General features: G+C 58.0%; 1 protein-coding gene and 1 long non-coding RNA gene across 3 annotated transcripts; one reads left to right on the top strand and one right to left on the bottom strand.

Moving 5' to 3' along the window:
- The first annotated feature begins 2,546 nt into the window (after positions 1 to 2,546).
- DNMT3A (DNA methyltransferase 3 alpha) lies at positions 2,547 to 105,323 on the top strand. 2 transcript variants are annotated; one of them, XM_058287726.2, is made up of 23 exons: positions 2,547 to 2,723; positions 29,535 to 29,785; positions 43,172 to 43,276; positions 61,861 to 62,131; positions 67,358 to 67,401; positions 67,771 to 67,917; positions 92,149 to 92,364; positions 92,631 to 92,789; positions 93,211 to 93,318; positions 93,584 to 93,740; positions 94,045 to 94,194; positions 94,287 to 94,331; positions 94,940 to 95,019; positions 95,535 to 95,647; positions 95,778 to 95,961; positions 96,206 to 96,290; positions 97,940 to 98,085; positions 98,611 to 98,701; positions 98,892 to 99,040; positions 99,977 to 100,062; positions 102,971 to 103,040; positions 103,741 to 103,859; positions 104,700 to 105,323. In XM_058287726.2, the coding sequence occupies exons 2-23, from the start codon at positions 29,723 to 29,725 to the stop codon at positions 104,839 to 104,841; spliced, it is 2,730 nt and encodes a 909-aa protein (XP_058143709.1). In that variant the 5' UTR covers positions 2,547 to 2,723; positions 29,535 to 29,722; the 3' UTR covers positions 104,842 to 105,323. The 2 variants fall into 2 exon arrangements, with proteins under 2 accessions (XP_058143709.1, XP_058143708.1); XM_058287725.2 differs by lacking the exon at positions 2,547 to 2,723 and adding an exon at positions 3,221 to 3,321.
- On the bottom strand, positions 81,155 to 87,948 carry LOC111762758 (uncharacterized). The gene is made up of 3 exons (XR_002795791.3): positions 87,759 to 87,948; positions 86,399 to 87,342; positions 81,155 to 85,988 (listed from the first exon to the last, which is right to left on the bottom strand). It is a non-coding gene; the product is annotated as an uncharacterized lncRNA (long non-coding RNA).
- Positions 105,324 to 111,301: the final 5,978 nt, after the last annotated feature.

Raw genomic sequence — 111,301 nt, 5'->3', positions numbered from 1 at the left:
ACTTGCTCCTGGGAGATTCTTGATGAATGCAACAACCCTCCCTGGAAGGTAGGTAGGTAGAGATGAACCTCCGTTGACAGTGTCTGGGATAGAACTCTCCTGGTGGCTTGACAGGGAGTGGCGACGAGGGTGGCCACAACGCGTGAGCTGCTGTGTAGCTGAAATCAGCAAGCAGAGGGGTGGGTGAGCCAGCCGTGCAAGCCCGACAGGAAGGTGGGAGGTCAGCCACGGTGGCAAAGGCAGGTGAAGTGATTCCAGGAGAGGGTGGGCAGAGAGGAAGTTAGGTCTGGCAGCGTGTTTGGGTCAAAGGGTAGCCCCTCCCTTCTCTCATCTGAGCCGGGAGTGTGGGGTCTGGGTTTTCCGCTGGAGGCCCTGGGGAGAGGACATTTGAGGAGCATGTTGTCATCCACCTCTGGGTCCTTGGTTAACATCTACTTCCTGGATGCTTGTAGTTGGATGGAGCTGTGTGATTAGCTCCAGCCAGGGTGCTCCTGGAGATGGGGGCTCTGTCAGCTGGGGTCCCCGAGCACTTGAGGAGCAGATACCTCCCCCCCCCCAGACCTGCAATAGACACAAGGGGGAAAAAAACCCTACATAGTTTTAAGTCACCTTGCCAGACAGATACCACCCCAGATTTTCTAGGTTCCCTAGAATCCTAGTCAGACCACAGTGGGGTGATCAGCAGTGGGGGGGGGGGGGGCAAAGGACCCAAAGGTTGAAGGTCAGCGAGGAGGACCCAGCGGGCTAGCATTGCAGAGCGGCCTCTCCCCTGGATCTCCTGGAGTGTCCTTCTCGTGCCACAGACTTCAGAGTGAAGCTGTGGGACCGACTCTATCGCCACACGGTTGCTCCTTACTGTGTATGCGCACACACACACACCCCTCCCCCACCACGTGGTCACCGTGGGCCCCCTGACCCCAGCAACACTGGCCTCTAGACCGCGCACATCCAGGGCTCCCAGGGACGCTCTCATCAATAGTTCTACTGAGCAGATGTTTACAACTGGCCCTGCGAATTTCAGTTTTGTTAACAGAAATAATATCGACAGGCGTAGTGCGGGGAGTTGAGAAGTCAGGTCGACCTGGGTCTGAATGCCAGCTCTGCCACCTCCCAGCTGGGTGCCCTTGAGAGGGCAGGTCATAGCTGTGGAGTGGTAGGAACTAAGGGAAATGTGCCACGTCTCATGCCTGGTCATGGTCAACGCTCAGCCAACAGTCGCTGCTATCTGGGGGGCGTATGACCTAAGTCCTTGACGAGGGAGAGGTTTGTCCACCGTCGTTCAAAAAGATGGTCTTTATGGGGAGTGGGTGCTGCTCAGGGGTTGAGCGCCTGCTTCCCACGTACGAGGTCCCCAGCTGAATCCCTGGTACTGCCTTACCAAAAAAAAAAAAAGTGCTTTATCCAAGTTGGGGCACCGTTTGGAGTGTTTGCAGATGCCCATATTGACACAGAAAGCAATCGGGCAAGGAGCCTGAGGTTCGCATCTTCATTTAGCCAAGGTTCATTGAGAACCTGCCATGACCAACTGCTGGACCGCAGTGGCCCCTGTCCCCACAGAGCAGGAGGAGCCTCTGGAACTGGCCAGGTGAGACCATAGCAAGCCGGGCCCAGCCTCGGCGGCCACTTGAGAGAGGGTGACGTTGAGGAAGGTCAGGAGAATGCAGGGAGGGGGACCTCACTCCTCACTGGTAGTGGATGGGGACCAGGAAGGACCCTGGCAACGTGGAGGGCTTGGGAAGGGGAACCTTCTCTCATGGATGTAAGGCTAGTGCTGTGTTTGGTACCGCTGTCCCGTGACCGCCCCAATAGGGTGAAGCTGGCGGGCTGAGGGAGAAGCAGGACTGGCGTCCAACACGAGGGCCCGGGTGGGTCAGCTTTGGACCCGTCTCCAGCAGCCCCTCTCACAACCAGTGGGATGGTGGGTGCAGGAAAGCGAAAGACGCCATGTCCTGGGTCAGGCAGCTCAGTCACCCAGCCGAAGTGCTGGGTGGAGCAGAGGGTGCCGAGTGGGAGAAGGCTGGTAGGGGGTGAGCAGAAGAGGGGAGCCAGGCAAGAAGACTGGGAGTCAGGGGGACCCGCCCCAAATCCTAGGGGTGGTCCTTGGAGCAGAATGATGAGCAGAGCCACTGTGCTGGTGGAAATAGACCGACAGGTCCCGAGTCAGAAAGTGGGGGGGGCTAAGTGCCCCAGGGGTCGTGGGTGATGAAGGGTGGAATGTAGGGTGTGCAGCGAATCTTAGAGCGGCACGCGGCCTCCAATGTCATTTAGGTCGACCTCCCGCCCCATGGAATCTCTCCGTCTTCCACGGTCCGAATGAGGATACCGAACTCTACTTGGACACCTCAAGGTACGGGGAGCTCACTCCCTTCAAGGGTGCTCATCCCTTGGCGATGCCCGAGCTTCTAGGACGCCTGGATGGAACGAGCGCCCCGACTTGGGCCCTGCCGAGCGGGCTGGCCTCCTCCCGTCCTCCGCGGCCCCCGGCGGGGGTGGCGGGCGGGCGGGGGTGGCGGTGCGAATGGGCCGGCGCTGCTGTCCCCAGCCCCAGTGCTGAGGCAGAGTGCAGTGGGCTCTGGCGGAGGTCGGGAGAACTGCAGGGCGAAGGCCGCCGGGGGCTCCGCGGGCTGCGGGGGGAGGCACTTGACACCGGCCGGGGGAGAGGAGGGGCCGCTGTCCCTGCGGCCAGTGCTGGATGCGGGGACCCAGCGCGGAGCCAGCGCCAGGTAGCGGGGCGCCCCGCGGCGGGGCGGGGGGGAGGGCTGCCGCCAGGCCCCGGGCTCGGCTCCGACCCCCGGGGGGCGCGGAGCGGCCCGCAGCGCGGCCGAGGCGGGGTGTCCGGGCTCGGCGCGGGTCGGGGCGCCGCGGGGTCGGGCCCCCGCGGGCGGCGGCGTGCGGGGACGCCCGGCGGGGGGCCCGCAGAGGCCGCGCAGGCGGGCCGCGGGCGCTAGGACCGGCCGCGCGCCCAGGCCGCTCCCGCCGCGGCGCCCCGGGGCCCCCGGCCCGCGCTGCCTCCCGGGCCGGCTCCGCAGCGCCGGGGCCGGGGCCAGCGCGGCCGCGGGGGGCGAGCGGCGGGCGGAGGCCTGGGCCCGCGGGCGGCCGGAGGGAGGGAAGGAGGAAGGCGGAGAGAAGGGGTGGGAGGGGGGGACCCGGCGGAGGAGGCGGAGAGAGGGAGCGCGACAGCGAGCGGAGGGAGGGCGCGCGGCAGGCAGGCAGGCGGGCCGGGAGGGCGGGCGGCGGCGGCGCGAGCAGAGGACGAGCCGGGACGCGGCGCCGCGGCACCAGGGCGCGCAGCCGGCCCGGCGCGACCCGAGCGGCCACACGGTAATGAGCGCCGCGGCCGGCGGCCCGGGGAGCCGGCGCGGGGGCGGGCGGGGGCCCGGCGCGGGCAGTGCCCGGCGCGGGGCGCGCTCCCGGACCCTGCAACTCGGCGCCGGGCGCCCGCGGGCCGGGGCTGCGGGCGGGGACGGCGGGCCGGGGCGGCGCGGGGGGTGGGAGGGTTTGTTGATGTCCCCGCGGGCTCGGCCGGCGCCCCCTCCCGTCCCCGCCCGGCGCCCCCTCACCGCCCCCGCCCGGCTCCGGGCTCAAGTTCAAGTCGATACAATGCCGCGGGGGGCCCCCGCCGCCGCCGCGGTGCCCGGCCCCGCGCCTGCCGCAGGGGCCCCGGCCCGGCCGCCCCCGCCTTCCGGGCCCTGCCCTCGCCCCGGGGCCCCGCCTGGGGCCTGCGGCCGGGGCGCCGGAGGGCGCGGACCCGCAGCCGGCGCGGTCGGCCCCCGCCGCGGCCCGCGGGGAGCGGGGGAGGGGGCGGGGGCCGGGCCCCGCGCAGGCTCCGCGGCGGCGGCAGAAAATGGCAGCCTGGCACGACCCGGGCCCCCGCCCCTCCCCCCGGCTCCCCGCCCTCCTCGGCCCGGCGGGGCGGGGGACCCGGGAGGCCCCCGGGGGCGGGCCGGGACCGATCGGGGGGCCGGGCCGGGGAGCGCGGCGCCGCGATCCTCCTCCGGCCACCTGTGGCTGGGGGTGCGGGGCGTCCGCGGGGCCGGGAGGGGCGGCGGGACGGGGACTGCGCCCTGTCGGGGGGCACACCTCCCCGCCGCGGGCCGGGCGGCGCGGGGCGGGGGGTGTCGGGCCTGGCTCCTCCCCGCCCCCGCCGCGGGCCGTGGGAGCCGGGGCGGCGGTGGCGCCGCAGTGTGGGGGCGGGGCGGGGGCGGGCGAGGAGCCCCGGCCCCGGCTGTCCGGGCCGGAAAACGCGGGGGTGGGGGCGGCCCGGGGTCGCCCCCTGCAGCAGCTCCCCCCCCCCACCGCACACACACACTCACGCGGCCACACTCACGCACACGCACCCCCGCCGGGCCGGTGCAGACGTGTCCTTGAAAGCTTCGCATCAGCGCAGTGAAGGACGAGGCCTCCCCGAAGCTGGCGGATCGGGGTCTTGGGCCCCGAGTCCGCGCGCCGGGGAGACCCCGCGCTTCGCAGCCGCCGGCGGCCGCCGTCCGTGTCCCGCTCTCACCCTGGCTCCCCTCCCCCAGGCCGTGCGGCCCTCCCTCCCCCTTGGCGCTGGCCGAGCTGGCGCGTGGCCAGGGCCCGCCCCCGGTCTCCCCCAGCCCCTCGGCGCTGGGGCCCGCGGTCCTCCGGCTGCCAAACTGCGCTGCGCTCTCCCGGAGCCTCCCTTCTTGGGGGCACCCTCTCCCCCCTCTCCCCTCCCCCCTCTCCCCTCCCCTGCTCTTTCCCCCGTTTCTCTCCCAGCCCTCCGTCCTTCCCCCTCTCTCTGCTGCAAAGCCAACGGAGTCGGGCTTGGCGCCTTGGGTGGGAAGGTGGGGTCCTGAGGGCTCTCGCTCCCGGCTCCCTTGGGGAGCCCCCCGTGGCTGCACCTTGACCCAAAATGGCGCCCTGCACCCAGCTGGACAGCTCGGGGGCCTGCGTCTGGCGGGAGAGGTCGGGACCCTGGCCCCAGGACCGCACCCCTCGCCCCCACCCCAGCCAGCAGGGACGCGAGCCTGCGGGAGCAGCGCCGTCGGCCCTGTGACCCAGCTTGCCCTGCTCGGCCGTGCCCAGAGGCCGCCATCAGCATCCCGTAGGGACTGTTGAGTCGTCATGTTTCACCCCGGGCTGCCAGCGGCTGCAAGCGCCTCCTGGGCTGGCGGCGGCCAAGGGATCCTGGGATCAGGTGCTGCCCTGCTGTGCCTCTTTCCTCCCGGGCAGATGTGACAGCTGCAGCCCGGGAAGCTTCCCTCCCTAGGCGTCGCAGGGCGAGAGGACTGGCTTGGGGGATTTGGGGAGCCCAGCTGTCAGGTGGACCCTTGCAGGGAGGAGATTCCTGAGCTGTCTGCATTTGCACGCTGGGGGCAGGGGGGGGCTGCCTGCTTCCTGGAGATGGTCTCCTCTGCCGCCAGGTTCCATCGAGGCCCTGCTTGGGCTGTCACAGGCAGCTGTGACAGTGGGGCCGTGTGTGCTGCCCCAGGTGGACTCGCAGCAGTGGGCCTGGCACCTGCCTGTCGCCCGCCGCCGGGCCCCTCTTCCTTGGGCTCCCTCGTCAGTCCCCTTGTCCCCCTCCTTGGGGCTTGTCTCCAGCTAGCATCAAAAGAGCAGCCCCTGGCTCAGGGCGCTCCTTGGTGGTCCTCCCGGGGACGTGTGCCTGGGAAGAGGGGACTTCCTTCTAGATGCAAGCAGTGACTGGACACCTGAGCACTGGAGATGCGTAGGAGATGCCACTGTCAAGCCAGTGTGTCTGCAGATAGGAGTCCCCTGTCCGGCTTCCGGCCATTCCGGCTGCACAGTTCCGTGGCTCTGATTCCAGTGGTGGAATGTCAAGCCCAGGAATGCGGGTGGGGGCTGGGGGGGGTCTGTTTATGGCGGCTCAGGGGTGGAGGGGAGACCTGCAGGAGACAGTCTGCCACACCTACCTCTGCGGAAGTGTCAGCACAGCCCCTGCTTAAGTCCTCATGCATGTGGGGGTCTACGTGTAAACCTGGACGTGTGGATAATTTCTGAGGTCTCCCTCCGAGTCCAATTCACAGTCCCTTGTGGATGTTTTACTGTCACCTTCACGCACACCGCTGTCACGGGCCCTCTCAAAAGCCTGCACGGAAGACAGGATAAGCCGTAATTACTTGTCTGGGGTTGCTCAGACAGGAAGAAGCTGACCCTGGCCAGGGCTCTGGGGAGAGGAGACCGCCCTGGGTTACGGCTCTCTCCTGGACGGCCGTGTCCGTGTGTCTGCCTCTCCCAGCAGTGCGTGATCTCTGGGAGATAGGGACCCTGCTCTGCTCCCCTCTCGGGGCGCGGTGGGACATGCTGGAAGTAGGGGAGCCCGTGGACATGTGTGCCCTCCATTCACGGGTGGGTGGGGGCCTTTGCCAGAGAGCCTGGACTCCCCCTAAGCTCCGTATTTCAGAACCAGGTGGAAAAGGGCCTGGGAGAAGCAGGCTTGCGGCTCACCAAGGGGTGTTGCGAAAAGAGACCTGCCCCTCCCCACCCTTGGGACTGAAACTCTGTCTTTAGAATCCAAGCCTTAGAATTTACAGTCCAAGGCGAACTTTCAGCTCTGAGAATGCTCTGGCAGGGTAGGGGGAGGCAGTTTCTTTCCAGGATGGGAAGTGCTTCCGGGGCCGTGGACCAGAGGACTGGCTGGTGGTCATCCCATCCCCTGCTCCTTCCTCAGTGCTTCCTGCTGCCTTCAGCGAGCCCGGGCCCAGGGGCCCGGACTGGGTGCTGGCGTAATGTCCCCCCACCCCGGCCCTCTACCCCCCAGCCCCGTGCCCCAGTGAAAGTGGTGTGTCTCTGGCCTATAGCTGGGGAGCAGGTGCCAGCTGAGGCAAGGGTGCAGCCCACGGAGGTGGCTTCCACTTCCTTCTGGGCATCTGGTCGGTAGGAAGTGGGTCAGGAACCCGCCTGCCCTTGAGGCTGGGTGGTGGCGTGGGCGCGCAGGCTTGGTGATTCTGAGCCGGGCTTTAGTAGGAAAGAGGCCAGATTCTTTCCCGCTTCTCTTCTGAGGGCTCATTTTCAGACGTTTTTCCCTGAGAAAAGGACCAAAACTGAGATCCATGTATGCAGCAGCAGCCTGAGATTTGGATCTGTGTGTCTGAGCCTGCCTCCATGTGCCTAAGTGTGTGGGAGATGGGGATGTGGCATGGGTGTCGCTGTGCGTCTCCGTGTGTCCACCCCGGGGCCACCGGGTATGGCTAGCTGCGGCTTGCTTCGGAATGAGCTGGTTTCGAGACAGCACAAGCCAGGGCCTGCAATTATGAGAGCCTGGGTGCCGATACCCGCCGGCTGTGATCTGGGGAACTCACTCAAGTTCTCTGAGCCTCAGTCTCCCCTCCTGTAACCCAGGAATAAGCCTGCCATCTTGTCCTGAGAGCGTTGTAAGGGTCAGGTGCGATAACATATGGCTCTCCTAGCAGAGTGTAAGCACACGGCGTTAGCTGTGATGACTTTCATCATTTGGGGACTCTTGTACACTGGCCCTGCCAGCAGTACTGGGACAAGTTGTCCATCTCCCTGCCTTTCTGCAAGATCTCGGACAGTGGAGGGAAGCGCAGATTCTGATTCTAAATCTTGGGAGGTGGGTGGCTTCCCGGCGCCACTTGGCAGGCGGTTGCAGGGTTGACTAAATCACCCTAACAGGTTGTCTTCGCATCCACCTTCAGTCCCTCGCGCTGCAGTTCCAGCTCTTTAGTCCTGCTCTGTCTGGGGGCTGCGGCATCTTCCCGCCGGATTTGCTTCTGTTTATCAGAGATGTGCTGAACATTTCCTGCGGGCCAGAGGCTGTGCTGGGCTTTGAAGGGACCCAGACAGGGGACGCAGTTTAGAACATCCGCAGCAAATTCACCACCACAGAGCGTCTGGGGTCTCGAGAGGGAGGAGTAAAGTGCTCACCAATTTAGGGGATCAGTGAAGACAGGTGAGTGCGGACCAGGGCTCAGGTGGCACCTGAGCTGGAAGCAGGTGAGGCCAAGGAAGGAAGCCAGGTTCTCGAGGTGGGGGACAGAGGGAGCGCGTCATCTGTGCAGCTGGGGGGTTGCCCTGGGACCCCCTCCTCACTTTGGAGAGATTGGGCCCGGCTCCTGTAACCTGTGTGGCCCACAGGGAGTTGCTGGGGGCGGCCTTGGGGACAGGCCCGAAGGACGGCCGGCAGGGAGGGAGGGAAAGGGGCCGCGGGGGCCGTTTCGCCGTCGGGTCGTGACGCAGCTCTCTGACTTGGGGGCGAAAAAGCCCCCGGCGGTGGTGACGACGGACAGGGATACCTGGGCAGGACCGCGGGCCCCCAGCGAGAACGCGTGCGTGGGGAGAAGGAAGCTCCCTTTCCCGTAGACTCGCGGGGACTCCGTGTCCCCCTCTGACCCCCGCCGGCCAGAGACGCTCCAGCGACCAGAACATTCCAGCAAGGGGCTGCGAGCGCAGGGGAAATGGAGGCGGAACCTGAGGTTCCTCCTCTGCGGCCTGACCCCGCCCCCGCCCCGCCCTCCCGCCACGCTCCTGCCCCGGGGGCAGGAACCCAGCTCCCCGGCCCGGGCCCAGGCGCCCCGCGTCCCCAGGCCCGCGCAGGTGCTCCGACGCCCCCCGGCCCGCACGGCCAGTGGGCAGCGCCCGGATCTGCCTTGCCGATCACGTTGTCGCCGGCCACTGGCTCGCGGGGAGGAAAGCGGAGGCGGGAAGAGGAGGTGCCGACCCCTGGGGCTTTCCTAGCCTGATCCCAGGGTGGACTGGATTTTTTTTTCCACGTAGCTCCGCACGGCCCACCCCCATCCCGCCCAGTGCCCCTCTGACCCCTGAGGCTTCCCAGCCTTCTGTAGCTCTATCATCAGGCCCCTTATTTTTCCTTTCCTGAGGCCACGGCCCTGCTCTCCCTCATCCCTATCGATTGTCCCTCTCTGTTTTTGTTTCAAATGTCAAGGTCATTTTTAATTCTGAGCCAGCCCTCCGAGGTGTCAGCTGCCCTGTCTGGGTATGTGGAGGGGACAGGGGACCATTTCTCCCAGCAACTGGCGAGGGGGCCTGGGGCTGCCCGACTCCTCTCTCAGTGCTCCTGCTGTGCTCCTGCACGTGAATGTGCAGGGGTGCCCCTGACCTGGGTGGCCGAGTGGCCAGGCTAAAAGATGCGCAGAGGGGCGATCACCAAACGGTGGGGGGGCAGTTTGCGGTCTCCTGAGCTGCCGGTTGGATGCGGATGGCCACGGGCTGGGACAGGCTGGAGGGTTTGAGAGGGCCCTGAGAGGTGTGGGGCGCAGAACCAGGCCGGGGTGGGGTGGGGGAACTCTTGCAAGTGGTGGGAGCCTCTAGGTGCCCCCGCAAGCATAACGTGCCCTTTTCTTTTTTTAAGCGATGGTGTCATTAGCTTGATAGATTCCGCAGAGATAAATAAATGTATGAGTAAAGGAGACTCTATTTAGATGTCCAAAAGCCTTTGCAATGAGGTAGTAAGTGTGTATGTCCTGACGAGTTTAGACGTCTGTGAGGTGTTGGGTAATAAAACAAACAAAAAACGAGTTGCCAAGTGGTATGCATAGTATGATCTTGTTTGTAAAACTCCTGTAAAGTATATATAAATATATACATACTTAGGCCTAGAAAACCTTCCGGTAGGATATAAATACCAAACTGTCAACAAAGACTTTATCTATTTACTTTTGTATTCTTTGAAAAGATGTAAATGAACATGTGTTACTTTCTTAACCAAACAAGACCCCACAACATGTTATAGGTTGGTAAATCTGGGTGTCTGGGTACGGGGTATATCGGGGTTCTCTGTATTATTTTTGAATTATTTTTGCAACTTTACTGTAAGTTTGAAATTATGTCAAAATAAAAAGTTTTTAAAAACAGCTTCTTAAAGCTTTTTAAAGCTTTCATAAGAATATGAAAAAAATCTGAGTTGCCCTAGCGCTGGGGGCTGGACTATTTTTTATAAAGGATAAGAAAGTGGCTTAGAGGCTGGCAGCACAGGGTAGGGCTAAGCGGGTGCTAATCTTTTCTAGAAAGGGGGCTGGAATATTGGAGGCGCTGAGGCCTCCCAGCGAAGGCCTGGGCTGGTGGGGAGGGGGTGCACATGGGAGTGGGCCGCTGGCTGCCCGGTGGCACACACAGAGGCCAAGCTCTCTTTACGGGACGGTGACTTTAAGCTCTCAGTTTTGACCCGGGACAGGGAACGAGGCGGTGAGGACCCTCGCAGGGGGCATCTGTCCGCCCGCCCGGTGGGCTGTGTGCCCAGACGGCTCTTTGGGAGCTGAAGGTGCACGGGGCCCCACCAGGCAGAGAGCGCTGGTACCCCCCCTGCCCCTGGAAGAGTGAGGGCTGCTGGGGCAGCTGCACCCAATGAGGCTCCGGGGGGCCTTGCTGGGCGCTGAAAGGGATACCCCCGGGGGAGCTCGTCTGACATGCCTCAAGCCGTGCCCAGCTCTGGGAGCCATGTGAGGGGGGTTGGCGAGGTGGACAGAGGCCGACACCCCTTCCTCTGCACAGCCTAGAGGAGGCTCGGGGCTGGCTGCTTGGCGTCGATGCCCCTCCACCTCCACAGCCCCGTCGTCCCTCCCTGGGTGCCCTCTGGCTCCTCTACCCCTGAGGCTGCCCCCGAGGCTGCCCCCGAGGCTGCCCCTGTTCAACTTGACGTGAGCAAGGGAGTGCGCCCTTCTCTGACCCGGAAGTCCTGGCATTAGTGAGGAGGATAAATAAGAGGCCGCGGCAGCACCCACAGCCAGGCCAGGACCCGTCCCTCCCTAGCCGGCCCCCCGCCCCGGGCTGGAAGGGGAGATGTGTGAGACCCTTGCGGTCTCGAAGCCGCAGGGTTTTCTAAACTGGCTTCGTAACGGCATATCCCCTTCTCACACGCGCGGGAGGCGCGGGGCCTTCCCTTTGGGGGGGCCCACGCACGCGGGGCGGGAGGGTGGCTGGGTGAGAGAGACGTGGTGCTCTGGGCTAGAAGTGATGCTTGTCCACCTCCTTGCCTTCAGGACGAAGGGAAAGGGTCGTCTGAGTGTTGCACCAAGGCCCCGCTGGGGCAGGGCCGGGGCTGGAGGAGGGAGGGGAGTGGGACGGGGAGCGGGGGTGCAACGCCTTCGGCACCTTCCCTCTCTGACCAGCTCCCCGTTCCGTGCCCACAGGTAGTTTGGTCTTTCTCAGCCTCCGTAAAGCCTGGATTTGGCCCCCTCTGGCCCCGAGGCCTGATCTCTGGGCCTTTAATCTCCTCAGAGGCGCCTGCCCACGTGGGGACCCGGCACCCCCTCCCTCAGGTCTCCTGGGGGCCAGAGCAGGCCGTGGCGCCTCCCGTGGGTTCTGGGCCCGGAGCCTCGGGAGGGTCCTGACCACAGCCCGGGGCTGGCAGCTGGCACCGAGCAGGGTCTCCTAAGGGCCTTAGAAGAAAACAGTGTGGCGCTGGCTGTCCCCCACTCACAGCCCAGCTGGTCGCCGCCTGAGGGACCTGCCTGGTGCTGGGAGCTCAGGGGGGCTGCCCGGGGGGCTGGGCCTCTGCCTTTTCTTCCTTCCTCGTCCCCCTGGCAGCCAGAGAGCCGGGGCACGCCGTGCGGAGCCCCGGGTCCCCCTTGCCTCGGGTGGGCAAATAACGTTCAGCCCTTCATTTATGAAAGACCTACTGTGTGCCCAGCACTGGTGACAGAGAGGAAAGAGGCCGTCCTGTCCCCCAGGTGCCTGCAGCTTAGGTGGATGTCCGGCCAGAGAGACCATTCCAGGACAGAGTGGAAAAGGGTCTGGCAGGGTGTGCACGGGGACATCCGAAGGAGGGGACCCTCAAGTCTGAAGGCAGGGCCTGGCTAGCCAGGAGGACGGGGGCATTTTCCAGCCTGGTGGGGCTGGAGTGTAGGGGAGGATGAGGCTGGGGGCCGGCGGGGGTGGGCCACACAAGGCCCGGCCGTGAGCCACTCGTGGAGGTTGGACTTGCAGTGACGTGCCCGTGTTCACTTTTGGGAAAGCTCCTTCTAAGGCAGCACAGAGGAGAAAGAGGAGCAGGGAGCCCAGGCTGGTGCAGAAATCCAGGGGAGCCGCGATGGGGGCGCGGAGGGAGGGATGGCGTGGGAGACCTTTAGGAGGCAGAGCCGGGTGATGGAGGGAATGACAGGGAGCTGGGAGGGCCCTCAGGTTTCTGGCTCAGGCAGCTGCGGGGGGAGGTGGCATCCTTGTAGGGGCACAGGCTGCTGGGGGACCTCAGGGTGCTGCACATGGGAGGAGAGTTGGGGTTGGGGCTGGGGGGAGGGTAGGCTTTCCCGAGGTGGAACCCCAGTGAAGGCCTGGAGGGGCGGGTGTCCAGGGTGATGTGTTCGAAAGGCAGGTGCGTTATTTTTAAATTTTTGTTTTATTTTTCCCCTCTTCATTTTTTTTAAAGTGTTATATTAAAAAAATATGAGGTCCCCGTATACCCTCTACCCCCCTCACCCCACTCCTCCCACGTCAAAACCTCTTTCATCATTGTTGCGCACTCGTTGCAACTCGTTGAATTCATCTCGTTGAATACATCTTGGGGCACTGCTGCACCTCATGGATAATGGTTTACATTGTAGTTTACACTCTCCCCCAGTCCACCCAGTGGGCCATGGCAAGAAATACAATGTCCAGCATCTGTCCCTGCAGCACCACCCAGGACACCTCCAAGTTCTGAAAATGCCCCACATCCCATCTCTTCCGTCTCCCTACCCTCAGCAGCTACCGTGGCCGCTGTCTCCACATCAATGCTACAGTTTCCTGTGGACCCTGGGATGGTTATTCTTTACCTGGTAGGCAACCCCCGCAGGGTTCTGAGCAGGGAAGTGTCATCTCCAGGTGCTTGTACCACACACATTGGGGAAGCTGGTGTTTGGGGGCCCGAGCCGGGGCTCCTTGAGACTCCCCAGCAGGGGAGACGAAGGGCCCAGACCCTGTCCCTCCCCTGACTGGCAGCACGGCCTGGATGCATAGCCGTCCCTCTCTGTTCAAGGGCAGCTTGGCTGAGATCGGTGGGGACAAGCTGGGGACAGCGTTTTTGGTAAGCAGACAGACAAGAAACAAACAGAAGCGAACGTTTCACTGAAATAGAAATGGGCCTTTGTGTGTCCAACGAAGTGTCATCTGAAGGCTGTTTCCAAAGAACTTTTAGAAAAATGCTACGAGCCACGTCAGCATGCTTGAACCTGGGCAGAGGCGAGAGGGAGTGTGGCATCGTGCCAGGGGCCCCAGACCTGGCTCTGGATAGACGGTGGTTTAATCTTTTTTTTTTTCTTTTAAGGAGGCACTGGGGCCTGAACCCAGGACCTCGTTCGTGGGAAGCAGGCGCTCAACCACTGAGCTACATCCGCTCCCCAGTAAGAGATGGTTTTTTCATTTGTTTGTTTTTTGTTTTTAGAATGTACGGGGGCTCGGACCCGGGACCTCATACATGAGAAGCAGGTGCTCAACCCCTGGGCTACACCCACTCCCTGGTGGTTTAGTCTAGGCTCTCCCACTTCCTACGTGTGTATCCCAGGGCTGGGCTCTTGGCCTCTGTTAGCCTCAGTTTTGCCATCTGTACGGTGGAGATAACCTCACAGGTCTGTGTTTTCGTTTGTTTTAAACGCTGCTTCGTGACCTGGACATTTCCTTTCGCCTGTTTTATAGAAGATTCATTGTTCAGTTTGCCTCCCAGGTGTCCGAGGACTGAAATTAGCCGTGTGTGTTCACTGAGGAGCTGCTCATGTATGCTCATGCTCCTCTCCTGCAAGCTTCCCTCTTGCTCTTTGCCTCCCAAGAGACCTGCTTGTCACTCCTGCCTGCTCATCAGATTTGCCTTCCGTGAGCCTGGGAAGGCCCCTTTATCATGTATCATTCGCCCTCTTGGTCCCCAAACCGAGCCACCCCAGTGTTTTTTGAAGAGCATCTGCTGAGCTAAATAGGAACGAGGGGGGCAGTGCCTGCTCCCCTTGTGGATGAAGGGGAGGGTGGTTCTGAGTAAAGCCGTGAGGAGAGGAGAGGGTGAGGGGGCAGGGAGGACCCTGACTGGGCCAGGAGAGGCCCTTAACAGTCTCGGGCTGGGGCAGGGCCACGGCTGGGCCCTTGCCCTGTGGCCGGCTCGGTGCGCTGGGGGGAGGGGTCGGAGCTGGGTGTGTCTGGGGGGCTGCCCCGCGAACCAAGCTGGACCTCAGGAGACTGCGGGGCCGGCTTCCCCCGAGGGCAGGCACACGCGGTGGCCATGGGGCTGTCATCGGGGCCCCCGGGCCCCACCTTTGAGGCATGTCTCCCTGCTGGAGGCTCCGGGGGAGGCAGCTTCTCAGTGGGGCAAGAGGCCTCAGGCTGGCTGCGGCTGTGGGTCGGGGACCCTGTCTTTCAGGTGTAGAAGCTGACTTTGCTGTGGTCTTTGAAGGCCTGACCTGGGCACAAATGAACTGCTGGCGTGGGGTGTAGTCAGGTGAAACTTCCAGCATCGTTAATCTGACATATCTTAATGCTAGCCCTAATTGTGCCGTGTGGTAATTAGGCGTAAGTCGTAAGCGGTTCACATCAGTGTTTTGGTAATTGGTATTAATTTTGCAGAGGCAAACCAAGTTTGTGCAGTTTCCCCCTTCCTGCTCCGTTAGTTTTCTAGTCCAGGCCGTTCCTGGCTTTGGAAGGACGACTACTGCAAATATTTGGAGGGCAGGGTTTTGTATTTTCGCTCAAAACAATGTCGTGAATGGCTACGGGAGTCCCAGGCTGGTTCCCAAATGCCTGTCTGGCCCATCCTGTGGACGAAGTGTGCACACACATGTGTGTGCCCGTGCGGGCTCCTCACAGCCCTCTGAGGGTGGGAGGAGTGGTGGCGGTGGCCATGGCGGCGGGGGGGGGGGGGTGGTTGGCTGCGAGAGGCTCCCAAGCCTGCGCTGGCAGCTGGGTCCCTGGCTGCCCATTCTGGTGGCAGGGGTGCTGGGCACATCTAAGGGACACTGGAGGACAGTGGGGCAGGCAGCAGCTGTTCCCAGGAGGGTGCACAAGCCATTCCTGGGTATGTTCTCAAGCCAGTCTAGATTTCCTAAGCACACAGACTGGCTTTTTGTCCTGATTAATCCCATACTATTTTAAAATAAAGGCAAAGAAAAACCTCTGACATGTTTCGAGCTCCTGCCCTGTGCTAAAAACAGTGGACTCGATCTCTTAATCCTCGCCGAGGCTGATGAGGTCGGGACTCCTCTGAGCCTCATTTTACAGATGGGGAGACTGAGGCCCTGTCTCCAAGGGGCGGAGCTTGGACTTGCCGAGGAGCCTGGCTGAGCAGCTCTGGGTCCACGGGGCTGGTGAACTGCCCGAGGCCTGCTCAGGCCCGCGTCCTGCTGTGGGGAGGGGCTACGACTGAGGTCGGGGCGCCCCCCTCCCCAGATGACTTTGTTTTGGTGGAGACAGAGGGTGAGGAGAAGGCAGGTCCGTGACCGTGACCATGACCATGGCAAGCTGTGACAGCAGCAGGCTCCTTCCTGCTTACTGCACGGGGCGGGGGCTGGCCTCCCGCAGCTCCAGGCCTGGCCCAGGAGAGGGGCTCCCCGGCTTTGACCTGGGCGGGTCAGCGAGGGGGTCAGTCAGGGTCACTTGGTGACCCTGGAGGGAGTGTTTACAGGCCGCGGGGAGCAGAGCCTGGCGGAGGGGGGAGGTGTGGAGCGGGGGTGGGGGGTGGGGGGGTGGGGGGGGTTGTGTGCCAGCGCTTGGGGGGAGCATGCGCGGTGTAGGGGGAGGGTGGTCCCCTGCAAGGGCTCGGCCTCCGCGTCCCTGCCTTCCCGGGCTCCTGAGCTGGTGGGGCGGCCGTGGCCCACGGCAGGCGTCCTTCAGGCCTGGAAGAGGCTCCCCGCAAGGGCCTTCCCGGGCCAGGCGCCTGCGGGAGGCCCTGCCCAGGGAGCCCTAGATTGGGGGTTGTGGGGGGTCACTCTGGGCACCGCAGCACTGTGCTGGGGATGTTGCAGCTGCCTGGGAGTGATTTCACACAGTCCCCTCTGCCTCGAGGGGCACCCGGATGGGGGGGGCGGGGGGAGAGGCAGGGGCGCTGCGCGGGGGGCAGGGGGGCCCCAGGGGGTGCCAGCCTGGGCCCTCTCGTGTAGGGGAAAGCTGGCGCGGGCTCGTACTTGTGAAAAGGCTCCATCAGCAGAAACTGGCGAGGACCTCCGGGTGGGAGGTTGAGGTGGGGGTGGGCACCCTGGCTGCCCGGGTCCCCTCTTGGAGGAGAGGATGGCGTGAGCTGGACACCGTGGGGTCAGCGGGCAGAGCAGCTGCCGGACGGAGGAGCCGGTGAAGGCCGTGCTGCAGCCAGGCCGGGCTTTTTAGGTTTTACGGTGCAGGAAAATCATCGGCAGCGGGGGATTTCTTAAATAAATCAGCTTTCATTTAAATGTAATCCGCGGACCACAGAACTCACCCATTTTAAGTGTACAACCCGGGGGTGACTAGTCACTCTGTGCAGCCGTCATCACAGCCAATGGCAGAACCTTTTCAGGTGTTTGCTTGAGGAAGCCGTGTGGGAAATCTCGTGCTGACAGACTGGGTTAGAGGTCGGGAGGCAGGTTCCAAAACAGCCACGTGGGGGCCTGGAGGGAAGGGGGTGGGCCAGAGCGCTCCAGGGTCAGGTGCCTGGAGAGTGTGGGGCTGGGGGCGTGGGTGGACGCTGGGGCGTATGCATCTGAGCGGATGGCAGCGCCAGTCCACCTGGCAAGAGGCTCTGGAAGGCAGAGCTGCTGCTGGAGGGAATGGGAGGGCTGTGGAAGAGAGGGGTTTTGGGTGACTGCACGTCATTTAGGTGGGACGTCTGGGAAGTAAAGATGGAGCCGCAGGGGGCGGGGGTCCCCTGTGCTTTAAGCCCAGATGTCTCAGAGGAAGGGAATATAGGGAGAAGCTAAAGGCAGGTGTGACCCACGAGGTGTCCCTGCTCTGCAGCAGTGGGAGCGAGACTCCCAGCCACCCCAGGAGGCAACACCCAGGAGCCTGGAGGTGGGAGAAACCCCGGAGCACGGGGCCGAGTAGAGTCACGGAGGGGAGAGACGCCCCCCTGCCTGTGAACCTCCCAAAGCAGGGCTCGCCCGTTCACCCCCGGGCCCGGTCGGCAGTGGCCCTCGATGATCGCCATTGGGTGAGCGCTTGAAGCAGAGGGTGATTAGCTGGAAGAGATGCTGCGGAGAGCTCAAGGACGGGAAGAGGAGTGTGGGCGACAGTGTCTGTCAGGGGCCATGCAGGAGACACAAACCACATGGTAATTTGAACAAAAAAAGTTTAATATGAAGAATTATTTACTATAATGGAATTGGAGTCATGAGGGATTGGCTAGTAAGAAGAAAGAACTCCAAAGAACACCGGGATTGCAGCCACAAGGAGCAGCTACCACCCCCAGGTCTGAGATTGAGGAGACCAAGGAAGGGACCCCCAGGGCTGAGAACCAGACCTTGGCAGAGAGGGCCCACCCATGCCCCCCTGGATGGGAGAGAAGTTGCCGAGGTGCTGCATCAACAGCGCTTGGTGGAAACCTGCCCTCCGGAACTTACTGGAAATCCATTCTTTTGGGTGTCAGGGGAAGCTTTTTGTGAGGAGGTGTCCCCTTGGACGTATACTGCCACTAAGCCACCCAAGAGAGGTGCTGGGGGAAGCTGCTGGCCACTGGGTGCTCCTGACTGCCCTGCATTGCTAGAGCCAGGTGCTAGGGAAGCTGTGCTGTAAGAGCCTCGTCCTGGAGAAGCACCTCCACTGCATGAGCTGGGTGCTGGGAAGGCTGTGTGCTCCAAAAACTGGGTGCTGGAGAAGCTGTGGCAACAGAGGAGCTGGGCACTAGGAAGCCACAGGGGCAGCAGGTGCCAGGGAAGCCGTGCACGCCGCCGAAGCTGGGCATTGAGATGCCCCTGTGTGTGCCGTAGGAGCCTGGCACTAGAGAAGCCACCTGCGCTGTAGGAACTGGGTTCTGGGGAAGGGTGCATGCTGCAAGGGCCAGATGTTGGAGAAGCTGCCCTCATTCAGATTACTGCGAACGTGGCTTCTGTCTCCTGAATGGGCCCGGCCGACACAGTTACCAGCTCAGGAGCTGGCTGCTGGAGAAGCTGTACACACTGCAGTACTCCGACAGCATATCAGAACCAGGAAGAAAAACTCCTACGTCCCGCATTATCTCTCCTACCTCCCACATTGCCAAAGCTTAATGTCACGTCTGCTGGCAAAGGAAAAATAGCTAAAGGGCCCAGGTCCATTTTTGCAGAGCAGGCAATATAGGGTGACATAAATGGATAATTGGCACAGTCCACCCCTTTGGCTCCTCAGCTTCCATTTGCTCCTTCTACATGTATTTGAACAACAAAATAGCACTCTATTTGACCTAACATGGCTTGGTTATCCTTGCAACTGAAGAAGTTCTCACCTCTTTCCGCAAATGGGGAGTCCCAACAATCACTGTACCATCCCCTGGTTATATTAGTAACTTCTCAGATTCCGACACCATCCCACAGAATATTCTGTTGTTTGAAAACTAAATTATGAACATAACTTACAACAACTTGTATATAGAAGAGTGGGAAGGGAAGTGGATGTGGCTCAAGTGATTGAGCTCCCACCTACCACACAGGAAGTCCTGGGTTCAGTTCCTGGTGCCTCCTGGAGAAGACAAGCAAGACAGCAAGCTGGTGCAACAGGCAGGTGCAGCAAGCTGATGCAACAAGATGATGCAACAGGAAACTCCCAAGAGGAAAGACAATGAGAGACACAACCAAGCAGGAAGCTGAGGTGACTCAAGTGATTGAGCACCTCTCTCCCATATGGGAGATCTCAGGTTTGGTTCCTGGTGCCTCCTGAAGAGAAGATGGGCAGACACAGGGAGCACATGGTGAATGGACAAAGAGAGTAGATAGCAAGCGCAAACAACGAGGGGGGGAATGAATAAAGTAAATCTTTAAAAATAAATAAGTAAAAGTAAAAGAATAGAAAGAAAGAGAGAAAAGAAAATTGTTACCATCTAGAAATAAACACACACACCTACCAAATAAGTAGTAATTTGCCAAGCCATGGAGTCCTCTAGTATTTATGTATTTGGTCACGGGGCATATTTGATATCTGGCTTCCTTCCTTCTTCCTTTACCATTCTGTATTTCCTCTGCACTCAGCTAGAACCTCAGCTGGGCAGGGCTCTTTTACCTTGTGGAGCAATGCAAACCCTCATTCTGAAAGAATCCAAATCCTCGATTGTCCTGCCTTTTTCAGGTTTCCGTCGGTTTCCATTAACTTTGCTACTGCATGTGGCAGTTCTAAGGCACCTGAGAGAATTCCCTGGGTTCAGGACCTAGTCTTTCTTGCTTCAGTCGTGTAGCAAAAACCCAGTCTCTCTTTGGAAACTAGGATCAATTGCTCCAGCGGGGGGAGAAACTCCCATTTTTCTCTGTTGGTTCAGTGTCATAAGGTGGGTGGGTTACAGTCCAGTGAACCAGGGTTGTGCTTTCTCCCTTTGGGAATGAAGAGGGCCAGAGCTTCTAGATGGTTTCAGAGGCAGGTGTGGGGGAGCAGAGGCCAGAAGCAGGGGCTACAGGGGACAGGAGGTGAAGGTGTTCTGGAGCTGGCAGCTGTGGACCATTCTTTAGAAAAGGCTGGAAAAGTAGAGAGGCACAGGTGTGGCGCATCAGCCACTCCACTGGCAAGGACAGAGCCAGCTGTAGGCATGGGGCTGCCTAAAGCAGGCCCATGCAGCAGGGACTGCGTGGCGGGCTTCACGTGGTCTTCCGGCCCAGCCGCCAGGGCCCCCGCCTCCCCGGGCATGGGAGACCCCACTAGGCCGGCCTCTGGCAGCGTGCAGGGGTGAAAATGGACACTCCTTTAGGGAAGTCCGCACAGACTTGTCCTGGATCGCGAGAACAACTTGAGCTCCTGAAGGCATCTATTTTGGGCATAAACCCTTTCTTTCTGCTTCTGGAGCTGTGTCATGGTAACCATTAGTACGAGCAGAGGAAACGTGGCTTTTGTGGTGGCACCACGTCTGGCATGATCGTCAGTGCTGGCACTGGCTGGCCAGGGACAGTGGAGCCGTGGCCTTGGGGGTGGCGTGAGAGCCACGGGTCGCCCGATGGGGGCTCTGCAGCCAGAGCAGATGGGCTCTGACGTGGGGAGAGGGATGGCAGGACTGCTGGGCTGTTGCCAGGGGCTTTTGGCAGTCGAGGGGCAGCCGGTGGTTTGGGTGAGAGTGATCTTGTCGGAGGTCAGAGCACCAAGGTGACTGGGCGTCTCACTCCTGGTGTGGGAGGATGAGCACTCAGAAAGAGGCACTGGGACCCCCCCACCCCTGCCCCAGTTCTGGATAGAGAGAGGCTGTGGTGGGCAGAGGAAGACGTGGTGGGCAGAGGAAGACGTGGTGGGCAGAGGAAGACGTGGTGGGCAGAGGAAGACGTGGCGGGCACACGCCTCCTAGGTGGGCCGAGACGTCTCCCCAGGGCTGTGCTGGCCCCAGCTTGCACCGGGCCCGGCACTTACCACCCCGGCAGGTGCTCTCCTGCCCTGTATCCCGCGCAACACATCGGCACCTCCTTCCAAGCCCAAAGAGGAAATCCGGCCTGGAAGCTGTTATCTGTGGGCTGGTGTTGCATCACGGGTGCGGAGCGCTGAGGCTGAGCCGGCTCCGGGCTCGGGGTTTTGCGTGCTCGTCCGTGATTGAAGGGCGCCGTGTTTGCCAGGTCGGACCTGGATTCATAGTCCCACCCCGGGGCTTTTCTATCCTCAGTTTCTTCTTCTGTCAAATGGAACCACAAGAGTACCCATTTCATAGGACTGTGTATGTGGGTTACGCGGGCAAGGCCTGACCCTTAGCACAGGGTCAGGCACATGCTCGGTGCCCAGTACATAGTTGACTGAATGAATGAACGAATGGTTCATGCCTTGGGCAGGGCACTGGATACGATGATTAAAAGGTTATCTTGCCCCCTTACCTCCTTGCTCCATCCCATCCGCCCTGACTCTGGGCAGGCCTAACCAGGAAAGGGAGACTAACTGGAAACTGTTTTCTGACCAGTTACCAAAGTTACTGTATCTCAGGCAGGCCCATGCAGACCGTGAGAGAGCCTGATGGGGTGGAGCCACTTACTGACCTTTGACCTTGGGCACTTTTATTAACTTCTCTATACCTCATTTTTCTCATCTGGAAAGTAGAGATTAAAAAATGGTACCCACTTCAAAGGGTTGGCGTGAGGTGTGAGGATGAGTGAGACAGTGACGTTGTAGCACTGTATTTGCAGGGCCTAGCTCGTCATAGGAGCTTGATTAGTATGAGCTCCTGCTGGAGCAGCATGCTCTTCCACGCACGCTGTGACCTTCGAGAAAGGGGGGGCCGCCGTGGGCTAGCTAAGGAGGAGGCGAATAATTGTTACGTGTTGTGGAGGGTCGTCTCTGTGCCAGGCACTCTTTTTTTTTTTTAGATTTATTTTGTTTATTTCTCTCCCCTTCCCCCGTGTTGTCTGCTCTCTGTGTCTATTCGCTGTGTATTCTTCTGTATCCACTTGCATTCTTGTCATGCAGCACCGGGAAACTGTGTCACTTTTTTTGTTGCGTCATCTTGCCGCCTCAGCCCTCCACGTGTGCGGTGCCACTCCTGGGAAGGCTGCACTTTTTTCGCACGGGGCGGCTCTCCTTGCGGGGTGCACTCCTTGCGTGTGGAGCACCCCTACATGGGGGACACCCCTGCGTGGCGCGGCACTCCTTGCACGCGGGCCAGCCCACCACACAGGTCGGGAGGTCCCGGGTGTCAAACCCTGGACCCTCCATATGGTAGGCGGATGCTCTGTCAATTGAGCCACAACTGCCTCCCAAGCCAGGCACTCTTGTAAGCATTTTAATGCGCTTCGCTTTTCACACAACCCTGGGAATGATGATTCCCCCTGTTCTGCAGTTGAGAAAACGGAGGCACATATTTGCCTCGGGTCCCACAGCTGATCAGTGACATGGCTAGGATTCGGACCCCCGCGCTCTGCCTCCCACATCCGGGCTCTGGGCCCCGCGCTCTGCTGCCTCCCAGGGAGACTGCCAGGAGATTAGCGTGTGAGTCACTGCCGTGTGGGCCGCAAGTGACAGAGCCTACTCACACCAGAGTTACGTGACGGGGAGGTTTGGGGATGCCCCTGCCTCCAGGTACAGCTAGATCCAGGGGCCCGGGCAGCGACTTCAGCGCCCCGGTCTTCCCCTCTTGGTCTTTATTCTCAGGCACACTCTCCCCACGTGGTGAGTCCGACAGCAGCCAACGCCTCCTGACTCACATCCTACCAGCTTAGCAGCTTTCCAGAGCCCGGCTGAAAAAAAAAATAAAAAAATTTAAGACAAGGTCCAAGAAGGCCTCTGATTGGCCTGGCCTGGTCACATGCTCACTCCGTGGCTGGGGTCAGGGGCGAGGTCAACTCACCTACAAAGGAGGTGAGAGTAACTAGATAGATGGGAGCCAAGTCCACTACGAGAAAGGGAGAGCTCGGGCACCGGGAGGTAGAAAGACAGATTGTCTGCCATTCGGGTAGAGGACGTGGGAGGTGGGGGCTCTTCGTGGTGATGACAGTAGGACCGGTTTTGGTGGAGCAAGATGTAGATTTGTGGGTGGTTATGGTTTTGTTTGGGGGAGAGGATAACTGTGGGGGGCCCTTGTTCAGGGGAGCCTGTGCGAGGACGAGGGGGGCGTGGTGCTGGTTCGAGCAAGGATGGAGGTGCGACCTGCAGGTGGTCCACTGGGCCATAAGGTGAGGTTGGCGCAGGTGGCTCTGGTGTGAGAGTGAGGTGGTGGCAGTGAGAGCTGACGCGGCAGGGGCGGTCTGGAGGGTGCTTGGAGCGTGGGCCCTCGGCCTGGGCGAGCTGCGGTTGTGGCCGGGGACGTAGGCAGCGGTGACATTCACGGTTGCAGCTTGGGAGGAATATAAAGGAGGTGCGCCAAGCTGTGCCCGGGCTAGATTTGGTGGAAATGACGTATTTGGAGAATGAAACGTTTCGCAGGGGATGCGGTGGGGTGCGGCGGTGGGGGCGGAGAAGGAGGCACCACTTTTATAGCTGGCGATGGAACTCTGTGTGGGCGTGTGGCTGCGAGGAGCTGACAATGGTTCTTCCGTGGGATGCGATGGTTTCATAGAGCAACAGAGGTGGAAGGGCCTTAGGAATGGAGCACGACACTCTAAGTTTAGAGAGGAGGAAAATGGAGGCCAAACACAACCAGTGGTTCACCGGGACGTAGACCCCCTCCCATCCCATTCTCTCTTTTTACTTTCTCAAAGTAGTACATGCCTGTCATTGAAGAGTCAAATGGTACTAAAAGGCTCATCACAACATACAGTTATTCCTTGCCTCCTCCTACCTTCTTCCTCTTCTCAGGGGCAACCACTTTCAGTTGTTTTATGCTCCTTCCAGCAATTCTATGTCTCCCTGTTTTTTAAGTAGTGCATGTATTTTTGATTCATCAATTTTAGATGTTTGACATTGATTCCTTACTTCGGAGATGAGAATTGACTCCCTTACTTGTTCAACCCTTCTGCTTCTCAGCCATCCTCCTAAATAGTTTTTCTGGGGGAGATGTGGCAAAATCAGACCCCACCCCGAGATGTCCATGGCCTAATCCCCCAAACGGGTGAGTGTTACCTCACATGACCAGAGGGTCTTTGCAGGTGTGATGAACTTCAGGGGGCTGTCCTGGTTTCGGTGGGCTCTGTCATCTCATGGGGGTCCTTATTAGAAAAAGAGGGAGGCAGGAGGGCCAGAGGAGAGGTGAGTGTGGCGGCCGAGTCACAGTGGGGAGCTGTAAGAGCAAACTGGCCACTGTGGGCTCTGAAGACCGAAAGGGACCGGGAGCAAGGGAACATGGGCATCCGCTCGAAGCTGGAAAAGTCAGGAGAACAGATGTTCCCATAGGGCACACAGAAGGCATGCTAACATCTTGATTTTAGCCCCGGGAAGAGAACCATTTTGGTCTTCTAACCTCTGGAACTGCAAGACCATAAATTTGTGTTGTTTTAAGCCACTAAGTTTGTGGCAATTTGTAACAGCAGCCAAAGGAAAGTAATACGTGTGTGCGTGTGTAGTATGTACACACATATTAGTAGATACACTTAAGTAGCTTTATATATACCCATACACACACGTTATTAAATCAACATACGTTTACATTTCTATGTCTATTGCAACGACTTCTTTCAAATGCTGTTTTTTTTTTCTTGTCTTTTTTCTATTGCAACTAGTAGTCATAGCTGAGCCTCATAGTGTACTATGATGGTTTCCTTTCTTTTTGTTTTTCCTGAAGTTAATAATTATCATGTTTTCTCATCTGCCTGATTTCCTTTGTACCTGTCGCTGTTTGCTACCACACCTTCTGATAGCTTTCGGCCCAGCTTTCTATAAGGCAGTCGCATCAGGTAATGCATGTTTCAGGTCCCCTTTTTGAGTTATCCGCTCTCCTGCTTTCTGGGCTGCTTGCTCTTTAGGTGCGTTGCAGGTTATAGCTGGCATCCTGTGACTTCCCTTTATGGTCATCCTTGGAATCCCCCCTGCCTTCCTTCTGGTCCGAGTCCGTGTTTTCTGGATCTCATGTCTTCCTCTTGCTTGCTTTACTCCCCATTTCAAGCACATTCTCGAAGACAGATATTCTTTAGTATCCAAGTTCCTTCAGTTCTGGGGTCTACATAGCAAGACTATGGAGAGCTGGTGGGATAGCTGTAATTTCCTCAGGGTAAAGCAGTGGGTCAAGGGCAAAGGGGAGGTCTAGGCAGCTTAAAGAGGTGGGCCATCACGCCACCTGCTGAGCTTTGGGTCACGCTGCTCAGGCTCCTCCCCTCCCCTCCCTTCCCCTCCCCTCTCCTCTCCTCCTTTGGATCTCCTTAAAGAACCTCTTCCTGTGGCTTCCTGAGAAAGCATGAGACCTCATATGTTTCTGAAAATGTTTTTATTCTACTCTCACACTTACATGATAATTTAGCTGGGTACAGAATTCTAACTGGTCAATCATTTTCTTAAGAATTTTGAAGGTATTGGTCCTTGTCTTCTTGCTTTCAATGTGGATGTTGAGAAGCCTGAAGCCGTTCTGAATCCCGACTTTTATATGCCACTTCCTCTCCCTCCCCCCAGTAGTTAATTAATTAGTAAGATCGTTTTGTCTCAGTGGTCTGAAATTTCACAGTGACGTGCCCTGGGTGTGGGTCTGTGTCCACTCATTTGCTGGACATGCAGTGGGCCTCTTCGGCCAGGCAACTCTTTAAGTTCTTTAAGTTCTTGAATTATTTGATTGATAATTATCTTTCCTCTGCTTTTCCTTGTTATTTAGATATGAAACCTTCTGGACCAACTCTCCTCTTCTCTTTTCCTTCCTCTCCCTTTCTCCATCTCTTATTCTTCTTAATATAATCCTTCAGTTGACCTTTGCATTTCTGCTAGCACAATTTTTTATTTCTAGGAGATCTTTTTTGTAATAGCATCCATTCTTGTTTTTTTTTTTAAGTTTTACAAATTTATTTCTGTTCCCTCCCCCCACTGCCCCCAGTTGTCTGCTTTCCATGTCCATTCGCTGTGTGTTCTTCTGTGTATGCTTGTATTCTTGTCAGCGGCACCCGGCATCTGTGTCTCTTTTTTTTTTAAGAAGATTTATTTATTTTTTATTTATTTCTTTCCCCTCCCTCCCAGTTGTCTGCTCTCTTTGTCCATTTGCTGTGTGTTCTTCTGTGACCGCTTCTATCCTTGTCAGCAGCACCCGGAATCTGTGTCTCTTTATTGTGTCATCTTGCTGCGGCAGCTCTTGGTGTGTGTGATGCCACTCCTGCGTGGGCTGCGCTTTTTTCACATGGGGCGGGCGGCTCTCCTCACGGGGCGCACTCCTTGTGCGTGGGGCTCCCCTACATGGGGGACACCCCTGTGTGGCAGGGCACTCCTTGCGCGCATCAGCACTGCGCATGGGCCAGCTCCATACGGTCAAGGAGGCCCGGGGTTTGACCCGCGGACCTCCCATGTGGTAGGCGGACGCCCTATCCACTGGGCCAAGTCCACTTCCCTGTGTCTCATTTTTTTTCGTTGTGTCATCTTGCTGCGTCAGCTTTCCATGTGTGCGGCGCCATTCCTGGCTAGGCTGCACTTTTTTCGCGCTGGGCGGCTCTCCTTATGGGGTGCACTCCTTGTGCGTGGGGCTCCTCTATGTGGGGGACACTCCTGCATGGCAGCGCACTCCTTGCGTGCATCAGCACTGCGCATCGGCCAGCTCCACACGGGTCAGGAAGTCCTGGGTTTGAACCTTGCCCTCCCATGTGGTAGACGGACGCCCTATCAGTTGGGCCGAATCCACTTCCCCCATTCTTGTTTCATGGATGAAGTATCTTTTCTACATAAAGTCTGTTTCCTCCAACTTGATTTTTTGCTTTATTTGTCCTGGTGTCTGTCTTCCCTGTTGAAGGCTTCCTTCGGCCTCATTGGAGGCTCTGAGCATGATAATAGGACTTGCTGACTCTCAGATCCATGTTGGTTGACCTGAACCAGCCATTTTGGCCCATTTTGGCCCCAGAGTCAGGACCAGTATCCTTGGGCTTTTCCTGCTGGACTGATTAGATTGTCCAGAGAAGAAGGTAAAGGTCCCACTGCCAGTGTTCCAGAAGCCCAGTGGGCAAAGGGCCTGGGGGCTTGGCATTCAGCTGCCCTTGATCTTGTCTGTGGTGTGTTACCTTGACTTTCGACCCTGCCGGTCGACTGCCTGTACAAGGACCCAGAGAATAAGCGGTCAGACTTCAGGGGGAACTGGACCTAGGGATTTTACTTCTTCATTCAGTCTTCCTTGTTCTCGCACATGCATCCTCATCTGCCTAGTCCCTCAGCACCTGATACTGTCACGTCAAGCGTTTGCGAAGGTCACTGTGTTTTCCATCAGCTCTCACGTTGTCGTCTGGTACAAGTCTGCTTTCCAGATTCCAAAATTTTGTTGGTAGTATTCGGCCCAATCTTGTGACTTTATATCTTCTTTGAAAAAAAAAAATACTGAGTTTTAACTTGGGCTTAGAAATCGTGAAACTTTGTGTCTATATTCAAAAGCCCAATTCCTTGTCCACCACTGTTCTGTCATTGAAGGAGTGATGACAGTGATATTTTCATGATGGGATTCCTTAAAAATAAATTGTTGACTTTTATTATAAACACGATTGGGGTTCGTTGTGGAGAGTAGAAGTACCAAGAAGAAAAGAGAAGCTTCCTGCCACGGGGCAGGCTCTTGGCAAGGATTTGATGTGGCAGCGGTGGTGGTTTTTGCGATGCAGCCCTTGGCATGGATGAGGAGGGTGCTTCAGTGTCCGGCGTGCTGGATGCGTGCTGCGTGTTGGGACTGTGGGCCAGGGGCAGGTGCTTGCCCTGGTGGGACCGCATGCGAGAAGAACGAACTTCTAGGGGCAGGTGGGAAGTGCCGTGGCCGGGTCTGGGACCAGGGCCACCAACCTGGGCTCCGTAGAGTTGCGCAGTCTACAGCCTGCCCAACCGTATCCTCGATGGTTCTGGAGGCTGCTGCATGTTTTCCAGGCACACTCACTGGCAGGGCCAGTCCCTTTGAGCAGCACACGTGGCCCTGGAGACTGACCCGGTCAGCTGCGTCTTCTGTAAGGACAGATGCCAGGGTGTTGGGTGGAGGGAGGGGGAGGGAAGAAGGAACATTTCCTTTCCTTTCCTGGGTGTCTGTCTTCAGGGTCATTGCCCTGTGATGTTCTGCTTTTCCTGCCTGCCGCTTCCTTCCTCTCTACACGGGAGTCAGAGCTTCTCGGAAAGGGTTCTGTCTCGCAGCTCCTCTGGTGGCACAGCTGTCCCCTGGGTGTTTGGGGTCCCGGGACAGTGTGGAGACCCAGGTTTGGCCAAGTGTTTTCTGCCACCGACTGGCTTAGGTGCCTGGGTCTCCGCGTGTCCCAACCTCCCCTGCCCTGCATGGGCTCTGCTTCCCCTGCCCTCCCTCTGCCCTCGGAGCTGCCCACAGGGCCTCCCCGGCCTGGCTGCCTGGCAGGTCGGAGCCACAGGTTCTTGTGGAGGGCCTAGTCTGTTCTCTTATTTTCTGATGAGAAGCCGAGGGCCAGAGAAGCCCCCAGTCAGGAGTCCAGGGTCCTTTCCGACCGGATTCTGCCTCTCTTAGCTTCTGCTTGTTTTTGTTGGTTTTGATTTTGGGGTGACTGGGGGGGTGCAAATGGGGAGTGGATTTGACGGGGAGTCACTGGCCTGGAGCTGTCGAGCTCAGCAGCAGTGCCGGCGAGAGGCGGGTTCCGGCTTGAGCCACTTCTCCATTCGGCTCTCGAGAACTGTTTTTGTGGGGTCGTGCAAGCTGGGGGACAAAGCTTCACGGCGAACCCTCAAAGCTTTAGAGTCGGGGATCTGGGTTCCGGCTCGGCTTTGATCCTCCAACCCTGCACGAGGAAGGCTGGCCGGGCCTCGGGACAAGGAAGTGGGGCGCCTCTCCCTGGTGCCACTGACTCCAAAGTGAAGTGACGGTCACCCAGCGCTGTGCTGGGGGCGGGCGGGGGGGCTGGGAGGCCGTGGGGCTGGAAGGAGGCGCCGGCACCCGGGTTTCCCGTGGGGCACCCCTGTGGGGCCTGGAGCACCTTCAGCCTGACGGGGTCTTTAGCTTCTGGACCCTGAGGAGGCCCCTCCCAGCGCCCACTGCTGCCAACTCCTGGGGGGCCTAACTGTGGCCTCCCACCTCCCCCTGACCGGTGGGGGCTGAGCCTGGGCCTTTCCCGGCTCCTGGTTTTCCAGGGAGCCCTGGTGGCGAGGGACTGGGAGAAGCAGGCCGGCCGGAGGGGGACAGGGGAAGCAGGAGCTGGGAGGGGAAGGGTGGGGGAGCCCAGCTCGGCTGCCAAGCCCCTCCCGGCCCTGGGCACTCCCGGGCGGGGTGGGGGTGTAGCTCTGTGTCCCTCTGGGTGGGGGCCTGGGGCAGAATCACCCAGCTGGGGCACCCGGAGCTGGGAGGAAGCTGAGCCCTGAAACGCGGGCGTCCCCTCCAGCCCCCAAGGGTGCCGGGGGCTGGCTCCGGGGCGGGTCCTCCCGCTGTGGGCCGCGGCCTCTGCCGACCCCGCCGCTCCCTTGGGCCGCGTCCCCCGTCCCCCGGGGGTGTCCGCCTGGCCACAGCCCCGCTCAGAGCTGAGACCTCAACTTCCTCTGGACCCGGGCGTGGGGGCCTGGTGCAGTGACACTCATTTCACTACATCCTGTGACTGCCACTCACTTCCTCCACGTGGCGGGAGCGCCCGGGTGGGGGCAGGGGCCGCCGGGGAAGGAAAATGTACCGGGGGCGCTGGGGGCCGGGGGAGGCTGGGACTTCCCAGGGGCCGGTTGGGGTGGGAGGGAGGGTGCGGGAAGCTTTCAAAGGAAATTTAAAAAAAAATACAACAAAACCAATGCGAGGAGAAGGGAGGCGGCCCAGGAGGGCAACCGGAGGCCCGGGGGAGGCCAGCTGCCCCCGAGGCTGCTGGGAAGCAGCAGGTGGGCCTGCCTCAGTTTCCCCCGTGCTCTCTGGCCCAAGTGAGGGCCCTGGCGAGGTCAGGAAGTGCAGAGGAGCCCAGGCCTCAGAAAGCTTGGGGAGACGGTGGGGGGCCAGGTGGGGCCTGGGTCTGGGGGTGCCCTGCCCGGCTGACCCCTCTTCTCTTCTCCCGCAGGTGGAGCCCTAGGGGGGCCCAGACCCACAGGCAGACCCTGGCCGCGTGGCAGCAGAGGGCTCGGCACCGGATCTATGTTTAAGTCTTAACTCTTGCTGATAAAGACCACAATAATTCCTTCCCCAAAGCCGAGCAGCCCCCCAGCCCCGCGCAGCCCCAGCCTGCCGCCCACCGCCCAGCTGCCCGCGATGCCCTCCAGCGGCCCCGGGGACGCCGGCAGCTCCGCTCCGGAGCGGGATGAGGACCGCAAGGTGAGGACCCCCCGGCGCCGCTGGGGACCCCCGGCCGCGCCCCGGGAGGGGGAGGACCCCCGCCGGGACGATGACCGCTCGCGTGTGCGCCCCCTCGGTCTCCACGACAGCCCCCAACCGTGGGCACCGGGGACAGGCCTATCTTGGCGACAAGGAAACTGAGGCCGGGGGAGGTTAAGTCCTGGGGGTGGAGCGGGATTTTGGGGTCCAGATCCCCAACTTTCCACCACCCCGGTCTTGGAGCTGGGGTCCGGGCGGTTGGGAGGGGCCGGTCTCGCAGTGTCCCCAACCGGGGCTCCTTTTGGGTTCTGCCTCTTACTGGCCTCGGGTGGGTCACTTGACCTCTCTGCTTTAGCTGCCTCGGTTTCCCCAAGGTGTTTGGTGTTTGGTGGCCTCTGGGTGGCCAAAGACAGAACAGCTCCGAGGGGCCCGGTGGGTGGGGGGTCAGCCTCAGTGCCTCTTGGAGGTGGTGCTTTCCTTCCTCTCCGCCACACACATGCCCCCCCTGCCCCAGGACCCTTGGTTTGACTTCTGGCCATGGAGCTGGTGACCTCCTTGTTTCCAGAGCCCCATGTAGGTGACCCCTTCCCTCTGCTGACGATCTCCCGGACGGGCCCGAGGCTGTCAGGGGGATTACGTCAGGCTGACGGGAGCGCCTGCAGGGTCCCGGGAGGTGCCTCGGGACCTCACCAGCTGCGTCCACCCTCAGGGAAGGCCGCCCCTCGCCCGCTCTTGGACTTTATTTTCCCGCTCCGTCCAGTGGAATGATAAACTCAGGGCCGCCCTTCCGGGGAAACCGCCGGCCACGGGCCTCCTCGGCATGTCGTATCTGCCGTACTTGGTGCCACGGTTCCCGCTGCCCGGGCGGGGGCTAAGGGGTGGTGATACTCGGGGGCACCCGGCAGCAGGGCATGCTCCTGGGGGCAGCGTGGGTCCTTCCGGCACCAGGTGTGGGACGCTGGAGCAGCTTTGGGGTTGAGCCCGTGGGATGCCAGCTCTGCCGCCCGCCTTTGGGGCAGCTCTGAGGCCTGCCTGCTCTCTGCTCGCCCCCCCTCGAGCGTGCGCCGCTCCTTCCTGGGCTCACTCGTTCTTAGAGCATCTCTCCCTTTTCTGGGTAGTTTTCATCCATTGGTCCATTTAGGCCTTGGGACAGCCCTGGAAACCTGCGGGGCCAGCCATGCTGGCCCTAGTTGACAGCTGAGCCCGGAAGGAGCATGCCCCCCTGGGGTCACCTGGCCGGTCAGTTGTGGGGCCCGTCTCCTGCCTCCTGGGTCTGAGCCGTTCCCTCTGCCCCACCTGTGGGCGACCTCGGGTGGACTCACCCCCGGTGCACACAGGGAGCCCCGAGACCCGCCCTCCAGCCTGGAGCCCTGCAGAGTGCCACAGGGCGAGCAGGGGACAGAAAGCCCGTGCCGTGGGCCTCTGGGCAGGGCCCCAAGGGGCAGCGGGGCAGTCCCCATCTTTCTGACCCCACGGAAAGAGTGGCTATGGTCTAGCTCATCCCACGGAACTTCCGGGCGGCTCCCGCCAGGTCTCAGGCTGCGGACACCTGCAAGTACGTGTGTTCGTAAGTGGCAGCCGTGGCCGGGCAGAATTTCCTCGCCGCCCAGGCCTGCTCTGCTCCTCTGTTGGATTAGGGGACCCTGAGGCCCGCCCACCCACCCTTGACCTGACGGCTGAACGCTGGCACAGCAGCTCCATGGCCTGCATGTGCAGCGAGGGGCCACCCTGCCCCCATCTGGGCCCACCTCCCCGAACTGTGTGTGCCCATGCCCCTGCCGCGGCCCCCGGCCCCCGCCTGTTGGGGGGGCAGCAGATCGGGCTGTATATCACGACAGTTGAGGACAGGGAGAGAGCACTGGACAAGGAGTCCGAGGCCCCAGTCCCCATCCCAAGTGTGCCCCTCACGGGAGATGGGACTTCTGGCCGCTCGGGGTGGCGGTTGCTCTGCTGGAAAACGGGGGTCCTCTGTCTGATGGGGGGCGGCTGTGGAAGTCAGGTGAGGTCGTGGGCGTGGAAGTGCCCTGAGGATGGCAAGGGCTGGTCCAATTCGGAGGGATTACGACTGCTATTAATATCTACCCCTAGTAACTGCCCTGGCTCGGGCAGCAACAAACACACACCCAGGCCAGATCCGGGTGCCGCTAGAGTGAGCACCCACGCGCGCTGGCAGGGGCAGGTGCTCGTGCCAAAGGTGGCAGCGGCCTAGACAGATGAGGGCCGGGGCAGGCCAGGCGCTCCTCTCCAGCTGCCGCCCCTGGCACGCTTCCCTGGCACCTCGGCTGACTCCAGCAGCTCTGGGCAGCCGCCGGGGAGGGGCGGGCCGAGGCGCTGGCACCGGCTCCCTCCCGAGGAGCCAGGCCTGGGGCGGGAGAGGCCGAGGACACACACGCTCGGTCTGCAGTGGCCCAAGGAGCCTGGCAGGGGTTGCCCGGGCCACCTGGGTCCTGAGGAACCGCTCGGTGGGCCAGAGGGCAGGGCTGCGGCCACTGCCACCCACGGGCCCCTCCCCAGCCTGGCCCCACCTGCGCCTGCGCCTCCTTCCCTGCCGGGCCCCACACACCTTACCGCCCGGGCCCGCGCGGGTGCTTCCGGGAACTGCCGTGCCCGTGTTTACGTTGTCCCCTCGGCCATTTCCCTGATTTTCTCTCCTCCTCGCTGGCAAAAGTCCTGGCTTCGGTCTGCCACGAATCACAGTTTAGGCCCTCGAGTCTTGAGATGTGGCCCCCAGAACCAGCCGCTTCAGCGTCACCCGGAAAGGTGCTAGAATTGCAAAAGGGTGAGCACAGGCCCAGACTGATGGAAGGAGAAATTCTGGGAGTGCGGCGGGCACCCTGGGCTCTGCCAGCCCTCCAGGGCCTTCTGTAGCCAACAGTTGAGGATCACGGGCAGGGACCACGCCAGGCCCCACCTCTGCCTCGGGAGGTGCAGGACCCCTACCCCTTTCTTCCAGCTGAATCCCCAGGGCCTGCATAGCCCCCTGGACAGAGGAGGTGCACGGGAATGTGAGTAGGATGGAAAGAAAAGCGAGCGTGGCCAAGACGCCTCCAGAGGGACAGGTCCCTGAGCCCAGGAGCACGTGGGGCGCAGAGCTGGGGGGACGGGCCGGGGCAGGCCACCTGCGGCTGGGGTCGCGTGGAGGGGTCTGCGTGTGAGTCCCTGGCACCTGTCCCCCAGCCTCCCTTCCCCACTGCCGCACCTGCTCCTCTGCCCCCCACCCTCAGGGAGGCAGCAGGCTTTGCGGGGCCAAGCCCCGGGGACAGCCCCGGCCAGGGTGGGTCAGCTGGGGAAATGCGGCCACAGCTGCGGGGACTGGCGTCCTGCACATGTGTGTGGGGAGGTCAAGAGCCTCGGCTCTAAAGGGAGGCAGGGGCCCAGCCCTGCACGGAGGGGAGGGAGAGGGGCAGAGGAAGCAGGAAAGGGGGTCCAGGACACCCCTAGCCTTGGGGCTGGAAGGTCCTCCTCAGATCACCAGATACGAAGCCGAGCCTGGCCAGGAGTCACCGCTCCTGTCCTCTGGCCTCAGAAATTTTTTTTTTTAAAGATGTATTTATTTATTTATTTCTCTCCCCTCCCCCCCCCAGTTGTCTGTTCTCTGTGTCCATTTGCTGCGTGTTCTTCTTTGTCCGCTTCTGTTGTCAGCAGCACGGGAATCTGTGTCTCTTTTTGTTGCGTCATCTTGTTGCGTCAGCTCTCCGTGTGTGTGGCGCCATTCCTGGGCAGGCTGCACTTTCTTTCACACTGGGCGGCTCTCCTTACGGGGCGCACTCCTTGCGCGTGGGGCTCCCCTACGCGGGGGACACCCCTGCGTGGCAGGGCACTCCTTGTGTGCATCAGCACTGCGCATGGGCCAGCTCCACACGGGTCAAGGAGGCCCCTGGTTTGAACCGCGGACCTCCCATGTGGTAGGCGGACGCCCTAACTACTGGGCCAAGTCTGCTTCCCTGGCCTCAGAAATTAATGGGCAGGATTCAGTGTGTGTTGGTCCTCAGCTGGGCCCTCTGAACGTGCGTTATTGTATTTCACTCGCTGCTTGATAAGGCAGGCACTGTTTTCATCCTTCTATCTTAGGAAGGACTAAACTGGGGTTCAGAGAGGTTAAGTCGCTTGCTGAAAGTCACACAGCTGGTCAGTGGTGGTGCTGGGCTTTGAACCCAGCAGCCTATGCACTCGGCTTCTGGGCTCTTCCGGCCACCTCCTGCGTGAAGGGGCCTGCAGCAGGGAAGCTCCGTATCCCACCCACCCACATTTCTTTGGCCACAAGCTGAAACAGATTTACTTAGCTTGAAGATCAGAGAACGCCGGGGGCTGGCGGGCTTTCTCTGCGGCGCAGCCCTCTTCTCCGCTGGGGCTCCAAGTTGGCGCATGCTGCTATCTGTTCCTTCCTTCTTGCCTTCCTCCCCGCCTGCCTTCCTTCCTAGACATAGCGCTCTGTGCTCTCTCCTTCCCTTCCATTCCTTCCGGGTACCTTTCCAGGTGCCCAGCACGTAGTAGGGCTGCACAAGTCTGTTAGAGGAATAAACATCCCTGGAGGGCCCGGGAGAGGAGGGGGGGGTGGGAAGACTCAGAGACGAGTGGGGCAACGTGCCCTGCAGAGCTCGAGGCCCCCCGCGGGACAACTCGCCCTGATCACACCCTCCCCCAGCAAGGCAGAAGCGGCAGCCGCGGGGCAGGTCTGCGCTGAGAAGCACAGTCTGCGTGCACGTGTGTGTGCGGGGCCCGTCAGCAGGTCTGCCCGGAGACCCGGCCGGTTCTCATTTCCCTTGGGCTGTGTTTATTTTTTTAAGATTTATTTTATTTATTTCTCTCCCCTCCCCCCCGCCCAGCTGTCTGCTCTCTGTCCATTCGCTGTGTGTTCTTCTGTGTCTGCTTGCATTGACAGGTGGCACTGGGAACCTGCGTCTCTTTATTGTTGCGTCATCTTGCTGCGTCAGCTCTCCATGTGTGCAGCGCCACTCTTGGGCGGGCTGTGCTTTCTTCACATGGGGCAGCTCTCCTTGCAGGGCACACACCTTGTGCGTGGGGCACCCTATGCAGGGACGCCCCTGCGTGGCAGGGCACTCCTTGCGTGCATCAGCACTGCTCACAGGCCATCTTACCACATGGGCCAGGAGGCCCGGGGTTTGAACCCTGGACCCTCCGTGTGGTAGGTGGACGCCCTATCCGTTGAGCCACGGTCGCTTCCCTCCCTCGGGCTTGGCGCACTCCTTCCACCCCAGCGTGCAAGGCCCAGGCTTCCTCGGGTGGGCCCCCAGCTCCCCTCTCGGGCTGCCTGGGCAGCCGCCAGGTGTGCTGCCCGCCGGCGCCCTCCGCCTTGGTTGGGGCAGAAGCCCACCGCGCGCTTAGGGCGGGCCCTTCGCCTCGGGAGTTCCAGGTGGGGCAGCGTTGCCTCTCAGGAGCGCCTCCAGCTCGGCAGGCTTCACCCGGCGCCTCCGCATGTGCCGCGGAGCACGTGCATACGTGATGCGAGGGCGCACAGCCGGAGCCGGCCGGGGCGTGCGGGCCGGACTTCAGGGGCTCGAAACCCTGCCAGGTCCAGGCAGCCTTGCGTGCAGCACGCTGTGGGGGGGTCGTTGTGCTCCGGAGACAGCCTGCATTTGAAGCTGATCACTAATACGCCGTGTGACCGCTGAGTGCGTCAGTGGTATCTTGGCGCAAGAGGTTAAATGAGATGGTGCTTTGTGGTTGGCCCAGGGCTGCCGCACGTCGACCGGCCTTATTGTTCGTTTTGGCGCCGTCTTCCTACCTCCCTATCGACCAGGCATCTGTCTACAAGCCCAGTCTACCCATCATCCATCTGTCCACCCATCCATCCATTGGTGCTTCGCAGCCACTGCAGCCCAAGGATTGCATGGGAGAGGGAGACGAGCCTGGGGTGGGGGCAGGTGGGGGTTCGTCTCTCCCAGCGCGCAGGCGCGCGAAAGCCCGATGCCCCTTTGCCCCCTGCACAGCTCTTCCCTCTCCCCACTGACCAGAAGCGAGACCAAGGCAAGGGCAGTGGGCAAGAGAGTGGTGACACCTGGGCCCTGGTGGCGAGGGCCGCGTGCAGGGGCCCGGGTGAGGGGCCACTCCTGGGCCCACGGCCACTTGGGGTCCCTCCTCTGCGTGGCTGGGTTGGCCCTGGGAGGGCGGGGGTTCTGGCAGAGACCCAGAGCCCAGCCCTGCCAGGACGGCGGGCCCCGCAGGGCCTGGGTGGGGAGAGACCGAGCTCAGGGAGGGCAGGCCGGAACGGAGCTGGGGTGGGGGTCCCAGGGCGCCCAGGAGGTGACGGAGCTGCCCTTCCTCTCTGGCACCCTGGGCCGGGCGCGCGGGGAGAGCCACGGGGCAACTGGGGTATCGTTCATAATTCACACCACTTTCCACGGGCACGGAGGGAGGGGCCTGTGAGGGGTGGCAGTGAGCCCGCTTCATCCTCACGGTGACTGGGAGGCACCTCCCATCATTGTCCCCATGTCATGGAGGAGGAATTGAGGCTCAGAGAGGTTAAGAAACTCGACCAAGGGAAGCGGACTTGGCCCAATGGATAGGGCGTCCGTCTACCACATGGGAGGTCCTGGCGGTTCAAACCCCGGGCCTCCTTGACCCGTGTGGAGCTGGCCCATGCGCAGTGCTGATGCGCACAAGGAGTGCCCTGCCACGCAGGGGTGTCCCCTGTGTAGGGGAGCCCCATGCGCGAGGAGTGCGCCCCGTAAGGAGAGCCGCCCAGCACGAAAGAAAGTGCAGCCTGCCCAGGAATGGCGCTGCACACGCGGAGAGCTGACACAACAAGATGGCGCAACAAAAAGTAACACAGATTCCTGGTGCTACTGATAAGGATAAAAGTGGTCATAGAAGAACATACAGCGAATGGACACAGAGAGCAGACAACTGGGGGCGGGGGAAGGGGAGAGAAATAAAAAATAAATTAAAATAAATCTTTAAAAAAAAAAAAACAGAAAAGAAAGGGGAAGATAGAGAGCACAAATATTTTTTTAAAAAAGAAGCTTGACCGAGGTCGCACAGCTCCCGGGTGGTTTTACCTGGGTTCTTGCCCTCTGTGAAGCGAGTCAGGTCACGTCCTGCTGAGCCCCTGTGGAAAGGCAGTGGCGAGTGCAGGCCAGCGAGGGCCGGGGGGCTGCTGCAGGAGCCAAGGGGGGTGGGCGTGGTGTCCACGGAGGTGGTGGCACACGCACATGGCCCTCAGTGCCCCGTCAGCTATGTGCTGCTTCGCCTGCGCTCTATCCTGTCCCTATTTGCCTATCTTTGTGTTCAGTGCCCAGTAGGCGCTCAATACATGCAGGGGAGCGGGGCAGTGGAGAGCACGGGTCGGCCCCAGCCCTGAGGGCTCACCCTGAACTGGGGGTGTGCTGCTTGGTGGGGTGCGGTCTGGTGGCTTCTGAGCTTCCTGTCTGGAAGACAGGGGGGACTCAGCATAGGGCACGGGCTGGGGAAACAGGCAGCGCCGTTTTCAACTTCTTAGCATTAATGGAGTGCCTGCTGTGTGCAGGAGCTGGGGGCGCGGGTGGGACGCTTGAGACCTGGCCCCTGCCCTCGTGGGGGAGATGGGAGGCTTCCCAGTAATTGTAACACAAAGCGGAGGAAGCGGCCACTGGATCTCCCTAGAATATCGTTGACTAATTGAAGCAAAGGGCTGATGGGCGCTGGGGGAGGCGCCTGGGGTCAGAAAATGCAGGAGGCCTTGGAGAGCCTCGTGGGTTTAGGTGCGTCTGCTGGGACTCCGGGGCCCCTGCTTGACCACGTGCGGGTCCTCAGCTGTCCCCTTCCTTCCTACCCATGTGCCAAGCCGTGCGCCCTGTCCTCTCCATCCAGGACCACCTCTGCAGGGCCCGCCCGGGCACGGGGTGTGCGGGTGGCCATCCCGGTGCTTGGGCCGCCCGGGGCAGGCTCTGCCCGCTGGGCAAGCCAGTTCATGTCACTGGAGGCCGTGCCCACAGACAGTCCCTGGGAGGCCAGCCAGCCAGCAGGCAGAGGCCGCATGTGCTCCTTGCCCCCAGGCGCCCCGGGCAAGTGGGTGCTGAGATCTGGCAAGTTCTGCCCCTAGGCGCTAACCCTGACCTGAGCCATCTGCTCCCTGGATGCTGGGGCAGTAGCATCCAGTGTGTGGACTAAGAGAGCACGTCCCTCAAGCCAGCTGGATCTGGGTGTGGTCCTCCATGGACATGTGTCTGGGGAGGGGGCAGTCTCCGCCAGCTGAGTGCGTGTGTGTGTGCAAGGAAAGCTGGTGTGTGCCTTGCCCGCCACCCCGTGTGTGCACAGATGGCTATAGAATGTGGCAGAGTGGGACAGGGTGGCACGTTCCCGCGGCAGGGCCCACGGGCTGGTGGTCGGAGCCTTAAGTTTTGGTCCCACATGCTCCTGCCCTCCCCTGCCCGGCTCTCTCTGATCTTTGCAAGTCAGATAACCTCTCTGAGCTTCAGATTTCCCGCCTATGTCATGGAAAATATCATCCAGGCTTTGCTCTCTGCAAAGTGTTAAGGATCAAATGAAATCACACATGTGAAAATGCTTTGTTCATCACCACGGATGGTACAAATGCGAGAGATTATGAGCGTCACGGCCCAGCTCATCAGAATGACAAGTTGTGCGTGGCTTGAAATAATCCATCCAGTGAGCTATGTTAAAATGTAGGTCAAATCCTAACCTCAGAAGTTTAGAGAGAGGCTGACGCTAACCCCCAGTCCATCAGCCACCAGTAGCCAAGGTGCCCTGAGAGCTGGGAAAAGTCACGTACGTGGACGATGACATCGCTCCGTACATGCCTAGAAAGTACCTCTTAGTCACCCCCTTCCCTGGTTCTGGGGCCACAGAGGTGCCAACGACACTTCCTCTCCTGCACACTTGATTTGGTGCAGGTTTGGGGATTTGCACACGTGCCTGTATCGTCGTGTGAGAGAGCGCACCTACTGTGTGACAGCCACTCCTCGGGTATTTTATGAGATGTGGCCCTTCCCTTGAGGAGCTCTCAGGCTGGCTGGGGCTGCTGGAGGCAGCGCAGGTAGGGGCGCCGTGGGCGAGCCGCGCGGGTAGGGGCGCCGTGGGTGAGCGGGTGCGCCCGCAGGCCCCGTCTGGGCAGCGGCTGGGAGGAGAAGAGTGGCCCCGGCAGAGGAATCCGGGAAGTGAGTAAGGATTTGCTGGTGGCCCTGAGGGGAGAGTCGTCCAGGCCAAAGATGCCGAGCGCAGAGCCGAGTGGGAGGGAGCCGCCTGCCCGGGCACCTGGCGGCCTGGGCACCTGGGGGCTGGCACCCTGCGGCGGGGGCTCAGCCCGACCCCAGGCCTTCCTTCCACAGGGGTGCAGGAGCAGGGCTTGACCCGCGGGCCCCTGAACCCCCCTCGGAAAGGGCGGAGGCGCCGACATCCTCAGCGCTGCCATTCGCAAAGCCCCCGAGCCCCGGGTGGTGCAGCCGCTGGGGCTGAGTGGGGAAGGGAGCGGTGGGGGCCGCACGTGCGGCCAGGGGCCGGGCCGGGCTCGGGAGGGGGCAGCTTTTGTGAAAGTTGCTGGTCTGGGCGCGAGGGGCCGGGAGGAAGTGGGGGACTACTGGGTGCCGGGGTTACTCGTTTAATTCTCCCAGTGTCCCCAGAAAGGAGCCACTGTAGGTGAGGAAAGCGAGGCCCCGCCAGGCGGAGGCGCTTGACAGTGCTGAACGAGGAGAGCTGGGCGAAGCTTCCTGCCTGGCCAGACCCCGCGCCCACCTGCCCGCACCCCTCGGGCCGCCTGCCCCTGGAGGGCTCCGCTGGCCCAGCGCCCTTACTGGGGGGGCGGGGAAGCCAGCCCTGGCTCCGCTCGGTTCCCGCCCAGCGTGTCCCTTGTCCAGCTGGTCCTGGCCCTGCTCCTCTCTCTCCCAGCATTAGCAATGCCTCCCAGTTCAGCGCTCCTTGAGATTGGATAAGCATGTTTGAGATTCCTTTGCTCAACCCGTCAGCACAGAAATTCAATAAACAGGCCCGTGACAGATGTGAGAACCAGCCACTCCATCCGCCGCCTCGGGTGGGGACCTCGAGGGCCACGGCCGCCGCCCAGCTGCCCGTCCTGCTCAGCGCGCCTCCCTCCCCACGCGGCGTGACCCGCGGGCCGGCCCCTTCCCGGGGACTGTCACCGCAGCGTGGCAGAGCCGCAGGCTGCCCTCGGAGTGCGTGCTTCCCACCATGTGCTCCAGGCAGGCACCGGCAGGCAGGAGACCTGGGCACCCGCGTCGCCTCTCGCAGACTGGGTTTCCTCCAGCGCAGCCCAGGGGTGCCCCACGCTGGGGAGGCTGGGCCTGCCCGCGGAGCGCACGGTTTGGCTCGTGCCCGGCAGGCCCCCACCCCCTCTAACGGTGGCCACCACCCCGGGACCTGGAGAGGTGGTGGCTCCAGGGTGCCCACCCTTTGCTGCACAGGGTGGAATTCTACGGTAGAAAAACGTGCCAGGCGCAGCACGGGGGGCTGCAGTGAGGGTGCTGGGTCTGAGTCCAGAACGGGGACCCCCAAAGGCTCTCTCTGTGTGCCTGGTGGAAGCTAGCACCTGCCTGTCCCCATAGGTCACGGCAGGGGGTCCACGCACACGGTGTGGAGCTGTGGGTCGTGGGGTGATCGGAGCGTCTGATTGGCCTCCACGCCTCTGCCTGGTTCAGAAGGAAATGCGGTTTGTCGGAGAAATCATGGCCCCGCAGAATCCAGGGGACGTGGGGCATTCATTGGGGTGCTCAGTCGTGCACCCTGCTGTCCAGGCCCCGGGGGCTCTCAGGCTGATCCTGGGGCACCCCCTCTTGCCTCCGCCCTGTGTACCCCCGTCTCATGGCTGCCAGGGAATGGTAAGCGCTCTCATTCAGGCGCCAGTGCAGGCTCTCGGGGCGCAGGAGTGACCGAAACGGACAAGTGGACAGTTTGTTCATCTGTCCTCTCTAAAACTGCGCTGTCAGCGGAATGGACACCTTCCCTGCCCCACCGCTGAGCTAGTGGAGGGCTGCTCCAGGCTCTGTGCCGTTTCCACGACCTCAAGCTGACCCTGAAGGTTCTAGAAATGGGAAGAATGATCACCAGTGCCCATTTAGCAGCGGGCAAAAAAAACCACCTCTGCCTGAAATTCCCCACAGCTGTGTACAGCCCAGTGCACCCGTCATACATATTAGCCTGCATGGGTGCTACTTCTCTCCATGAGATTCGTTTTCTTCATCCTGTCTTCAAAGGAGTGGGGGGGAGGGGGCAACTCGGGAAACAGCTCAGGGCCAGCAGGCCTGGCCTCGCAAGGCGCATGTGCCCCCGGGGCCCCCTCTGGGCCTCGCCACCTGCTGGCGGCTCTCCAGTGGCCTCTCACTTCTCTGCCGCGGTTTCCTGAAAAGAGCCCCATGAGGCTCTCTGGTCCCAGCACCAGCCCACCCTGCCTCGGCCCTCCCGGCCCCTCTCCCCGCTTCCAGACCCCCGCTCGGCGGGGCGCCCTGCCGCGGCCGCCTCGGCCCTGCCTAGTCCTTCCGCGCTGCTTCTCGGCAGTGCCCTCTCCGGGGTCAACACCCACTGCCCGAGCCACCGCCGCTCTTTGTCCTCCCTTTGCGCCTGACGGTTGTGGCTCCTTGGATTGGCAGCCGTCTCCCTGTTCCCGCAGGGCGCCTGACGTGCTGCACCTGCCCCTCTGCCCGTGCTCCCTCCACCTCCTTCCCCGGCCTGGCCCAGCCCCGAGTGGCCGGCAGCCTCCGCTTAGGGCTAGGGCCTGTGGTCTCCCTCCATGCGCACCCCTTTTGGGAGGCCTCCCAGCGCCCCAGCTGCTGATGTTCCTAAGACTCCCTCCTGCCTGGCCCCTGCCTCCCACCTGGCAGGCATCTCCCAGACACGCCTGGGATGGGTGCCTGAGTGGAGGAATGGAGGGTGGGACGGACAGGGCTGGTGGTGCCCCTCTCCTTGGGCTAATGTCTACGGCTGGTCACAGTAGGTTTCCACTTGCATGTCCCATCGTGACCTTAAAATTAATGTGGCAAACCACAGAGCTATTTTGAAATCACAGAAAATGAAAGTTGATAGGATGTTGAGGGCCAGCGCAGCTGAGTCCCCGGGGACGGCCTACCTTCCCCTTCCCCAGCACAGCGGGCCGCCCCCCCCCTCGGCACGAGGGCCTCAGAGCCACCTTTGGGCTCCTGGCCCGTGCCGGGCGGCAGGAGCGGCCTCCTGCCCCTCTGCCGGGTTGGGGTCCCTTCCTCCCTTCCCAACCACGTGTCTGCTGGTGATTAGTCATGCCAGGCCCCGCTGACTCAGAAGGCACTCGTGGGTGGTTTGTGGCTGGAGCACTCAGGCAAGGGGACTTTCGAGGTTTAAGCCTGTGCTTCTTGAGCTTATGGAAGGCCTGGTCCTGGGCAGGTGCCGTGTGTGTACTTGTGTGTGTGTGTGTGTGGCCTGGTCCTGTGCAGGTTCCGTGTGTGTGTGTGTGGCCTGGTCCTGTGCAGGTGCCGTGTGTGTGTGTGTGTGTGTGTGTTTGTGTGACTTGGTCCTGTGCAGGTGCCATGTGTGTATGTGTGTGTGTGTGTGCGCGTGCGTGTGTGGCTGGAGGTGAATAATGAAGTTCCTACTGCTGGTCCGGAGCTTGGCGAATGAGGGGGGTCAAGAAGAGCCCCAGCGTGGGCCCTGAGATGCTCCTGTGGGCGAAACAGGGGTAACTCCGTCATCACAGAGCAAATGCTTTAGGCAACTGTATTTACAGTGGCTGTAAAAGTTTGCCATTTTTTGTGAGCCCTCGTTTCAAGAGTTATATGTTCTTCAGATAGATGTTGATAAATTGCATATATTTCTTCTCTGCCTGCCGCCCCGAGAGGGCTTCCTTGTCTGTTTGCTCATCTGATGGCTTGTTGTCTGTTTCTTCTTTAGGAGGCACTGGGAACCTAACCAGGGACCTCCCATGTGGGAGGTGGGCGCTTAACTGCTTGAGCCACATCCACTACCTGTTCATTTGTTTTTGCTTGTTGTCTGCTTGTTGTTTGCTTGTTGTCTGCTCATTGTTTTTGCTCGTTGTTCGTCTTCTTTAGGAGGCACCGGAACCCAAACCTGGGACCTCCCATGTGGCAGGCGGGCGCTCAACCACTTGAGCCACATCCGCTTCCCAAATTCCATATTTCTTTTCACATGTCTTTATTCTTTCCAATAAAAGTTATTTCATTAAATACATAACTAATGTTTGTACTTGTGTAAAATACATTTTGGGGGTCGGACCGGGAGGGCTCTAAAGGTTGGCTCGGTGGCATCAGGCAAAAGCGGGTATACGGGAATGGCCCGGCCTGGCCCGGAAGCGTGGCTGCCGGGCAGATGGGGCGGGTGGGGCCGGGCTGGAAGGGAGGCCGCGGCCAGCCTGGGACGGGCTTCTGACCCTGTGCCTCTTGGCTCCAGCCTCCCCGACTCTGGCTTCACAGGCTGTGTCTGTGCCCGCAGGAGGGAGAGGAGCAGGAGGAGCCCCGTGGCAAGGAGGAGCGGCAGGAGCCCGGCACGACCGCACGGAAGGTGGGGCGGCCTGGGAGGAAGCGCAAGCACCCCCCGGTGAGTGTCGTGTCCTATGCACCCCCCCTCCCACGCGCACACACGCTTGGGACAGCAGGGGCGTGCGTCGTGGGCAAGAAAGGGCCCAGGGGCCTTGGGCTTCGCCCCTCTGCCACAGAGCTCACTGATATTCCTCCTTCCTTGAACCCCACAACCACCCTCACAACGTCCCTGGTCTGCGTCCGGAGCTGGAGACCCTCTGGGGTCAGGGCGCCTGTGCTGGAAGACCGTGGAGCCGGGGCCTGAGCTGCCTCCCAGCAGCCTGCTTCCCTCTAGAAGGGCAGCAGTGGAGCCTGGCAGAGGCCCGGGCTGGCGGCCTGGGCAGGGCAGGTTTCCACCTCCCTAGCCCCCTGCGTGGGCTCTCCATCCACACGTACCCCACCTGGAGACCCCGGAGAAGGCAACTGAGGCCCGGGCAACTGCTCAAGCCGAGTAGGGAGGAGATGCAGGCCGGGCGGGCTCCAGGGAGAGCTGGACAGTGGCTCCCTGTTCCGTGTCCTGCAGAAGTGTGGGCTGCCCTTGGGTGCAGGTGCAGGTGAAGTCTGGGGCAGCTCTGGGGTCCCCCAGCATGAGGAGAGCCCCAGAAAGTGAGGCCTGTGTCCCATAAAAGCCTGCTTCCCATGTGCCTTCAACTCAGAGCCAATGCAGTAAGTGCTTCCCGGAACCAAAGACAGCTGGTTCCTTTACACTTCCCAGCTGAGAAGGGGCACTCGGAACAAGAAGGTAAGGGGGGCCCAGGGGCTCTGGATTCGTCACTACCCCTTCAGGGGAATATTCTTGGCAGGGCAGGGAGCCCACGGGTCTCTCCCTTGGGGGAGAATGGAGGCGGATGGTGGGGGACGCAAAAGGGGGCAGCACAGGGAGGGCAGGAGGGCTGCCCCCCCCCCCGCCCCGGTCCTGGAGCCCGCAGGTCCCAGAGTATGGCATTGCCAGTTTTTGTTGAAGATCTGGCGGGAGAAGAGGGCAGAAGTTAAGCCAGTAATGTTAAACATTTTAATATTAAAGCAAACATGGCTATTTCATGGCCTGGAATGAAAAATTCACATGAACCTGAAAGATAAAACGGGGGACTTCAAAGGAATTTCCAGCTTGCAGCAGGCTCTCCAGGCTGTACGCCCTGTTGCCGAGGCGTCCCTGCACTCGCCTCTACCGCCAGGGCACCTGGCGGCAGGCAGGAGGGCACAGGCTGAGATGGGGGGGCGGGCAAGAAGGGGAAAGCCCCCCAGTAATTCACGCATGCACCCTCGTGAGGTTTGGCATCTGCAGGGTGGTCTGCCCTTTCCCTGATCTGGCTGCTGGGGACAGGAGCTGCCACCTTTTAACCAGTAAAGACCTGGCAGCCCCTCGGCTCATCTTGGTGAGCCCCTGGAATCAGAAGGAAGGCTCATCCTGGAGAAGGAGCCGGGGGCGGGGGGGCGGGGGCTGGAAATCAGGGGCAGGCGTGTGCAAATGTGTCCGGAGATGAGTAAAGGAGAGCGGAGAGGGGCCCGGCTGAGTGGGAAGAGCCGGTGCGTCATACCTCCCCCAGCCTGGAACAGGGTCCAGGGCCCAAGGAAAAATACCGTCATGGGAGCCGGACAGACCGGGGTTCAAGCCCAGCTCCAGCCCTGCTCCCCTGTTTGACCTTGAACAAGCCGCTGCTGAGCCTCAGCTTCCCCTTCTGAGAAACAGAGATGACAAGGACGTGTTCCTCCCAGACTGTGAGGTCACACGAGTTCAAGCCCCCAAAAGCCCAGCAGAGGCCACTCCGCCTTCCGGAGGCACCGCGATCTCAGCCGCACAGAGCAAGGGGCACCCGCATCTATCGCTCGCCAGCTCCTTGGGGGAGCACAGAGAGCCGGGCCCCAGAGGGGATCAGCCAGCTCAGCCCTTCCTGAGTAGCACCTCCGAGGCGCCCGAGGGAGGGAAGGGGTGTCCTGGCCCGTGGGGCCACCTGGTTCTGACTCGGGGCCCTTGGCACTGGGGGCAGGTGCTCCTCCGGCTGCTTCCCGCTCCCCAGCAGGAGCAGCGCAGCCGGGAGGGCATCATGGGGACATGCTGGGGCTGTGGCCCTGGGAATGGGTTTCAGCAGAGCATGCCATCCAGCTGAGTCCAGGAGCTGGGCTCGGTGCCCGACGGGGGTAGCTGGAAGCAGGCAAGGGGAAGCTGGCCGAGGGCTGGGGTTTCTGTGCAAACGCCGCGTGCCCGGTGTGGGGCTGAGACGGGCCGGTTTTCATCTTTGCCCCAGGTCTAAGACGTCCTTCTCCTTCTGCTCCCGAGGCCTGTGCCTGCCCAGGGGCCTTCCACTCATTGCTGAAGCCACGTGGGCCCCCTGGCTGCGCCCCTCTACACCAACCAGCGCCCAGTGTGCCTGGGTGGGACACCGCCTAGCTCCCCCTGCTCCCCTAAGCCCTTTGCCGTGCTGAGCGCCTACCTCGTGGGGGAGGCCACAGCCGCGAAGCTTACCTTTCAGTCTAGCCAGAGAGACGAGCCCCCGCGTAACTCTAACAAACACGATACACAGCACATCCCTGTGCAGAATATCCAGGGATGCCAGCTCTAAGGTTCTGGAATAGCCCACCCGGCGTTGGAGCCCCGCACCATCCCATCCCTCCTCGCTGTTCCCAGCCTGGACCGGCCCTGCTCTCCCTGCCTGCCCCGCTGCCACGGCCCACCAAGGCCCGGCGCAGCCACCGTGACCCACACTGGGCCGTCTCTTCTTGAGTCGCCTGTAAAGTTAGCTAAAAGGAACTTCCGGGGGTGGGGAGTGGGAGGCGAAGCCCAAGCCCAGGGGCCCCGTGTGTGGGCCGCCCGCCGTCCCTGGGAGACCCCCGGTCAGTGATGAGGACCGCGCCTGAGAATAAGTTCTCAGAAGCTTCCGTGTCAGCTTGACGCCACATCCAAGGACGGGAGTTCGTATTTTACAAAAGTATCTTGATGAATTGGAAATTAAAAACAAAGATACGGGCCTTTGACCCGTGGTGGTCTGAAAAGCAGGTCAGAGATCTGTCTCCTCCATGGGTTTTGACCTTGAGGGGGCTCCCCGCACTGCATCTTCCCTGGGCTGAACCCCGTCGCGCTCGCCTGCCCCCCTCACTGAGGACAGAGACCCTGAATGGACGCTCGTTCTGCGCCTGCAAAGGCCTTTTCACGACCATCACCTTTTTGGATGCTTAGAAAAAAACCTGTGTGAGGCAGGTAGGACTTTTGTTTCCATCCCCACATTCAGATGAAGAGACCGAGGTTCCGAGAGGATACCTGGGCTTTGGATTCCACACCTCCTGCCTGGCAGGGTGGGTCCCCCGCAGATACCCTGAGCTGATAAGATGGGATCCAGGGCCGTGTGACAAAGTGTGTCGGCCTGGTCTAAAACGCCTCCAAAGGGCATGTGACGGAGGAAGGCGGCTGCTCCAAGGACCAGGAAGCCTGTGTGGAAGTGCAGGGGCCGGAGGGGGTGGGGGGGACCGGGCAGCGGCCCGCGTCTCAGGCTCTGGTTGCAGAGCCAGGATGCTCGGCAGGCTGAGCCAGCAACAGGAAACAGGAAGCCGGGCTGCGGGGCGGGGCTTCGGAAGGGAGCTGGCACCTGGGCCCGGGGCCTGGGGCTGCCCGCTGCGGCCGGGAGGAGGGGCAGCGCGCCGAACTGGCCCCCGCCGGCCCGGGGGCGTGGGTCGAGGCGGGCTGGCGAGGGCATCTTCCCGGGCCCTGGTGCCCAGGGCGGCCGGAGCTGGTTCCCTTCTGGTCGCAAGCCCAGGCTTGGTGGGCGGTGACAGCAGGGTGGCCAGGAGGGACGGTTTCTGCCCCAGCCCCTGGGGTGGGCCTGTCCTGCGGGCCCCCTACCCCTGTTTACTAGTTAAATGTATTTATTCATTGAAGATTGGTACCCTCCGACTTCCTCCAGGGTTATTTTTTGCCCGGAGGGAGCACACTGAGGTCACCTCTTGCTAAGAATAACCCAGAAAGGGGCGGGGGGGGGGGCAGCGGGCGCTGGGCTCGGCTGAGCTGTAGCCAGTGTTCCTTACTGCTGCTTCCTCCAAGTTCAAGGCTACCTCCACCCCAGGCCCAGAGGCGGCAAGTTCAAGACGGCAAAACCGCCTCTGTCCGAGCAGACGCCTCGGGGGTAGAACACGCCAGCCGATCGGGGACCCTTTCCCCTGCAGCCTAGGCCAGCTAGGCGCCCTTAACTCGGCTGTCGGGGGGGCTGCAGTGAGGCTTCTTTTCCAACTGAATACGACCCTTGCATTCTGCAGGGAAAACAGCCCTATCCCCGTCCTTATTTGCAGACCAGAATTGCTCCTACCCTAATCCCCTGAGCCTTAACCCTGTGGCACTGTGCCCCGCCTCTATCTGTTAGAGACATTGTGGGTTTTCCAAAAAATCGTGCATAAAATACGGAGTTCCCATCTGCCACCCTGGTGTGAACAAGGTGCCGTAGTGGGGGCGGCTGGTTACAATTCATGATGGGATATTTTAATAGTCAGGCTGTAGTCGCTGGATTACCATTGCTCCGCAGTCCTAGGTTTTTGTTTCTCGGGTGACATGCATACAGCCTCAAGTTCCCCTTTTAACCTCATTCAAAACCCCCTTGCTTGTGTGCTCCAGATTTCCTGAAGTCGTGGGTCCCGTGCCTGGGCCCAGCCGCGGGCCCATCCAAGGTGGCCTTTCTTTCTGTAAGCCTGTGTCCACGCACGCTGCGCCCCCCGCGTTTGCAGGTGTGAGGAGAACGTGACAGTAGCGGAACGCTCTGGGCTATGGGCCTCTAGGTCCTGGGCTACGTCACACTGAAGAATTTAAGGACACACCATAGGGTGGGCAAGAGGGTGGAGTTTATTAAGAACAGGAGAAGAGAAACCGCACACAGTGTGACAGCGATCGTGGGCGTGCTGCAGGGGGAGGCTCGCCGGGGCCCCAGGTTAGGCCTTCTTAAGACCTTCCCTCCTCCCTTGCCTCATGTTGGGGAGCGGCCCCCCGGTTTGCTGTGCTGACCCATCACCCCATCTGTCAGCTCTCAGGGGGCCACTGGGGAGGCCTGTGGTTTGGAGGTGTCCGGGACTTCCCTTTGACCCCAGAAAGAGTTCCGAAGGGAGCTGGTGGCTGGGGTCTCGGGGGCCTTTCCCGCTTTGTTCGTTAGGCGCAGCCTTCCCCTCTGGAGGCCTCAGGGCGAGGTCTCGTGGCCGTGTCCTCCGCCATGTGTCCCCTGCCGCGTGTCCCCCGCCGGGTCTCGGCTGCCTTCCCTCCTTCCCTGTGCTGACCTGCCTCAGTGAGGTTGGAGACTCTTCTTTTAACCCATCCCTGCAGATTCCATCTGCCATCCCCCCCACCTGACGGGTCTCATCAGCACCCGCGGCTCAATTCAGTGCAGAAGAGACCAGCTCCCGAGGGCCCGGCCAGTGGCGGGCTGTCTCAGGAGGCTGGGTGGGCCCAGGGAAGCATGAGGGAGGACGTGGGGCCTGGCGTGGGTCTTAGGAGGAGGGGACAGTGGGAAGCGTCCTGAGAGGCCCTTCCTGGGAGAGGCTTGGAGGAAGGAATGCTTACCTGGGAGGCATTTGTGGGGAGGCCCCAAGGCAAGGACCGGGAGCAGACTGGCTTGAAGAAGACTTGAGCTCCATTGAAAAGTGGATCTGCTGTTGGTCAGTAAGGTGGCCGGCAGGCGGCCTGCAGGCTTGCTCTTCATCCGCTCCAGAAAAAGTGTCTGTCTGGACACTGGGAGAGGCAGAAGGTGCGGTGTTTGGGGAAACCCACGGCATCCGTGAGCATGACGGGCTGAGGATGGGGAAGGCAGGAGACCAGAAGGTGGGGTGGGGTGGTGCCAGAAGATTCCCCCAGGGTCTCTTGTGGGGAGACTGACTTGGTAGGACTTGTGCTGCTGGCAAGTGGGGACATGGGAGAGGAGGGACAGTGTCAGTGCTGTTCTCAGAGACGGAGACGCCGGAAGGGAGCAGGCTGGGCAGGGGCTGTTATGGACGCCACAATAGATACCTGGTCTTATTGGGGAAGCGTTTAAGAGAAATCTCAGAATCTCCTTTTTCCCCCCAACTTACAGGACAGTTAAAAAATTGTTTTATTTATTTATTTATTTTTTTTAAAGATAATTTATTTCTCTCCCCTCCCCCCCACCCCGGTTGTCTGTTCTCTAATATGCTGCGTCTTTGTCCGCTTCTGTTGTTGTCAGTGGCATGGGAATCTGTGTTTCTTTTTGTTGCGTCATCTTGTTGTGTCAGCTCTCCGTGTGTGCGGCACCACTCCTGGGCAGGCTGCACTTTCTTTCGCGCTGGGCGGCTCTCTCTACGGGGCGCACTCCTTGTGCGTGGGGCTCCTCTGTGCGGGGGATACCCCTGCATGGAATGGCACTCCTTGCGCGCATCAGCACTGCGCATGGGGCAGCTCCACACGGATCAAGGAGGCCTGGGGTTTGAACTGCGGACCTCCCATGTGGTAGACGGACGCCCTAACCACTGGGCCAAGTCTGCTGCCCCAAAATAGTTTTAAAATATAGTATAAACCCCATAGAGAGAATGCCAACGTACCCCTATCCCCTTCCCCCAGATACCAGGTCCACCAGTTTTAACTTTTTGCCACACTTGCTGAATCATTCTATTTGTTCACCTGCCTGCCTACCTATCTGTCCATTTTCGGAACACTTCAGTGTAGACTGCATGCATCATGCTCCTTTTTTTTTTTTTAAAGATTTATTTTTTATTTATTTCTCTCCCTCCATCCCCTGTTGTCTGCTCTGTTTCCATTTGCTGTGTGTTCTTCTGCGTCTACTTGCATTCTGTCAGTGGCACCCAGAATCTGTGTCTCTTTTTGTTGCATCATCTTGCTGCATCAACTCTCTATGTGTTTGGCACCACTCCTGGGTGGGCTGTGCTTTTTTCGCACGGGGTGGCTCTCCTTGCGGGGCGCATTCCTTGCACACGGGGTTCCCCTACACAGGGGACACCCCTGTGTGGCACGGCACTCCTTGTGTACATCAGCACTGCCCGTGGGCCAGCTCACCACACGGGTCAGGAGGCCCTGGGTTTGAACCCTGGACCTCCTATGTGGTAGGCGGACGCTCTATCTGTTGAGCCAAATCCACTTCCTGCATCATGCCCCTTGAACACTTAGTACTGCCCTCTGTATTTCCTACCAACAAGGATATTCATATATGTAAGCACCTCAAGTGCTGTTATCAAGTTCAAGCAATTTAACATTGATATGATGCTTACAGTCTATATTCCAATTTTTTCATATGTCTTGGTAATGTCCCTTTGAACCTTTTCTCCTTCCTTGCTAGAGCCCATCCAGGATCATGTATTGCATTTGTTATTGTCTCTTTAGTTGCTCTTTCTTTTTTTTAAATTTTGGAAATATATATGCGACATAAACTTTCTCATCTCAACCACTCCCAAGCATACCATTCAATGGGATTAATTGTATTCACAATATTGCAGTACCCTCACCACCTTCACTACCCAACCTTTCCCATTTCCCCAAATAGAAGCTCCATATCCATTATGCATTAACTCCCCATTTCCCCCTGCCCCCTACCCGTGGTAACCTGAACTCTAATTTCTATCTCTATGAGCTTGTATATTCTCCAATATTTTCTTTGTAGTTACTACGGGGCTTACATTTAACATCCTAAATTTATAACAATCTGGTTTGCTTTGACACCAATGTAATTGCAATAGTATATACAAACTATGTTCCTATACCCCTCTACCACCCCTGCTTTTATGTAGTTCTTATCACAGATTATGAGCCCAATACCATGGATTTCTCATAACATTTAATGCACTTGCCTTTTGGACCCTGTAGAAAGTAAAAAGTGGGGTTACAGATAGAAAATACAATAGTAGTGGCATTTATATTTACCCATGTCGTTATCCTCACTGGAGATCTTTATTTCTTAATGCTGCTTCAGTCTATTGTCTGTTGGCTTTTCCTTTCAGCCTGCAGAACTCTCTCTAGCATCTTCTGTAGAGCTGGTCTAGTGGTAACAAACTCCCTGAACTTTTTTTAAAAAGATTTATTTATTTATTTATCCCCACCCCCCACCCCCAGATGCTTCTTTTGTCTGTCTGCTCATGTTTGCCCGCCTTCTTGCCTTCTCCAGGAGGCACCAGGAACCAAACCAGGGAACTCCCACATGGGAGGTGAGTGCCCAGTGGCCTGAGCCACATCTACTCCCCACAGGCTGGGTCATCTGCTGGCTTGTGGCATCTGCTCATTTAGGTGTCTGCTTGTTCCTGCAGGGTGCAGCATCTAGCTCATTGTGGCAGGTATAGGCATCTGCTTGTCTTTTCTTTTTAAAGATTTATCTTATTTATTTCTTCCCAACCCCTCATTGTTTGCATTTGCTGTGTCTGCTTATTGTGTGCTCATCTTCCTCCCAAAGAGGTTCCGGGAACCGAACTCAGGACCTCCCATGTGGGAGGGAGGTGCCCAATAGCTTGAGCCACATCTTGTTTCCTGCTCATCTTTTTTTTTTTTTAAGATTTATTTATTTCTCCCCTCTCCCTGATTGTTTGCACTTGTTGTGTCTGTCTTCTTTGTTTCCTTGGGAGGCACCAAGAAACTGAACCTGGGACTTCCAATATGAGAGTGAGGTGCCCAATCTCTTAAGCCACCTCCGTTCCCTGCTTTGTTGTGTCTCTCATTATGTTCTTCCTCCTCTGTCTCTTCTGCATCGTCTTGTTGCGTCAGCTTGCCACCTGCCCAGTCACATCAGCTCACTGTCTTGCCTGTCTTCTCTAGGAGGCACCAGGTACCTCTGCTTCCTGCTTTGTTCTGTCTCTCATCATCTGTTTCTTCTTGTGTCTCTTGTTGCATCATCTTGTTGTGTCAGCTTGCTGCCCCTGCCTGTCCCACCAGCTCACTGTCTTCTTTAGGAGGCACTGGGAACCAAACCATGGACCTCCCCTGTGGTAGGTGGGAGCTCAATTTCTTGAGCTGCTTCCGCTTCCCTCCTCTCTTCTTTAGGAGGCACCAGGATCCAAACCCAGGACCCCCCCCCCTTGTGGTAGACAGGCACCCAACTAGTTGAGCCACATCTGCTTCCTTCCCTTAGCCTGGGAATGTCTTAATTCCTCCCTCATTTTTTGAAAGACAGTTTTGCCAGATATAGATTTCTTGGTTGGCAATTTTTTGCTTTCAGCACTTTAAATATGTCATCCCCCTGCCTTCTTGCCTCCATGGTTTCTGATGAGAAATCGGCACTTAATCTTACCGAGGCTACTTGTACGTGATGTGTTGCTTCTCCCTTGAGATCTTAAGGATTCTGTTTGTCTCTGGCATTTGACAGTTTGATATAATATGCTGTGGCATGGATCTATTTTGAGTTTATTCCACTTGGAGTTTGTTGAGCATTGTGGATGTGTATATCCGTCTCTTCTGTTAAATTTGGAAGTTTTCAACCATCATTTCTCTGAATATTCCATCTGCTCCTTTTTCTCGTTCCTCTCCGTCTAGAACTCCCGCAATTCTGGCATGCCCACTGGTGCCCCGGAGGTTCCTCAAGCTCTGTTCACTTTTCTTCATTCTTTTTTCTCTCTGTTCCTCAGACTGATTGATTTCAATCGCCTTATCTTCAAGTTCACAGATTCTTTTTTTTGACAGCTCCAATCTGCTGTTGAACCCCCTAGTGAATTTTAAAATTTCCATTACTGTGGTCTGCAGCCCTGTTTTGTTGCTTTTCATTATTTCCATCTCTCTATTGATATCTCTCTGTGTTCATCTGTCATTTTCCTGATTTCTTGTAGTCCTTTGTCCATGTTTTCCTTTAGCTCTTTGAACACATTTAAGACCTTTTCAAAAGTCTTGTCTGGAATGTCCCAGGTCTTCCTCTCGTCCTCCTCACCCTTGGTTGCTAATATTTTACTCTTTACTTTGCCTAAGCCACTGCTTCCTGTTTCATTTTGTTTTTAAAGATTTCTTTCTTTCTTTATTTCCCCCTTCCCCTCCTCCCACCCTGCTGTTTTTGCTGTCTGTGTTGCTTCTCTTCTCATTTTCTCTCATCTAGGATTCACCAGGATTCGATCCTAGATTCCTCTGATGGGGAGAGAGGTTCCCTGTCAATTGCGCCACCTCAGTTCCTGGTCTCTACTGTGCTTCACCTTGACTCTCCCCTTGTCTCTCTTTCGATGCATCATCACCTTGCTGCGTGACTCACTTGTACAGGGCACTGGCTCACCACGCGGGAACTCGCGCAGGCACGCTTTCTCTTCTTTTTTCACCAGGAGGCCCCAGGGATCGAACCCATGTCCTCCCATATCGTAGGTGGAAGCCCTATCCCTTGAGCCACATCCGCTTCCCTTTGTTTTGTTTTTGTATGTTTCGTAACCTTTTGTTGGAACCTGGACATTTTGATATTTTAGTGTGTTATTGCAGGAATTTAGACTCCGAGGTATCTGTTCCTTAAGTGTGTAGGGAGCTAGTGTTACGACAGAGCTTTGCTTGAATGCTGGAAGCTAAAGAAAAAAAAAAGGAAAAAAAGAAATTAGAAAACACCTCTCCCAGGCTTTGCAGAACAATCTGTGCAAGTGCTCTCCCTCGGGGCTTATCCATACAATGGAGCTGTGTGAGAACAGCTCCAGGCCAGAGCTCAGACTCGGGCTTTTGGCCCTAGGAATTCCCCTCTTCCCCTGGAAACAGTCCTTCAAGGTCCTGGCCGTTGCACGGGGTGTCCTGCAGCCAGCTCTCCCTGGCCCAGGCAGCACGACCTGCCGCGGCCCCAGCATTCTGTAGGAGAATCCTGGGAGGCGCCTTTGGCACACTGGGCAAGTTGCGGGACAGCGCCTGGGCCAGATATCCGTGCTCCCGGTGTGTCCACGAGGCTGGCTCTGCTCCCCCCAGAACCGGGACCAGAAGCCCACTCTGGGAGCACGGGCCTGCTCTGTGCTGAGCTGGGAGGAGTGGGGAAGCCCCAGCAGGGCCCCACGGGGCCTGCCGCTTCCCCGATCGCCTTTTCCTAGATCCTGTGCTCGTTCTGTTACCGCAGCCCTTTCACCGTTTTCTGGAGTCTGGAGAAAGGTGTGTCTGCCAGTTTTTCCTGGTTGTTCAAAGCTTCTGGGGTAGTGGAGCAGGGGAGGGATGGGTGGAGCCCTGAGCCCTCTCATTCCTCATTCATGATCAGGGCAGGGCCAGATTTTCTATTTTTAAAGAGACTTTGTTTCGTTTTTATTTGAAAACAAACGTTTGATCCCTGGCTTAGGAAGCTGGGTGAACGAATAATTTCCCACCAACATAGCCTTGCTGCCCAGAGCCAGATGAGCGGGAAGGCTTTGGTAAAAGTGGGTTCCGCCACCCCGTTTGTTTCGTAGCTACCGAACCCAGCAGGAAAACTCCTCCATTTTTGTTTCTTTTTTAAAAAAAACTCCTGTTTATTTTCATCCCTCCCTGGCCTCTTCCCCAGATCACACACGCCAGGGCCCCCCCAGCAAAGTCACTTATCCCCCCGATCTTGTCCACGGTCTTCTCAAGGCCACGTGCGTTTTGCTGAAGCCCCGCTTGCACCTGCACCTCCTGCCACCGCAGGTAACTCGCCGGCACATGCACCTGGGGGAGAGTTGTTGACCTTGGCTGTCTTTCATCATCCCCGCTAGAGAGTTTTGTGCGTTCCGGTTCTGCCACCTCAACAAAGACATAACGGAGCTGGAAGAGCTCGAGAGAAGGGCAGCTAAAGTGATCCAGGGAAAGGCACGCCTGCCAAGGGAGGGCCGACTGAAGAGTCTGGCTTCAGGCTGCAGAGACAAAGCCTGATGGGGATGTGATTAAAGCTGAGAAATCACACCCAGTGGGGCCAGGTGAGCCCAGCACAGTCGGGGGTACCCACTGGAAACTTAGAAAGGCCAAAGAAGCCCTGAAAAGAAAGCCAGTGCCGTTTTCCACGGTGGGTCCTCTCCCTCCAAACGTGTCACCCTCGGGATGACAGGGGTGGGAAACAGAAATGACTTCAAAACAGAGCCACTCAAATACCTGGATTTTCTCTACATCATGGCTCTTTTAAGGGGAGTCTCCAGCTCGCTCCAAAATCCTTTGAGGTTGACTTCAAAGAGGCCAGCCAGGCCCTCTTCCAGGTGACGGGTGTCCCAGTTGGAACGCCAAGCGGGTCGGCCGCTCCCTGGATGTGTTCATTCTTGCCTACATTTGCCATGGAGAGCAAAGTTCAGCTGGGACATGGACCAAGTGACTCTAAGACTTCTCTGACCCCTGGAGTTCTGTCCTCAGACCCGAGTCTCGCTCACTCACACACACACGCACGGAAATCTGGAGGGGTCAGGGTCCTAGTTCCAGCGTTCTGGACCCTAGCTCCATTCGCCCCAGGAAGGTTGAGCAGTGAGGTGGTTGGGGACCTCCCTTGGGAACGGGACGTGGGAGCTGGGGACGCTTGCGGCTGCCTTCAGCTCTCTCTGAGAGAGGGCTGCCAAGGGAAGGGGCCTGCCAGGCTGGGGTGAGGTAGAGGAGGGCGGCTGCCCCGGTGACATGGGCACGTGGCTGTTTCCTGAAACTAGAGTCGACCTGGAAGCATCCCAGGCTGCGTGGGGGCCCTGGGATTTGCCGGAACGGAGGGCCTCGAAGGAGCCGCGGGTGTGAGCGGGCCCTGCCTGCGGGTGTTGTTTACACGGCTCGGCATCCACGTGCATCTCCGTGGCGTGGTGTGCGTGGTCGGCGGTCGGGTGTGCATGGGCCCGCGGTGCACCCCCGTGCGGCGGGGCGTGCGGTTGTGTGCTCGTGTGACTTTAATCGAGAAGCCGCGGCTGGTGGAGCGCCGGGGTTCCCGGATGGCCCCGAGCTGGAGCCGCTGCCTGGCTGCCCCAAGGCACAGGGGTGAGTGAGGCGGGCGGCGGGGGACAGGCCAGCGGCAGCCCCGTGCGCTCACCAGGGCCCCCTAGTCTGCAGGCTCCCCCCAGGGCCTAGTGCGCAGCTGGGCAAGAGGCTTGGAGAGGACCAAGGTGCTGGGAGGAGGGCAAGGCGCCGGCCCCAGAACAGCTCAGGGGCCACCTCCCCGGGCAGCGGAGGCCCAGGGGGCAGGTCAGCCTACGCCAGGGGCTGCTCCTCAGCGCCGGGCCCCCCATGGCCCTGCTGTCCCGAGTAGTGGGCATCTGCACCCCAGGAACCCGGGTGTCCTCTCCCTTGCATGTCTCCCCCACCTCTTTTTTTTTTAAGATTTATTTTTTTTAATTTATTTCTCTCCCCTTCGCCCCACCCCCACCCCAGTTGTCTGTTCTCTGTGTCCATTTGCTGCACGTTGTTCTGTTGTTGTTAGCGGCATGGGAATTTTGTGTCTCTTTTTTGTTGTTGTTGTGTCATCTTGTTGTGTCAGCTCTCCGTGTGTGCGGCGCCATTCCTGGGCAGGCTGCACTTTCTTTCGCGCTGGGCGGCTCTCCTTACGGGACGCACTCCTTGCGCGTGGGGCTCCCCTACACGGGGGACACCCTGCGTGGCAGGGTACTCCTTGCGCGCATCAGCACTGCTCATGGGCCAGCTCCACATGGGTCAAGGAGGCCCGGGGTTTGAACCGCGGACCTCCCATGTGGTAGACGGACGCCCTAGCCACTGGGCCAAGTCCGCTTCCCATCTCCCCCACCTCTTGCTCTCCAGGTTTTCATTATGGGTGTGTGCAAACATTATAATAAAGCAGCACTTAAAATAATCACTTACCCCTCTTTGCAGCCTGAGCACTTTGCCCCATCTTGGGCTGCTTGTCCCCTCCATGGCTGGTGGGAGGAGCCGTTGACAGGGGCTGCAGGTGGAGGCAGGTGTGCTGCCCAAGGCTCCTTCTTGCCTGGCTGCTGCTGACTTTCGGTGGAGGCCCAGGCTGCCAGGGAATAGCCCGCAGCCCTCCCCTGGCCCAGGGGAGGCGCCTGGAGCCTCTTTTGCCTTCCTGGAGCCTTTGGGATATGGGAGGCTTGTTCTGAGACTCAGCCCGGAAGGGAGTCTGCCTTCGAGGGCTGGTCCCGTGTCTGGGTCACCTGGAAGCTTCACCTCTCAGGCGTGGGACCCAGGGCAAGCCTGGGAGGCTAACACTACCTATCTCGGGATAATTGTGGGTAATTAAATGTATGAAGTTTACAAGCACATTTATGCCAGGTCCTGTGCTGGGTGCTGGGAGCTGTAGGTGGAGCAGTTGGAAGGGAGCAAAAGCAAAAGATAAATAAGGCAAAGCTCAGTCTCGGAGGGAGACACACAGTAAACAAATAATTAAGTACAGTGTGGTGAGGGCTATAATGAGATAGCGCTGGAAAGCGCTTTGTAAACAAATAAGGCGTGCAGGGGGCTGGGGGACGTGCCTGGAGCGAATGCTAGTGTGGACTTTACCACGCTCCCAGCTGGCCACACCTGCCAACTTCTTAGGGTCTTTGGGGACTGGGGGCTCCGAAAACCAGGGCCCTAGCCCAAATTCCTGTTGGGTGTCGGGGGGGTGGGGGTGGGGGGTGACAGAGACAGACCAAGACACAGATCTAACTCTAAAATGTTCACCGCCTTGGAAAAGCACCCCCCCCAACATGCAGGGGGGTTCAGCAGCGGCACTGTGGACGTTTGGGGGGGGGGTCCTTTTGCTGTGGGGGCCGGCCTGTGCCTTGTGGGACACTCAGCGGCGGCCCTGGCCTCTCCTCGAGAGAAGCGGGTAGAACCTCCCTGCCCCCCCTGGGACAGGCAAAGCTGTCTCCAGGCACATTGCTGAATGTCCTGTGGGGGCCAGATCACATCAGTCGAAAACCACTGCCTCAGCCCACAGGCCTGCGGAGGGGGGAGGTGGGCGAGAGAGAAGCCCCCGGGCTGCCGGGCCTGAAGGCAGGGACCCGGCAGCAGGTTGGCAGGGGTCCAGAGACCCCCCGAGGCAGTCTGGGCAGGGGTGGGTGAGGGGAGCAAGTGTTGCTTAAATCTGGAATGACACTGGCTGCACCACCCTTCCGCTGCCTCCCTCCCCACCCCCACGGGCGAGCGGCCAGGGGTGCGGGGCTGCTCTGCCCACTCTGCCCCCCACCCAGGCCCTGTCGGTGAGCAGCAGGGGGCGGGCATTGAAATGTCACTGCAGCTGCGACTCCTGGGGCTGTCTCCGGGGTGCACCAGGGGGCTTTGGGGCTTCTCCCTGCACCCCCAAAGGCAGGCAGTGGCCAACGGGGAGTGTCCCCGGTGTGTGCCGGCGGCTTCAAGGCGGCTGTGAAAGTAAAAGTCGTTTTTTTCACATTGACGTCTGACAGGCCACAAAGCTCACACTCTCCAAGCATGTGAGCAGGACGCTCTCGCGCTCAGCCTGGTCTTTGGTATTAACGGGTTAATCGTGACTCTTTGTCGAGGTGCCAGGTGCCTGGGTCCACGCTGAGTCTAGGGGCATAATGCAGAGCCCCTGCCCTCAAGGAGGCCCCAAGCCAGCGGTGCCGGGAAAGCAGCAGCGGGCTGGGCCCTGGCTGGCCGCCTCTCCCCGGTGGGCTTCCAGGCTTGGTTGGAAGGGAGCGAAATAAAAAGATGAAGAAGGCAAAGCCGGGTCTAGGAGCTTTTCTTCTCACGGAGATGCCGTTTTCGTGCAGAACCAGCTCCTCCGAGGGGCCATTAACCTGCCCGCCTCCTCCCTCCCTCCCAGCGGCTCCCACTGATAGATTTGACCTGCCTGTCACCCTGGCCACTCCTTAGCTGGGGGGACGGATTCTGGTGAGGAAAACGGATCAGGGCTGACCTGGGCAGGGGGTCCTCTCCCTAGCCCCACAGCTTTCATTGACTCTGTTTTCTTCTAGAACCAGCCGGGAAAGCTGTGGAGGGTGGGCTAGTTGGGAAGGGGTGTGCAGGCGCGGGGTGAGAGCTGGCAGGATCCGGGGTATTGGGCTGAGCTCACCCTGGAGCGTCTCCCTTCCTCTCCACCACCCGGCCAGAGCGTGGTGGGGCCCCCTGGAAGACGTGCCTGAGGCTGCTGGCCTGGGGTCCTCCAGGGCAGGGCTGGGGAGTGCCCCCCCCCCCCGGCAGGGCCGGCAGTTCGGGTGGCGGGGGGCTGCGTGGGGGCCGCATCGCAGGCCCTCCTGGTCGAGCATGGAGCTGGCAGTCAACAGGAAGTGAGTCCCAGGGTAAGAGGAGGCTGTGCGGTCCTCGGGCAGGAAGTGACAGTGGAGTTGCCTCGAGCAGCTCTGGGGCAGGAGCAGGGCCTGCCCCAGTGCTCGGTGTCTGTGGGGCAGCTGGCAGCCAGAGGACCAGAGAAGCACCCAGCCGTGGTAAGAGACTGGCTCCGGCCCAGGCTTCTCAGCCCGAGTCGGCCAGGCCGGGACCCCGCACCCGCCTCCCACCCCTTGCTTGCGTGGGCTTCGGGGGCTTCGCCAACTGCGCCCGTGGGGGAGGCAGGTGGGGCAGGGGAGCGGGCGGCCTGACCTTCTCGGCCACCCCGAGCCTTAAAGGGCGAGCGTGGTGGAGCATTCTAGACTGGGAGTGTCAGGTCGGCTTAAGCGGGGCGGCAGGCAGGACGGCTGGGGGTCCGGGGAGGGTGAGCGGGTCAGGGGTCCCGGGGATGGAGGTCGAGGAGCTAGAGGGGGGCCTGCCGGCTCCAGTCCTGCTCCTGCGTTCGGCCTCCCTGGCCCGGCCAGCCTCGGCCCTCGTGCCTGACGAGGCCTCCTCGTCCTCCCACCGCCGTCCACCCCTCCCCGCCAAGACACGTGCCACCGCCCAGGTACTCCTTGCAGAAGCAGCCTGCAGGCAGCCGCTGGGCCAGGCCCTGGAGCTCCTGCCCCGTGGCTCTTCTGGGCCCAGACAGGACTCGCTCGGGCTGTGTTTTGGGGTTTTTTTTCTGAGGCCCCCTAAGGGTTCCTCACCGGACAGCGGTGGGGTCAGAATTCTAGTCCTGGACTGTATGCGTCGCCGCCGGCGTGTCCACTCCCAGGACCGTGTCCACTCCCAGGACCGCGTCCACTCCCAGGACCGTGCCCTGTGCAATCTGCACGTGCACGGAGCCCGGTGTTTGCTGCAGCGCTGTGCCTGGAAGCGTCCAAGCAGCAGATCAGCCCAAATGCCCACCGCCAGAGAACTGTCTGCCTAAATCAAGGCGAATCCATGAAATAGGACCGCGAGCACCTGTTAGATAGCACGAGACAGATCCATACGCCCTGGCATGGAGAGCGGCCGCCGCTCATTAAGTGAAAAAGCAAGCTGCCGATCATTCTGAGTAGTATGATACCATTTTAAAAAAGCATCTGGTGTGCGTATGGCTACATATGTGTTGTAGATGCACAGAAAACAGTCTGGAAGGACTCTTAGTCGTGGTTTACCTCGGAAGAGTGATTTTAGGGGTAGGGGGTTGAAATTTGAAATAGGCACTTAAACCTTTCAAAGCGACTCACTTTTGTGTTATTTGAATTTTTATAAGCTATATAGCCTTATAAGTAGAAAAGGAGGGGGAAATCTCCATGGTTCTGGCCTCGTTGTCGCGCTTTACAGGTGGGGAAACCGAGGCGCGGTCTGGGAGTGGAGCCTCATCTTAGGCCAGCGGTGGGTTTGCTGAGAAGACACGCAGGGGCAGGGGTTCTGCGGGTGGAGCTGCTGGAGGAGGCTGCTGGCTGCACCGGGAGCCATGGGTGTGAGAGTGCAGGGGTCACCTGCCCTTGTCCTGGCCCAGGCCGGACCCTCCGTTCTTCCTGAGGTGTCCAGAAGCCGGAAGACGAAGTGCTGACACAGCATGCGACTCGCGCTGCTCTTGCTCCGTCCTTACAAGTGTGTGACCTCGAGGAAATCACACGATTCTCTGAAAGCCTCCGTGTCCTCATCTGCTTCCCGAGGGGGTCAAAAGGCCCCAGAGGGCTAAGGGTGTACAGCGGCTCTGCCTGCCGTGCGTCAACACACGTGAAGGACGCTTCTGGAGGGCTCTTTATTTTATTTTTATTACCTGGAACCTCCGTGAGTCCAGTCCTCAGACTCTGGGGACCTAGGGGATAAAGCAATAAATCTTCTGGCGGGAGAGCTGCGCGGCCCGATGAGGGGTTGCTGCGGTGACTGCGGGTGGCTGGCAGGGGCCCGAGAGCCTGGGGGAACCTGGGGGGCCAAGGTGAGACACTCCCAGTCTAGAATGCCCCTCACGCAGAACGGAGCGCTGGGGGTCACCGTGTGGTTGTCCAGCGCGCGTTCCTCTGGGTCCCCAAATCTTGCCTGGCTCCATTCTGCGAGTCCGTTTATCACTGCTTGTGTCCTGGCCTCAAGAGCCCATAGAATGATTTCTGGTGGTGAAATCAGACCAACCCAGGCCTACCAGAACGGTCTGGCCGCACTAGAATCTCCGGAGATGGGTTCCTGAGTTGAGTACAGGATAGCATGGGGGGCGTTTCTTCTCGACTGGGGGTGGCATTTCAGGTGGCAGAGGAGCCTTGGCAGCCCCGGGTGACCTCATCGGGGGGGGGGATTGGGGCATGGGCAGTGGAACCAGGCTGGGGAACCTGCTCTTAAGCTGGATCCCATAGACCCCTTGCTGCAGGGGTCAGCTCCACGAATCCTGTGAAACTGAGAGTAAAATTGTGAGTGCATCTGTTTGCACAAATATATTTACGTGACTGCAGTTTTCTGGACAGAGGACGCGTAACTTTCAGCAGAATCTCCTTCAGGGGCACCACTGGTCTGATCCTCCCCGCACGTGTCTTTCTTCATCCTTCCAGGTGGAAAGCAGCGACACGCCGAAGGACCCCGGGATAACCTCCAAGACCCTGCCCATGGCCCAGGACTCGGGCCCCTCCGAGCTGTTACCCAACGGGGACTTGGACAAGCGGAGCGAGCCCCAGCCAGAAGAGGGGAGCCCTGCCGGGGGACAGAAGGGCGGGGCCCCAGCCGAGGGAGAGGGTGCCGCTGCGACCCCGCCGGAAGCCTCCAGAGCAGTGGAGAACGGCTGCTGCACCCCCAAGGATGGCCGAGGAGCCTCTGCGGAAGAGGGTGAGTCCTGGGCACAAGAGGCAGCCTCTCCTTGGCTCGCCCGGATGCCCCAGGCTGAGAGCCGCAGGGTGTCACTGGACCCCAGAAGCAGCTGGGGGCATGGGCTGGGACTTGCCTGGGCCGTGCCCTGGAGGCTTCTGGCTGAATGCAGCCTGGACACGTGTTTATTTGGCCCACATCGTATTTTAAATATTTTAAAAATTAGTTGTCAACATCAAAAAATCAAGCAATTCTGCATAAAAATCTGTAGTTTTGGTGGATTATGAAAAAAACAAAGCTAGATCTGGCAAACCAAGGGCTTGCATAATGCCAGTGGGGGCTGGCTTGGGGTGACTGCTATCCCCCCTGAGGCTGAGTGGGCACTGAACCTCGAACCCGGCCCCCACCTGGCCTGCTTACTCCTTCACAGGACCTGCAGCACTCGGGGGTCATTGTTTTGTAGCCTCTGGGGGGGTGGGGCTCCAGAGGGCAGCAGGTGCCCCGTGGGCGAGAAAGCCCAGTTAAAGTTCCCCAGTGCAGAGGTCCCAGACCCACTTGGCTTGACCGAAAATCTGGTTGGGATAGTGTGTGTGTGTGTCGGGGGGGGGGCACGAGGTATGCAGAAGCCCTAGGCTTGGGGTGGGGAGAGGGTCTGCACTGCCCAGCCCAGGCCCCTTCTTTGGGGGACTTTTCGGCTCAGCCCAGAGTCCTGGAAAGTGGCCCACTTTTCTCTTTCAGGTTAAGCCAGCTATCTCGGGGCCAAACGAGCTGTAAACATGCTAGTAATGAGGACAACTAGCATTTGTATAGGGCTTCACAGTTTACAAAGCGCTTTCTCATACATTATCACATTTGATCCTCCCAGGGCCCTGCCAGGTTGTTTTGCATATGTGCATTTTAATTTCAAAAAGTCTTCCTTCCAAGCCCGTATGATGGAAAGAGTAAACTGATTAATTGGCATAACTTATTTTGCACGCATCCAAACCTAATATTCATGCTGGCTAGAAAGGATTTCCAAAAAAAGAGAGTTCCAAGCCTATTCAAAAAAATATCTTCTATTCGTCTATTATTCAATAAATATTTATGATGTCCCCACCATGTGTGAAGCGCTTTGCATTCATTATTTTATTTACCCCTCCAAACCATCTTTTTCAAGAGGCATTATCATCCTCCATTTTAAGGTGAAAAAAAAAAAAACTGGCGCTGAAAGGGATGAAGTGACCTGCTCAAGGCCCTAAGCCAGTAAGTGGCAGGACAGTTCGTCCTCTGGCTTCGTCGTCGTGGGCCTTTCCACCATCTTCTGGAATGGGGTTCTGGGACAGGCGGGTTCCCGGCCTCACCGTGCCTCCTGGCCTCGACATAGCGCTTCCTTAGACGTGTCCTTTGATACTCTGTGTTGGAAGGGGCCTGGGTGGTGAAACAGGGGAGGCAAGAAGGCCAGGTGTGCAAGAGGAGAGCCCGCCCACCTGGCAGCCCCGCAGGTTCCCAGAAGCCCATCCTGCCTCCCGCCTGGGGTCTCATGGCCTGACTGCCCTGGAGGGTTGGCTTTTCGGTTTGGGGGTTCCCTGCCTCGTTTCTTCTTGTTCCCAGGAGCTCCTCCCACGGTCAGTCCAGAGCTGTTTGTTAAAGCACCCAGTTAGAGCGCTCCCAGTCTGCTGGAGAGACGGCCCTTGATCCGAAGTCACACTTAGACAGGTGTGATTACACACGGAGATGGGTGTTCCAGGTCAAGATAGACTTTAACAAAGGAGCTCGAGCCGGCCTGGCCCTGCTGCCTAACTGAGGTGGCCGCAGGAGGGTGAGGACTGGGGTGAAGGCTGCCAGCGGGGAGGGAGCAGGGTGCCACGTGGCTGGAGGAGGGGGTGAGAGGAAGTGGAGGGCGGGCAGGGCTGGACCCGCGGAACCTTCGAGGCTGTGTGCTCAGGGGCGGCGTGGTCAGCTTTGCGTCGGGGGGTCACTTTGCCGTCTTGCTCCTGCGGTGGAATGGAGGGGCTAGGAAACAGGGTGGCCAGTTGTGAAGTGACAGCAGAGCTGGAGGGAAGGGTAAGTCAGACGTGGGTTCAGGGATGACCACTGGGTTTGGGACCTTCATGCAGTGGACGGGTCTTCTGGGTGCAGATCTCCAAAATTTGACGTGGGAGCACTCCTGTGTGGCCCCAGCTCCCCTGGAAGTGGAGCGGCTGGCCGTGATCAGAGCTGGTGGGCGCCCGGTGAACCGGCTGCTGGGATGGGTGGCGAGCAGCCTCTGGGAGGCTCTGGCCGGGTGCAGCAGGCAGCAGCTTGGCCCAGGGTGGTGAGCACAGAGCCATTCCACATCTGACACTCAGCACGTGCTCAGCCGCTGGTGTTCAGAGGAGGGCAGAGGCTGGCCCTCGGGGAGGAGGGGACCTGGCTGGGGCTCCTGTCACTTCCCCTCCCTCCAGGTCTCCCTTCAGGGCCCCGACCATCTCTCCCAGAACCCCTTTCCATTAATTTCTACCTGCAAACCCAGAGCAGGCAGGGGTGCAGGCAGCCTTCTGGGCACCCCCTGCGTGCACGTGGGAGCTTCAGCTCCCAACAGTACTCCTAGGAGAAGGAATCCAGAATAGGGGAGTGGGTGGGCAAGGAGGGAGTGAGCCAGCTTCTGGGCAGCCGCTCTCCCAGCCTGCGTGCTAAGTGGCGGGGGCCACGTGGCTTTCATCTGCCCAGCAGCGACTGCTGGCTGCCCCATAGCCTCCCCACCCAAAGTGTCTGGGCACCTGCAGCGTCTGCGGAAGGAGAATCTCAGGCCCCAGCCCAGAGGTACTGAATCAGAATCTGCATTGTAAGGAGAGTCCTGGGATTGCTCTGCAGGTTCAAGTTTGAGGAGCTGTGCTCTAGAGGTGGTCTCTTCGTTAATCCTTACAATTGTGGGAGGAAGACTCGTAGTCACCCCATTTTTCAGATGGCGAGGCCGAAGACTTAGGTGTTAGGTTTCTCCCCCCAGATTTACATCAGGGCCTGAAGCCTCTCCCCACCTGGGCCCCGCAGAGCTTGGTCCGCAGTAGGGAGAGCTGGGGCGGCCCTGGCTGAGCAGGCTCAGGCACGCAGGTGAGTTTAGGGCACACCTGGCCTCCCTGCCCCTAGGCCCTGGGATGCCCCAAGGTCATGGCCAAGCCTGGGTCTGGGCCAGGAGCAGATGGACTTCAGAGGGCATGCTGAGGTTGCAGCTGACCCTCCTTGACTCGGGACAAGTGTCGCACTCTCGGACGAGTTTGTGCTTTTGCCTGGCCAGGCTGGAAAGAGTGTGAGTGCATGTGCGTGCGCAGTTACTCAAATGTGCACACGCAGTCTATCAGGAAGAAATTCCAGAAAGAAGTGAGCTGGAAGCTGCATAAGAAAATCTAACTCTGAGTTGGGGAGCTTGGGGACCGGGGAATGGGCAAGGAGGGACACCAAGGAAAAAGGCATGTGGCGCAGGGTGATGAGACCTTGCCAGGGAGTCAGGAACCCCAAAATCACCTCTGGGCCTTTGCATTAGCAAAATTTGGGGGTTGGATAAGTACTAGATCATTTCTTTTTCAGCCCCAGATTTCTTCCACTCTAATAAACGGTTCCCCCTAAGTTACACGTAATCGGATGCTGAGGAGGGTCCTGGGCAGGAACTCCTGGAGACCCCAGGAGTCTGGGGAAGAGGACGGGCAGGACCCCAGCCCGCGGTCCCCCTCCTGCCCAGGGCAGGACCCCCTTCTGGCAGCCCAGAGCCTGGCAGGGCAGAGAGGGGAGGCAGCGCCCCCTCCCAGAGAGTTGGGGGGAGCCACCTCCAGGAGGAGCGTGGAGGCCCGAGAGAAAGTCAGGGGCCGGCTGTGGCGAGGGGCAAGTAACTGAGGAAGGGTGGAGACAGAGACAGAGGAATTTGGGGCCTGAAGGCCCCAAGAGGCCTGCGATGCCCAAAGCGGCAGCATGCCCACGCGTCACCCCCGAACTCCTCACCCACGCCTGCCCCCACCCGCCTTCCGCAGCGGCCAGCTCGTCGCTGCTCTGTGTCCTGCACCTGGTGCGACAGACACGTGACCACAGGGCACTGGGCACGCTGAGCAAGCGTTGGGGCCCCTCTTCTCCTCCCCAAGGAGCCTCTGTCACCCAGAATGGGGGCCACAGATGCGGGTACAGCCGCGGCCTCGGCGAGAGGGAGGGACACGGCAGAGGCGTTGGCTGTGCATCTGGTTTCCGCTGCAGAGCCAGGAGGTGAAGGCGGGGCCTGTTCTTTGCCTTTTGCAGCCTTTGTGTCCCCCCTAAGCCACCGTGGGCCAGCCTCAGTGACCGTCCTGCTTTGGGCCCAACCCAGACCTCTCTGCGCTTCAGGGAAAGGAGTCCAGGGGCCCAGGAGGAGCAGGCGGGGCTCAGGCTGGAAGCTGGGGTGCTTCAAAGCTGGGATGCTTCCCAGCCAGGGCCAGCGGCGGGCCTGGGAAAGGCCCCTGAGCGTGGGGGGCTGTACTCTGGAGGGCGGGGCCTCCTCAGGACGCCCCCAGGCGAGGCGAGGCTCCCAGGACCAGAATCGGCGGGTTGAGAAGAGGCCAGGAAAGGCTGCCTCTCAGGGAATCCCCGGGGGAACAGGAGCACAGCAGGTGGCCCCCGAGCACCTACTGTGTGCCCGTGGGGACTTTATGGCCACACTGACCTTCAGGTGTTAGGATGCTGAGCTACCTTGATTTGGTCAGGAATGGGCTTGCCTGGGATTCCCGACCCGAGCCTTCCACCTGAGAAGGCTGAGCTAGGGGTGGAGACAGGTGTCAACAGAACCATCCCATTTGGAACTGGCCATCGTGGAAACGTCCAGGGCATCTCCTAGAGACGGAGGCACTTCATCAGGTCTTGCTTTAGTGGCAGCCCCCTCCCTCCACACGCACCCGTGGCCCCCACATAGAAGCCGGGGACGCCTGCACCCCCTGGCTGCCTCCCCCCAGCCCTGCCAGCCTCCCCTCCGCCTTCCTCTGGAGAGCAGCGCTGTCGGCAACCCGGAGCAGCGGTGCAGGCTTATCGTTAGGCCCCTGTTGTATACCTGGGACAGGCAATGTGCGGGAAACCACCGCCGTGCCTTCTCCGTCGTGCCTCCAACCCCGCCCCGGTTCCTTCTCTGCTCTGGGCCCGGCTCTGAGTCCCCTGGGCAGTGCAGCGCCCGGCGCGTGGGCCACGTGGGCCGAGCGGTCGGAGGACCCCGGGCACGAGGGGGGCCTCGGAGCCACTCCTGTAACCCTGTGACCACCCCTTGTTCTTCCCTCTCTGCAGGCAAAGAACAGAAGGAGACCAACATCGAGTCCATGAAAATGGAGGCAAGTGTCTTCCTCTCCCCCCAGGGCCTCTAGAAGAACCCCCGGGGCGCGTGTGTGTGAGGGGAGCTGAGGGTGGGCCATCCCGCCCCTTTGCCCACACCCCTGTGAGCGGGAGAGGAAGCGGGTGTGGAGCTGGGAGCCCTCCAGCCTGGCTGCCGGCCTCGGGGTCCATGTCCCTGCCCCCCCCCCCCCCGCACACACATTTCTCTAGCCCAGGCGGGCAGGCCCAGCATCTGCAGGGCTGGCATCTCTGGATGGAGGTGAGTGCTTCCTCCACTTCCCCTCCAGGAGGCACAGACCCTGCGGCCAGGCTCTCAGTGCCCAGCGTAATGCCTGTCTGTCCTTCCCTCTGTCGTCTCTCTGTCCCAGGGCTCCAGGGGCCGGCTGCGGGGTGGCCTGGGCTGGGAGTCCAGCCTCCGCCAGCGGCCCATGCCGCGGCTCACCTTCCAGGCGGGGGACCCCTACTACATCAGCAAGCGCAAGCGGGACGAGTGGCTGGCACGCTGGAAAAAAGAGGTGAGGAGCCTTCCGGCCCGGGCCCCAGCCCCATCCCACGGACCCGGGACACCGGACGTTTCCTTTGGCACCCTCGGGGCCCTGGCTGAGCCTCAGTTTCCCCTTCAGGTTAACCCTGCACACTTACGGGGATCAGCTTGAGCCCCGAGCAGCGACTGGTTCGTTGGTTCATTTGCCAGATGTTGAACACTCGGTGTGTACCAGGCACTCACAGGCTGCGCCCTCGCGGAGTTGACATTTTGAACAGGAGATAGGAAACAGATGAACAGAAGTACACATGGAGCCGAGAGAGAGGTTAACTGAGGACTGCTTTGGCTAGGGTGGTCAGGAGAGGCTTCTTGGAGGAGGTGGCATTTAAGCAGAGACCTAAAAGAACAGAGGAACTGGCACTTTGAGGAGTGGGGCAGGAAAAAGCTCTCCAGGCAGAGAACCCGCACAAGCAAGGCCCTGACTGTTGGTGCTCGGAAAGACCAAGCTGCCCAGAACGAAATGAGCAAGGGGGCGTGGGGCCAGATGAGGCCGGGGAGGTGAGCAGGGTCAGCTCGTACAGGGCCCTACAAATCCTGGCCCGAGGCTGCTTTCCTTCTGAGTACACCGGGAAGCCATTGAAGGTTTCTCTGCAGGAGAGTGATTCAATATGGATTGAAGTGGCAGAATGGAGTCAGATTCAGGATGGCTTTTGGAGATGAAATCACAGGGTTTGCTGATGGCTGGAAGGGCTGGGGGGTGGCTGGGGAAGAAAGGATTGGAGGAGGCGTCGCAGGGGGCTGGCCGACACACCTGGCCGGAGGGTTGGGGAAGGCCACGGGAGGAACAGGTATGGGATGCATGGGAATCACGATCAGTTGGAGGTGTTGAAATACCTGAGGCCTCGTAAGTGGAGCTGCCGGGTGGCAGGAGGCAGGTGGGCGTGCCTGTCCAGCTGGGGGTCACGAGCCGAACCTCAGCACATAAACCCAGGGAGACCGGTGCACCTGGAAGAGAGCGGAGAGAGAAGTCAGAGTCCAGGATTGAGTCCGTAGGAGCTCCAGCATTTATGGGCCAGGTAGAGGAGGCTTTGCAGGCAGCTGGGACCAAGCGGGGAAGCTGGAGAAGGAAGCTGGGAGGTAGACCTGAGAAAAGGGGTGTTTCAGAGAGGAGCATGTTTTCCCAGGAGGGTGGGAAGCTGAATTCAAAGAGACTCTGCCGGCCATTTCATTTGTCGACCTGCAAGGAGTTGGTGACTTTCCTAAGGGAAGCTTCTGGGGCTGGTGGGGCTTCAGCAGGACAAGAGTGAGGGAGTGATGATCGAAAGACCCAGAAGTGAAATCAGTCTACCAAACAGGCGCTCTTGCTTTCCCGTATGTTCAGTTAGTAGGGCGGGGGGACCAAGAGGACAGGGTGCTGGCCTCCTGAGCGGGAAGGCAGCGGGAACTGCCATGCAGGGCCTTTCGCATTCGCTCCATTTACTCTCCGCCCCCACCCCCAGCTTTACAGAAGGCAAGTCCCATTTTGCATCACGTGAGAGCTTGCTCTAGAGAAAGTTGATTGTTCCAGTTCCTTCGAGATCCAGGAGGGCAGAAGATGCTCTCTTGGAAGAGCCTGGAAAAGGCGACCCAGTCTGAGATCTGAAGAGGAGGGACACTGGCTCTGTGCATTAGGTGGAACTTTGGAAGTTGGGACTCTTCTCTCAGTTTAGTTGCCCACCGCACAGCCCCTGGAGGTGGGGTGAGAGGGGCGTTGCTCTGTTTCTGTGTTCCTTAGCCTTGGGGTCATAAAAGGCGCAATGACCTTTTATTTTTTTTGTTAGTTTTGTGTGTGGTAACATATACATTAACATAAGGTTTGCCATTTTAGTCATTTTTCAGTGTACAATTCATTGGCATTAATTGCATTCCCAATGTTGTACTGTCACCACCATCGTCCATTCCCAAAACTTTGCCACTGAAAAGAGAAACTCTGTTCCCATTAACATAAGCACTTCTCGACCTAGAGATTTCATGATTCTCAAACTGCATCTGCTTACGGAAGCCAGATAGAGACCTGTGCTTGGCTACAATAAAGAAAATGGGGGCAGCGATGTCTTTTCTCAGTTCACATGAAATACGAAGAAAATAGACACATTTTCTCAATTGTAAATTTTCTACTGAAATTTAGAAGGCTTTTTATGCTGGTCGTTTTCTAACATACACTAAAGTACAGAAACGAGTACAGCGAGCCCTGGTGTACCTCTCACCCAGCTTCCACAGTCATCAAAAGCTGTTGTAGAAAATTTTAAACCTTGGCACCTGTTTCCCCACCCCTCAGCCAATAAAGGTAACCAATGAGCATTCACAGAAACACTCAAAAAGTCAACTTATTTTAGGCAGACATGAAAACAAAATATATTTTCTACTAGTAAAATTGTTCCTTATTCATCGGATGTAATTAAATAGGTCCGTAAAGAATTCCATGATGTCTGGTGCGAGTTTTAGATTGATTGCTCCCCTTACTCTTAGATTAGGGGATTGGGACCTCAGAGAGGTATGTGACTGGCCACAAGCTCACACAGCAGCTAGGGAACAGGGCTGGAAGGGAATCAGAATCCAGGCTTCCTCCTCCCATGTCAAGGACCTGGCCACCAGGTCACACTCTCCCCTCCTGGACTATGCCGAGGTGTAGGGGACGGGTACCTACATAAAACGAACATTGAGAAAACACATGTAGCTCTCAAGATTCCCAAATCCCCCTCAAACTAAAGAGTTATAACTCTCTCTATCAGGCCTGATTTCTAAGTGCTTAACAAGGGTAAGCAAATCCTGACGTCCCTTCACGTTCTTCCCCACCTCCTCCAACTGCACCTCAGCATTGTCTCCTGTCCTTAACTGTGACGTCTCCAGCCTCTGCCCCCATTCTCTGCGAGTCACCCAGACCTACCAACCCCAACATTCTGCCACACCCACCACCCATCCGCCATACATTCATCTACCACCCACCATCCATCCACTATCCATCCATCTACCACCCACTCATCTATCCATCCATCCATCCACCATCCATCCATCTACCACCCACCATCTATCCACCATCCATCCATCTACCACCCACCCATCCATCCATCCATCCATTCATCTGTCCATCCATCCATCCCTCCTTTCTTTCATATCCATCTTATCTATGTTCAGAAATTTGAGAGCAGGCTGCACAAACCACACTCTTCAAAGATGCAACACGCCCATGCACCATGCAAGGATACTCACTTATGTAATCCTTAAGTACAGCCATCAAGTTCAAGAAGCCCAACATTGACACAAAGCTCACATTCCACATTTCAGTCTCCTCCCATGTCCCACCAATGTCCAAGCCTCCTCCACTCCCAGATCTCATTCAGCACCATGCATTCATCTAATTGTCATTATCTGGGTAGTTTCTCTCTTTAACTTTTTTCTTTATATTGTGGAAACACATACAGTATGCAACCATGTACCCATCCCAACCCATTCCAACCATACCATTCAGTGGGACTGGCCATATTCACAGATGTTGCAGTGCCCTCACCACTGTCTATTACTAGAATTTTCCCTCACCCCAAACGGAAACCTTGCACTCATTTTGCACTAGCTCTCCATTGCCCCTTCCCCCTGCCCCAGGTAACCTATACCTACCTGGTCTCTAAGAATTTGTATAGTCTAATATTTTCTTTGCAATTACCATGGGGTTAAATTTAACATCCTAAATCTCTAACCATCGTGTTTGCTTGATGCTCACTTAACTTCAATAGCATATATAAGCTATGTTCCTATACCCCTGTGCCCCCCCCCATCTTTCTACAGTTCTTGTCACAGTTATACATTTATTTATCGTTACATTTTATACGTTTACCTTTTAAACCCTGTCGGAAGTAAAAAGTGGAGTTATAAATTAAAAATATAATAGTACTGGCATTTCTATTTACTTGTGCCATTATCTTTATTGGAGATCTTTATTTCCTATGTGGCTTCAGTCAGTTGTCTGCAGTCCTTTCCTTTCAGCCTGCAGAACTCTCTAGCATCTCTAGGTATAAAGAACTCCCTCAGCCTTTGTTTATCTGGAATGTCTTAATCCCTTCCTCATTTTTGAAAGACAGTTTTCCCAGATATAGAATTCTTAGGTGGCAATTTTTTTTGCCTTCAGCTCTTTCAATAAGTCATCACACTGCCCTCTTGCCTACATGGTTTCTGACAAGAAATCATCACTTAATCGTTTTGAGGCTCCCTTGTACATGCCACGTTGCATCTCTTATGCCTTTTAGAATTTTCTCTCTTCGGCATTCAGCAGTTTGATTATAATATGATGTGGTGTGGTTTCTATTTGGGTTTATCCTGTTTGGAGTTAGTTGAGCATCTTCGATGTGTATGAACATGCCTTTAATTAAATTTTGGGAGTTTTCAGCTATTATTGTTCTGCATGTGCTCTCTGCCACTGTCGTCTTCTGGGATTCCCACAATGCGTGTACTAGAATGCTCGATGTGGCCACACTGGTTCCTCAGGCTCCGTTCACTTTTCTTCATTCTTTCTTCTCTCTGCTCCTCAGGCAGTTTGATTTCAGTTGCCTTATCTTCAGCCTCACCAGTTCCAGTCCACTGCTGAACACACACCCCCCGCCCAGGGAATTTTTAATTTCTGTTCCTGTGGGCTTCAGCTCTGTTGGGTTCCTTTTCATAGTTTCCATCTCCCTATTGATATCTGTTTGTGTTCATCTCTTGTTTTCCTGATTTCCTTTAGTTATTTGTCCATATTTTCCTTTAGCTCTTTTGAGCGTATTTTGGATCACTTTTTAAAAGTCATTGTCTGGAATGTCCCAGGTCTGGCCCTCCTCGTTGATGATTCCTAAGACTTTAATCTTCTCCTTTGCCAGGGCCGTTGCTTCCTGTTTCTTTGTACGTTTTGTAATCTTTTGTTGAAACCTGGACATTCTGAATCTCTGGGATTTAGGGAGCTCCCAGGTCCTTTCTGCACATGCCTCTTGTCTTGGGCTTGCATATGGGGCCCTCTGCTAGCCTCAATTCATTTCTCACTTATCTGCCGTCATGGATTCAACTACTCCCTCCTCCCAAAAAATGACACCACCCCTCCTGATGAACCAGTGAGGCTTCAGTACTGCCATCCCAGCTGTTCTCCAACAGTGTCACTTGAAGGCGCGGCCGGTGATTCTTTAGCTTCAGAATGTGATGCCTGCTCACCTTGTCCTGCTGGTTCCACCCCCCAACCCTCAGCATGAGCTCCGCCTCCCGACCTCTTCACCATTTCCCCAAGCGCCCTTTACGCCCTTTACGCGTACACCCTTTATGAGTTGATGCATCTAATCCAAAGGTGAATACCCTTTACACCAGGCCATTTTGCTCTTTTTGTCGAATAGCATTGAGTATTTCAATATCCACCAGGCACCTGTCCATGGGAGCTTGAAGGTAACAACTCTCTCTCAGTAAATCCTGAGATGCTGTAAAACAACCACTTTCAGAGACTTGTCTAGAGAAAGAAAACCGGTTTCTGATGGGTGCATTTTCTAGCTTGGGGATTGCTTGTATCCACAACACTTCCAGTCTGTATGGTTGCGACAACCTTTACTTGGTTTTAATTTCCAAACAGGTGACTGTGCTATGGGAACAGCGCACAGTGAGGGTGCCTTTTCATAGTGTCTGGCACAGAGTAGGTGCTTAATAAATATTTGTTCAATTAAACATTAAAAAAAAAAAGAGTTCATACATGGCACCATCATGGAGCTGACGACGAGAACTCTCCATGTCCCCCTGCCATGTAAGATGTTGGGGCTACCGGAAGCAGAGGGTCTCTGGTGTCCTATGGTGGGATGAGGGCCCAGGGCACCTGCAGGAAGAGTCTTGCCCTGAGCAAGGCTTAGGCTAATTCTGCCTGGACTCATCCATGCAGCAGTAAGAGCTGCCTTTTGGTTTTTAGAGGATGGTCTGGCATTGAGGGTGGGTGAAGAAGGGTATTTGAAAAAGAGGTACAACATGTGCAAAGGCTCAGGAGCACAAGAGAGCACAGTCTTCAGGAGTGGAAGTTGGCTGTGGGCAAGAGCAGCGGGAAAAGTGGCTGAGAAGGGGGTTGGGCCAGGCCGGGGAGAAATCCTTGTGCACCCTGCTACGGTGCTTTAGCCAGATCCTAGCCTGCTTCTGCCCCTGCCCCTCTCCCCTAGCCCACGTGTCCCTGTGGCCAGGTCCTTTCCTCTCTCAAAATGTGCCCGTCCCCCTGCCTAAGTTCCTTTTTCCCACGGCCACCCTTATCAGTCAGTCCATAGTTATTGGGTGATGTCTTCTCTTAATTTTTTTTTGTCTTTTCAAGATTGCCTACCTCCCCAGGCTTGTTCGGGAAAAAAAAATTTTTTTTAAGACTTGGGCTACCACAAAATGGCATTTAAAATAAGTAGATGAGGAAAACTTCGAGGCTGATGGAGCTGGGGAGCGGTTTTCTTTGGCCTGTCTTTTCTCTGGTTGACTAAGCCTTTGAGGGACTCAGCTCTGTTTTAATCATGAGCAGGCCTAGCTCTAGAACCTGCAGTGTTTCTCTAAGGTCTTTCCCATAATGTCCGAACTCTGCTGGCTGTTTCTCAAGGCTTCCACCCTCTCTGTGACCTCTACAATTGATTGGCCGTTCTCAGATGGGAAGGCCCCTGTGAGGGACCAGTCCCCCTTGATCCTTGCCATGCTCCTGCCTTCCTCTCTGCCTTTTGTTCCTCTTCTGCTTTCCCTTCTCCGTTCCTCAGGCTAAGTCCAAAGGCGGCTGCTGCCTCCATAATGCTTTCCAGGATTGCTCCCCGCCACTGACCTCTCCCCTTCCCTGACCTCGTGTAGCCCCTACTGTTAGGTTATTGGATTTGGCACTCAATTATATTTCATAGTGTATTTCTCACTAATTATTTCTTCCCTGTTAGGCAGGTCTTCCCCCATCACGCTAACCTGGGCAGGGATGATAGACTCAGCAGTTGGGAGGGTGGTGTATGTGGGCCTCCTTTAGTCAGGGCCCTTGGGCCCTTGGACTTCCACCACGATTGGGCCCAGGCCCTTGGCTCCTGGGTGGCTTTTCATGGGGTGCTGACCAGAGCCCCTGGAAGTAGCATGGGGCCAGTGGGCCAAGCCTCTGGGCTGGACAGACTCCCAGGGTCTCAGGTGAGGCCAAGAATATTCTTCCTCCAGAGCTGGCCCAGGCCCTGGGGAGGGCAGAGGCAAGGTCCTCCTGCAAGAGCAGGGCAATTCCTGGGCGCCTCTCACTTGACACCACGTGCTAGTAATGATCAGAACAACACAGGGAGCCTGCTGGGGCCAGGGGGAGCTCCTTGCGCAGCTCACGTCGCTCATCTTTACCGTAGCTCTGAGAGGTGCAGAGGCCTGGGTTCTGTGGCTGGTGGGGGCTCGCTGACTCCCCGTTTGTGCATCCCTACTTGCTGTTTTAGTGTTCACTTGCGGCCCATTGAGGTTACGGCTCTCCCAATTGCTTCATCCCAGCCAGATCTGAAATTACTTGAAGGCAGGACACCATGTCCCACTGTTCTGGGATCTGGGCTCTTGCCTGGCTCCCATCCTGAAGGCAGGGACCCTCGACTCATCCGCCTGTACCTGTTTCAGGTGCTTAATAAATATTAAAGAGTGAGGAGAATGAATGGTCTTTCCCCATCCTATCCATGAACCCAACCCCCTAGGCTCCCCAGCCTTTCCTACTGGCCCAGCAAAGAGGGTGCCGTATTTACCGTTGCCTTTGGGGGAGGTTCGGATCCTGACTCCACTTGCTGGTTGTGGGACCTCGGGCCTGCCTTAGCCCTGCCAAGCTCCTGCCTCCCCTGTGGCTTCTGGTCTCCCTGACAGCAGCACTCACCAGCTCCTTCTCTCTCTGCCTCTCCCCAACCCGACTGTTGTACACAAGCTCTCTGGGCACCTCTGGCCCCCAGGGCTGGCATCTAGGAAGTGTGTTGAAGGAGTAAATAATTCTCATCTCTGAGAGCTGTGTGGATTAATAAAGTAATGCATAACATTTAGAGCTCCTAGCACAGAGTTAGCATATAGTAGCAGCTGGATACTTTTAAAAAGTGTATATTAATTTATGTATTAAAAACACACGTCTTGCAAAAAAATCTCCCCAGGCCCCCAATTCTAACTTCTTCACCTGATACTATCAGTTTGGTGCATATACGTCTTGTTTTTTCCTATGCATCTATGTATGCGTGTAGATACATAATTTTACTTTGCAGTTGCCTTTTTCCCCCTTTCTTATTTTACATACATGGAGCCCCACTGCACTTTTGTTTTACTGTTGGTTTTTCACTTACAATAAGTCTTGGCACTCTAGCCACGTAATTACTATCATATCCCACCGTATGGATTTAACCATTGTTGTGTTGGATGGCATTTTTGTTGTTTACAGTATTTTAGTTGTGTACACATATACAGCAATGAGCAGCCTTGGTTGTACCTCTTTGTGCATCTGTTTCTCTAAGACAGATACCTAGAAAGAGCAATGCTAGTTGAGGGCAATGTGCATTTTGCATTTTGCAAAATCTGCCAGATTGCCCTCCGGAAAAGGTAGCACCTTCCCCGTGAACGGGGTTGGAGAAGACTTCCATCCCTGCCAGTCATCAATATTTTGCTGTCCTAATGGGTGGGAAAATGGTATCTTGTTATGATTTTAATTGGCATTTCCCAGATAATAAGTGAGGTTGAACATCTTTTCATATGTTTATTGGCCATTTGTGCTGCTGCTTTTGTGAGCTCGGCAAATGTTGCTTCCCCTTGTTTTACAACCCTGTGGTCTCAACAGACTGTGCTTCGTGTTGGCCCCGGGGAGAGCAGCCTGTGAATGTGCAGAGGGTCAGCTCCTGCTGTGCTGAATTCCACTTGATAAACACGCACTAAGCACCTAGCAAGTAGAGGAGCACTGTGCAAGGGCCTTGGGGAATAAGGAGATGAATGAGCCGTGACCTCCGGCCCTTTGGTCTAGTTCAGGAGACAGGAGAAATGACCACACAAAGTTGACCTTGTAAGGGCTGAAACCAGATCAGCAACACGTGTGGGTAGTCCTTTCAGGGTATTTGCTCTTTTGCCGTGTATACATTAATGAGAACTGGAACTTTCGCAGGGTGGCCTCAAAAATAACATCACCCTTCAAGGAGATGGTGACGTTTGGAGCGGGCATGGCAAGTACGTGCCACCAAAAGGCTGGACACGTTTTAAAGGCCCTGCTGAGACTGCCTGCCGTGGGTAGTGAGAGACTTCCCACTGGCCTTTAAGGGGCTGGGCTCTTTGCACGCTCTAGTATTCCCTCAGCCCAGGGCTCTTAGAAGGACCCCCAGTTTGTAAAGGTGTGAAAACAAGGGGGAGGGTTGTAGTCCCTGACCTGGGGTCCCACCGCTAGGAACCAGCAAGCCTGAGTTAGGGAGGCGGGGAGAGCCTCCTTGAGCACGGCCTTTGGGCCAGGCCCTATGTCAAGATTGGCAACTTGCACCACAATCCTAAGGGATTATATTCTTACCCCCATTTACTCTAAGAAGTGTTTTTGTCCCTATTTGGCTATGAGGAAGCCACGATTTTCCTAGGTAAGTAGGTAGAAGCCACACGGATACCCCTGTGGCGCAGTCCAGTGGGCAGAGCTGGGCACCAGGTCTCGCGCTGCTTCTCGTTTGCCGCCAAGCAATTCAGCTAGAACCCAGTGTCCCGGCTCTCAGGCTTGGGCTCTCACGAGTTCAGGGATGAGGAGAGACAAGAAGGAGAGAGCAGGTCCAGCTTCCGCCTCTGCAGCCTCCTCCTTGGGGAGCTTCGGGCCCTTTTTGGGGCCTCTCGGCCCCTCCCTCCCTGACCACTCGCTTGGAGCTGAGCCTCTGCCCCCGTCCTGCTGTTTTCCCATGATCTGAGGTATTCCGGGGTAAAATTGGATTGAAGCAACGTCGGAATGAAATTCAGGAGATCTGGTTTCTGGTCCCAGCTTCTGCCACTGATCTGCTGATCCAATGGAGGAGCTCTTTCTGCTCTCTGGACTTTAGCTTCCTCATTTGTAATTGGACAGAAATAGACCAGACAACCCCAGGGATTTTCACATTTCATGTAGTCTTTTTAAGGGCTGGAATCATGGCCTATAGCCCCCCTTTCCCCTCTACCACCTTGTACATAAATTCTAAATAAACCCCTCTCAGACCTCTCATGCACAGCTCTTCAAAGAGATGCACAGGCATGCACTACAGCCCAGCTTTTTTTTTTTTAGTTCAAGAGTGGCGCCCCCCACACCTGTCTGCCCCGCAGGAGGAGGGATCATGCATCTCTTCCCCACGGCATTTTCTTAGCTCAGGAATTTCCAGCCCTGCTGCAGGCTTTGGTCACCCTCTGCGGGTATCTGCCCCTTTCTGGATGTTTTCTTGGCATTAATCACAATCATTCATTTATTATTTCAAAGAGTTGTCAAACCTTTACTGAGCAAATGCTTTGCGCTCGTTCTTTAAGAGACACCTGTATGTGTCTGAGTATCTCTTATCCAACATTTTCTAGACACTAGGAAAACAAATTTAAAGGCAAAGCAGAATCCCACCCAGGGATCCCATCCTCCCCTAGGGGAGGATGTGTTAGTCAGGGTTCTCTAGAGAAACAGAATCAACAAGGGATATCTGTCAATAGTATGCGATTCTATAAGAGTCTCTCACGCAGCCGTGGGGATGCACAAGTCCAGGTTCCGCAGGCAGGCTGCAACCAGGGGCTGCGATGAAAGTCCAGTGAGGTGCTTGACGAGTTCTGGGAGATGCTGGCTGTCCAAAGATGAGCTGGGAAATTCTCTCTCAATGCTGGAATCACTTCCCCTTTTAAGGCATTCAGCTGATTGGGTTAAGCTTCACTCATTGCTGATGGCAATCTCCCTGATTGATGTCATTGTAATCAGCTATCTATGATTTATCACTGCAATAAAGTCAGTGGTGCCTAAAGTCCATAAATGCCCTTGTATTACAGTTAGCCTAGTACTTGCTTGACCAAACAACTGGGCACAATTACCTGGCCGAGTTGACACAATAGCCTGACCATCACACGGAGAGAGGCAGGTACATGAATTAATTGTACTGCAGCCCAGTAAGGGCTCGTAGAGAAAGGGGAACTAGGGGACTGTGGGAGCAGCTAACTAGCTCTTAGGACCTGCCCTGAAGAGACATCGTGCTTGACGGCAGCAGGAATTGACGCTGAGGAGGGTCCGAAAGCAAGTGGCGTTTCAAGAAAACTTACAGAGACACTGCCCTGGGAGTTAGGAGGCTAGAGCTCCTCAAAAAGATTTCTTGCAGGCTTGGCTCCACTTGAGGAAGCATTCCCATAGCATTTCCTGCAGGACTGAAAAAAGAGAAGCTGTGATGGCTAATATTCTCCCTGCTTTAAACACAGGACCTCTTGTCTGGGAGGCTCCGGGGATGTCCGAGCACGGGCCTGTCTGCTGGACACCGGATCACTGGTTAGGAGCCACTACGCTGGTGGGGAGCAGTTAACAGACCTTAATTCAGTACTTAACTAAACACTAAATACCGTGCTGACGGTGCAGACAAAGTGGACATAGCCCCTGCCCCGAGACGTGCGGCGCCCAGCAAGGCAGGGGCTTTCGTAACCAGCCTCGGTATCAGGCAGAGCGCGGGCTTGCTCTCCTCTGGTACCAAGAGCCCAGTGAGCACAAAGGAGGGGGAGAGCTCTCCTGGGCCTTGGGGACAGCTTCCCGGAGGAGGCAAGCTTTGAGGATTTCAATCCATGCAGCGGAGGAGGCCTGGCGTTTCAGGACAAGGAAATCCTAAGAGCAAAGAGAAGTCATGGAAGCTTCTGGGTTGTTGAGGGAACAGCAAGAGATCTGGTAAATGGGGTGTGGGCCTGGGGAGGCTGTGTAATGAGAGAGAAGACTAGAAGGGAAGATGGTCAGATGTCAAGAGCCTTCTTTGCTATAGTGAGAAGTTTAGGCTTCATTCTGCAATGGGGAGTAGGGGAGTGAGAGGATGGGATGTTTATTTGAGGAATGTATTAGCCAAAGGGGTACTGATGCAAAATACCAGAAATGGGCTGGTTTTTATAAAGGTATTTATTTGGGGTAGGAGCTCACAGATACCAGGCCAGAAAGCATAAGTTACTTCCCTCACCGAAGTCTATTTTCATGTGTTGGGGCAAGGTGGCTGCCGGCGCCTGCAAGGGCTCAGGCTTCCTGGTTCCTCCCTTCCAGGGTCTTGCTTCTCTCTGGGTTCAGGGATCCTCTCTTCCCTGGCTTGTCTTTTCCTCTGTGTGTTTACTTCCTGGGGCTCCAGCTTAAGGCTTCAGCATCAAACTTCTACATCGAAGCTCCAACATCAAAAACGCCCCAACTCTGACCTTTGCCATGCCTTTTATCTGCGAGTCCCCACCCACCAAGGGGCAGGGACTGAACGCCCTAATGACACAAGAGGTTTGTTACTTAATCAAGTAAACCTCTGAATCCAATATAATCTCATATGCCCAGAGGAAAAGACCAGTTTACAAACATAATCCCATATTTCTTTTTGGAATTCATCAATAATATCAAACTGCTACAGGGAAGATAATCTGGGAGCATGGCAGAGGAGCCAGGCAGGGAAGTGGAGAAGCAGAGCCAGTCCGGAGGGCCTTACATGTGGCCTGGACGGAGGTGATGGGAGGCAGAAGAGAACCGACAGGGCCCGCTCCTTCCCCCACGCTGGGCGGGCAGGGAGAAGCCTGCCTGGTATCTGGAGGTCTAGGTGGGAGGCACTGTCTGAAATACCGAGGAATCCTAGAGGCAGAGGGGGTCTGGTGGGGGTGGACTTTTTATTTCCTTAAGGATGTGTTTTGATGAGAGGCTTTTAATCTTAATAAAATCCAGTTTACCAAGTTTTCTTTTATTGATTAGTGTTTGCGTGTGTGTGATCTCTAAGAAATCTCCACCTACCCCGTGGGCACAGATCTTCTGTTCGGAGGGGGTGGACTTTTCTGAGTTAGGCTGTGGACCTGCTGATTTTGAGAAGCCAGCAGGGGGTGGGTGTCAGGGCAGTGGTTTAGTAAGGTAGCTCAAAGTGCTGGAGCAGACCAGGGAGTCTTCTACGGGGAGAGGACCTCTTCTCACAGGGCTGCAGAGCCCTGCGGGACCCGGGCGAATTCCCGCGGCTAGCCTGACCCTTTCCTCACCATCTGCTCTCTCTCCCGCGCCAACCTCCCGGGGTGTACGTGTGTGTGGATCTTCCCATTTTGCCCGCTCCCCGTTCTTCAGTGACTCCACAGATGCCACACGACTTCCCCTATTCTCTTTAGTCAGCGAATGCTGGACAGAATACATATTTTTATTTTACTTCCAACTCAGGTGGATTAAACCAAAACAGGAGTAAAACAGCTCAGTCTTCTCTGACTCTGGCTACTATTGGGAAGGCAACTTGTAGAGCAAAACAGACAATTGAGCCCAACTGGCCTTATAAACACCAAAAGCACTAAAAGAATTCAGCGTTTCTTAATGGGTAGGTTTGTGTATGATCAGAATCACCCAGGGGACAGGCATTAGAAAATGCATATTCCTGGGCCCGGTTCTGACCCGGCTGACCCCGGAATCTCAGGGGTGGTGGTGCCTGGGAAATGTTTCTAGCCAGCTCCCTGCCCCCCCGAGGTGTTCCTGGGGCTTATGAAAGGTTAAGGAAAGCCCCAAGCTCTGGAGGATCAGAAGCAGCTCAAGTCTCGTCCGAGATTTCCCCAAAGAGGCCGTGGTGGATGCGTTCATCGCATCGCTGACGCCAGGTTCCCGCTGCGTCTCGGGGTCCCCTGGGAGTTTGGGTTTTTTAAAACACCTCCACGGGGACGGCCACTTCAGGGCAGTTACACCTCATCTCAGTCCCGCACCGAGGTGTTTCCAAAGCTCGCCAGGTGATTCTCATGTACAGCCAGGGTCGAGACGCTCTTCTACACGGAGGTGACAAAACAGATGGTGTCGAGAAGCCGGTGTGAGCTGGCAGGCGGGCCGACGAGGGTGGGGAGGGGCCGGAAGGCACTGGTCCAGGCATTCAAATGCTCCCTTTGGGATGGAGATGTGGGTGGGCCTGCTGTTCTCCTTGCTTCACCGCAGCGCTGGGCTGCCGGGCTCCTCCTGGGGTCTTTGGACCCTGAAACTTGAGAGGGTCCGCATGCCTGAATCTGAATGGGGGTGCCTTAGGCCCCTCCCTTTGGCCCCTGGAGCCCGGGCAGGGGCTGGGGGAGGGGCGGGGGCAGTGGCCCGGCTCTCTGGGTTTGCCAGGTTCCTTTTGGCGGGACCGCCGCCCTCTCCAGGAGACAATTAGCACTCCTCTCCCGGCTCCTCCGGCGTCCAAAGCCAAGGATAACATCTGACACGTCCTTAAGCAAGCTTGTCAGGAAGCTTGTCACCGGGCTTCCTCCGCCTTTCAAGCGTCACTCCTCCTTTCTTTGATCTTATCGGTGCTAGTCGGCAGGGACACCTCTGCTCCCACCAGCCACCCGCGGAAGCCCAGAGGCCAAGGTGCTGATTTCAGGTCCTGCCACCGGGCTGCATTACCCGGCTCGCTCAGGCCACGGCGCGACATCCCCATGCCCCCCGACGGGCTGTCCCGGTCAGGGGCGGGTGAGGTGCGAGGGTGGGCCGCCCCCCCCCCCCCCCCGCCATCGCCTCTCTGCCCCAACCCTGTCCTGGGAGACTCAGCCCCAAAAGGGATGGCCGTTGTCAGGAGGGAGTAAGGGGGTGGCGAGAAAAGGCCGTCCCCTAACGGAGCAGAACTGGAGCTGCCAGCGCCATGGGCAGCAGTCGAAGCTACCGAAGCCTAAGGGTAGATGTGGTGGAAGGGGGCTTCCCACCCTCCATTTCACTCTCTTGGCCAGAAGCTCGATATTCTGGAGAATCCCACCACCTGCATTGGGTGCTAGGAGCAGGCCCCGGGCAGCTCCCTGTCCCTGGCACGGGCGCCCAGCCCTGCTGGTGCTTCTCCTTCCTCCCCTGCATCTGCTGGGCAGCTAACGTGCGAGCATGTGCCCCCAATGGGCTGCCCGTTCCCTGCAAAGCCTGGGGGCGCCGCCCTTTTCCTGGCTCCCCCGCAAGCCTCCCCGGAGCATCCCTGCCTTTACTGGTCCCAGCCTCCCGATTGCCTTTAGCCCTCGTAGAAAGCATCTGTACCACATAATTTGCCACCTAATTGCATGCTGTCTCGACTGAGGCCTGTGGTTTCATGTGCGGTGGGTCTTGGGTACACAATTAGGCTGTGAGTAACAGCAGGGGGGGAGCCACCTCTTCGGCGTCCCCCACCCCAGGGCCAGGCGACGGCAGCTGCTCAGGAGTGCCCCTGCCCTGTGGCGTTCGCCCAAAGGCCACTCCCCTCCTGGGGCTCACAGGAGCCAGCCTGCTGCAGGGCCCAGGTTCAGGGTGATGGCTTCCAGCCTGGCCGGGCCGGCGCGCAGCGCTGCAGTTGCCATGGCGACGCTTTTGCTTTCCTTCAGCGGAGGATGGATCTCTCTCTCTGGCCCACAGCGTCTGCCTGGGCTCCCCATTCCGCACGCGCTCTGGGAGCCGGCCTCCCAAGGCCCACCACCTTCTTCTTAAAGCCCTCTGTAATTTCGCCCACAGGGGACACAGGTTTGGTTTTTAAGCACGGCTCCTACGACATGCCCTGGCTTGAAAGGGGAGCGGGACGGAGGCGCCCCTGAGCCAAGGCAGCTCACCTCCCACCGCCTCTCTGGACGTGCACCGCCCTCTGCCGGCCCCTCCTCCTCAGGTGGGCTCAGACCTCTCCGGGCCTCAGTTGCCTCATGTGTAACAGGGGCAGTCAGGGCCATTAGTGATTGCCACACCTGGCCGGTATCAGACTCACCCAAAGAGGCTTTTAAAAACAGACCCCTGGGCCCTGCCCCGACCCTCTGGTCTGCCTGGGTAGGCCCCCAGAATCTCTGTTTTTAAAAACCTCCTTGGGTGATTCTGATGCAACTAACCCCAAGTGAGTCTGGGATTCTCCCAGCACGATGATCTGTAAGGTCCCCGCGGAAAGAGAAGGAAGCTGTGCCCTGCACTGAGGCCCCGCTGGCTTTTCTTTCCCCAGAAGCTTCTGGAAAGCCCCTTGCAGGTCAGTCTTGTCGGAAAGAGGGTGTTTCCCGGTCAGGCTGGCTAAGCCAAGAACCAGGCCCCCACCTTTTCCCCACAGGAGATGCCAGGAGGGAGAGAGTGACAGAAAGGGGGGGGTGCGTTGCCATAACAACCAGCTCTAGGCAGAGGCCTCCCTTCCAGGGGCTGGTACTTCACCCCAGTAATGGTGGTTTCCATGGAGATGGGTGACTAAGGGGAAGGGGGAACACTCACCCCACATAAGAGCATTGGTAGGGAGCTTCCAGAAGGCAGAACGTGGGGCACACGGTCCCCCGTGAACTTGGCGTCTCCCACCCACCCCGACGTGGCCTCCGCTTTTGCTCCCCGGGTGCCCATCTGACTTTCTCCCTGCTTAGTTGCTCTCTCTGCGACTGGTCTCCCTAGCAACAAGTCCTGCTAACTCCATGCTGTTGGCTCCATGGCTATTTTTAGCTTCGCTGCCAGGAGCCTCGTCCTGGTCATTTGCTTGCAACCTCCATATGGAAAACAAAGATCCTTGGCCTCTTTCGGGAGCCCTAGGTCTGGACCTCTCGGACACAATTAGAATTTTGCTCCGGAAAGTTTCTGTCCCTTGACCTGCAACATGGCCAGTGTGTTTGGAATGAGGCTCCTGAGACCACGTTCAGTTCAGCAAACCCTGTACGTAATCCTCTTTCAGTGACAAGGTGCTGTGACACGCACCGCCGGAACAAGGTCTGGCTCCTGCTCTCTAGGAATTTATCATCTGGTCTAGGAGCAAGATGGATACACACAGCTTAGTCCAAGTCAAAGGTTGGCAGGTGCTACGAGAGCACTGCAAAGCGCTGTGGGCGTCTGGAGGACGGACAGGGTAATTTTACAGTGAGGGGGCCATAAGGGCGGGGGACCAGAGCACTGCTGTCCAGGAGCACTTTCTGCGATGACAGAGGTGTTCTCTCATCTGTGCCAGACAGGTCAGGAGCCCCTAGCCACACAGACAGGACAGGACTGAGGCGGCTAGTGTGACCGAGAAGCTGAATATTTTCATCTTATTTGATGTTCATCAATTTACATTTAAGCAGCCGCCTGTAGCCGGGGATCTTACCGGTCTACCTCGGGCTTGAGGAACCTTCATGGGGGAGGCCATTGGTGAAGAGGGGGAGGATGGGGGCTGGTGGAAGGCGAAGAAGGAACAGCATGGGCAAAGGCACAGAGGCAGGAAGAGGGCGTGTCAGGGGACCAGCAAGTGGGTGGGGAGAGTGCGGGCGGGGGTGGAAACGTGGTGGCCTGCGGAGGGCCGAGGCCTCGGAGGCCAGGCCTGGTGTTGGCTGTAACCGCAGGCAGAAGTCTCCCATGTGGACACCGTAGGTGGGAGAATGTCAGGATCAGAACAGACACCCTGATCTCGGGGCCTTTTGTCTGGACAAGGCCTCCCCATCTTGGGGTTGGTGGGGACACGTGTGTGGCAGGGAACGTACGCTGACTTCCCAGTATGCTGCTTTGCAGAGGGCTGTAGAGGGGCCATGGCCTTTTATCTGACATTCAGGTCAAGGACTCAGATGGTAAACATCTGGTGTGATAGCCAGGTCATCTCCGCAGATCTTGTCAGCAGTGGATTTAGCACCACGCCTGCCACAGAATGCCACACCTGGAGTTCAAACCGATGAGGCAGAGTGGCCGATCCTGCTGGACTTCAGGGAGTTGCCCTCTTTGGTGGGCACCATAGCTGAGCATCTCATCTCAGTTCCATGGGGCTGGAAAGCCAAATTATAAGTAGAGTTATAGGCCTGCTCTTCCAACAGCAGGAGAAAACAAAATGCATCAATTACGCCTGTGGCATCTTCTCTCATCCGTGGCATCTTTTGCCACACAGATCATTCTACTTCTTCCTGGTGCTTTCTGGCAACTTCTTACTGGTATGAGAGTAAGTGGAAAATGTAATTAAATTAAAATTTGCTTGATGAATATGGAATCAGGGCCGAGGGAGGCGGGTGTCCTTAAGAGAGTATTTTCACCAGACTTTTGTGGCCTCTGGAATCACGGCTGTTTGCCTGCCAAACAGGAAATGCACGTCAGCTGTTCAGCTTGCTCTCTTTTGGGACCGAGCAGGAGACTACCTCCCCAACAACCCTGTTCGTCTCGACATCTGCCGTATCTTGCTTTCATCTTGGGGTTCCTCCTTTCTACGTACTTATATGACATCTCCAAGAACATGGCTTATTTTAACTTGACGCTACTATTTTAGGTTGACTATCTTTATCTCGACCAAAGATCTCTCCCAAATGCCACCCATGGAGGGTTCCTCTTAGGAAGGTAGAGGGCATGTGTGCTGGGGGACCCTCACAGCTGCCCTGGTTTCTTCCTCACCTTTTACTAAAATCACCTCTTGTGACTGGGGACTCTTCAGCTTGGGGGTCTGTCCACTGACCGCAGAGAAGACACAAACCTCTAAGTGACTCACCGTATATAAAAGGAGGATAACGTCTCTGGCCTGCGTAGCTGGAGGTGGCAAAAGGTGCCCTGGGCTTGTGAAGGGACCTCAGTGAGTCTGGGCGCCCTCTGTCTACGTAGGGAAGTCGTGCGGGAGAGAAAAGGTTGGACTTGATCTTAAAGGATGAGAATAATGAAGTCTGGCAGTGGGAGGGCAAAGGCTCTTGTAGGAAGTTGGCCAAAAGGAAGCACGCCCTGAGGGTTGGCCGGTTGCTCACACCTGGAGCCGGGGCTGTGTGCTGGTGCCTCGGGAGGTCGCAGACAGAGCGGAGACTAAGGTGTTTAGCCACACCACAATGACAGAGGTGTCACAGATGAGGCGCAGGGTCTGAAAAGAGCCCCTGAGCCAGAATCAGGAACTTCATTTTGAGCGGCACCCTGGGGTGAGGCACAAGGTGGCCACTGTCAGGGCTCGGGTGCCCAGAGCTACCGGGGAGAGGCTAAGCAGGTCATATCACATTCTGTGAAGGGTGGGAGCAGGTAAGAGATGTAACTTCAGGGTGTCTCATCTCCTGTAAAACCGCACCAAGCAAGTGACCTTGACTGGGTGGAAAGACACACCGGGAGCAGGGTCTGTTTTGGGGGAGTGGCTCCTTTCCCTTGCCGCAGGGCTGTGGCTCTCAGTCGGGGTGTGTTTGCCGCATACACCCCTCCCCAAATAGCTCGTGGAGAAGGCTCTCGGGCTGGGAGCCCTCCTCCCCCTTCAGGGCCTGCTGGCTCTGAAAGCTTCCAGAAGGGCGCCAAGCCCCAGGAGGAAGGGTGGGCAGGCCTTCCAAGCCTCCTGGCCAGTCTCTTGACCTCATTCTGCCAGCACCTGTTCCAGCTGGCTGGTTATGTCCCAACGGACTGGCCACTCAGCAGGCACCTGGGAGCTGCGGTCCAGGAGGCAGGCCTGGAAGGGCAGGTGCGGCGCTCCTGTTATGCAGATGAGAAAAGAGACTTCCTGAGGTTAAGCGGCTTATCCAAGGTCCTGGGGATGGAATCAGAACCCAGGTCCTGGTCGTCCTGGCCAGTGCCGCTCACCAACCAGCCCCCCCTACTTGCTTTTAATCATCCTGCAAGCTGAAAGCAGACTGATCGTCCTAAGATACCCATTTATCTTGTCGGGAAAGCAGCAGTTACTCTCCACCGCCACAGGCTATACACATTGACACCTGTGACCCCTTCCCCATTATCCGGCCTTATCTTCCTCCGTGCCCTTTAGCTCTAGTCCAGAGGGAGGAGAAGGGTCAAGGGTTTTCCTTCCTCCACCCCAGCTGACCGAGCCCGATGCCTCCTCCAGGTTACACTCCGCTCCGCACCGACCTCCCCACCCAATTTTCCGTTCCTACCGCCCATTTCGGTCGTCTTGAACCCATCCTGGCAGGCTCTGCGTGGTGGTAGTGGTGGACTGGGCTCTCCCTCTGCTTGTTTCCCGTTATCGTTCCAAGTCTAGTTGAATCAGTCGGCTCCTTGAGGGCAGGGCCTGCGTTTTCTTATCTGATGCTAGGCTGGGCACGGGGGTGTGACTGCAGGGACAGGCTGAGGCGCCAGAAGAGCAATGGGGGTATCTCTGCCCGGAATGAAGGAACCACTGGACTTTTGGCGCGAGGCCCCTCTCCCCTCAACCTTGCAAACAGGAAAAACGAGAAATCCCAACCAAGATGCTGCCGAGTGGCCCAGGGCATCCGGGGACCCGGCCAGGAAGAGGTTTTCAAAAGCGTGAAACTTTAGGGGTTCGGGCTGTAGAGGTAGGCCCTGGAAAGCCGCCCTTTCCGGGGCCTCCCTCTGGGCCCACCTGGGGTAGGCGAGCCCCCTCCTCCCCCCACGGCTTGTGCCCGGGGCGCGCCCCCCTCCCGGGCCGCACCCGCAGCCGGCCCACCTCTGGGGCTTCCCTGCAGCTCGCTCGGCCTCTTCTCTCCGCTGTAAGCTTGTTGTGTGTATGTGTGTGTGTTTTTTTTTTTTCAGTCGTGCTTCTGAGAAACTCACTTTTCACAACTTTCTCCCGGCTCTCCCAGACGGCCCGCCTCCTCGCGTTCGCTCCCGCCCGGGCCCCGCGCTCACCTCCGCCGCCCCCGGGCAGCCCCTGCCCCGCGGGCCTCCCTTCCTGCCCGCGCCCCCCCACCCCGGCCGCTCCCCGCGCTGGCGGGGGGACAGGGGGCCGGGCCTCCCCGCCGAGGAGGGGGGGCTCCCCCGGCGGGGGCGGGCCCTGGGAACCGGCGGAGGCCCGGCCTCGCCCCCCCCAGGCCCCCGCGCCCCTCGGCCCGGAGGAGAGGGGGCTGGCCCGCTGCCAGCGTCGGCGAGCCGGCCCCCTCCCCCGGCCCGCGCGCAGCCAACCAGGCCCTCCAGCGGGGCCCACGTGACCTGGAGTTCTAGACAAAGAAAATGTTCGAGCCCTCCCCCCCACCTCCCCCCTCCCCCTCTCTCTGGCCCCCTCCGCCCCCAGCCCCAACGCCCCCCTTCCCCTCCCCCCAGACGGGCAACTACTTACAGCGCTCCAGGGCCAGGGCTCACACCTGAGCCGGACCTCGGAGGGGCTGCACCTGGCCTTATGGGTAGGTTCCTGCACCGAGCCCTGGGGAGACCGGGGGCGGGGGGAGGCGGCCGGGGCCGGGAGGGGGGAGGGTCCCCCGCCGGCGAGAGCCCTGCGTGCTGGGAGAGAGTCCAGTGTGCCTCCCCGGCCCGCAGGAGCCGCCTCTTCCTGCCCGCGCTCAGTTTGGGAGATGCTGACTTAGTCCCACATGCGCCCCTCTCGGGGGCCTGAGGCCCCAAGCCTCACTGGGCTCTGGTGGAGCCCGGCCGGGGAGCCCCGGGCAGGGGTCACGCCGGCAAGCAGGAGTCCCCAGGGGCCGAGTGGGGCAGCCCAGCCAGCAGTGGGATGGGAAGTGATGTCTGCTGAACGGCTGCCACATGGGGCCATTGGCACTTCCTTGTTGACCCGGGCTCTGGCTGGTGGACCACACTGTCCTCGGGGCTGTGGCAGCCTCGCGGCCTCTGGCGAGCGATTCCCGCCCCCCCTGCCTTTTCCTGGGAGCCACCGGGCAGGCAGCCAGGAGGGGGGGGCAGGGGGTGGGCACAGGACCCTGACAGGGGCTGCAGCGTGTCGGCGGGGGGCCGTAGGACAGCCTGGGACGAAGGGAGAGGTGCCTGTGATAGCCCGGGGCTTCCAGCACCTGGGAGCGCGGCAGCGTGGACTTGGGGGCCGGAGGCCCTCACACCTCTGACCTTTGGAACGGGAAGCTGGGCCCCGGGCGCAGAGGGAGGTGGAGGTGGGACAGCTGGATGCGGGAGGCAGGCGTGTCGTCGGCGGGGCCAGGCTGCGCCGCAGTTACCGGTGGCTTTCCCAGGCTGGACAAACTCCAGCAGCAGCAGCTCCCTGGAGCCAATTGTCGCGGGGACGGCTGGTGGCTCTCCCGGAACCTGCTCCATTGCTACCTGCTCCGACGGGGAAGGTGGGCAGCAGGACCTAGGTGCAAAGGCCCGGGGGCAGTGCGACCTCCGAAATTAGGGGTAGGAGAGTCGAGGCCAAAATGTGAGTCCTGAGTTAACCCTTCTTTCTCCCATTGTTTGCCTAGGGGAGGAGGAGTGGAGTGGAAATGGAAAAAAGATGCGTCCCCCGAGCGGCCCTAGGCAGACTATTCTAATGAGGCCCCTCCCCCACCCGGCTTCCCCCCTCTTCCCCTTTCCTTTGCCTCCTGCTGCTCCCCACCCCCTCTGCCTCCCCCAGCCCGCGGCCCCCCAGGCCCCCTTCCTCCTCCGCCAGCGCCGACCTGGCTGGGTGCGTGCTCCCCTGCACCCGGTGAGCCGAGGATGCCTAACAGCCAGCGGCGGCGGCGACTGACAAGCCGGGGGAAGTTGTGGGGGAAGAATAATTTTCAGGAACTCTGCAGTGGAGGGGCTGAGGAGAGACAAAGGGGCTGTGGGGGAGTGAGAGGGTGGTGGCAGGCACGACTCCGAAACCCGGGCGGGGGGAGCCTGGGAGGAGCCGGTGCCCACCCGTGCCTCCCTCCTCGGAGGGCCCCTGTGTCCCCTGCCCTCTGCCACCAGTGCTCCCTGGACTGGCTGCAGGAGCTTGTCACTCCCCCCCCCAATGGTGTCACCACCCCCCAATGGCGTCCCTAATCTCTGTTGGTTACTTCTGGCTGAGGTGTGAGGAGGCATGGCGTGAGGACGGTCGGAGCCAGCCGAGGGGCAGCCCAGCCTGGCCTGCGTGAGTGGTGGCTGGTGTGTGACATGTGCAGGATCCCAGAGAGGAGGAGGTGGCTTCCAGGAGGAGAGAGGCCCCCCTCCCTCCGCCCAGGGGGCTGGGTGCTTGGCCCACCTTCTCCCCGGGGAGGAGGTGGTAGGTAATTGTAGGAAGGGGAGGGCAAAGTCCTGGCCAGGTGAGAGTAGGAAGGAGGAGTGAGCAATCGCAGGCTCCCACCCTCCGTCTGTGAGCTCATTTTCCCAGCTGTTTGTGGGCTGGGGGCAAAGGATGCGGGATCCCATTTTAGAACTTGTTGAGTCAGAAGGAACTAAGACTTCCGCCCTCGGCTTTTAGGAATCACCACAAGAAACAGATCCACCAGATCTTCCCGCACAGGACACCACTGGAGCATAAAACAAAGGCCCTTGGATCTGGGGGCACAGTGACAGGCTTTGGGGTCCTCGATGCGTAGGTACATCACTTTCTGAAAGTCAGTGGAAGTGACCAGAAAGCCTTGGGTGCACACGCTTTGTGAGGCTGGAGAAACTCGAAGGGACTGCGCGAAAGTCGGCTCCGAATGAGTCGCAAGGCTAAGAGATGTAGGCGCTCCGACTTCGAGTTTAGAGCTCGCTCTTCTACTCCAAGTTGCTTCCAGATGCTCTTTTTTTATCCTCGAGGATGGGTTTGTGTTCACACGTCACTGCTCTCCGGGAAAGCAGCATGTCAAAAGGCACGTTGAGGATGGGATTTGTTTTTTGTGTGTGACTTCGGCATGGTGAAAGAGGGGTGCAGAGCCTCTGTGTCCGAGGACCCGCCGCCGGGGTGAGGCTACCCTGTATGGCTTTCGGGGCTGCAGAGCCAGGATTTCATTCTCCTTAGCGAGCGGGTTTTGAGAAGGGATGCGATGTGAGGATGCTAGGCTGGAAGAGTGTGATAAAGGCGAGAAGATCATCCAGTTGGGGGGACGACTAGGGTTTAGATGACACAGGGAGCCGTGTGTGTGCTCAGTAAATAACTGTCGAATGAGTAAGTGTATCTGTGGATCTGAAAGGTGCACACAGAAGATCTAGAATCTGGTAACAATGCACATGGACTATTACCCACGAGAACTCCTAGAGTGTTGGAGCAGACGGGAGTGAGATGTGCTCCTTCAGCCCAGAGCAGTGAGTTTCATCATCCTTCGAGATGACGAAACTGGAATTGTGGTCTGGGAGCCAAAGCTAGGAATCGAGGGGTTGATTGCCCAGGAAAATTGTGGAGAAAGAAGATCCAGTTCTTGATCTAGAAGAGAGGCAGGAGGGGCAAGAGCCAAGATCCAGCCACAAGACAAACACTGTTTGACTAGAATGAACCTTTCCTTATCAGAGGGCAGACAGCTGATATGCAGATGAGGCTGTAGACAATTAGCTCCGGAAGAGGTGAAAGCTGGCGGGGAGCCCACTTTGAGTTCACCTCGCAGAGAACGCCTCTCTGCAGCCCTTTAACCTTCCAGAGCCCCTCCTGCCTTGCTATTTTCTGGAGAGGTCAAGGTAACTTCTTGTTCCTGGCTTCCCCAGGCTGAGAAGAAAGCCAAGGTCATTGCAGTAATGAATGCCGTGGAAGAGAACCAGGGATCCGGGGAATCTCAGAAGGTGGAGGAGGCCAGCCCTCCCGCCGTGCAGCAGCCCACCGACCCCGCGTCGCCCACTGTGGCCACCACACCTGAGCCCGTGGGGGCCGATGCTGGGGACAAGAACGCCACCAAGGCAGCCGACGACGAGCCAGAGTACGAGGTGAGCGCTGGTGTCTTCACCTGCCTCGTCCGGCCTTCCCGGGTCCTTCCACTGCCAGCTCCTCTCGTCCTGCTCTCTTCACCTCCACCTGACCCTGGCCCTCTCCATCTCCCCGGATTGGTTCTGTCTCGGTCCGTTCAGCTGGGGTTCCCACCTGGCCCGCGACCCTCAGATCCCGGGGCGGGGGTGGCCGCGGGTGAGGATCAGCGTGGCGGGGGGCCCCCCCCTGACCACCGCGTAATGACTTCTGCTCCTTGGGGCTCCAGGACGGCCGGGGCTTTGGCATTGGGGAGCTGGTGTGGGGGAAACTGCGGGGCTTCTCCTGGTGGCCAGGCCGCATTGTGTCGTGGTGGATGACGGGCCGAAGCCGAGCGGCCGAAGGCACTCGCTGGGTCATGTGGTTCGGAGACGGCAAGTTCTCGGTGGTGAGTTACGTGGTGGGACCTGGCGTGGAAGGGACCTGGGTCCTGGGGCCCGTGGTCTTGGCTGGGGGCACAGTGTGGGACTGGGGTGGTGGGCGTGGGCCCTGTTCACCCCACTTTGTAGGTGTGTGGACGGGGAAAAAGCCCTAGACCTAAATGGGTTGCACCTGTAGCTTTTGGGCTCTGAGCTGTCGCTTTGCAGGAACCTGGGTCCCAGAATTGCTGTCCCCAGGTCCCTCCAAGCTGCTGTCTGCCTGGATTCACCTTTGGCATCGTATACACCTTTCTCGATGCATCTGGTTCTCTCTAGGGCAGAGACTAATAACTCTTAATGCTCCCAGCCTCCGACAAACTGCCAGGCGCATGGCGGGTGCTCGACAGGTGTGGGCGAGGTGCAGACGCGGGGCCTTGCTTGTCCTTTCAGGTGTGCGTTGAGAAGCTGATGCCGCTGAGCTCCTTTTGCAGTGCATTCCACCAGGCCACCTACAACAAGCAGCCCATGTACCGCAAAGCCATCTACGAGGTCCTGCAGGTGAGTGCCCCTCCCAGGAGCTCGGAGGAGGGGCTTAGGTGGCAGGGACCCCCAGGAGGCCTGAAGGCTGGTGCGCAGAGGCGCCTGGCCTGTGACCCTTCCTCGACCTGCCCGCCCGCTTCGTGCACGCCTCCTGAGACGTTCTCCCACCGTCCTCCCCTTCCCTGACCTGCCCCTACCTCTTGCCCACATGCCCATCTTCACTACTCTCGAGTCTGCCCAGCCTGTCCTGATACCCTCCCCCCACACACGTGTCACCTTCCAGGTGGCCAGCAGCCGCGCAGGGAAGCTGTTCCCGGCCTGCCACGACAACGATGAGAGTGACACTGCCAAGGCCGTGGAGGTGCAGAACAAACAAATGATCGAGTGGGCACTCGGGGGCTTCCAGCCCTCAGGCCCCAAGGGCCTGGAGCCACCAGAAGGTAAATGCAGGTGCCCAGCCCGGCCTCCTGAGACCCCTGCCAGCCGTGCTTCGGGAGAACAGCCGCTCTAGAGGGAGCCAGTGGGAGTGGCACAGGCTCCGCTTCCTTGGGGTCAGGGTAGGGGTAGCGCAGCTCTAGTCTCCAAGGTCACCCGCTCCCCATCGGCTTGCTGGAGCCCGGAGTGTGCTGGACCTAGGAGCAAGGTGGGGCCCAGGCTGCAGCCGTCGTAGGAAGAATAGAGGAGGGGCCCAGGCTTCCCCGTTGGCCTGTAACCCTGACCTTGTTGCCTGCTTGCCCTGTCCAGAGGAGAAGAACCCCTACAAAGAAGTTTACACGGACATGTGGGGCGAACCCGAAGCAGCCGCCTATGCACCACCCCCGCCAGCCAAAAAGCCCCGGAAGAGCACGACGGAGAAGCCCAAGGTCAAGGAGATTATCGATGAGCGCACAAGAGGTAGTTGGCCTGGCTCTGGAGACAGTGGCCCCGGGGAGGCCAGCATGGCCTCAGCGGCCTCCGCTCATGCCCAGCTTTCCTCCCCTCTGCAGAGCGGCTGGTGTACGAGGTGCGGCAGAAGTGCCGGAACATCGAGGGTGAGTCCCAAGAGCGGGCTATGGTCGGGCGGGGGGCCTGGCAGAGTCGAAGGGTTTGCTGGACGTGGGGCGAGGGTCCCGGCAGCACAGCTGTTGGAGTGTCACGGCGGTGGGGTGGCGGCCTGTCCTGCGTGGCCCCCCCAACTCCGGCCTGCCTCGTGCACGCATCTCTCTCCCTGGTGCCACATTTCTGCTTCCCGCTGTCTGGCCTGGGCCTGCCATTGGTGTCAGGGAAGGGGGGACCCCCTCTTGGACGGGGTTCACCTTCTCTCGCCTTCTCATAAAGGGGTCGTGAAAAGAGCCCAGGAAGGGCTCTTTCCTTCCTGGGCTTGGGGCCCCGTGAGGACTGGGAAGAATTCGGGGCAGGGGATCAGGACTTAAGGACACGTGGGGGCTCTGTCCTCGGAGGCGGGGCCTGGCCCCGATCGCCCTTCTCAGAGACGGTGGCCTCTGCGGTTGGGAGCCACCGTGCCCCCTTTATCACGAAGCACCTTCCCAGCCTCCTCCTTCCTGCTCTCTCTTCTGGCTGCTGCTCCCGCACGTTCCTTTTTGCTTGTGGGCGGCTGGCGTCCTTCCGTGATACCCGCCCCGCGTACTCTGCTTTTCAGACATTTGCATCTCTTGTGGGAGTCTCAACGTCACCCTGGAACACCCTCTCTTCATCGGGGGAATGTGCCAAAACTGCAAGGTAGGTGCGCACCCTGCAGAGCCGTAGTTGAGGGCTCACCCAGACGCCGGGTGCAGGGGTGGCCCTTGGTGGAGGCATGGTTTACTCAGGGAGCAGAGGGGCCTGGCGTAAAGTGGGTCCTTGGGCTTCAGGCTTTTGACTTACTCCAATTTTTTCACTCCTTCGAAATCTTCTTTTTGTCCCAAGCCCCCACTCTAGTCCCCGGATGTGGGCTGGGGGGCGGGGCTCCCGGTGTCCCAGTCCTATGTGGTGTACATGCCCCCAGAGCACTGGAGAAGAGCTCCCAGCTGCCGCAGGGCGCGGGAGGCCACCAGCCTCCCTGGCCTTCCGCTCGTACCCCTCTGTTCTGGCCGGCACAGCGACTGCGCCCAGATGGGCGGCTCGGGCCTGGCCCTGGCTGGCCGGGGTGGTGGACATCTGTCTCCGGGGGTTGGGGTTCAAAGCCCACCTTCACCTTGGCCCTGTTGGGGGCTGTGCCCGCATGTCTGCTAACCCTCCCTGCCGCCCACCTCCAGAACTGCTTCCTGGAGTGCGCGTACCAGTACGACGATGACGGTTACCAGTCCTACTGCACCATCTGCTGCGGGGGACGGGAGGTGCTCATGTGCGGGAACAACAACTGCTGCAGGTGAGAGTCCGCGCCCGGTGCGCCCTGCCTGTGCCCAGCCCTGGACCGCGGGCTTCCGTTCCAGGTGGCACACCTTGGCCGCCGCTGGCCGGGGTTGACAGGCCCCTCTGCTGCCCTGGCTTCCTTCCAGGTGCTTTTGCGTGGAGTGTGTGGATCTCTTGGTGGGGCCGGGGGCTGCCCAGGCGGCCATTAAGGAAGACCCCTGGAACTGCTACATGTGCGGGCACAAGGGCACTTACGGGCTGCTGCGGCGGCGGGACGACTGGCCCTCGCGGCTCCAGATGTTCTTCGCCAACAACCACGACCAGGAATTTGTGAGTCTGGGGTCCGGGGCGTGCCCTGGAGCTCCCCTCGCCTGCTGGGGGGCAGACGCCTGGGGCTGAGGCTAGGCCTCCCGGGGGGGGGGGCAGGGAGCTGCAGTTGGGCATGGGCCCTGGGGGACGTGGGGTGGTCAGATCCAAAAAACCAGGGTGCCCGCTGCGCTGGGGGGAGGGCCGCCCTGGGCGCGGGCCGTCCTCGCACCCTGAGCATTTACCTGGCCTTGTGCTCACCGCTTAGGACCCTCCGAAGGTCTACCCGCCTGTCCCGGCCGAGAAGAGGAAGCCCATCCGGGTGCTCTCTCTCTTTGACGGAATTGCTACAGGTGAGTGTGGCGCAGGTCCAGAGGGGCCCTGGGCGCGCTGGCTTTGCTTGGGGCGCGGTGTGTGATATTGCTCCAAGGGGAATCTTAGCCTTGAATGAGAAAGGATGCCATCCACAGATGTGGGACAGGACAGTGACAAAAAGATAAATGGCCAAATGGCATTTCTGGTGGGCACTTGCTGAACGAAGGAGGCTCTGCTACAGAAGGCAACGTGGCACTAGAGGTTAGCGGGAGCTGTTCACAAAGCCTCGCTGGAGGCCACCTGACAGGACAAACCCAGGTGTAGGTCTGTGGTCTTTTGATTACATCACAGGTATTCGACAGAAAATAAAGTCTAAAACAAAATAGTTGAAAGAATATTAAATATTCATAATCCCACAGTTCATATTTAGTTTTATGTCCTTTAGTCTTTTTCTGTTCGCACGTGTGCATAATCATATACGTAGATAGAATAAGAAAATAGAGAATGCATTCCGTCCTGTAACTTGTCTTTGTCTTTATTACGTGATGACGGCTTGTTTGTGTCACCTAGTAGTTGTGTTTATAAAAGGCTGCACAGGATTCCGTTGAGTGGAAGTGCCTTGATTTACTTAACACACCCCATACCGGGTTGTTTGCTATTTTTTCATGATTATAAGCAGCGCTAGACAAGCTTCCTTGTAACACATGGGCAATATGCTTCCACCGTTATCTCCTTAGGAAAATACTGTAGGCGTGGCTGGGCCGCCCGTAAACAGTGGGCATGTTTATTTCTCGGCTTTTGATGCTGCCAGTGAGCCTCCTGAGAGGCTGTGCGACCTCTCTCCACCCCTCTGCCAGAGCCCCCGTTCTTAAGACAAAGACAGGAACGGTTCTTGTTAGAACTTGCCTTCCCCTGACCCAAGGGCACTGGGCGGGCTGAGCTGGGCCCTTCGCCAGAGGGTGAAGGTGGAGATGACGCGGGCTCAACCGTCATCAGTACCCGGCTCCACGCTGGCACGTGGTATAGACCTGGAGAAGTTAGTTTACAACTTGAAGGCTTGGCAGCAAGGGGCTGCAGAAGCTCCTTGATGGGGAGATGTCGGGGACCATTAGAAACGGGGCCACCGTACCCTGTTCCTGACACTCGGGGTCTGTCGGGATTGCTTTTTTGTCTTGATCCGGCAGCATTTATGGGAAGTCAGTGTAGTTAGCTCAAGAGGAAAGAAAATGACTGAGACCTCCTGCTCTGTCCCAAAGAGTGTTTGCACTCTGGGAGCAGGGCTGAAGCATGAAGACAAACTGCTCTGGGGAGATGGCGAGGGCTGCAAAGCACACTGGGCTTGCAGAGGAACCAGAAGCGATTGATTCCAAGGGGCTGGGGCGAGGTGTGGAGGAGGCCTTTAGAGCAGGTGGCCTTTCCGTGGCATCTGGAAGGCTAAGGCAGCAGGAGGTGAGACGGGCGTGAGGAGGAAGCGCTGTGTGCAAGCCGTAGAGCAAAGCAGAGGGCGCTCCAGGGGCTACCCGCTGGCCTCCCTGGACCCCCGGACCACCCACCACCCGGGCAGTCTTCCCTGGCCTTAGTCTCCTCCCGAGTAGGCCGGGTGCGCCACGTGGCAGGGCCCCAGCTGGCTAGGGGCTCGGTGGGGTGCCAGGCCGCGGCTCGCGTGACCTGCTTGCTGGCGGCACAGGGCTCCTGGTGCTGAAGGACCTGGGCATCCAGGTGGACCGCTACATCGCCTCGGAGGTGTGCGAGGACTCCATCACGGTGGGCATGGTGCGGCACCAGGGCAAGATCATGTACGTCGGGGACGTCCGCAGCGTCACGCAGAAGCATGTATGTCGGTGCCGCGGCCCCACCCCTCCTCCTCCGCCCTGCACTCGGCTCCCGGGGGCAGCCCCCGCCCCCTCTGTTCTCTACTGTCCAGGGGGGGCCCGGCCGGGTGGGATCCTTCGCTCGCTCCCCTGGACTCCCGGGGTGCCTTAGGAGGTGCCCTCAGACGGCCCCGACTCCCCGCCTCGCCAGCGCAGGACCCAGGGCACCTTCGGGGGTTGCCTGGCCAGCCTGGGGCGCCTTCCCGAGCGGCTGCTTGTCCTGCTGGGGGCACAGGGTTTCCCTGCCGGCCTCGAGCGTCCAGTTTGGTCCCTTTACTTCCTGAAGGTTTAGGAAGCCGAGCCCAGAGAGCCCCCGTGACCTCCGTTGTGGCACACCCAGGGGGGCCTAGTGAGTGGACAGAGGAGCCAGGTCCCCCTGACTCCCGTGCCAAAGTGCGTGTTTTGCTCACTTCACAGATCGTTTCTCTCTTCCTTTCTGCCTCTGTCCCTGGGCAGCAGGACCCATCACTTTCCTTTATCCTCCCAGATCCAGGAGTGGGGCCCGTTCGATCTGGTGATTGGGGGCAGCCCCTGCAACGACCTCTCCATCGTCAACCCCGCCCGCAAGGGGCTCTACGGTAGGTGCCGTCCTCACGCCTCCGCCTTCTGGGCTGGTGCTTCCGCACGTAGGGTTCTGACTTGGATGTTTTCTGCCCGGGGACGGCTACTCCCGATGACCCCGTCTTCCCTGACCCCTCCCGTGCCCGAGCCACACCACTGTCTCACGCAGACAGCCCCAGCTGATGGCTTTCTCTTCCGACCTCTCAGAGGGCACTGGCCGGCTCTTCTTTGAGTTCTACCGCCTCCTGCATGATGCGCGGCCCAAGGAGGGAGATGACCGCCCCTTCTTCTGGCTCTTTGAGAATGTGGTGGCCATGGGCGTTAGTGACAAGAGGGACATCTCGCGATTTCTCGAGGTATAGCCAGCAACCTTGGTTTGGCCAGCTCACTAATGGCTTCTACCTTGGACTGCTGCTTTATCCCTGTCTCTTCTGCATTGTGGAGCTGGGGACTGGTGACTTCTGCTTTGCAAAGGGGCCTGTTTGGGAAGCTGAGGGCTTCCCAAATAGAAAGGGAAGAAGGAGCTTTAGCTGCCCGCCCTAGAAAGGAGCAGTGGTGTCGCCCTAAGAGGTGGCATCGTGAACGTGGACTGTTACTAAATGGTCGGGATGGGTGCCAGACTTCCACCATCACAGATGCTTTTTGGAACCCGAGAAGAAAACATGGCTTGACTTAATGTTTATCCTCCGTAACGTGGGTTTTAGTTCAGCTCTGAGCCAAGTCGGAGCCTGTCGGCACAGGGTTTCTGCTGCCAGAGGCACCCTCTGGGTGGGCAGCCTGGGAGCTCGCGCCCACGGTCCTGCATCTCGGGGTCAGTAACACGTCAGGCTGGCACCACTGAGTCAGTGCGAGCAGGTGCCTGGCTCGTAATCCGGGCCTGCCGTGAGCACATCCACACTCACTGGAGCTCTCCCTTTCAAAGCCGGGGTAGCCTGGAGCTGCATTGTCCAGTACGGTAGCCCTTCGCTCTTTGTGGCGAAGTTCAAAACTCAGCTTCCCGGCCGCCCTGAGCACATCTCAAGTCCTCAGTAGCCACGTGCAGCTAGGGGGCTAATGGTTGGATCGAATAGTGCAGCGAGCGAACGTTGCCGTCAGTGCGGAAAGCTGAGCTGGGCTAGAGCGTTCCAGCACAAGCAGGGTGGAATGTGGCCGACTTTAGTCCCGGCTCTTCCCGGAGGCCTGAGGCTCTCTCCTGAGAGAAGGACGAACCTCTAAGCCGGCAAAAATGCCTGGTACCATGTAATACCCGGCCGCCGCCGCCTCTCATCCTTCATCTGTCTCCTGTTTTCCAGTCCAACCCTGTGATGATTGATGCCAAAGAAGTGTCAGCTGCGCACAGGGCCCGCTACTTCTGGGGTAACCTTCCCGGTATGAACAGGTTGGTGAGAGCCCCTGGGCCCGGGGGTGGCTGTAGGTTGGTGCCTGCAGGTGGGCCGGAGGCAGGTGGCCCAGGGAGGGAGGGGAGCACTGCAGAATGGGCCCCTCTGGCTTGCCTCCCCTGCCGAATGGCTTGCTGCTCTGCCCCTTGGTTTCTTTTTCCTTGGAGAAGAATGGGAGTCAGAGCCTGGAAAACACTTGCCTCCTAGAGCAACGCAGTTAGTGGTCGCAAATAGGAGCTTTAGAAATACATGTTTAAAGGAGAGTCCTGTGCTGCCGAGGTTTCGAGTTGCTTTTTCTAGGTTGGTGGTGTGTGCAGAGGCTTTTTCCCAGCTGGTCCTTGTTTCCTGAGATAGAAAGCTTTGGAGGATGGGTTGGGGCTGGGAAAGGAGTGGTCCCACATCTTGGTCACCTCCTGCTTGGAGAGGGAGTCCTGATACGTTGGCGTGCAGTCGGAGGGTTCTGCGCAGTTTATTCACCACTGACTTGGGTGGTGGTTCCAGAGTCTTTGTTGGGATGATTTTCTTCATTTAGCTTTATACAGATAAGAATTTTGATATCCAGGAATGAAAGTACTTGTCGGTGTTATTTCTCCCGTATAATGATTTGCGTTGTAAAAAGACTTCTGAAGAGAAAGGAATTCTGGTGGGGAATTTGCAGTTCGAAAGCAGAATGAGATCCACTCTGCCGAGATATCATTATAGAGAAAATTATTTTCCAGAATGTTTTTGAGTCGTGGATTTTAAATCCTGTAGATGGATGGCATCCTTTGTTCTAGCCTAAGCCATCTCGTTTCCCTCTGCCATTAAATCGAGGTTATAGGCCCCAGTCCCATACGCATTTGGCAAAGCTGACGTCTTTTGTGGGCTCGTGGACGGGCAGGAGGTGAGTCAGTGAGGCACCTGACTCAGAACTGCCTCGGTGACCCGTGACCCCCAAAGCTCCCAAATGTAAGTAAACATTGGTAACATGGACTGGTTTGGTCCTGTTTCTATGAGCTGGAATTGTTCTCGCCTGAGTCTTCAAACTCAAAAATTGTAGGCCTGAGGTTCCAGGAGAAAGAAAGGAACCATGCAGGACCTGGAGGCAGGGGGGCTCTCTGGAGGCACGACTTGCCTGCTGGTCCCTGTGTCCCCCACACTGAGAGCACAGGACTCTGTGGTCCAGCCCTGGAGGGGATGCGGTTATCTGGTCTACCAGCTACTGCAAAAGCAATATGTTGGCGGTAGCAGAGGATTGTATTCTGAGGACTGTGTAGAATTAGTCTTCTGATGTCCTGTCTAATTCTGCTTCCATAACACCATCCAGATTTGTAATTGAAGCACAATAATACATTTGAGTGCCCCAGGCCCACTTGATTGTGCTTTTATGGGGCTTGCTTGCTTGAAGTCTTTTTCCCAGTGGACCCAATGAACCATGATCCATCACCTGCCATGAAGTCCTTCCCTTGCTCGACAGAAATGTATGGGTGTGCCTGGCACTCCTGCTGTGTGCCTGGCACTCCTGGGGTTACAGAGTCAGTGAAGAGAAGGATGAACTAGGCAGTGATGCCAGATCATAGTGAACGCTCAGAGGAAAAATAAAGGGAGGGCTCTTGAGAGGTATCGTTGGAACAGAACTGACATGTGAATGGCTCGTGTTGTGAAGATCTGTGGACCGAGGACGTCAGGTGGATCTTCCTCTTTTCTGTTTTTGTGCTCAGCGTCTTTGATTCCTCCTATCCCAGATGAGGGTTTCATAGTTTCCCAACCACTTAGATTCTGCATCTCTTCCCCAACCTGGATTGATTTTCTATACTGCTGTTCTGTCACATTCCACCTGTGTTCCTCCCCTGCTCAAGGAAACGGCCCACCTCCTACTTTGCCAGTCACGTGCTCCTTCGGCACACCCACACGCGCGCGTGCGTGTATGTAGACGTGCACGCGGGCAGGCACGCCTGCCATCATGGAGCTGCTTGGGTCTGCTCTGTTGCCCCCAGTTTGCAGTCAAGGCCATCACTCAAGCTGGTCCTCTGCAGTCTTCACCCTCACTTGGACTTGCCTTTCAAATTCCTTCCATCCTCTGGGCCCCTGTGTGACCCTGTTTCCCCTTTCCTGGGTCCTTGCTGGGATCTGTCTCCTCCCAGCCAGCATCTGTGTTCTTGGTGTTTCATTTATTACTTTAGCCAACATTTTGGTCCAGATCTCAGGGCAAGGCACCCCTCCAAGACATGGGCATGGGCCGAGGCCCTTCAAAAGAAAGGGAATCCCATTCTTTCTATCCTAGAAGTCCAGAATCTTGGAATGGCTGGTCCTTCCTAGTGGCTAAGCTGGTGGTGGTGGAGGTCACATGTGACCGAGCTGAGCCGCACAACCGCAGGGGTGCTTGGGAATGAGGACCTGTGTGTTGGCCTCTGCCACGAAAGGTTTTTGTAAATTTGAGTAAGGGAAAGTTCTTATGATTTTAAAAATCGTAATGTTTAACAAAATTTTAACTTAAAAAATCAACTTTATTGAGGTCTAATTTAAAACCATACATTTAAGGCGTACAATTTGATGGATTTTAACAACGCAGCACAGTCAAATCAAGATACAGAATGGCTGTCACCCCATAGGCTTTCTTTCAAATTCAGTATGCTTTAAAATGACCAAAATAAAAATAATTGATGCCTACCCCCCACCCCTTCTGGGCAGGTGCTCCGTGCCTGTTCGTAGTCTGGGGACTCCTTTTACTTGGGCCATTTGCGTCCTGGGGTTTTTGTGCGTGTGCAGCTGCTTCCATGTGTCTCGGGGGAGGGGGGAGGGAATCGGGTGATGGTTTGGGGCAGAGCTCTTATTTACCTATGAGGGTCAAATGGCTGTTTGGGGCTGGCGGTGCCGGGCTGTGTCTGCTCTCCAGGTTCCTGTGGTTATGTCTCTTCTGCCTCCTAGGCCGTTGGCGTCCACTGTGAATGATAAGCTGGAGCTGCAGGAGTGTCTGGAGCATGGCAGGATAGCCAAGGTTAGCCCGGGGTCCCTGACCTTCCACCAAGGGCAGACGGCAGCACATGCCGGGAACTGTGACCAGCGCTTTTGCTACCTGTGGGCACCGCCAGTCGGGGGCATGTGCTACAGGAGAGGGCCTGGGGGAAACCCTGGAGGACAGGGAGAAATCGCCACTGGCCTTTCGCCCTTCTTCTCCGGCTGCCCCCCACCCCCTAGGAAGGAGACACCAAGGTCCCTGGACTACAGTAGTGTTTTCTGGTTGGTAAGGACCTATGACAGAAGCTTCAGAGCAGGGCAGTCTCCTGGGACACGGATGCTCCGTTTCTCTGGCGAGATCTGGTGGAGCAAGTGCATGAGGGTTGTGTCCACGCCAGCAGGGCCCAGCGGTCAGGACTGCGGCCACCCCAGAGCAGGTCTTTGAGCTGCCGAGGAACGCGGCATCTTTGGCCTCCAAGCTTCTAGAGCTGTGAAAGAGCGGGCTGACAATCAGACCCGGCATGGCCTGGTGACCCCCAAATAGGAAGAAGGGTGGGGCAGTGCACTCTGCAGGGGCTCAGGCTGGTCACCCCAGCTTGCCCAGCTCCGCACCCCCAGCCTCCCAGCTGGCCCAGGCTTGGGCAGGCCTTGTCCCCGGCCAGCACACACGTCACTGCCCCACCTGCATCTGTTCTTGAAGGGATGAACACGTGCTCATTGCCCTTTCCTTCTCCTTCTAGTTCAGCAAAGTGAGGACCATCACAACTAGGTCAAACTCCATAAAGCAGGGCAAAGACCAGCATTTCCCCGTCTTCATGAACGAGAAAGAGGACATCTTATGGTGCACTGAAATGGAAAGGTACCCGAGTCGGTGTGGGGCATCCCGGTGCCCTGGGCTCTGCTCTCTGCCTCTCCTGGCCAGGCTTGGATTTGCCACAGATGCCACGTGGACTACGGGGTTTCCCACGCCTTTCCCAGCACAGCAGGCCGCCCGGGAGGACTCCTGGCCCAGCCTGTGCGTTTTAAGGCCGGTTCCCAAAGTAAGAAGAGCCTGGCAATGTACTGACCGGACCTCCCGCCCACGCTCCTGAACTTGGGCTGGGAATTTTGTGGGTGTTTTGTAAACCAAGGCAGCACACCAGCCTTGCAGCCTCACAGCCCCAGCACCCCGCTTTTTGCACACGGGGCTCCTAGGCCTATGGTACCTCCTCCTCCTCCTCCTCTGGGTATAACTGGGGTTTAGTCAGACAAAGACCATTTACATAAAAACCCAGAGCAAACAGGAAGTCCTTGAACTTCTGAGGCTGGGCAAAGGTTGAGCTGCTTTGAGAGTTTTCTATCCTCGAAGGGGAAGGGACTTGGAGTGCACGCGTATTACAGTCTTGAGGAAGCCACCCTGTCGAGGGAGGCCGTAGAGCTTATCCTGCAGGTGTTTTCCACACACACTCCCTGTTTCCCTGCTGTCTCATGAGTCTTCTGGGCAGCGGTTATCTTGCCTGTGGCCCCGGGCCTGGTGCTCAGCCGGTGAATGAAGCCTGGAACTGCTTAGAAAGGACAGAAGGCGCGGTGGGGCGGAACGTGCGCCAGGGCGTGTGGGTGTGAGCGGGCAGGCGCGCACGGGCACCCTGGCGGGCCCCCGGCAGCCCCCCGGGCCTGGCCCCCACTCACCTGCCCCCCCTGCCCTGTCTTCTCTCCCCAGGGTGTTTGGCTTCCCTGTCCACTATACAGACGTCTCCAACATGAGCCGCTTGGCAAGGCAGAGACTGCTGGGCCGGTCGTGGAGCGTGCCGGTCATCCGCCACCTGTTCGCGCCGCTGAAGGAGTATTTTGCTTGTGTGTAAGGGACGTGAGGGCAAACGGAGGTAGTGACAGAGAGTTCCATGAAAAAACACAAAACAAAAAAAAAACACCAAGAACATGAGGATGGAGAGAAGTATCAGCACCCAGAAGAGCAACAGGAATTTAAACACAAAAACCACAGATGCGGAAATACCGGAAGGCTTTGCCTTGCAAAAAAAAAAAAAAAAGGGTTGGACATCATCTCCTGATTTTTCGATGTTTAAACTATTTAAAAAACAAAACCAAGCCCCCCCTCCCCCCTCCCCCTTTATTTTTGGTCAAACCTTTTGTTTTCTACTCTTTCCAGAGGGGTTTTCTGTTTGTTTGGGTTTTTGTTTCTTGCTGTGACTGAAACAAGAGGGTTTATTGCAGCAAAAATCAATGGCAAAAAAAAAAAAAAAAAAAAAAAGTCACAATACCTTGCAGAGGAAAGATGGGAGAGGAAAAAAAAAAGGAAATTATATAGAAATCTATATATTGGGTATTTTTTTTTTTAACTGTATATCTTTTTGTTGTTGTCTCCAGCCTGATGATCAGATAGGAGCACGAGCAGGGGACAGAAAATTTAGAGACACTCAGGCGGCCGAATTCCCTCCCAGCCACTGAGCTGTCCTATCAGCACCATTCCCGGTCATGCAAAATAGAACCCAACTAGCAGCAGGGAAGACAAGAACAGCTACACAAGATACTTTTCTCCAGTATTTCAGGTGCCTACCACACAGGAAACCTTGAAGAAAATCAGTTTCTAGAAGCCGCTGTTACCTCTTGTTTACAGTTTATATATATATGATAGATATGAGATATATATATAAAAGGTACTTTAACTACTGTACAACCTGACTTCATAATGGTGCTTTAAAACAGCGAGATGAGTAAAAACATCAGCTTCCACGTTGCCTTATGTGCAAAGGGTTTTAACCAAGGATGGAGAAAGGGAGACAGTTGGTGGATAATCGGAGCGGTGGGACTTGCCCCGTGGTTCTTAAAAAGGTGAAGGAGGAGAGTTTGGGAGCGGCGTGCCCCCGTTTCTCCCTGCCAAAAGAGGGTTGGTAAGGTGAGGTGGTCGGGTCCGTGGAAAGCTGAGAGTGGAATTTATCCAGACTCAAACGCAATAATCTTTTGATTCCTTTCTAAAAGGAGACTCCCTTGGAAAGGTGGCAGGGGAAGGGGTCTCCAGTTCCCAAATCTCACGTTAGCTGATTCGAGGGCTCCTCGTGGTGGGATCAGAGGTGATCCAGAGTGTGGGAAAAGCAACAGTTAAAACCCCACCTGGAGCAAATAAAAAAACATACAAAACGTACTGGTGCTTTCCTGTCTAAGTCGCCTTTTGTGTGTTCTTTTATGAGGCCCCCACCATCCACCCCTCTGTGCACAAGGCGGCTTCCTTGGCCCCTGGAATGTGATGTTTTTGGTCATCTCCAAAGGCTGCAGTTTTATACTGGGAGGCTGATGACATCTTTTATTGTTATAATTATTCTTATGGTTCTGGTTATGTTTGTTTTAAGATTTCCTTTTTTAAGAAAACAAAAACCCAACACCCCTCCCTTTAGGTTTCAAACCAAGGTGCGGGGAGCAGGGTGCTTCTCAGCAAGCGGTGGCTCTGGTGCCCTGGCCCCCACCCCTCGGGCCAGGTGGGCCACTCGGCGCGGCGACAGACTCGGGGCGCCCCCGGGAGTCTGCGTCCGGCTCGGTCAGTCTTCTACTTCCCCTCCTCTGGGTCAGGTGTGTCAGGGCTGGAGGGAGGACCGCAGTCCCTCTCCGTGTGTGTGTGATTTGAGTGGTGTGTATTTCTTTTCTAGTGCTTGGTCTGATGATAGCTGCTCTAACCTCGAGTCAGCAGCACCCGGAGCCCCAACTGCACGACACTTTGTCCCCTTTCCTACCGAGGCAGGCGGCCTGGCGCCGGCGGTAGGAAGGGACGGCGCTTGGTGGCTCCGGGGCGAGGGCCCGATGGGCAGACGCTTGCCTGGATCGATGGGGTGTAGATATGTGGCATATAGAGATATATATTTTATAATGGGAGGGGGGATGGCACCTCCTGGGACGGGCAGAGATGGGAGGTGTGCCGCTGGGCACACGGTCCCATGTTCGCATCCCTAGAAAGATGAGCCTACGTTGGTAGGCACTATATAAATCCATAGATAGGGTCGTGTATAAGAAATATTATGTAGTGGGGGGCAGGGGGCGGGGGATCGTAGGCGGAGCCTCGGCCCCCGCTGCCGACAAGCCCCACGCCAATCAACCAGTCACTCACACGCACAGGAACCTGCTTCTAGACAGATGCCTAACGAATGCGCTCGTACACACACGCCAGGGAGCTCCCAGTGCCCTTCTCCCCATGGTTCGGGACTTCGTGGGGTCAGCCGCACGGCTGGTGACCTCTTGCCCTGATGGCAGGCAGCCCCGTCAGTCCCCGGAGTTGCTAGGTGCTGACAGGCAGGAAGAGGAGGCGGCTTTCCTGTAGCAGGTGCTCTCCTCTAGCAGGTAGTGTTCTCTCTTGCCCCTGATGATGTCAAAAAGATTTCTTCTGTTAGCAACCTGTGATACTGACCTGCAGCTCTCGGCACCGGGAAGCTCAGCCCTCAGCTCCCCCTATCGATTCTCCCCCGACCAAAATAAAATGGATATCCGGGTCTGTCTGGACCAGGGGGCTTCCATTGGGAACAAAAAAATGGGACAGTGAAACTCATCTTTTGAATAAGGCAAATTCGTAATTAGTGACACTAAACCAAGGCTTTGAATCCCTTGCTCATTGCGTCGGGAGTGAGCTGCTGGCTGCTATCACAGCCTCCCACTCCTGCTTGGGGTGCTTAGTCCCGGACCCCAGTTTCTATATTTCCTCCTAAGGCTGGCTTAGGACATCATCCCTCACAAATTGCTTCCTGCCACTTCCCTGACACGGCAGGTGGTGAGTGTGGGCCCCGTGGGAGTCCCTGTCCCTAACTGGTGCTTTCTCTGTCCCTGCCGCCAGCCAGGCTCCATTCTTCCTGGCAAGGGGGTCCGCCAGCGCCGCCCCAGGAGGGCTGGGGGGGAGGAGGGCTGCCCCCGGCAGTCCCAGGTGCTCCCTCCCCTGCCAGCCGGCGCTAAGGTCTTCCCAGCTCTGTGTTAGGACACAGCGACTCTCCACGGGCCTCCCTCTGCAAACAGACTTCCCAGCTCTGCTTTGAGCTCTCCCAAGCCTCTTGTCTGCTGCTTACGCGAAGGAATTAGCCCGCCTCAACGGCCCGTGCTCCACCTTAGCCGGGCCTGGTGCTCCACCCAAGGTGTCCGGGAAGTCTGGAGAAACTTGTTAGCCAAGGAAGTGGCCGGCTCAGGGGACCTCTTTTGAGGCAGATAAGAGAAATTAGGCCTGCCCCCTTGAATCCTGTGAGCTGCCGTTAGCGTGGACTGGCCAGCTCGCTCAGAGAGGGAGGACAAGGGCCAGGAGAGGGCTGTTGTGGCTGACTCCTTGAGGAGCAGAGCCCTCTGGGTCTAGCAGTCTGACTGGACCCCAGAATGTGCCAGATGGCCCCTGGGGCCCCCTGGTAGGAACTAGAGTTAAGCAATCACCAGCTTTTCTTTCAGCCCACCCACCGGGCCTGGTCTCACAGTAGAACTTGGTCGGGTATGGGGGACTTTGGGAAGGTGCCAACTTGGCCAAGCTGGGCCACTCTTCCCACCCCACGGCCAATCCTGGGAGGGGGTCCCCTTCCAAAGGGGAACTGTGCTTCTACAGACCGAGGCAGGGTTGTGTGGTCATGAAGGTGTAGGGGTCGTTACACTTGGCAAGGCTGAGGCCAAAGGTAGAGGCCCTGGAGAGGGAGAGACCAAGAAGGCCTGGGGGGCATGCTCCCCAGTCGGATTTTCTTTGCAAAGAGCAGGCCCACTGACCTGCAGAAAGGAGGGCTTCTGGGGACTGAGGACCACAGCCTCCCTACCGCAGGGGCCAAGCAGGGCACCGTGCCAAAGGAGTCTGCAGCCCTTGCCTGGGGGAGGCGGCCGGTGCTAGTGCCAGGGTCACAGAACTCTTGGTCTCTTACCTGAGGGGGAAGCTAGCATCCAGCAGGCGGCTGCGGGGCCCTCAAGGGCCTCGGGTTGGCTGCTGCCCCCCTTCCCCTGCGGGCAAGAGAACAGCAGGCAGGGGCCCAGCAGGGGAGGATTAGAGAAGGTGACACCGCCACAAGTGTGCTAGCCTGTGTTCTCTCTCCCAAGGGGGATTGCCTTCTTGCTGTTGAACATCCTACGTAGAAAGCAGAAGCCATTCATAGAACATTCTGGGCCTCTCAGCTTTTGAAACTAGGCCTGGGAGTGGTGGGCTGGTGGAGAGAGCTGTGAGTTCTGGCGAGTTGCTAGGGCGTGGGCTGGGACCGGCAGCTCCAGCAGGAAGGAAAGCTGTTCGACCTTGAGCGGGTCTAACGAGGACCCAGCGGCCGTCACCTCCCACTGAGCTGGCCGCCAGGCGGTGGCAACTCTGGGGGAAGCCTGGATGGGAATAGTGCACCGTTTTGAGGACAGGAAGATCTAAAACAGGAGCAGGAGAAGGACTATTTCAGCTGAGCCATTTGGAAATGTTCTTAGGGGAAAGCTAAAGCCTTCGTTTTCATCCTTTTATAACACAGGTGGATTTTAAAAAGTAGATTCTGGAGGCAGTTTTGACCTTTTGGTGCAGTGCTGCGGTGGCAGTGGAGTCCAAACTGTTATTTTTGGGAGACTTGCAGGAGTCCCTCAAGCGGTGGGCACGGGCTTGGGCACAGGGACCCAAAGCGAGCTGGTGGTCAGGCCAAGATTCCGTGAGAACTGAGTTGTGGCCAGGCCCGCCTTGTGGTCCTGGGGGTGATCGGAATTGGCCATCGGGGCATTGCCGAGGCCGGTCGCTTCCAGGGCTGGCGATTGCAGGGCGACACTGGCATTCTCCGTAGGCAGTCCTGAGTGGCAGGAAGCAGCTGAAGCCTTTTTCCCATCACAGGGTGGAAAAGGCGTTTGGAAGTTGGCCCCGGGCTAGGACTGTTCCCCTCTGGCCGTTCCCTGCCCAGTCCTTAGGTCAGGCGGGAGGGAATGTTAGACGCCACCTACCGCACCTGGTGGCGGGAGAGGGAAGAGACTGAACTCACAGGATGAGCGCCACTGTCCTGGCTCCTGCTCTGGAATCTTTACATTTTGGTAAAGGAAAGTTGGGGTCCGTGGGAAGGGACAGCCACTGCTTCTGGCGCCTGAGTTCGGGTCAGGGGACCTCTTGCTTATCACTGGCCCCAGGGAATGGAGTTTTGGGGGAGGGGGAATAAACAGGTCAAAGCAGTGGGGACAAGGACCCAAGGCCCTTTTGCTAGCGGTGACTTGCCATCTTGCCGGGAATGGAGGCCCGTGGACCCCTGTAACTCCGGTAACTGGAAAACTCCCCAGACCTCCTTCACTCGAGGGGCGCAGGAAGGTAGCGTCATCAAACACCAGTCTGGCCGTCCTCAGCCCTGTCCCTGAGTTGATGAGCAGGGGTCTAAAGCATCACCTTAGTCCCATTTCACTTCACAGGCTGATTTGGTTGCACAGCCCTAGAATTCAACAAACAACAAAAATGCCGAAATTCCTTAGAATACGCAGAGGGAGGAGGTGACTCAACAAGGTGCTAAAACATTTTATTAAAAATATATATTGTTAAATTAAGTCTGCTGTCTGGACAATGACTGTTTGTTTTGTTTTCTTGTAGTGGAGTTTAAAAGAGACTATTATTTTACTCTGATATATTATTATTAAAAAGGCATTTTAACTTTGTACTTGAAAACTAAATGAGCGATTTCACGTGTTTTAGCTGAGGCATTGAAGTAGCGGGTGCTTACTTATTTGTGGGAAACCATGTATTCATACTGAAGAATAAACTCCGTAGCTGATTTGGTAATAACTTTTACTGTTACAGACGATTTCGCTTTGACCCCGGCGGCAGAGCACTTCTGCACATTCCACGCAGCTAAATGCAGGACTTAACTTCCCAGACTCTTTCCTCCCCGCCCTCCTTCCTTTCTCTTAAGTTCCTCTTTTTTCCTTTTTTTTTCTTTTTTTCTTTCCTGGTTCCAGCATCCTTTCACCACTATATATTTTTTTAGGGTTGCTTCTCTATTTATTGACAATAATAATGTACATTTCACAGTCTGGTTCTGGGACATCACGGAAGAGCCGGTGCGAGGCCCTGAGCGGGGCCCGGCCCCGGCCCTCCCTGGTGTCCTGTTGTATCTCTGTGTAAGTGATGCTCGTGACATAGCTGTTTATGAAATAATTAAAGAGGTCAATGCGTACAAGCAGATGTAGAAAGTCTGTCAGTTCCGCCTTCATCACATTTTTTTTGTGCCCAGAAGAATATAATAAAGCTCCTTTCTAATGTACTTGTGCTGGAGAACACTTGAATAAATGGACTGTTTTTGTGCAAAAAGAGAAACGGAAAAAGCACCGTAGTAATGTCCTTTTGTCCTGCGCCTCCTCCTCTTCCCTGACACA

Source organism: Dasypus novemcinctus, chromosome 25, assembly GCF_030445035.2.
Source record: "Dasypus novemcinctus isolate mDasNov1 chromosome 25, mDasNov1.1.hap2, whole genome shotgun sequence".
NCBI lineage: Eukaryota > Metazoa > Chordata > Mammalia > Cingulata > Dasypodidae > Dasypus > Dasypus novemcinctus.
The sequence above is the reverse complement of the archived record's forward strand: the minus strand, read 5'-3'. Positions and strand labels throughout refer to the sequence as shown.

Bases quoted from the DNA above. Each gene is read 5' to 3' on its own strand.
- DNMT3A (XM_058287726.2), top strand. From the start codon at position 29,723: ATGCCCTCCAGCGGCCCCGGGGACGCCGGCAGCTCCGCTCCGGAGCGG. The intron at 67,402-67,770 runs GCAAGTGTCTTC...TCTCTGTCCCAG, and splicing joins TCGAGTCCATGAAAATGGAG to GGCTCCAGGGGCCGGCTGCG. The intron at 93,741-94,044 runs GTAAATGCAGGT...TGCCCTGTCCAG, and splicing joins GGGCCTGGAGCCACCAGAAG to AGGAGAAGAACCCCTACAAA.